Genomic DNA, 144,179 nt, shown 5'->3' on the forward strand with positions numbered 1-144,179 from the left:
ACAGGTGCACATTCAAGTGTGTGTTCCACCTGAGTGGGTGCATCTAATTCCACCTACATAGGTGGCATTGCTGCTCCTCTGACTCCAGTTCTGCCACCTCCTCCTCCTGCACAGCCCCTCCCACTGGCTGGTCAAAGTCCTCCCCTCTCCCCAATGAGGTTCTGCACTCCACAGCAGGGGCAATGGAGACAACTCCCCCCTCTCGGGCATCTGGTGTCACAAGGATGCCAGCATCCCTGGGTACCAAGCTTCCAGCCCCACCCCTGCTTCTTCTCCTTCAGTGTCATCCTCTTCCATCTGGGGCCACCAAAGCAGGCCAGATCCTGGCAGAACCAAGAGGTCCATGATAGAAAAGCATGTGTTCTACTACTGAGCTACAGCCATTTCCCTAAGACTTATTTACATTCAGAATTTCTGGATGCGATCTGAATTCAAATCCTGCTTGGCAAACAGAAAGAATGAATGTATGGAGCCCAAAATCACAATGCTTCGAAATTTGCTTTGATTGCTCCTTAATCTCCAAGGGTTACCCATGTTTCCAAAAGGGGTGTTGGTTAACTTTCATTTATCTGAGCTACATGAACTTTCATTTATCTGAGACACATGAATGTCAAAAATCATTCTGACCCATGAATGGACATCAACATATCTTTGCCACATACCTAGTCATTACATTCCTAATACCTGCAAGGACCCAGAATCAAGGCACTATGTTACATCAGAGCACGTTCAACCTTATCTGGCAGCATTAATAAACAGAGAAGCTTAATCATGTCCTAAAAGATCAACACAGTCGAAAGCCCAGTTCACCAAAGGTAGTGCTAATGAACCTGTTATCCAAGTTATTTGCAATGGAAAGCCTCTTCTCATCCCACACCAGATACCCAATTAGCAGGGGTTTCTTGTACCCAACCTGGAAAGTGGTATTTTGAAAAGGGTATTAAAATAAACTCAGCACTAGAGAAAAGTCTAATTACTTGGCGAGAATGGAAGCATGTCTAGCATGAAAAGTGCAGGCTGCAAATGTCAGGGGAGTTCAGAATCAGAACGGCTGTCTCTGGGCTAGGACCGAAGGTGGCAACACTCAGGCTGCAATGCCCAGGAGCAGAGCAAGCAACAACAGGTAAATTGCCACCTTGTGATAATTAATGGCAACACAAGACCTTTTTTAAACAAACAAACAAAAAAGCTCGTGACCCGCTCTTCCCTCATTTCCCCTTGCTATGAGCTCTGGGCTCACAACAGCATTAACTCTGGACACCACAAAATGGCCGCCTTTCTTTGTTGACTGTTCTTCGCATTCTCGCTTGCTGCACTCTATGCCTGGGTCTACCTTCCATAACCAACATGGACGACTTCTTCACTTACCTTCTTTCTCTTTTTTTGGCATAATTTTTATTAAGTGTTTCTATTTTACATTTTATAATATTCATTTAAACAACCTTAACATATCAATGACTCCCCAGTGTGGTGTAGTGGTTAAGAGCGGTAGACTCATAATCTGGGGAACCAGGTTCGCGTCTCTGCTCCTCCACATGCAGCTGCTGGGTGACCTTTGTCCAGTCACACTTCTTTGAAGTCTCTCAGCCCCACTCACCTCACAGAGTGTTTGTTGTGGGGGAGGAAGGGAAAGGAGAATGTTAGCCACTTTGAGACTCCTTCAGGTAGTGATAAAGCGGGATATCAAATCCAACTCTTCTTCTTCTTCTTTTTCTTCTTCTTCTTCTTCTCTTTCCATGGTTCAGTTTGCATGCCATAGATCCCTGCATATTTTACATAATCTAAACCATTCAGTATTCCATTGTCACATCCATCAAAACTCTTTTACACTGTTGAATTTATCTGTATGCTGCCAACGTTTTCAAGTATACACAATTTCCCCCCACATATTGAATAAACATTTTCCAGTCTTCTTTAAACTTGTTCTTCTTGTTCTCTTATTCTATATGTTAGGCCCGCAAGCTGCCCATATTCCATCAGTTTAAGTTGCCATTATTCTTTAGTTGGGAACTCACTCATTTTCCATTTGGGGGCTAACAAAACACGGGCTGCAGTAGTGGCATGCATAAATAAGCCTTTTTTGACACCTGGGAATTTCCATCTGAATTATCCTCAACAAAAAGGATTCTGATTTTGTTTTGGTTTTTGGAACTTTTAAACATTTTTTTCAGTTCATTATAAATTATTTCCCAATACTCTTTTACCAAGTGCACCACATATGAAAGAACGTACCCTCAGCCTCATTGCATCTCCAGCTTCACTTATCCTCTTAATCTTCAAGGATGGCCCAAAACATTTTGCTGCCTAAGGCAGAGCAGCAAATGGCTTCCCCCCCCCCCACCTCCACTCCACACACATAAATCAAGGTGCATATATTACCCAAGACTAGCCAGGCAACTAGCCTACAAGTATTATCATACACCAGGGGTCAGAAAACCTTTTCAGCAGGGGGCCAGTCCACTGTCCCTCAGACCTTGTGGGGGGCCAGACTATATTTTGGAAAAAAAAGATGAACGAATTCCTATGCCCCACAAATAACCCAGAGATGCATTTTAAATAAAAGCACACATTCTACTCATGTAAAAACACACTGATTCCTGGACTGTCCACAGGCCAGATTGAGAAGACGATTAGGCCAGATCCGGCCCCTGGGCCTTAGTTTGCCTACCCCTGTCCTACACTTACCCTTCCTTGGTGGTAACATAACCATGTGTGCCCCTTGCTGACACCAGCCACCTGAGGTGAACACCTTACTTTGCCCAATGTTACGGCTGGACCTGCACATACCACAGCCAACATGAAGCTGAAGGAACTCCCTTTGTTCATATTCCCTGTTATTTTCTAAGTGGGCTAGAAAAAGCTTCCATTATTGGTTTGCAGTCATTCCCTGTTATAGAGGGAAGGGCACTGGCGGTGGCATCCTCCCTGTGGCAACCATGTCAGGATGGGACCAGGTAATGAAGCTGAGAGAGCTCCAGGCTGGTGGCAGTAACCCTGCAGGTGGTGAATGTTGTCTCTCTGTTCCATTCTTTCACTGTCCTTCTTGTTGCTTATGTTTTGCTGGAAGAGAAACCTCTCTCTGAAGGAATGTGCACTTACCTCTCTCACTTTCTCAGTATGTGTGATGGCCTGGGATTCAGACTCAGAGGCTGAACCTGAGGAATCCCAGCCTGCACAGGAGTCCCTGCCTCCAGAACCAGCTGAGCCGGGGCTGGGGCTTGAGCCTGAAGGGTCCTCACCTGTGCTGGATCCTCAGGTGCAGGCACCAGCTGAGTCTGCTCTGGCTCCTGAGGTGATGGAGGACCCATTGCCTGCAGGTGCTCCACTCTCAGCCCCGTCAGGGGAAGCTGAGGTTGCCTCTGGGTCCGGTAACCCTCCAGCCTCTCCTGAGCCACAGAGGCTCAGGGCAGAGAGGCAGAGAACTAAGTTCCCGCAGGAGGAGTGCTCGCCTCCAGGCCAGGAGAGGCGAGTCACCTGTGGACCAGGGCCGCCCTATGCCTTGGGGCAGATAAAAGCCAGCCAGCCCCAGTCCCAAGTTGTGGGAGCAACATTGTTGGTAGCCTGTTCCTGCCTGCACCTTGTCCTGCTCTTCTGTCCTCACCTGACTCCCTGCCTTGGACCCAGCTTCAGCTTTGACAGACTACCTCCATACCGCACACTTGACCTCAGACTGGACTCGGACCTTGCCGCATGGTTAACCCTCAGGACCAGCACAGTATGTGTGTGTGGTGGGAAGGGGAAGGGGAAGAGGAGACAGTTCATGGGCAACTGGTAACTAGACTGGCCTAAAGCACTTCCAAGACTAAACTGACCACTTTTTGAAATTAGTTGGTTGATCAAATATAAGTTTCATGTTGATAATACATAGACAGCATCTTTTCCAGAGCATACAAAAGACGCTGTCATTGGAAAGTACCTTCGACTGAAAGAATCTTCAAGTTACAGGAACAGGAACAGTGGAGGCAGTGGAAGCAGTGAGAGATTTTACTTTCTTGGGCTCAATGATCACTGCAGATGGTGACAGCAGTCACGAAATTAAAAGACGCCTGCTCCTTGGGAAAAAGGTGATGGCAAACCTAGACAGCATCTTAAAAAGCAGAGACATCACCTTACCAACAAAGGTCCGTATAGTTAAAGCTATGGTTTTCCCAGTAGTGATGTATGGAAGTGAGAGCTGAACCATGAAGAAGGCTGATCACCGAAGAATTGATGCTTTTGAATTATGGTGTTGGAGGAGACTCTTGAGAGTCCCATGGACTGCAAGAAGATCAAACGTATCCATTCTTAAGGAAATCAGCCCTGAGTGCTCACTGGAAGGACAGATTGTGAAGCTAAGGCTCCAATACTTTGGCCACCTCATGAGAAGAGAAGACTCCCTGGAAAAGACCCTGATGTTGGGAAAGATTGAGGGCACAAGAAGAAGGGGATGACAGAGGACGAGATGGTTGGACAGTGTTCTCGAAGCTACAAACATGAGTCTGACCAAACTGCGGGAGGCAGTGGAAGACAGGAGTGCCTGGCGTGCTCTGGTCCATGGGGTCACGAAGAGTCGGACACGACTAAATGACTAAACAACAACAACAACAACAGGAACCAAGATTCCTATGGTAACTTCAAGCCTAACACATTTATTGTGGGTAAACTCTGTAGACGAGAGCCCATTTCATCCGTCGGGTATTGCATAAATCTTTGTTGTCAAGGGGTATAAGCAGTTTGGTATAGAGCGTGGGGGGAGTTTATGGACAGTGGGGCCCAAAAGTCTCAAAATGCAAAGGTAAGCCTATCACACTCATTCCCAACCAGTTGCCGCTAAGATCATTTCCCTTGCTTTGCTATTTTAGCACCTGAAGAAGGGCAATTACCTTCTGTGGTGGAAACAATGCTCCAATCTAGACTGAATCCAAATGCAGTCACTTTGAATTTGCTAATGAATTCTCCCTTATCACCTTCATACTGGAACCTTAGATGTTAGCAGCAGAATCCTGAGAGACAGAAATGTCTCCCTAGTAGTCTCTGAATGTTGCAGATTGGTGTTGTGGTGTGTGTTCTTTTATCTCTCTTTCCCTCTTCTTGTTGTTTTGGAGGAGAAAGGTGTTTGGAACATCACTCCTTCAGGCTCACACAGGATGTGGCCCTGCAACAATGAGACACACACACACACACACTCCTCCAGTAAGGAAGAAGCGTGCTGTTGACTTGATCTACCTCAGCATCGTGGTGAAAACCTTGCTGAAGGCACTGCTAAGGAGTCCTGCAATGGTCACATCTTCTCTATGGACCCACTTAAAAATAGAAAAGGAAAGAAAGATCCGGTAATGATTCATAACTGGCCCATCCAACCAAAATCATGAACACCAATGACCTACCTGTCATCTTTTAGCATTCCACTAACAAGCTTAAAAACCCTGGTAAGGAATAGCATTAAGCCACAAAATCAGCTCACAAAGAGAAAGGACTCGGGATTTAAAGAGAATCTTGCATCTTTCAGAAGGTAAGCAATATTCTCTTCAGCAGCACCATCCGTCTGTATACGACTCAATCTATAGCACTTTAAATTAATTAAATTAACTAATGACAGAGGGGTAGGAAGTCTCTATTACATTCAAAGTAGTGGGGGGAAAGGCAGATACCGGGTTTTCTAAGCTAAGTCATGAAGGAATGTGATTGCTTTCAGTTTATCCAAAGTGAGACATCATCCTAGGGGCAAACAGCCATTCTTTTAAAGGAAATAGATTGGGGAAAGCAAGGCATTTCTGAAATGTCATTGTATAGTTGCCACTTTGGCTGGCAATAGCTTGCAAATGCATGCATCAATAAGTTCCACTAAAATGAAAAAGGCACACTTGCAAATAAAAAACTCACTAAGCATTGAAATGGATGCTGTGGTCTTAAGCATGTTTAGCTGCAAGTAAGGCTGGAGGAACAAGCGACAGCTTTTAAGAGCACTGAAGGTGGAACGACAGAGCCACAATTTCCCATAGTGTACACATACATTTTCTCATTATGCTTACTTGCTGGATTTGTTAGACTCCTTTCCAAAGAGATCGAGGCAATATGCAGCACCTCATATTGTAAAACATGTTTTTGAAAACTCCCCCCCCTTTTTTTATTATAAAAAAGCCTGTTTTCTCCAATCAGGTTTCTGAAGAATTACAAAAACTTGTGAACAAAGGCAATAAGGTGAGTCTCTGCACAGCATAGACAATGATGCCTCTCTCCCTCTCTCTCTCTCTCTCTCTCTCTCTCTCATTCCACTTTCATTATCTAGAGAGGAAGGACTCCTCTGTCTCCATGAGTTTGGGATTGCTATGTCAGCCTCATTTGACTGAACAGCATGAAATCAACTTCACATCAGCTTCTTTAGCTTACCTGGTGTGTGCCAAATGCAAGTTCAAATGTTCAAAATCAGAAGGCTGTGGCTAAATAAGTTCTATTCAGAGCAGACCCATCGAAATTTATGGACTTAAGTTAGTCACATATGCTAAATAAATAAATATGAAAAAAATAATAATTACTATCGATCTACTACTCTGAGTATGGCTAAGATTAAATACAGCATAGAGTCATGATTTGGATGTTTACAAACTCATTTTAAGAGTCTGGGGGGGTCATCCTTTCCTTTGAAATACATGGAACCCTTAAAAATGCATCATTGTGTCATCTCCTAAACTGGTAGGTAAATGTAACTTTTAACAACAATGATCCGATTTCTGGTTCATTTATTTGCTTGTTTTGGTGCAGAAGACCTGATGAAGAACACACAGCGGCTTTACCTTTGTGGGCTGGTTGTTGCAGCTTTTCTCCCCGTTAGCTGGCAAATGGTCCTGAAAGATTCGACCGATGAGTCCAGGTAAGAAGCATTTAAGAATGATCGACAGAATGGAGTTGAATCACAGGGACGCAGATACTTGATGAATCCTTGTGGAAATCTTCAGAATATATTTTCAGCACTGTCAAGCTGACACCTAGAAATTTGAACCCTTTTCCCAATCCTGTAACGGAAGAAATAGGATGGTCAGTTTAAGAAAAAATAAGGAGATTAACTGGCAACCTCTGTCCACACCCCAGTTAAAGCAGAATTTCGGCATGTATGCCAGCTGAAATATATATTACTACATATTATATACTGCATTTTTCCGTGTATGTTGTTATTTAGTCGTTTAGTCGTGTCCGACTCTTCGTGACCCCCATGGACCAGAGCACGCCAGGCACTCCTGTCTTCCACTGCCTCCCGCAGTTTGGTCAAACTCATGTTCATAGCTTCAAGAACACTGTCCAACTATCTCGTCCTCTGTCGTCCCCTTCTCCTTGTGCCCTCCATCTTTCCCAACATCAGGGTCTTTTCCAGGGAGTATTCTCTTCTCATGAGGTAGCCAAAGTATTGGAGCCTCAGCTTCAGGATCTGTCCTTCCAGTGAGCGCTCAGGGCTGATTTCCTTCAGAATGGATAGGTTTGATCTTCTTGCAGTCCATGGGACTCTCAAGAGTCTCCTCCAGCACCATAATTCAAAAGCATCAATTCTTCGGCGATCAGCCTTTTTTATGGTCCAGCTCTCACTTCCATACATCACTACTGGGAAAACCATAGCTTTAGCTATACGGACCTTTGTCGGCAAGGTGATGTCTCTGCTTTTTAAGATGCTGTCTAGGTTTGTCATTGTTTTTCCGTGTATAAGACTAGGTTTTTTCCCTAAAAAATAATGTCAAAAATTAGGGGGCATCTTATACACGATAGTGTCTCCCTCCATTTTCTTAAATCTGAGTCCCCAAAAATAGGGGGCGTCTTAGAGACAGAAAAATACGGTGTATATATACTGTGCGTTTACTTAAAACACAAGAAGATGGTACAAGTTGGTGCCCTTTGTAAGTTGAATGGGAGCCTTATTTGCGGAAATAAGTTCAGGGTATGCATATGGAGGTCAAGCTCATGCCCCAGTCTGAACCCACGCAGTTTATGCGCACTCAGTTTAAATTGTGAGCAGACTGTTCTGCAGACACAAATGTAACAGGCATAGATTGTGCATGCACAATCCTTACAAACAGCAGAGTCATGCAAACTGGCCTACACAGGTACTGTTTGTTTGTAGGTATATCAGGTGTGTTCACAAGACCTACCGGTCATGAATAAGTTGGGGTGGGGCCAGCATGCATGACTATTACCACCCTGAAGATATGTGTTCACTTGTCACGTGACATCTGCTGTGCAGGGCTTGTGGTGGCCAGTGTTTAAAAAAACATGATGGGTGTTACTCAGAGTGGACCTCTTGGAATTAAAGGACCTATCTTAGTCTTGTTCATTAATTTCCATAGGTTCTACTCTGTGTAAAATTTAATTTTTTGATAAGGTGTGATGTGCTATGAAGATACTCTTACTATGATTAAAAGCAGGCATAGGCAAACTTGGCTCTCCAGATGTTTTGGGACTACAACTCCCATCATCCCTGACCACAGGCCCTGTTAGCTAGGGATGAGGGCTGAGTTTGCCTATGCCTGGTTAAAAAGATGTATAATTCTGTCCATTCTTGATTTCGGATACAGGTGGCAGTCTTATGAAACAGAAAGTGCCCACAGCTTTACATCTAATGTCAAAAGACATTCTGAAGGCACCTTTACCAGTGATTTTACTCAATATTTGGACAAAATGAAGGCCAAGGATTTTGTACACTGGCTCATCAATGCCAAACAGTACAGGTATGTGGTAGCCTGCAAATCAGTTTTCCAATCAGATTAAAGGCAACAGGGCCAGCAGAAAGACAAAGAAGAATCAAAACCAAGGTGATTCCTGCATAACTATAAAAATACTTTCTTATGCAAGAGCAGGCAGACACAAGACGGTTCTTTGCTTTCTGCAGTAGATCAGCATAGGTTTCAGAGTCCCAGTTGTTTGACAACAGCAAAACAGTGATTATAGTTTATTGTTCAAAGGTTTTATTCTGCTCCACTATGTTTTGTGCTTTTATATTACAGTGGTGCCTCGCAAGACAAAATTAATTCATTCTGCAAGTTTTTTCTTCTTGCGAGTTTTTCGTCTTGCAAAGCACGGTTTCCCATAGGAATGCATTGAAAATCAATCAATGCGTTCCTATGGAAACCGCCTTCAGACCAGGTCCGGGGACAGTCTGTCCCCCGACCTCTTCTGAAGGCTGGGGGGGGCAAGGACTTCTCCGCTGTCCCGGGGTGATCTGGAAATGCTGGCGGGCGGCAGCGAACGCTTCGCTGCCGCCCGCCAGCATTTTAAAAGCTCCCGGGACAGCGGAGACTTCTCCACTGTCCCGGGGCGATCTGAAAATGCTGGCTGGCGGCAGCGCAGCCTTCGCTGCCACCCGCCAGCATTTTCAGATTGCCCCGGGACAGCGGAGAAGTCTCCGCTGTCCGGGGGCTTTTAAAATGCTGGCGGGCGGCAGCGCAGCCTTCGCTGCCGCCCGCCAGCATTTTCAGATCGCCCCGGGACAGCGGAGAAGTCTCCGCTGTCCCGGGAAGGCAGGCGGGGGGAGCAAAGACTTTTGCCCCCCGCCGGCCTTCAGAAGAGGTCCAGGACCTCTTCTGAAGGCCGGCGGAGATTTCCCTATGGGCTTTCTTCTTGCGAAGCAAGTCCATAGGGAAATTCGTTTTGCGAAGCACCTCCAAAACGGAAAACTCTTTCGTCTTGTGAGTTTTTCGTTTTGCGAGGCGTTCGTCTTGCGAGGCACCACTGTATGCCCTGCTTTGGGATTAGAGAGTAGTGAAAAGTAGGTAGGAAATGTTTTAATAACTTTTAAATAAAGAAAAAAGAAAACACAACTTATAATTGAATAAGCAAAAGCTTGCAATCATGATTAGAAGTAAAGTTGATTTTTCAACCTCAGTATGGTAACACTCCAGAATCAAATAAATGAGGGCACTCTTAATCCTAAACCCATTTATTTAACCCTACTCTTCATTGTTTGGGCCTCAATTTAGCAAAATTGAATTAAATAATCTACTGGTTGAAATGTAAAAGGTTCATTTGTTGTTGATATTATGGTTATTAATATCATCATCAATACTACTACAGCTTGATTGATAATTATTCCCAATACAGGAACAATCAGCAATGGGGTTATTTATCTAGCTGGTCTCATTACGGTAAAATAGCTGCAGGAAAGTCAGGCTTTAGATCAGTGGTAGGGAACTTTTGTTGCTGGACTACAACTCCCACCATCCCATGCTTGCTGGGACTGTTGGGAGTTGTAGTTCAGCAACATCTGGCTGGTCAAAGGTTATTTCCACCTACTTTTAGATGTTTGGTGATTTGGGATTGGTTTGGCTCTGTTAGGCTCCAATCCTATGCAACAGGGGTGGAGAACACACAGTCCTTCAGATGTTATAGGATTTCAACTCCACGCTGATAGTACCAGCCAGTATGGCCAATGGTCAAGGATTATGGGAGTTGTAGTCCAGTTACATCTGGAGGGCCAAAGTTTCCCCGTGTCTTACCTATTGAATTCAGAGTTCTTTCTAAGTAGTTATGCACAGGATTACACTGTTACTGTTGTTTTCATAACTGTTGCCTTATTCCTATTCACAGCTATAAAAAGAGGTTCATCAAGGAAAGTTACCCACCTGGCTTTCTCTCATTCAGGTAAGTCTTACTGCATTTGAAAAGAGAACTGTTTCCGTATGACTCACAACCTCAAGACAGATAAGCTTCAAGAGAAGGAGAAACCAGTGCCATGCACTAGAAGTGGTCACATTTGACTGATTCAAATCCTTGTGTAATAGTAAATACTTCCCTGTCTGCATGTCTGGAAAAATCAGACACTATGAAATACAGCCGTACCTTGGTTGACGAACGCCTTAGCAGTCAAACGTTTTGGGTCCCAAAAGGCACCAACCCACAAGTGAGTGTTCCGGTTTGCAAACGTTCTTTTGGAAGCTGAATGTCCGGCAGGGCTTCCACAGCTTCCGATTGGCTGCAGGAAACTTCTGCAGCCTACTGGAAGCCTCACCTTGGAAGTCGAACGAACTACCGGAATGGATTCCATTCAGCTTCCAAGGTACGACTCTACAAGTGATTTTACCAGTCACACAGATGCCACTTCAAACACAGTAAGCCCACAACTCACACACATTTAATTCGTGCACATTCAGCTTTACATGCATGGCAAAAAAATTAAAAGGGAGCATGGTTCCAGGAAAAATGACAGTCCCACCCACCCTTGAACCCGGTGTGTTTTGGCTTTAGACGTGATCCCCAGAACATAACCCCTGTTTAAGTTGCAGTCTTACTGTATTGGATTGTATGAGTTCATTAAATAATCTTAGGACAGTCACTGTCTTTCCACCCAACCTACCTCATAGGGCTGTTCTTACTTGAGCTTCTTACAGAAAATAGGAAATAGTGTATTTTTCGCTCTATAAGACGCACCAGACCATAAGACGCACCTAGTTTTTGGAAGAGGAAAACAAGAAAAAAAAAATTCTGAATCCCAGAAGCCAGGACAGCCAGCGGGGTTGCAGTGCAGTGATCCTGCTGACTGTCCTGGCTTATGGGATAGCCGCGTGCAGCTTTTCCCGGGCAGGGGGGGCCTTCATCACCCTGCCTAGGAGAGGCTGCACATGGCTAAGGCTTCCCCAAGAGCCGCGCTCCCTTTAAAAGCCCCAAAGAGCCGCACACATGCTCCATGTGGCTCTTTAAAGGGAGTGCTGAGCAGAGCCTCCCACCTGCATTCGCTCCATAAGACACACACACATTTCCCCTTATTTTTTAGGAGTGGAAAAGTGCATCTTATAGAGTGAAAAATACGGTAGTTCAAAACTATTTTTCTGAAAGCGGGAGGTGTGCAGCCCCCACCCATAATTGGCCCAGGCAGCTGCTAGGGCACCCCTAAATTCCTTCTGACCTGAACTCAGTTCATCTCCTTATTCCATGATCTATCACTTTTACAGATATGCATAAAAGGAAAACTCAAAATACAAGAATCCCAAGTTCCCCTGCTTTGATGTCCAGCTTCAGCCGACACTGGAGTCTTTTGCTCGACATGGTCTTACCATCATTCTTTAACTCTTCATTGTTTCCAAGTTGGTGAGCTACAGGCACTTATGAAACTTGCTGCTAAATATGTCTGCACTAATTGATGTCACATTAAAAGTGGTTTCCTCCGGCCTCTTTCTTTTGATTTCCCCTGTGTTCCTTGGAGGTGTTTGATGTTAAAGGCGGGATTTATGGGTCAAAGCACACCAATGTAAAGGTTCTGTTTTTAATAAGATGTAGATTCTAAACAGTCTGGCCTCTAATAGTTCCGACAGTCTACAACTCCAGGTTAAAGGAATGCAGCAGCAGCATAATTGCTGATGAAAGATTTAAATGATTGGTAGCTACTCATCGCCTAGGACACCCAAGCCATGGTCCATCAAAATGGGAAGCTGTGCAGGTGTGCTGGTCCCGGAAGGTTACCGTGTGGCGTGGTCCGAGTCCAGTCCGAGGTCGAGGGTGTGGTATGGGGCTGTCCGTCAAGGCTGAAGCGGGGTCCAAGGCAAGGAGTCGGGTGAGGTCAGGAACTCTGGCAGAAGAGCAGGGCAGGGTGCCAGCAGGAACAGGTTACCAGCAATGTTGCTTCCACAACCTGGGACTGGGCTGGCTGGCTTTTATCTCCTCTGAGGCATAGGGCAGCCCTGGTCCATAGGTGACTCGCCTCTCCTGGCCTGGAGGCAAGCACTCCTCCTGCGAGAACTTAGTTCCCTCCGCCTCTCTGCCCTGAGCCTCTGTAGCTCAGGAGAGGCTGGAGGGTTACCGGACCCAGAGGCAACCTCACCTTCCCCTGACGGGGCTGAGAGTGGAGCACCTGCAGGCAATGGGTCCTCAATCACCTCCAGAGCCAGAGCAGATTCAGCTGGTGCCTGCACCTGAGGATCCAGCTCAGGTGAGGGCCCTTCAGGTTCAAGCCCCAGCCCCGGCTCAGCCGGTCCTGGAGGCGGGGACTCCTGTGCAGGCTGGGATTCCTCAGGTTCAGCCTCTGAATCTGATTCCCAGGCCATCACAGCAGGCACAGAACCTCAGCTCTGTTTCCCTATTGCATGTTGATAGCAGCATCTGGGCTTGAGGAGGCATGTGGACCTCACCTGTCCTGAGACTAATCCAGCTGAGGAATCACACACCTCCTTCCAGATCCAACCAGCCCCACCTGGCCAGTTAGTGAGCTGGGCTGTGTGCCCTTGCCTGTCTCAGCTTCCTAGAGTGTTCCTCCCATTCCTCCCTATGCCTTGGAGCCTGCTGTGTTTGTGGAGATGGGGACACCTCCAGCTCTGGTACTGGGTCCCGCTTCTCTGGTGCCTGTGCACTGATCCCCTTGCCATCCTCTGACATCCTGTGAGTACTTTCTATGCCCCCAACCTCTTCCTCCTCCATTCGCAGCTTGTTCTAATGTGTACCAGTGGAGATGGCAGTACTGAATCGGTAGCTCGTGTCCTTCTGGCTTGCACTCTTTATAAAGATTTGAAGAGTGAGGTTATCACCCCTCCATTCCAGGTCGCCCAACCATTGTTACAGTGTCCTTTCTCTTGGCAGATCAAGATGAGCAAGTGAAAGCAAAGGTTGCAAGGTTTTTAGTCGGGGCAATTAGAATAAGCTCCATTATTTGACTATTGATCCAAACCCCCAAAATGTATTTTATATAATTGACTTTTTACCTTTAACCTCTGTATACCACATTTTGTTTGTTTTATTGCTATGGCTGGTGGCTGATGCAAATAAAGGTTCATTCGTTCATGTGTACCAGTTGTTGCTACACCCAGCAGCAGGATTCGTTTCCTCCTCCGCATTGTCCTGCCAGCTCATGAAATGAATTCCCATATTGTCCCCATCTTCCTCCCTGCTGAATTGTACAAGGGATAACATTGAGATAAGGGAGGTGGGAACCAGCAGGCTGTGATTGCCACACTTGGAGTGGCTGTAGATAAGACAGCAGGGAAGTGGGGGGTGGCAGAGAGCAGACTGCGCTTTGTGGGGCACAGCCCCACTCACCTATGCAGACTATCTTCCAATGTTGCATGCTTCTTCGTGTATAAAGGCTTCTCCAGGCGACATAAGGCCTCTTTCTTGTGCTGGGTTTCCACCCTGGGACATTTGAAAGAATATCAGAGACAAGAGTGCCTTCCAGCATATGCAGAATGCATATATCTCACCAATGAGCAACCACAGAAGGTAAGGGCTTTCACATCTGAGGGATTGAATCAAGGGTACAGCTGACTCCAGAACTCTCTTAGCTATAAGCTATGCACACTTACTGTATTTTTTGCTCTATAAGATGCACCCGACCATAAGATGCACCTAGCCTCTTTGCTCAGGAGGCTTTGCAGGGCTATCCCTGAAGCCAGGACAGCAAGCAGGATCGGTGCGCACTGATCTCGCTTGCTCTCCTGGCTTCAGCAAAACCAAGCCTCCTGGCTTTCCCCCGACCTCCAGCAAGAGCCATGTGCTCTTTAAAGGGAGCGCGGCTCTTGGGGGCTTTTCTGGGAGGTGGGGGAAGGGACAGAGCCACACGCTCTGTCCCTTCCCCCACCTCCCACAAAAGCCAGAGATAGCTGTGCGAAGCCTCCGCAGGGCAGCGGGATGAAGGCTCCCCTGCGGAGGCTTCGCACAGCAAAGCTAGAACAGCTAGAGGGAGTGCTGTGCAGCGCTCCCTCTTGCTGTTCTGGCTTCTGGGATAGCCCATGAAGCCTGCATTCGCTCCATAAGACGCACACACATTCCCCCTTACTTTTTAGGAGGGGGAAAGTGTGTCTTAAAGAGTGAAAAATACGGTGCATTGAAATACATGGGACTTGCTTCCAAGCAATGTGACATTGGACTGGGCAGACATTTTGTACTGCAGCTCCTATCAGTCCCAGCTAGCATGACCACACTGTGTTATGGTCCAAAACATCTGGAATGTATCGAGTCAGGGACGGCTGCTGTGGATTATACATTCATACGAAGCCTGGTACACATCTACTTCGTTTGCGAAGTTCAATGGAAGTTGGTCTTGAGCTGCAGTGGGCGTCCCCATATATTTTTAAACGAGCAGTGCTTCCTTTCAGCATTGAGGTGCTCAGGAGTTTCATAAGGGGGGAGGGGATAGCTACTCAGGCTCAGAGCGTACCAAAAGGAAAAGAGAGGGAAACAGTTGCAAGGAGCAAATTCAGCCAGAAGCAAAGAGGGATGCTGACAAAAATAGGTGAAGACAGCCCAGCCTGGCCTCTAGCATCTGCTTATTATCTATGTCTCAAGATGTTTCCTGTTTCACACAGAATCTGGCCTCTGGTAGTTCTTGTGATATGCTTACTGCACTCCCAACTAAATTTGAAAGGATTGTGATGACATCACTCCTGGCAAAGTTCTCGATTTCCTGTTAAGACATCTTTGCTACGAATCCTATTGCATCACTTTTCTCAATATTCATATGGGATACATAATGCAACATTGCATCTTTCGGCTTTGCATTAATTAACCTGGAAGAGGCTTCCACAACTGGTGGCTCACTAAGTGACAACCCACCTGTCATGCGCAGTGGCCTGCTGGGGTTCAATAAACTCCCTGTTTTTACTGGTGGCCTGAGACTGCACAAACAGGAAGGGATGGGTGCATCTAGCAGGGTGCCACACGTGGCTGCTGGGAATACATCTGGCTTGGTAGGTCACAAGTTGCACAGGCATGATCTGAAAGTCCTCCTGCTCAGGGACCAGGGAACTGTAAATTCTGTAAATACTTCCCTTTGTGATGTGATGGAGTAAGTGTGAAAGACTATACAGTGGTACCTCGGGTTACAGACGCTGTCTTCAGACTCCGCTAACCCAGAAATATTACCTCAGGTTAAGAACTTTGCTTCAAGATGAGAGCAGAAATCATGCAGTGGCGGCGTGGCATCAGCAGGAGGCCTCATTAGCTAAAGTGGTGCTTCAGGTTAAGAACAGTTTCAGGTTAAGAACGGACCTCCAGAACGAATTAAGTTCTTAACCTGAGGTACCACTGTATTTGATTGACAGGGGCATGCCTGGATCTCAGGTTCTACCAGAGACCACACCTTTTCAGTGAAAGCACCACTTTAGCTAATGGGGTCTCCTGCTGCCGCCGCGCCGCTGGAGCACAATTTCTGTTCTCATCCTGAAGCAAAAGTTTTTAACCCAAGGTACTATTTCTGGGTTAGCGGAGTCTGTAACCTGAAGCGTCTGTAACCTGAAGCATATGTAACCCAAAGCGTATGTAACCCGAGGTACCACTGTATCTATGATGTCTTGATGATGCATCCTGAGGTGTATTATGGGAAACTTTAAAATACTGAAATACTTCATTAAAATAAAGACATTGAGGATATACTGTGTGTTAATATACCCGTTTCCAGATAGTGTTTTGAAAAGGCCTTTAAAAATCCAACATCCTTTTCCAACAGAAACCATTGCCTTCTGAAAATACACTGTAGAGAGAATGCTTAGACAAATAAGGGCAGCTTTTATTTTACATTTCTCCTTGTTATTTTGGGTGAATATGTAGATGACAGGCACAATCCTGATTGTCAGAATTTCATCATCAGTGACATTTTAGTCATAAACCGCAAGGCAGAAACCAATGCCTGTTACTATAGAACCAAACAAAAACTATACTATAGTACCGTATATACTCGAGTATAAGCCGACCCGAATATAAGCCGAGGCACCTAATTTTAGCACAAAAAACTGGGAAAACGTATTGACTCGAGTATAAGCCGGTTCACCACACCACAAACCTGGTGGTGGTGGCAGCGGCGGAGGAAGAACATTGGAGGAAGAAAGAGCTGCTTTTGGGCTGCTCGTTCTTCATCCACCGTCGCCGACGGTGGCAAAGGTGGAGGAAGAGGAAGAAGCAGCCCGAAAGGACCCTCACTCAAGTATAAGCCGAGGGGGGCTTTTTCAGCATTTAAAAATGTGCTGAAAAAGTCGGCTTATACTTGAGTATATATGGTAAAGAATGATGATGATGATTTATTTATTTATCTTCTGGCCATCTGACTGTACATGTCAATAATACTTGTTTCTTACGTGAATTTAGCAAAAACCCTTTTTGTCGTGCACAAAACAAGTAGCCAGAGTCAATCTTCCAATTTTCATATTTTATTTACAACATGGAGTGTTATTTTTGAAATTACATCTCTTACAACAAAATAAATTTTTTTTTTCTTTTATTTCTAAAAAGAAAATAATCTCTCTATTTCTACATGTAGCGATTATAGGAGGAAGGAAATACGCTAGAAAAAATGTGCCAGCACCTTTTCTTTATTTGATCCCCCTCCTTCTTCAGTAAGGATTATGAAGCACTTCATGTGGGTTGTGGTTTTCAAAGAAGACAGACCCTGCCTTAAGAACTTAACACAGATTCTGTTATCTAAAGCCTTTCAGACAACAAGCTTGTTGGGAGATACTGTGGAACCTGGAGTCCAGCTTATATCCCACCCCGAAACATTTGTCATCTAATCCCTGTCAGCTATGAGCCATTTCTCTCTTCCCCATCAATACTGGGGATTGCTTGGGATAAAGGCATAGGTTGGCTCAACTGGTTTGTGGTTTCTCTTATGAAGGTGCTAGGAAGGAACAGCAGTGTGCTCAAAGATTCTTTCCTACCAAATAATCCTAGCCAGCTGACTATCCTCCACATCCACACACAGAAAGAAAGAAAGAAAGAAAGAAAGAAAGAAAGAAAGAAAGAAAGAAAGCTCTGCACAACTGCCTCAGGTGGCAAAAGTTCATGTTCTAAGACTCATGTAAATCTTGACAAATTCCCCAACCCTTGAGCTAGGAAGCTGTAGGAGAAGTTCAATGTAGCACTAAGCAGATAACTCCATCTACTTGCCCAATGGAACAACCAGCCTTGTCCTCCCCCATGAGCTGTTCTGGCAATTCTCTGAACCGCATTATCCTAGTAGAAGTCCTTGCATGGGCCTCCACTGGCAGGGCCACTTAACTGAATGGGTGGCATTCAAGAAAGTTTTACTCACCCATTGAAATTAATGGACTTACTAAAACTTTCATGAATTTCAGTGACTCTACTCTGAGTAAAATTTAGTTGCATACCACCCTATACATTTCAATTTTTGCAAGCAGAATCACCAGGCTACGCCCAGCCATGCTTCGTGTTTTTCTCCTTGCCTTCCTAAATTCCCATAGACAACCGCTCTTAGTTAAAAGTCTTCACTTCTTGGAGCTGGGACCTGCTTCAAGTCCAGGTCCCCCCCCCACACACACACACACTTTTCTTTAGTCCAGAATAACCCCAACCACTCTGAACTATGGCTCCCGACAGCTCCACAGATCCATCATGCAGCAACACCTTTCTACATTAGACCAAATGAGATTGTTTCTGTCACTTTCTGCTTGGTGCCCATCCAGCACGCTATGATTTGGCCTACAAATAGTGTAGGGTTACCTAAAAGTTCGTGCTGCTTTCCTTTGTTTAGCCATAGATGCCCTTAGAGTCGAGAGAAGCTACATATCTTGGCCTCCTATCAAGATTGCCAAGCAAATATTGCAGGACCCTTTTGCAGAGACAAGCAGGAGATGCTTAGGGTAGAATTGAAAGGAAAGCTGCTGATTATTCATGGCATGAAAATGCAAATTGTCACTTGGCATACAAGGAGAACCATGAATAGAATGAATGCAAATATTAACGCAGATACTCTGGTTTTTCTCGACTTAACTTTCATGGCAGGTCAAGTGGTGGAGATTTTGAAATTCAAGTCAGAAAGGAAATTCAAAACTGTGTTTCAATAAATTGGTGGTTGGTAGATACAGCTCCATCCATTATTTGAGCTGCAATCCAGTTAAGTTCAAGCCGCTGACACCTATACCTTAATCATAACAATCATTGGGAGTTCCTCTGACTTCAATGAAATGGCCAAGCAAATGGGAATGCAACAGTGGCCCAAAACAATATTTCATCAGTGGCAAAGGAGAAACCTACACACTATTTTCTGCCTCTGCTTTACCCTGACCAGCTAAATCCCATCACACTTATGTTCCTAATTCACCAAACTCTGCCTTGGCTCAATCCCTTACCTGCCAGGTATCATCTCGCTACCACTTGCCTTAGCTTTACTCACTAATGCTACCTGGGCAGGGGACAGAATTTTTGAAATCCTAACTAGCAAATCCTAATGCTAAATGTTCTCACCAATGAAGTATCTTAAAACAATCTCAAATTTGCGTCAGAAAAAAAAATCACCCCAAGGTTCAGAGTGACTTGCAAACGATTTGCATCCTGTCTCCCAAACCTGCCTCCAGGTTAGGATTGGTAGGTTTATCCTGACCAATTCAGCATGCCCACTCCTGCAGGGCATTTAATGCTCTCTGTTCCAAGGACAACAGGTGTAACCAAACAGACCTCTTGCCCCCTTTTCCCCATGAAATATACGCCTCTATTCAAGTTGTATAATCTCATAAACCACTCTCAGCATAAGGAATTAAGCCGAGGTATGAAATGTGCGCCTTTGATCTCTGCCAGTCTTAAAGGCTGCTTACTTAAAGCATGGAATCCCTACAATTACAGCCACTATCAAAGGGCAATACCACCACTTTGACAACCCCTCCACAGCTCCTTGTGTGCTTGTGAATGAGATGGCTTTGCTCACACCCTTGGAACACAAGACTGCAATGCAGAGCCAGATCAGCTGGCAAGGATGGCAGTCAATAGTGAGGAGTGGGATTTAAGTATGTATGTAAGTGCTTGCTCGGGACACGGGTGGCGCTGTGGGTTAAACCACAGAGCCTAGGACTTGCCGATCAGAAGGTCGGTGGTTCAAATCCCCACGACGGGGTGAGCTCCCGTTGCTCAGTCCCAGCTCCTGCCAACCTAGCAGTTCGAAAGCATGCCAAAAAGTGCAAGTAGATAAATAGGTACCGCTCCGGCGGGAAGGTAAACGGTGTTTCTGTGCGCTGCTCTGGTTTGCCAGAAGCGGCTTAGTCATGCTGGCCACATGACCCGGAAGCTGTACGCCGGCTTCCTCGGCCAATAAAGCGAGATGAGCGCCACAACCCCAGAGTTGGTCACGACTGGACCTAATGGTCAGGGGTCCCTTTACCCCCCCCCCTTTACCTTTACCTAAGTGCTTGCTCCTCCCTTGCTTGCCTCTGTGTGCCATAAGAGGGCCAGCAATGCGGCACAAGAATCTGAGCCAGGGTACTGTCACTCAAAGGAAGCAGACTGTGGGAGGCAGTACCTCCTGGCTCTCACCTTATCACCAAGAACTCATACTCTGAAAGGGGGATAAGGAGAGAGGACTTTTGCTCATTGCCGATCATGTTGTCTATCAATAAAAGTTGTGCTCTTCTTTTCAGTCCAGTTCTTGAGTCTCACGTCTTCATTCTGGGTCTTGATAATAATAGTTTTAATATTTGTACCCCGCCCATCCAGCTGGGTTTCCCCAGCCACTCTTGAGGCAAACATTTACAAGGAAAATAAACCACTCACAACTCTTTCCACCATGCTGGTTTTCTTCACATAGCCAAGAGATGAAGGAATATTGATAAGGAGAGAATCAGAGAAATGAGCAATGTAGTTTGGCTTAAGTTTCATGGAAGGGTAACAGATCTAAATTGCACTTAGATCTAGGTGGAATGAAACTGCTAAAGGGTTGCAGAATAAACTGCCATCGTTTCCTCCAAAAAAATCTTGGGAGCAAGAATTGCTGCTAAGAGTCTCCATCACAGAACTTCTGTTCCAGGGTTTTCTACTGTGAAGGAATAGCTTTAAATGAGTTTTAAGCATATGGTATTGTTGTTCCCATCTTAGTACCCTCTTTCACAATGTGTCCTCAATAAACACATGTCCAACTTCTGAAAATATCAATGAACTTGGTACAGACAAACCCACAGGAAGAACTTGAGAAAAGACAAGAGTGTTCTGTCTAGGTTGGAGAACCCTGACCTACTCACCTGGCCTATCATCCCTGCCTTGTCCCTCAAAGGTTTTGGCAAAGTATGGATTGGCCATTGCAGAGCACTGCTTTATGAGGAAATCAACACACACACAATCTGGCTCTTGGGTACAAAAAAGGCAGCAGAAGTCAGGACAGATATTATTGATTTGTTCTGAAAAGTCAGCAGGCCATGCCCATCTCTTTCTTGTCTGTTTAAATTTTTTAACTTCTCTGAATTTTGAGGGGCCCAGGATGGTCAAAATGCTATGCAACCTATTCTTTTGAGGTGCAAGCAGCTTTGGAAGCATAAACTACTTATGCTACCATCAGCCCCCCTGCCACATAGTCAAAGCACCAGATTGGATGGGCGAGGAAGCAGAGTGGGTCCCTGCTCTGTAATACAGTTATGTCTCCCTCCCAGTTGCAGTAGCGGATAATGCACAGGGCCCCAATGGAGCAAACTGGTTGGTTGGCTTCCATGAAACCTGCCCTTGGGGCACCTGAAATCATGGCATCAATTCAAATGGCCAAGCATCACTTGGGGCAATAGCAGGAGCCCTAGTCATCATTTCTTGGCCAATTAACACTTGAGGAGGTTCACTTCTTGACCTGAAAAGGCACACAAGAACCGTGCTTGAGAACCCCAATGTTCTCAAACGATAACAGAAAACAGAATAATCAAGAACCAAATTTCTGTCTAGTAGATCAATTAGCTCTGATGTTATTAATTTGAAAGGGGCAGAAGAATATCATGAACAAAGTTTCCATGCACTGAGGCACTGAGACTCCTGGCCCAATCATCTCAAAGGCAACTTTTGATGTCTGTTGTTCTCAACCTTTGAACTCAACATTCCTGATCACATTTCTGGGCTCAACTGCTGCTCTCCCCATATCAGTCCACTTTTGCCCTCATAATACATTGGGCTGCAGGGATTTGTCAAGAGAGTGCCGATTGTGACATCAATAGCTGTTGACAGAACTGCCCTTCTCTAGCCTGTTAGCTCATTTACATTGCTATGGTCAATGGCTTGGTTGCATTTATCTAGACCATGAAGATCACACACACAGACAAATCAACACAGATATGTTTGGCCCATGTCTATATTGTGACTGAAACATGTAAATGTTCTGATGAATTAGGGTTTCATCATAAAGTAGCTAAAAAAAAAAAGGAATTAAAATAATGTGACTTAATTTTTTCTATAACGAGCATTTCAGAAGGCCATTCCCCACCCCACATTTTCTTGTAAGTTATCTCTTATCAGTTGCTTCTGTGATTCTGTGTAGAAACTCAGGCAAACCCTAATTGAACTATTTCCGTAAAGAATAAGTAAATACAAAGAATAAAAAAGAAAATCCAAACATAGTGGTGGTGTTGTACATTCAAAGTTTAAACGGTTAAAAAAACCAGACACTGAAGAGGGAGACTTTAAGTATGCAGAGACAGCAGTCTCTCTATAGCTAAGAAACTGCAACACAGCAAATGTACACACACACACACACACACACACACACACAGGCTTTAACACTGAATTTTCATTGTTTCATGTGCGTCTTGATTTGCTGGTCTGAAGATAATTAGGATGCCCACTGAAGCACACTAAAGGATATTCAAAACACTTCTGAATGGCTTTTTAATATGAACCCAGTTACTTGTGTGAAGGAAGTACTGGGGCAGTTTGTTTGCTTGCACCCTTTTCCATTGCAAAAGCATTTTTCTTCCTTGCCTGCATGTCTTGGCTCTTCCCTGAGTCATCTTCATGTGCTGCTGCTCCTCGTCCAAAGCAGAGGGGCATGAATGGCAAAGCTGTGAACCAAAACATGCTATTAGAGATAGATTAATTCTGGACATTCTGAAGGTAGGAATCAATGCGGTTTCTTCTCCAAGCTCCATCTTCTTCTATCAAAGATGATTTAGGGTAACACAAGAGGCGCAGGGGCACTGGGTGCACAACCAAGGAGGGTGACTTCTCAGAGCCCAGTAAGCACTTGCCTGGCTTGAAGGAGGAGGCATGAGGTGTTCTAGAGTCTTCCTGTCTCCTTCGCAAAGCCAGGCAAGTGTTTACCAGGCTTTGGGAAGGAGCAGGGAGGGCTCTAGGACCTTGCCAGAGCCTTATGCCTCCTTCCCAAAGCCTTGTTTACCTGGCTTAAGCCAGAGGGCCAGAGGGTAGCTAACAGGACGAGTGGTCAGGGATGATGAGAACTGTAATCCCAAAACAGCTGGAGATACAAGTTTGGAAACCTTGGACTAGATTATCCTCATGGTCCCTTCCAGCTCTATGAATCTATGGTTCTATGACTCTAAGTCCGAGAGCATGAGAAACAGTGTCAGTTTGCCTATCAGTGACTGTCAAATGCTTGTATCCTTTGCACACAGAAATACAGTGCAAAATAGATTAGATGTGCTACCAGACAGGGAGCTCCTAGCACTACCTAATGATTGCTCCACTGTTGTAATCGAAGTGTAGCATTGCAATAGACTTTCCACAGTCCAGACGGCATAATGTTTTGTGTCTGCATGCACACTCTGCTATGTTCTGTCCACCTTAGTGAATGTGGAATAGCTGTTTGGGTAGGCTGTGTTCCAGCATGCTATTTTTAAAACACTTTATTTTGCGGGGTGGGTGTGAGTGAAATTGTTTAATGCTCTGTTCTCTCCAGTACCTTAAATTAACCACTCTAGCTGGCTGGCTTGAAGATTGCATGGGTAAGTACAGGTCCAGGGTCACTGTACAGCGAAATCTCCATACCTCTACTCTTGATTTAGAGCATTTATTGATTCACGATGTTCTTCCACAAGATTGTTTTAGCCATTTCGTCAGTGATGTTGATATCTAAAGGATCAGGCCTGCAATAATCATTTTAGTTAGAGATTAACTCCTAGGACAGTGAAATTAAAAGCACTGCAAAATAATGCAAAGTCAAATAAGAGTTTTGTAGTACCTGAAAGACTAACAAGTATGGCCATCTTTAGATCAGTTGCAGAGTGTCCTGGTAGACTCTCTGCTACTGATCATAAAAGTGGCGATTCTTGAAGAAATCAGTTTCAAAGGGAAGCTCCAGTGTGAAACTGCTGAATTGCAATTCACCAAGAAGTTCAGCTCTGTTTATTTGTAACTGAATAGAGACAATGGTCTCCTTGCCCACTACAGATGTTAATTAACACAGCATTGCCAAGCTGAATTTCTCTCCCTGCTATTGTAAAAGGCCACTGGAACACAAAATAAGAGATATTCAAAAATAAAAATAAAAGAGGAAACATGCAATTTCTGGATATCTGGAATTCACCAAAATTATAGCAAGCATTGATCACTCATTTAGTGCCATTGAATGCCCTTTTTGTGTTGATTTTACGACCTCCCCAAAGGCTTATATTTTCTTTTTGACTTCACAATTTTGTGTTTTTACCCGTTTTGTGTTTTTACCTGTTGGTATTTTTTTTGGGAAGTTTTGGTGGTGGAGTTCCAGCTCCTGGTACAGTAAGAAAATTTGGCATTTGAACTACAGTTTCTTCTGAAGATTCTTTCATCCTTTCAGACTCCTGTTTGACACATAAAACTGGCGTAAGGCTGATTTGAGAAACAACACATCGAAAAGTAACATTTTATAACAACACACGGTGAACAGGAATGTGAACAAAGCCTTAGTCTCTATGCATTCCTCTGAACATGTGAACAAAGCATACAAATATATAAAGTGTGTGTGTGTACACAGGAACCCCACTTTTTGCAAGGTTCCTTATTGTGCAAAGAAAGCCTGTGTGCAGTTATACAGATCCAGGGGCGGAGGAAGGGGGGTGCGGTGGGTGTGGGCCACAATTCAAGGACAATTACAGTACAGTACACAGCCGGATCATCTCCCATTTAAATTCCTTGCACCGTAACTGGAACTGTGAGGCATTGACTGTCATGGTCCTGACCAAGCTGAGAGTCAGGAGGATGGATCTGGGATGGCTGAAAAAGTGACTCAGAACAAAGTTCCTGAAGATTGGAAAAACATTGCCTAGCAGAGGGCATAACAGTTGGATATTAATTTAGATTGAACATTTGACCACTTTGAAGAATTATTGTACAGTCGTACCTTGGTTGTCGAACGGAATCCATTCCGGAAGTCCGTTTGACTTCTGAAAATGTTCAACAACCAAGGCGCGGCTTTCTTTTGGCTGCAGGAGCATCCTGCACTCAATTGGAAGCCGCAGAAGCCGAGTCAGATATTTGGCTTCCAAAGAATGTTTGCAAACTGGAACACTCACTTCCGGGTTTGTGGCGTTCAGGAGCCAAAACGTTCGACTCCCAAAGCATTGGGGAACCAAGGTATGACTGTATATACAACTGAGGGATGGCTAGCTGGAAGTCCTTTGACCTTTTATTTATTTATTTCTCATTTCCTTTCTCTTTATTCCTTTATTCCTTTCTTTAATATTCTCTCTTACAGTATTTTGATAAGAATTGCATGCAGATGGAGATGATGGACAGTTGGTGAAATGCCGGGCGGCACTCACTGTGGGGTCTGCAACCCACCCAAGCCACGTATCTCTTCTGGGAGAGACATGGTGGTTTGGGTACACGCAGGCTTTGCACTACCCAAACGGTCCACCTGCTGCCTCCCCCCAGCTGTAGGGTGGCTGAGTGGGAGGAGGAAGGCAGATTCCAGAGGCCCCATGGTGCGCCCTGCCCCTATGGGAGGCTTGTCCCGCCCTCGGCTCGCCTATATGGGTGGCTCGCCCCGCCCTTGGGCGTGCTGCCCCAGGTGCCCAAGCGGCTTCCTCTGCCGCTGTATGAATCTAGGGTGGAAAATGGTAAGGGTCTGGCAACTGATCAATAAGAGAAAGTTGGGGGGAACTAGATGGTGATAGCACAGGAAAGATCCAAAAGGGCTTGAGTGATGAGATGGGTATCTCAAGAGTACCATGTCTGTGCTCGCCCTTGATTATAAGAAAGTACAAGAGGATCTTATAGCTGGTGCCTAACTTTGCTACAGGGACGCAGGTGGCGCTGTGGGTTAAACCACAGAGCCTAGGACTTGCCGATCAGAAGGTCAGCGGTTTGAATCCCCACGACGGGGTGAGCTCCCGTTGCTTGGTCCCTGCTCCTGCCAACCTAGCAGTTCGAAAGCATGTTAAAGTGCAAGTAGATAAATAGGTACCACTCCGGTGGGAAGTTGAACGGCATTTCCGTGCACTGCTCTGGTTCGCCATGACCCAGAAGCTGTACGCTGGCTCCCTCGGCCAATAAAGCGAGATGAGCGCCGCAACCCCAGAGTCGGTCACGACTGGACCTAATGGTCAGGGGTCCCTTTACCTTTACCTAACTTTGCTACAGCATAATCAGGTTCTGAAGGGTGGACACATACAGGCAATAAATAAACCTGCTTACCTCTACTTGCTCTGCTTGCTCTGCCACAATCTGTGCATCGTCCAATCTTTTCTTCTTGCTCTCTGGCATAAGGTCATCAAGCCAACTGAGTTCCCGCTTTGAAAAGCAGACATCCATGAGCTTCCGTACAAAGACCAACGCCAAAACCTTTTTGTAGTAAGGAGAAGAGAAATGGGAAGGTGGGAAAAGATAAAGAGCACTCACACTCTTAATGAGAGGATTCACCAGCTGGAACAATACACAGATGAAGACAAAGGGGATAAAGGGTACCAGACAGGGGGAGAAAGACACAATTTTCTTTACTCTCCTCTTCGATGATCAAATCTTATGCAAAGATTGCCATTCTTGCTGCAGAGTTTTGTTTGTGGCAAGGAGGCCAACAGGAGAGCAAGAGAACTTCATTAATGTGTAATCCCAAAATCCCTCCAAATTAATGCCAAAGTTTTGCGTCCTTTTTGTGCCATTTTGTTTGGGGGAATACCTCTGGCTCTCAGTCTATTAACTACGCAGTTTTGAGTGGGGTGGAGGTACCAAACATGGGCTTTTCAGGACAAAATGGCACAAAATGAACACAAAACTTTGGCATCAGTTTGGAGGTGATTAGACAATGCCGGATTTGGGGGTGTTAACTTGGAACCCTGGTTTGCTGTGTCAATTATTCAGCTGGTGGGGAGCACAAAACACAGGGTCTGTAGCACAAAAGGAACACATCAGTTTAGTATCAGCTTGGAGGTGATCCAAAATTTTGGGGGTTACATGTTAATGAAAATCCAGCATGTTTGTAACCCAGCTCGGGCAATCAAACAATAGCAATAGTCAGCTATTATGAAGGGGTGAGGGACGCGGGTGGCGCTGTGGGTAAAACCTCAGTGCCTAGGACCTGCCGATCGCATAGTCGGCGGTTTGAATCCCCGCGGCGGGGTGAGCTCCCGTCGTTCGGTCCCAGCTCCTGCCCACCTAGCAGTTCGAAAGCACCCCTAAGTGCAAGTAGATAAATAGGGACCGCTTTATAGCGGGAAGGTAAACAGCGTTTCCGTGCGCTGTGCTGGTGCTGGCTCGCCAGCTGCAGCTTCGTCACGCTGGCCACGTGACCCAGAAGTGTCTCCGGACAGCGCTGGCCCCCGGCCTCTTAAGTGAGATGGGCGCACAACCCTAGAGTTGGACACGACTGGCCCGTACGGGCAGGGGTACCTTTACCTTTACCTTTATGAAGGGGAAGCCAGGGCTGCCTCTACCATGCAGCAGAGCAAAGCAACTTGCTTTAGACAACACCATGGGGACAGATGAAGGATAGATGAAGGCAGGAATTGGTATTGCAGCAAAACTTTCAAAAGTGTTGGCCCTAGTGGGGAGGGAACCATTTAGGCTCTGCTTCAGGGATCAAAATATACTGGGCCAGCACAGGGGACAGTGAGGAACTGAATTGAATCTCCCCCCCCAAAAAAAAAAATTAAGGCTGATTGGAACTACTGCCAACTATCTGAACTGGACTGCACACAGATGTTAGATCAGAGTCCATGTTTACATTTGTGGTGGTACTACTGACACCTTAGGGACGCGGGTGGCACTGTGGGTTTGACCACAGAGCCTAGGACTTGCCGATCAGAAGGTCGGCAATTCAAATCCCTGCGACAGGGTGAGCTCCCGTTCCTCGGTCCCTGCTCCTGCCAACCTGGCAGCTTAGTCATGCTGGCCACATGACCCAGAAACTGTACGCTGACTCCCTTGGCCAATAAAGCGAGATGAGCACCACAACCCCAGAGTCAGTCACAACAGGACCTAATGGTCAGGGGTCCCTTTACCTTTTTACTGACACCTTCCAAGCCTTCCAATTTGGTTAAACTGTGGATGGCTAACCTGCCTTCACTCACTGGAAGGAAAGATTGTGAAGCTGAGGCTCCAATACTTTGGCCACCTCATGAGAAGAGAAGACTTCCTGGAAAAGACCCTGATGTTGGGAAAGACTGAGGGCACAAGGAGAAGGGGACGACAGAGGACGAGATGGTTGGACAGTGTTCTCAAAGCTACCAGCATGAGTCTGACCAAACTGCAGGAGGCAGTCGAAGACAGGAGTGCCTGGTGTGCTCTGGTCCATGGGGTCATGAAGAGTCGGACACGACTCAACGACTAAACAACAACAGACCTGCCTTCTGGTTCGACTTCTGTTATCCACTTTGTACACTGGCTTATAAATACTGTGTAACCAAAGAAATATGCTGAGGATACAAAAGCCATTTGGGGAACAGAATTCCCATTAATAAACGGGGCTTTTTAACAGGAGTAAGACACAAAACACAGGCCAATTTTTACAGATGCAATCTCGGTCCACATGATAACATTATGGCCTGTTCAGCATTAAGCTATAGGTTTTTACCATCATGGGAAAGACAATAGCAGCACGAGATGCCTTAATAGCCCAGAGAATAATGAGGCAGCCCAGTTGGATGGCAGTGAAGAGGTGCACTTTTCGCAATGGAACGTGTCGAAGATAGATGAAGTCCGGCTGGTGTTTGGTTGGCATTCCAATGAGCTTCAGGCGATCAAAGAACTAGGGAGAGCATACAACAGAATAAATCAAGCATTTGAAACAAGGCATAAATTACTATAGAGTGCCTACTTCATGAACTACCTTACACAAACCCGCATAAAATAGCTAAGGGCATTTTCCACACAAGACACAGATGCAAAACGCCTTTAACATGTGGGTGTACCTTGAAAGCAATATTAATCTTCACTAGAATGTGCTTTCCATTTTATTAGGAAATGATTCCCTGTCTTCCAGTTCTTATCTCATATTAATAAATAAAAGGGATTTCTGTCACATTGAAAGACATTGTTAGGATATTTCCGTTCCACCTTAAAAGGGAGCAGGCTTTGTGAGTCACAGAGTCTGCGTATTTCCTGTTCACAGGATGTTTATGTTTTCAGTTGCTTTTGTTTCCCTTCTTCGTTGTTGCCTGAGCATACCGAAACAGGCAGTCATGGTTTTTTTTGTTCTGATCAACGCTGAATAAACTTGGAAAAATGCTCTCCTGCTGTGCATCTTTTGCTGTGTGAATTCTGCTGGTAGAATGTGCACCAGCCTAAGAATGTGGCAATCTATTTCTGAGGCTTCGTGTCGCTAATTGCTGATACTGCCTGTCTACGGGAGGTCGATGGATCGTCCGGCAGCTGGCTTGGGGGCTATGATGGACTTTGCCTCCCTGGCAGTATCCCAACAGTTCTTATCTCATATTAATAAATAAAAGGGATTTCTGTCACATTGAAAGACAAGAAAGCCACGCTTTGCCAAAGGCAGGGAGCAGCAGCCCATTCATTGGCAGAAGGCATGGTAGGCTGCTGCCTCTCCCCTGACCTCCATTGCATTGCTGCTGCTTACCCAGAAGTACAGGGTAAAGGGCGAAGCATTTATGAGGTCAGCACAGTGAATATGCACCAGTGGAGCCCATCCAGCACTCCTTTCAGTGCGTTTGCACCATGCCAACCTCACTACCGCCTCGGCCCTGCCCCTCTACCTCCTGGCAAGCAGCAGCAACACTGGTGACTGGAGATGTTACTGTGCAAGTTAGAAGTGTGGGTGCAGCTTCTTTTTCAGCCATTTTGTTTGGTTGCTAATGACACTGTAAATGTATAGTTTTGCTGTAATCTTTAATTTTTTAGTATATGTTTAAGATAGCATTTGCTTTCTTGCTGATTATGTTTCTTTAAATGTGTATTTTATGCTTACTTTCATTTGCAATGTTTTATTTTGATATTTTGTTTGTTCACCACTTTAAGATTTTTTAAAAAATTATACACTCAAGACACCTTTCCCCCCAAAAAACATGTTTTGTCTCTTTCACACACACTGGAACTTGTGGTGTCAACACTGTGTTTGAAGCAGCCTTTATTTTTATGCACAGTGTTGGAAAGGCACAAATGTGGGAGGCTGAGGAACCAAGAGAGCCAGTGAAAGGCAAAACAAACTAATTCTAGATTTGTCCCCAGCCTCCTCTCTGCTGAGTCCTGCAAAGGCATCACTATGACTATGAAGCTGACCGACCATGCTACCCCCTGGACTGGTTGTAAGTAAGAAGCCAAGCAGGTTGGTTCCCTGTGACTTCACTTCTCGCAATGAGGGAACAGTCAGAAGGCTCTTGGAGCTAGACCTCGGTGTCCGACCTGAAGAATGGGGGTGAAGATGCTCCTTCAGGTATATAGGGCTGAAGCCTGACAAGAAAGGATCCGTTCTCGGTCTGCGGCAATCTGTGTCTGCTGCACAGAGAGGAACACTGCACCCTTCAGGGGCCTTTGCCAACTTCAAGGCTTCAACACAGGTGCATAACAACCAACTTCCACCCAGGTAAAGAACATGAGACATAACTATGGCTGTGCTGTCTAGAGTGTTTGACTAGGTCCCCATGAAGCTTATCTTGGGCCAGATACCACCTCTCAGTCTAACCTACACTAATTCCAACTCCCTCCCTGATATAGAATATACCTCACCAGGATGTTGTGAATATAAAATGGGAGGAGAGTCACATATACTGGCCCGAGTTCCTTGGAAGAAAAGCAGGGGTACCACATAGTGCGAAGGAGTGAAGGGAAAGGAAGGGAAAGGATGAGTGGAAGTGGAAGATGGAATAGTGAAAGTGATATTGGGGAGGGGGAGAGGAAAAGAAAAATAGGGGAAAGAGGAGGGTTCTTCCTTTAAGAGATGGTGGAACATTTCCAGACTGCTTTTTCTAATGTGTATTGCATTGATCTGCCTCTTTTGGGCAATTCCTTGAAGTCAGTAAAATTGCATACCTGAATTCCGTCCAGGGAAGAAACGCCCATGTACAGGAACACTCCATAGAGGACAGGCATAGGTATAAACTGGAAAGAGAGTACACACATCATTCCTCTATTCATTTATTCATTCACTTCAAGCACTTATACATCATACCTTCTGCCAAAATAACACTCCAAACAGCATCCAAGAACAGTAAAAACGGCATTTAAAAGCATAGTACAAAATTCATAAAGCATAAAGGCTTGGTTGTAAAAAGTCAATAGAGACAACTAATAAGCAGCAAAGTTTGCATTACAAACAGATGAGTTATATATTTATTTGTGGGGCACACTTAATAGGATGCATCTAGCTCTTGAAGCACAGTTCCTAGCTGTCATTGTATTGGCAAATAATATAAAATGACCCACCAAGATAGCCTAAATCTGCCTTCTCAGCCTCTCCTCCCTGCCTCTGTGATATCTCCTGGCAACTCTTCCAACCCTTATCTTGTCAATGAAATGCAGACTGAGCAAAGACTTAGGCCGCAATCCTAACACTTATTAGGGTCTAACTGTGCAATTGTCTACATGTCAATTTAGTAGCCCATGGGAGCTGAGAGAAAGGATCTTTTTGCTATTTTGAGTATAAGAGAATTATCTGGCTCCAACTTAATGCAGAAAAAAACTGTGCTCTAGGTACCTATAGTCTGAGGAGCAGAAGGAAATAAAGCCCCCATTTAATGAGGCCATCTCTCCAAAACACATTCTGCAAATACCATAAGTGCACTTTTGGAACAGAAATCCAGAGTTAATTGCTATTGCCAAAGCTGGTTTCTCATATTAAAACCAACACCATCTAATTTCAGCGCTTTCCCAAAAATGGGGCTATTGTCATATTGTAACCTTGAAAGTTCCTTTTACCTGCAACGCACTAGTGATGAAAACTGAGAGGCCCATTAGTACAAAAATCATCAATCCGGTAGCTCTTTGCTCACGTATGCCCAGGAATTTAGGTTGCTCTCCAGGAGCTGCCACGCTGGACTCCAGTTTGAGGCTGTTCACATGACTGATGGAAAGAACGGTGGCAGCAACAAACCAAGGCAACCCCATCACTGAACACACACCAATCATGACGCCCACCGTTAGAAGGTCCAAGTGGTAGCCGCCCCCTTTCTGTGGAGATATAAGTCATTAGCAGATGGCAGCTAGAAGCTTATATATTCAGAGAGCTATCAAATACTAACAAGTTCTAGAGAAAGGTTTGTCACATGCCTGAAATGCAACAGAGGTCACAGGACACCTGATGGCAAAGGTCAGGCCCCAGTTCTTCATACCATGGAAGATGATAGTAGGTAAGAAGCAGATTATCCAACCTCTGTCAGATGCAAGATTCTTTCACTTTTGGCAGTACTTTGAACTAGTTAAAACTACACACACACACACACACAATCTGTTAGAGAACATACTTTCTCCCATATTTATTTTCCTAAACCCTGAGATCTTCTGGGAGGTCAATAGAAAACTGTTGGGTTTTGCAAGTTATTTTAAAAGCAGAAAGATCTCTGCTTATTTACTAAGCCGACCTATTTCAAGAAAGGCAATAAAGCTGATAAGTAAGTTTGCTAGTAAGTTTGTGGACAAACAAAAGAAGAACATTACCACCTTGATTAATTTAGAACAGGGAAAGAGATTATCAAAAACAAAACAAAAAAAGAAATTGTAACTTTGCCTTTTGAATTTTATAAAGCCGTTTATTCATCAGATAACTTAGATCTAATGAGGGCATTTGTTTGTGATATACCTAAAATTAGCAGTGCAGATGAGGTTATGTTAAACAGCCTACCTATGGAAGAAAATGTGAGACAGGTTATCTGTTTATTGGAACAACCCAATTAACTGCTGGTTTCCTAGCAATTTTCTAACAGATTTTTGTAAGACTAATACGTATCACCGAATTCTTAAATAATTATCAGACATGTTCCCATTTTTCAAATACTTGAAAAGATGAAAATTCACTCTTATTTTTAAAATAAAATAAGTGGTCATATTGGCCACTTGCAGAATTTTTCTGAATATATTAATCACTATCAGAGTTTAGAAGCAGTTGGGCTTCAGTTCACAATATGAGAAAAGGAATAAATGTAATTGCTGAAAGTGAATGTCAGCAGAAACAAGGATGAATTATGTGTTCCTGCATGTCAGGAAGGCATTTGATTGAGTGAAAGAACAGTTTTTATTCATTACATTGCAAAAATGTAGCAGCATGAGATGTTCACTTCTCTAAACCTGAAGATTAGGATGACAAAGAATATATATATATATATATTATACCTGCACGCAAGAGGTTGCATCCAGTTGTACATTGCAATCCTAAACATGCCTACTCAGAAGCAAGACCCATTGAGATTAATGAGATTTACTCCCAGCTAAGGATGGGAGTAGTAATGTTTTAGTCCCATTAAAATCACTGAGGCTTACATTAGTCTAATGTGCTACTAATTGCAATGGGACCAAAGCACTGATTAAAACCAGTGGGTGGCATTCAACTAAGTTTTACTCAGAGCAGACCCACGGAAATGAAAGAACACGACTAAGTATCTTTCATCTGAGCTTTTTAATCCCATCACAATGCTGCTGTCCTAGTAGGCAGCATAATTATACATCTCATATCATAGTAATAGAAATAAAAGTATTGCAGACTTCTACAAGCAAAGTATACCATTACCTTAAGCTTATGTTCCTTCCTGTTCACAATAACTGCAGTGATCTGCTGGTCCATAAATACCAGTATGGTGCAGAGCAGAGCTGGGATGATAGCTGCTACTACTGTCCACCCGGGATTGTCACCAACTGGACTAATGAGCCACCCACGGTCGTCTCTTGTTGGCTGCAGAATAATACACAGGGTTTGTGCACTGCCCAATAGTCTCAGCTGCTATTCTTCTTGATGTCCTGAAAATTCTAGAATGTCACAGCATGGTGCACAACAGCCTTGCCTACGGCTCTCCATCCTAAATTTAAAAATGCTCTCCATATGCTTGGGGTGTCAGACATTTTGATATGACCCTAAGGATTCACACTTTTGAGACACTCATCAAATCAGGTACACATATCCTGGCAATAGGCCTATGCCCTATAAAATACAGTGGTACCTCGGAACTCGAACGGCTCCATTGCCGAACGTTTTGGTTCCCGATAGCCGAAAACCCGGACGTGCTCCAGTTTTCGAACGTCCCTCGGAACTCAAACATCCGATGCAGCTTCCACTGAGAGCAAGAACCAAACAGAAGCTGCGGCTTGGAACCTGAATGTTTCGGAGGTCGAATGGTCTTCCGGAACGGATTACATTCGAGTTCCAAGGTACCACTGTAACTACTTCTCTTGTCAATATAGTGACCAACTTGATCCATGCAATACAGCACTCCTCCTCAATCCATCGCCTTCCACATGCCGTTGAGTTCCAGCTCCCATCAGCCCCTTCCAGCATGGCCAATAGCCAGAGATTATGGAAGGTCCATCTTAATTGGGCAATGTGCATTTTATACTGGAGTCAATATAAAAAGGTAAAGGTAAAGGACCCCTGACAGTTAAGTCCAATCGCGAATGACTCTGGGGTTGCAGCGCTCATCTCGCTTTACTGGCTGAAGGAGTCAACGTTTGTCCTCAGACAGTTTTTCCGGGTCATGTGGCCAGCATGACTAAACTGCTTCTGGTGAAACCAGAGCAGCGCATGGAAACGCCATTTACCTTTCCGCCAGAGCGGTACCTATTCATCTACTTGCACTTTGATGTGCTTTCAAACTGCTACGTGGGCAGGAGCTGGGACCGAGCAACGGGAGCTCACCCCATCGCGGGGATTCGAACCACCGACCTTCTGATCGGCAAGTCCTAGGCTCTGTGGTTTAACCCACAGCGCCACCCACGTCCCTTTTCTTAAGGTAGCAAGACACAAATATTTTACCATGCACAAGCATCTTTCAAGCATTTTCAGTTATGATGGGACCGTCCGCAACCTTTGCTTGTTTCCACAGTGTCGCTTCTGCCTTGACTGGACGACAGAGCCACCAACTTCTAATTCCACAATTCTTTAGCACTTTCATCTTTCTGTTTCCCACTCTGCTTTTAAGCACCCACCTGATTATCTCAAGCCATGAATTCCTCTCGCCTCCTGTACTCTACATCTTGCCTCATTGCCCTGTAATCTACCTATGTCCAATCGGGGCAGATGTCCAGGCCCCCTCTCAGCAAAAGGTATAGGAATACTGCAGGGATGACTTACCACATTTTGAAGTAGTAGTAGTAATAATAATAATAATAATAATAATAATAATAATAATAATTTTTATTTATACCCCGCCCTCCCCAGCCAAGGCCGGGCTCAGAGCGGCTTACAAGCAATAATAAAAACAAGTTGAATGATTACAACTTAAAAACAAAATTAAAATACAACATTAAAATATTGAAACATTAAAATCTGACCCTGTACTCTACCGGGAGCCAGTGCCGTTTGAAAAGCACTGGGTGAATATGCTCCCATGGCAGAGACCCCGTGAGGAGCCTCGCTGCAGCATTCTGCACCTTCTGGAGTTTCTGGGTCAGCTTCAAGGGCAGCCCCGCGTAGAGCGAATTACAGTAGTCAAGCCTGGAGATGACCGTCGCATGGATCACTGTGGCCAGGTCGGGGCGGGAAAGGTAAGGGACCAACTGCTTGATGCGGCGAAGGTGGAAAAATTTCACCTTGGCTGTTGCTGTAACTTGCGCCTCCATGGAAAGGGAGGTGTCAAGGATTACACCCAAACTCTTAACGGAAGGCAATGGCACTAACTGGGCCCCCGCAAGAGAAGGGAGTTGGTCCCTCATCCCCATGCCATCCCGACCCAGCCATAGGACCTAAGTGTAGTAATACACATTGCTATCCTGGTGATGTCTAAGACATTTAAGCCCAGAGTCTAAAATTACCTAGCTGCATCTCTCTGCCCCATCCACTGCAAATAGTAAACACAATTCCCAAACCTCAGTTTCCCCCTATGCACATTTAGCTATGAAATATCACTTGTCCCCCAGAAGAGAGACAGAACCTGCTATGGTGCTGTCCTCTTCTGCCCCAATCACATAGACATACCTTATTTTCCATACCAAAAAGCGCTTAAGAAGCCACATCAAATCTATCATCAAAAGAAAGGTGCCTACCTTGAAGACCCTGGGAACATGTAGCTTTGGAGATGGGATTCCAACTAAGTAGTCAATTAGAACCATGATAGCAATGGTAATGAAAATAGCAAAATCACCTACTGTTGAACGAACCTGTTGCAAAAAAAAGCAAGAGAGGGCTCAGCAAGAGGATATATGTTGGTTATCAGAGCACTTAGCAGGTTAATTAGTATGCAGATGGCTGAGACAGGGGCTGAAAAGGACTGCAGGCCAGAAAGCCGTGACTTAAGCCGCCTCACCGCAATGCAGGACTGTTTGCACACTCTCCTATTTGCAAATTAATGCACATAATCCAGAACACAATGCAGTATGAGAGCCACTGTGGTGTAGTGGATAGAGCGTCAGACTGAGACCTTGGAGGAAGGGTTCAAATTCCCCCTCAGAAGAAGAAGAGGAGGAGGAGGAGGAAGAGGAGGAGGAGGTGGAGGAGGAGTTTGGATTTGATATCCCGCTTTATCACTACCCAAAGGAGTCTCAAAGCGGCTAACATTCTCCTTTCCCTTCCTCCCCCACAACAAACACTCTGTGAGGTGAGTGGGGCTGAGAGACTTCAGAGAAGTGAGACTAGCCCAAGGTCACCCAGCAGCTGCATGCGGAGGAGCGGGGAATCGAACCCAGTTCACCAGATTACGAGTCTACCGCTCCTAAACCACTACACCACACTGGCTCTCTCAGCCATGAAGCTCCCTGGATGATCACTTTCTCTCATCTTAACTCATCTCACAGGAGGCAGAGAATTGTGCACACCACCTCAGAAGACGGGTGGGGTGTAAATGCATAAATAAAATAATTAAATAAATTAGCAGAAGGCAAGACTAGGTGGATGCTCAAAAATGCCCTAAAAGCAGGAGGGCCAAGCCACATACTGCAAGGGCAGATGGGGAGGTTACAATACCAGCCTAGGTGGGGTAACATTCACAGAAAACGCTTTGTCTATCTGAATCCAGATTGCAACTCAAAATGCAGGTAAAAGCTGAGCACAGAACCCAAGCAAGTAAAATGTCTCGTTTAGTTCATTAGTTCCTTCATGCAGCCCAAAGTCTCTGCACGCAGTAGCAAATGGCATAGTGAGGTGAGGTGCCTCTGTTCACCTGGTATCCTGTCAGTCACATTTCTGTTGTTGACCAGGAAATAGGAGGGGAGGGGAGGTGGTGGCAAGGTCATCATGGTGCAAACACACCAGCAAGATTGGCTCTGCCTGCTTGTTTGCAGCATGCCAACCTCACTGCTACTTTGTCACATGTCCCCTTTTTCCAGGACACACCCTCTTTCTCATGGGTATGCAAAATGAGAGTCGCCATAGCGATCCATAGCAAAAAGTAGAAGTTGGCAAATGTGTCCTCTTTTTTGCTCTCCGTAATATGGCAACCCTAACTTTCCCCTCCATAATACCTGAGCCTCACCTGCTGCTGCTTATTGTATCTGCTATAACTCTGTACTCTGCCATTGTGAAAGAGAGAGAAGCAATGTCTCTCCTTGCCAGGTGCCTTAATTTACCCCACAGGGTAGAGGTGAAGATAAGCAGAAAGTCCTCCCCCCCCAAAAAAAAAATCCAGCCTGTTCATGTGACCATGTGCAGAACAGAGAAAAATCATTCAGCCAGTCATTGTTACACAGGGTAGACAGCATACACCTGTCAGGGTTTGAATTTGCTGTGCTCACTGATGCTATCTACTTACTCTTTTTGGGAAATAGCTACTGGTCTTAAATTTCTTCAGCGTACTCGACAGGATAAAGGTGGTAAAAAACAAAATGCAGCACCAGAAATGAACATCCGGGGTGAAAGGGCCATCAACGCCACATGAAGGTCCTGTGAATTCTCCAAGCATCTTCCGGCATTTCTGAACAAACAAGTGTAATCAAAGCATTGAAAAGAAAGCCCAGGCAGCAGGCATGGCAACATCAGTGATTATTAGATGCAATGAACATTTGAATAAATTAAAGGTAAAGGTAAAGGGACCCCTAACCGTTAGGTCCAGTCGTGGCCGACTCTGGGGTTGCAGCGCTCATCTCGCTTTATTGGCCGAGGGAGAAAGCGTACAACTTCCGGGTCATGTGGCCAGCATGACTGAGCCGCTTCTGGCGAACCAGAGCAGCGCACAGAAATGCCGTTTACCTTCCCGCTGGAGTGGTACCTATTTATCTACTTGCACTTGACGTGCTTTTGAACTGCTAGGTGGGCAGGAGCTGGGACCGAACAACGGGAGCTCACCCCATCACGGGGATTCGAACCACCAACTTTCTGATCGGCAATAATAATAATAATAATAATAATAGTAATAATTTATTATTTATACCCCGCCCATCTGGCTGGGTTTCCCCAGCCACTCTGGGCGGCTTCCAACTGAATATTGAAAACAGTACAGCATCAAACATTAAAAACTTCCCTAAAGAGGGCTGCCTTCAGATGACTTTTAAAAGTAAAATAGTTGTTTATTGCTTTGACATCTGCTGGGAGGGCGTTCCACAGGGCAGGCGCCACTACCGAGAAGGCCCTCTGCCTGGTTCCCTGTAGCCTCACTTCTCGCAATGAGGGAACCGCCAGAAGGCCCTCGGCGCTGGATCTCAGTGTCCGGGCTGAACGATGGGGGTGGAGACGCTCCTTCAGGTATACTGGACCGAGGCCGTTTAGGGCTTTAAAGGTCAGCACCAACACTTTGAATTGTGCTCGGAAACGTACTGGGAGCCAATGCAGATCTCTCAGAACCGGTGTTATGTGGTCCCGGCGGCCACTCCCAGTCACCAGTCTAGCTGCCGCATTCTGGATTAATTGCAGTTTCCGGGTCACCTTCAAAGGTAGCCCCACGTAGAGCACGTTGCAGTAGTCCAAGCGGGAGATAACTAGAGCATGCACCACTCTGGCAAGACAGTCCACGGGCAGGTAGGGTCTTAGCCTGCGTACCAGGTGGAGCTGGTACACAGCTGCCCTGGACACAGAATTAACCTGTGCCTCCATGGACAGCTATGAGTCCAAAATGACTCCCAGGCTGCGCACCTGGTCCTTCAGGGGCACAGTTACCCCATTCAGGACCAGGGAATCCCCCACACCCGCCCGCCCCCTGTCCTCCAAAAACAGTACTTCTGTCTTGTCAGGATTCAACCTCAATCTGTTAGCCACCATCCATCCTCCAACAGCCTCCAGGCACTCACACAGGACCTTCACCGCCTTCACTGGTTCTGATTTAAAGGAGAGGTAGAGCTGGGTATCATCTGCATACTGATGAACACCCAGCCCAAACCCCCTGATGATCTCTCTCTCAGCGGCTTCATATAGATATTAAAAAGCATGGGGGAGAGGACAGAACCCTGAGGCACCCCACAAGTGAGAGCCCAGGGGTCTGAACACTCATCCCCCACCACCACTTTCTGGACACGGCCCAGGAGAAAGGAGCGGAACCACCGTATAACAGTGCCCCCAGCTCCCAGCCCCTCTAGACGGTCCAGAAGGATGTTATGGTCAATGGTGTCAAAGGCCGCTGAGAGATCCAGCAGAACTAGGAAACAGCTCTCACCTTTGTCCCTAGCCCACCGGAGATCATCAACCAGCGCGACCAAGGCAGTTTCAGTCCCATGGTGAGGCCTGAATCCCGATTGGAAGGGATCCAAATGGTCCGCATCCTCCAGGCGTGCTTGGAGTTGTCTGGCAACCACCCGCTCAATCACCTTGCCCAAGAATGGTAAACTTGAGACTGGGCGATAGTTGGCCAAATTGGCTGGGTCTAAAGATGTTTTTTAAAGAAGCGGCTTAATGACTGCCTCTTTCAGCGGGTCTGGGAAGGCTCCCTCACAGAGGGAAGCATTCACCACCCCGCAGAGCCCATCGCCTAGCCCTTCCCGGCTCGCTTTTATCAGCCAGGATGGGCAAGGATCAAGGAGACAGGTGGTCGGTTTCACTTGTCCAAGCAGCCTGTCCACATCCTCGGAGGTAACAGATTGGAACTGATCCCATGTAACAGGACTAGACAGAGCTCTAGCACTCTCCCACCCTGGCCCTGCTCCCACGGTGGAGTCTACCTCCTTCTGAATCTGAGCGACTTTATCTGCAAAAAACTTTGCAAAAGCATTGCAGGAGATCTTGGGGTCCCTACCAGGCCCCGGTGGTGCAGGTGGTTCCGATAGATTGCGAACCACCTGAAAAAGTCTCCTGCTGCTGTTTTCTGCAGATGCAATGGAGGCGGTGAAGAAGGCCCTCTTCGCCGTCACCATTGCCACTTGGTAGGCTCGACGTTGAGCTCTAGCCCGTGTCCGGTCTGACTCAGAATGAGTTTTCCGCCACCGGCGCTCTAGCCGTCTCAACGATTGTTTCATCACCCTCAGCTCTGGGGAAAACCACGGGGCTCTCCGGGCTCCATGCAATCGGAGAGGGCGCTTCGGAGCCAGACAGTCAATAGCCCTGGTTAACTCCGCATTCCAAGCCATAGGCTCTTTGGTTTAACCCACAGCGCCACCCGTGTCCCCTTGAATAAATTAGGGCTGCTCAATTTGAATACTAAACTTGCAGCAGGGGGGAGATGTGGCTCTCCGGATTGCTGGGCTCACTACTCCACTCATCTTCAACCAACATGGCCAAGGGCCAAGGATTGTGGGAGCTGTAGTCCAACTATCAAGGTGGGCATCGGTTGGCAATCCCTACCAGGTAAGAATGGGCAAAATGAAGTTGAAATAAAGTCTCCAGTTGGGCTAAATGTGATACTCTACTATTCAGCAGAACAGCCTGTGTGTGCATGGATGCTGTTATGCAAATTCAACATTGCTTGGGTGGGAGAATCCCAAGCCCACAATCCTTAAATGTGGAGGCATGAACATGCAGAACGTGTTCGGCATTTAATACCATGATAAAGTTGGGCCATGATCAAGTATGTCATGGTTCAGATAGTTACTTTAAAAAGGTAAGGGCAAGGCAGGGGTGAAGACATTAAATATAATAAGGAACACTGGTGTGGACACATCCTTAGCATTAAAGCTGGATGCCAGAGAACCATTAGAGTAGCCCACAACAGCTCTTCCAAAAGACGAGCCTTTCCCAAATATTAAAACTGCTGTAAAGCTAAAGGTAAAGGGACCCCTGACCGTTAGGCCCAGACGTGGCCAACTCTGGGGTTGCAGCGCTCATCTCATTTTATTAGCCAAGGGAGCCAGCATACAGCTTCCGGGTCATGTGGCCAGCATGACTAAGCCACTTCTGGCGAACCAGAGCAGCGCACGGAAACGCCGTTTACCTTCCCACCAGAGCGGTACCTATTTATCTACTTGCACTTTGACGTGCTTTTGAACTGCTAGGTTGGCAGGAGCAGGGACTGAGCAACGGGAACTCACCCCGTTGCGGGGATTCGAACCGCCGACCTTCTGATCGGCAAGTCCTAGGCTCTGTGGTTTAACCCACAGCGCTACCTGCGTCCCTTAAAACTGTTGTATGAGCAGGCAAATGGTCGGCATAGGTCCAATCAAGCACACTATTAGCTCATAGAACTTTAAATGGACTATTACGATTCCGCCGTACAAAAGGGGGCAACTTGGTTCAGGCCACTTTAGAAGTTTATAAGACCAGAGCGTTGCCACAGTTGTTATATGAAGCACCACTGTGGGCCATGGCCAATTTAGACTCACTGCAGAGAGCTCAAAATAATTATTAGCGCAGACTCCTGTCAGTCCCCATTTCTACAAAAATAGCACTACTCTGTGCAGAACTGGGTGTAATTCCCATTAAAGCCAAAGCCATTAGACTAACTCTGCTTTTGGGATTAAAAACTATTTTTTAAGCAGGTATCAGAATCTTTCATGAAAACTTTTGAAGATAAGGCTCCCAACTTGTAGAAACATGAAATTCAGCTTGCTGCCACAAGCTTGGGACTCTGCCCCCTTTCTTGTGATTCAGTGTTTTGAGAGAGCTAAATAATTAATACTCGGAAGGCTGGGAGACACTGAGATGCAATCTCAAGTGGTTGAGATCAACATCTGTCAATCGAATAAATTGTATGTGTCAGGGAACTGCCATCGGAACGAGAGGAGGAGGAGAGGCTCCACGACGATGCTGGAGAGGGGCCAAGTAGGGAGAGAGGCAGGTCTCCTGTTGGGGAAGAAATTCAGCGCGACACCAGGGATGGAGGGGGGCCAATGGGGGAAGCGGAGAGCAGGCTCCGAGACTCTTCACTGGACAGCAGCGGAGAGAGCACAGGTCCTCCGCTACCCACGCCCACCCTGTGCAGAAGGCTTCCGCGCAGGGAGGAGACTGGGCGTCAAACAACTTTTATGTTGGAAAAGGTTGAAGAAACGCCCACTGTCAGATTCTGCCAGCGACTGAGCAGCCACGAAGTGAGGGACTGTCCAGCCAGGAAAGGTTTAACCAGGCCACCTACCCAGGAGTGGCGGCAACTTACACACGAGCAACCCCATAACCATTAGAGTATGTTTCTTTTATCCCATTGCACCCATCCCTGCCAAGATATCTGGTAGATTTACCAAATGTTAAAATGAGGATAGCCTTCACACAGGCAAGACTAAATGTCGTTCCATTAGCAGACTGGAATGGCCAACATAAAGGAGTTCCTAAGAAGGATAGAATTTGCAGCTGCAACTCTGTATCAATAGAAAGCATAACTCATGTACTCCTTGAGTGCCCTTTCTATGATGATCTCAGAAACAATTACATCCACCCATTGACATAGCTGTCAACCTTCAGATTTGAAAATAAGGGATCAGCAACATAGCTGTCAACTTTCGGATTTGAAAATAAGGGATCAGCAGCCTCACCTGTCCCAGAGACAGTCTACGGGATATCTAACAATCCGGGATAGCAGCAGGAAGCAGCAGGAAACAGCGCTGAAATAAGGGAATTTCCCGCAAAAAAAGGTTGACAGCTATGCCCATTGCCAAGATGCAGAAGGGAAGGTCGTCTCTTTCAAAGACCTGTTTTGTACTATCAAGTGTTGAGAGATATACAGTGGTACCTCAGGTTAAGTACTTAATTCGTTCCGGAGGTCCGTTCTTAACCTGAAACTGTTCTTAACCTGAAGCACCACTTTAGCTAATGGGGCCTCCTGCTGCCACTGCGCCACCGCTGCACGATTTCTGTTCTCATCCTGAAGCAAAGTTCTTAACCAGAGGTAATATTTCTGGGTTAGCGGAGTCTGTAACCTGAAGCGTATGTAACCTGAAGCATATGTAACCCAAGGTACCACTGTATATCCTTTAGAACATTTAAATTTCTTGTTAAGGCTTTACAGATTTGTGTAACATAACTTGAGGGGAGAACGGGAAGTGATTTGTCCATTAGGGGTCAGGGAGTAGAAATGTAAACCGTTATTAGTAGCAGTATCCCTGTTGTTATTATTATTATTTTATGTGTGTAAAGGCTGCTTGCTAAACACAATAAACCAAACTGACTAACATAGGTTGAGTTACAGATAGGTAGCCGTGTTGGTCTGCCATAGTCAAAACAAAACAAAATTTTCCTTCCAGTAGCACCTTAAAGACTTTAAGTCTTTAAGGTGCTACTGGAAGGGAAAAAAAATTTTGTTTTAACATAGGTTGGAAATTGTTGAAACAAATAAATAAAACAGTGGCTTAAACAAGGTTCAGACAGGTTCTGTCAGCAGTTCATCAAACTTAATTGGCTTGTCAGTAATATGTGAACAAAAAGCCAAAGCCATTTTTTTCTCAAACAGTTCTTCCTCAGCAATGAAGGAACATGCTTTTGATTTTTAAAATGCTATGTTTCCATATTTTCTTTTTACAAATACAGTGGTACCTCAGTTTAAGTCCTGCTTACGAACGATTCAGTTTACGAACTCTGCAAAACCGGAAGTAGTGTCTCAGTTTGCAAACTTTACCTCAGTCTAAGAACGAAATCCGAACGGGGGAAGGGCACTGGCGGTGGGAGATCTCATTAGGGAAAGCGCACTGTGGTTTAAGAATGGTTTCGGCTTAAGAACAGACCTCCGGAACGGATTAAGTTCATAAACCGAGGTATAATTGTACATATTTTACTACAACAGTTCTGCTGCAACCCACTGAAAGCTAATGTAGTGCAGGCATCCCCTCCAGATGTTTTGGCCCACAACTCCCATGATCCCTAGCTAACAGGACCAGTGGTCAGGGATGATGGGAACTGTAGTCCAAAACATCTGGAGGGCCGAAGGTTGGGGATGCCTGATGTAGTGCATTAGTGGGCGTGTCAGAAAAGGATCAGGGAAGCCTAATTTCAAATCAGTACACAGCCATGAAGTTCCTTTGAGGAAAGGCAGGATTGTAGTAATTGTAGACAAGAACTTTAAGGGTACACATGTAAAAAAAAAAAGTGCTAAGGTTATTGGTTTAATAAATGCTGATCTAATCAATTGGTAATACTGTGCTACAGACATCAACCCATCTCCAACGGGGGGGGGGGGTGTTGCAAAGACCAGAGACTTACGGAGACTGTGAGATTAGCCCATGTGACGGCTGAAGGAATGATGTTGTTTTCTTTCCAGTACTGCAGGGTCTCATTGCTGGGATTCGCTGGGGCTGAACACCTGCAGCTGACAGGCAAAGGAAACGGTTAATAAAGCACACTGAGAATGTCTCAAAAGACAGCCTTGTTTACATCCCAAAGCAAAATGGCATATCCATTTGGGATGGAGTGGGGGGAAACACAAAAACCGTATTGTTCCATTTGTGGTAAGCACCTCCATTCGGAAAACATTTATTGGGAATCATTCCCACAACTGAGACTTTGTTCTGCCCAAATCCTTCATGAGAGGAGAAACTCAACAGAGCTGCCTTTAACTACATGGCCTGAACTGGTGGCCCTGCCTTCCCTCTTCGACTTTACTTCCATGCCTGGATGGAATAAGTGACCACTTTACAAACCGGTAGTTCCTCATTACTACAGTCATACCTTGGGTTACAGACGCTTCAGGTTGCGTTCTTTCAGGTTACGGACCGCCGAAACCCAGAAGTACCGGAATGGGTTACTTCCGGGTTTTGGCGGCCGCGCATGCGCAGAAGCACTACATCGCACTTTGCGCATGTGCATAAGCGCCAAATCGTAACCCGCATGTCCACTGTACGAAGCTTCAGTTAGCTCCAGACCATTGCTAGAGCAATATTCTAGTCTGCCTGGTAATGGCTGCTGCCTATATGCAGCCAGAATTTGGAGCTGTCCATGGTCCTAATTCCCTGTCTGAACTCTAGTTTCACTTTCTTGATCCTCCCTGCAGACTCCACCTGCAACAGAAGTGCTGGCAGGTATAACAATCAGTAAATAAATGGGACACACAAGAACCCCCTTGGGAAATAGCTTGAGGAATGCACCCTATGTCACAGTATGGGTAGCACAATTCAAAGTGTTAGTGCTGACCTTTAAAGCCTTAAACAGCCTTGGCCCAGTATACCTGAAGGAGTGTCTCCACCCCCATCATTCAGCCCGGACACTGAGGTCCAGCTCCAAGGGCCTTCTGGCGGTTCCCTCACTGTGAGAAGTGAGTTTACAGGGAACCAGACAGAGGGCCTTCTCGGTAGTGGTACCCGCCCTGTGGAACGCCCTCCCATCAGATGTCAAGGAAATAAATAACTATCCAACTGTTAGAAGACATCTGAAGGCAGCCCTGTATCGGAAAGCTTTTAATGTTTGATGTTTTATTATGTTTTTATATTTGTTGGAAGCAGCACAGAGTGGCTGGGGCAACCCAGCTAGATGGGCGGGTATGAAAATAACAAGAAGAAGAAGAAGAAGAAGAAGAAGAAGAAGAAGAAGAAGAAGAAGAAGAAGAAGAAGAAGCAGCAGCAGCAGCAGCAGCTGCAGCAGACTCCACCTGGAACAGATGTGCTGGCAGATATAGCAACCATTAAATAAACAGCATACACAACAACCCCCTTGAGAAATAGGTCAAGGAATGCACCCTATGCTACAGTATGGGCCACAAACTTGACATGAGCCAACAGTGTGACGCGGCAGCTAAAAAAGCCAATGCAATTCTGGGCTGCATCAATAGGAGTATAGCATCCACTGTATTCTGCTCTGGTCAGACCTCACCTGGAGTACTGTGTCCAATTCTGGGCACCACAGTTCAAGAAGGACACTGACGAACTGGAACGTGTCCAGAGGAGGGCAACCAAAATGGTCAAAGGCCTGGAAACGATGCCTTATGAGGAATGGCTAAGGGAGCTGGGCATGTTTAGCCTGGAGAAGAGGAGGTTAAGGGGTGATATGATAGCCATGTTCAAATATATAAAAGGATGTCACATAGAGGAGGGAGAAAGGTTGTTTTCTGCTGCTCCAGAGAAGCGGACACGGAGCAATGGATCCAAACTACAAGAAAGAAGATTCCACCTAAACATTAGGAAGAACTTTCTGACAGTAAGAGCTGTTCGACAGTGGAATTTGCTGCCAATGAGTGTGGTGGAGTCTCCTTCTTTGGAGGTCTTTAAGCAGAGGCTTGACAACCATATGTCAGGAGTGCTCTGATGGTGTTTCCTGCTTGGCAGGGGGTTGGACTCGATGGCCCTTGTGGTCTCTTCCAACTCTATGATTCTATGATTCTATGATTCTAATAAGTGCCCAAAAGGCTTATAAATTAACCTTTATAAATTGAAAATGCCAATATCCATACCAGAGAGAGAAAGTGTGGGTCTGTGTATATGTGTAACTGTACAGCATAAAAATCCTTTGAATGACCTCTGTTATCTTCTTTACTAAATGAGCTCCATCCAACTAAAATTATTTCCTCCACTGCCTCCAATATATGAATGGACTGATATACCTAGATGTATTTTTATTATAGCGTGTTCATTTCAGTGAATCTATCATGCACTAGCACTTGCTTAACCATTGCTGGGGCAATTCCTTTGCTTCCCATTTCTGTGCAGCAGACATTCTCAGAGCACTCAGTGAATTCAAACAAACCGAAAGAAAAATCAATAGGCTACATTTAAACAAGAAGAGCAACAGTAACTCACTAATACAAGCTCAGTTGATCAAGATCAGTGTGCATATGAAATGGGTAGGTTCTCCCCAACTTAATCAGTTTCTCTAGAGACTCATAGATGAAAATGATGCAGATCAAAGAGGCAAACGCTTCTTCTGTAAAGCGAGTTATGTGGCACACAAGGCAGCTGGCATCAGTTGCTACAAGGAGGACGCACATGAATGTAGTCCACAGGCCAATGCAAGTTCGTAGAGAGAGATAATTTAGGTCATAGTCTCTGCAAAAAAAAAAAAGACCAATTTAGACTCTCTCCATTGCAGAACATATTTAATTCAAACCCATAATCAGAACAGAAAAAAGCTGCAATGCAATGTAGAGTTAAGTAAATGATCCTAAAATGCTATTGACTCTGTTTTGCTTTGTGGCCAAACTCTACCATCCTTAAACAGTAAAGGTAAAGGATCCCTGGACGGTTAAGTCCAGTTGAATTCAACTACTGATTACACACAGTCATAAATATTATCTCCAGCCACAATGAACCCTTTTAATCACAGATGACATCACTTTATCTTCTGCCACTTTTTTAAAGTTTAGAGGCCCAACGCCATGTGGGTAGAGCTCTCCCTATGTGTCTTTTCCACTGGATGTGGACCACATTGTATGATGAAGGACTGGAAAGAAATGAATTTAATTAAATAATTGAACTTCCAAAGTTCAGCATCTTGGTTGATGGCATTCAACCATTTCTGTGAGAGTAAAGAGGAGGGGAGCATTGTCCCTCTCCAGTTATTAAATTCATTCACAGATATCAGGGCAATTCACAACATAAAACTTAGGGGTAAAAGAGAGGTAGAGAGACCCCTGACCATTAGGTCCAGTCGTCTCACTTTACAGGCCAAGGGAGCCGGCGTACAGCTTCCGGGTCATGTGGCCAGCATGACTAAGCCACTTCTGGGAAACCAGAGCAGCGCACGGAAATGCCATTTACCTTCCCGCCAGAGCGGTACCTATTTATCTACTTGCACTCTGATGAGCTTTCAAACTGCTAGGTGGGCAGGAGCAGGGACCGAGCAATGGGAGCTCACCCCGTTGCGGGGATTTGAACTGCCGACCTTCCGATCGGCAAGCCCTAGGCTCTGTGGTTTAACCCACAGTGCCACCCGCATCCCTAAAAACTTAGGGGACAACATAGCAAATCCTGAGGAGCAAAATCATGGCAGGTTGCCATTTCCCACATCAGTTGCCCCCCTGGCTTGCTATGCATCACGATTAGCCCCAGATCACACCAAAGCAGGGAAGTGGGGTAAAGGGAGAAACATTAGGTCCATTCACCAGACCGACCGACCGCCCTCTCTCTGTCTCTGTCTCTGTCTGTCTCTGTCTCTCTTCCACGTCCTTTTGTCAAACTATAACAATTGTTTGCCCCTTAAGAGAGCACACAGCCTTACTTGCAGAATTTGAATAAAATCTTCTCGAAGACCAGTACTGGCCCAGTACTTCCCAAGATGGTGAGAGGCTGACCAGCGAAGAGGGAATACACCACCCCGGTCATTGAGGCTCCAAGCAAGGATTCTATTGCACTCTGCAGGTGTGAACAGGTAAAAACAGAAGGGTGGCCATGTTGAGTTAGACTATTGGTCCATTCAGCTCACCTGACTAACTCCAGATTCTACATCGGAGGCGAAGTTAGAACTTTCAGAGATTCTGATACCTATAGAACAGCCTCCATGTTTTGCCTTCTTCGACATTCTCTTAGCAATGATTGTTTGATTGTCTCATCACCACCACATATTTCTTTTAGCAGAGTTTGTGGTGAGTGAGGGAGTTGCAGCAGTATAAAGAAAAATCACCCTTTCCCTACAAATAGGCTAACTGTGCGGAGATAGATAGCTCAGGAAGCAATTTCAAATGGCACCAGTTTTCAGGTTCAATAGCCCTCAGCCTCTGCTTTCTGCAGTGGCAGGTTGTTTCTCACACTCCTTATTATTATGGATCAACTTACTCCCGAGTAGCTGTCACCCTTTAATTTATATTCAGACTCATGAATGTCCTTTAAGTATTGCATTCTGTCTATAAGTCTAGTAAATCAATTAAAAAGGAAGTCCAACCACTGAGCATTTTCTGACTGAATACAAAGCATGGTTGAAAAGCGTTCAGAGGCCATCTGTCAAGGTGAGGAATCCTAAGTACCATATTTTTTGCTCCATAGGGCGCACCAGACTATAGGGTGCACCTAGTTTTTAGGGGGGGAAATAAAGGGGGGGAATTATTTTTTTTCCCCAGCCCCAAAGAGCAAAGAAGCCAAGACCGCAAGCAGGATGGATCCCGCTCGCTGTCTTGGCTTCATTTTTAGCAGCGGGGCTGGGGCGGGGGAAGCCTGAGCTTCCCCCAACCCCAGCCCCCAGAACAATCCGGGAGCGGCGGCAAGGTTGCGTGCATCCTTGTTGCTGCTCCCAGAGCTTACGGGGTTGGGTGCGTGCTCCAAAGGCTTGAGGATAGCTGCCTGAAGCCCAGGGAGTGCAGCAGGAGTTGGCGCTGCGCTCCCCGGGCTTCAGGCTGCAGGCTGCTATTCACAAGCCTTCGGAGCATGGGGGGAACTCCTGCTGTGCTCCGAAGGCTTGCAGATAGCAGCCTGAAGCCTGGAGAGTGAAAGCAACGCGAAGGCTCCGGAGCACGGAGGGAGAGCTCCCTCTGCGTTTTGGAGGCTTCCCGTTGCTATCGCTGAAGCCAAGGAGCCTGCATTCACTCCATAGGACGCACACACATTTCCCCTTCATTTTTGGAGGGGAAAAAGTGCATCCTATAGAGTGAAAAATACGGTACATACCCTCACCCTCTGTTCTAAAAGAGATTATGGAGAATGTGTCTTCTATAACAAATGAACATCTGAAGGCCACATTCTCCTGGGGGCATAAAATTCCATAACTTCAGAGATGTGTCACTGGCGACACACACTGAGTGATGAAGTCTGTCACAGTGAGATAAAAACATTGGCTCTATTAATGCTGAACAGCACACAAACCTGAAATGTAGAAGAGCAGCAGTTAAGTTAAATGCTTGCTGCTATCTTGCAATGCTACCTAGGAATTATTCATAACACATGAAAGGAGAGGGGGGAACTTTCTTACTATTTCTCCCTCTGTTGCTTCTCCAAGCAACCCCCCAAAGGTGATCACAGGAGACATGCAGGCACAGTACAGGAAGAGGAAGGAAGCTAAGCACTGCAAACTCATAGCATCTTTATAGTCGCTCCAGTACCAAGGAACCTTCCGTTTCACATCCAAGATCAAGCCACCAAACAGCCTGCAAAGAAAATACAGGGAGATCAACAAGAAAAAGGTGGGCAGACACATCATTTGATTTCCACAGGGGAGTTAACAAAAGAGGGACAGAGGCATAGTTGAAAGTGGTATGATTGTAGTGTTAGTCGTGCTCATCCAATTATCATGTCAGGTTCTGCAAAAATCTTATTTCACCCCAAATGAGTATGGGGTGAAAGGTGTGGGTGTGTGGGTGTGGGTGTGTTTTCACACGCACACACATGCAGATAGTGGAGGACGATATCTTCATCACACCACCTTGATCCTCTATAAAATTGTTGTCTATAGGCAACCAGATGACCAATTCACAAAACGACGGCCTGAATTGTGGCTAATTTGGGCATTACTTATAAATGGGCATCTGTACTTGCTAGAATCATTCGGACTTCTGCATCTCCACTATAAAAAAGTAATGAGGTTTACTGCTGGGTCACTTCATACTTCTAACTAGCCTACTGACTAGGGCCCTCCATGCTATGAAAGCCACCTGGACCAATGTTTCAAAAACAGAAGTTGTACTTGTGTATCACCAACTTGTGTGGCAGTGAAGGTCATACTTTAAATTACCTGTTGTGTGAAGAATTGTGGTTTATTTTGTCTGCCTTGAATCTACTGCCAGTTTTGTTGGATGACCATAAACACTCTGCAAGCTCTAGTGCTATGGAAGAGGGAAGGTGGCCTTTAGCAGAAACCATTTGAGGCACCTAGAACATACCTTCCCGTTCGCTGGAGTTCTGGCCCACCATGATCATCTTCTGCGTCCTCTTGGCTAATGCTTCCATTAGGGGCTCCTGGTGTTCCCTGTAACTTTCTCTTTTCCTAATAAAGTGGGAACATTATGAACAATCCCATTAATTTCTATCCAAGCAATCAAGGAATAGTTCATTAACTGAGTGAAAGTAACTGGAGCCAATCCAGACATGAAAACAGCATTTGGGCTTGAATGGAATTAAGAAAGTGAAAATAAGGAAAGAAAGAAGCAATAGACAGTGGATTGAGTCAATCAGTGTTCTGCCTATGAAGGCATGCTATATTTATGGCAGGCTGTTCTCTGTCCTGACACTGAAGCAATCACCCAACGGGTTCATTATCTTTGTGCATAATTTCTGTAGGGTGGAATTTGAAAGAAGGAAATGAGATGGGGTTCTAGGCAAAAGGGCAGCAAAGGAGAATGACTGAAATCATTTAAAGCTATATATGGGTGATGGAGTCACAAATTTGCAACAAAAGACTACAAATGTGAGCCAAGTCAGCCACATTCTTCCACCACAATATGTGAACACTCCAACTCAACTCAGTGTATTCTGCTCTGACAAGTGCATCAGCAGTCTAGACCAGGCTTCCTCAACCTCGGCCCTCCTGATGTTTTTGGCCTACAACTCCCATTATCCGTAGCTAGCAGGAGCAGTGGTCAGGGATGCTGGGAATTGTAGTCTCAAAACATCTGGAGGGCTGACGTTGAGGAAGCCTGGTCTAGACAGTCAGGGATGAAGAAGAAGAAGAAGAAGAAGAAGAAGAAGAAGAAGAAGAAGAAGAAGAAGATGATTACTGAGCCTCTAACAGGCTACATGGCTGGTGAGTTGCATTCAGCTTGGCAGGTCACAGATAGTACAACTCCTTCCAGACAAAAGGGTTAGACAAAGCCAGATGCTCTCAATTATTTCAGTTCATGGTGGACAGAAAAAAAGCCCCACCCATATTATTTCCCTTTTGTTTCAGCCTGCAGCAAGTCATTTGTTTCCACTGGACAAACTCTCAATAAGTGATGTTTACAACAAAGGTAAAGGTAAAGGGACCCCTGACCAATAGGTCCAGTCGTGGCTGACTCTGGGGTTGTGGCGCTCATCTCGCTTTACTGGCCGAGGGAGCCGGCATACAGCTTCAGGGTCATGTGGCCAGCATGACTAAGCCGCTTCTGGCGAACCAGAGCAGCGCACTGAAACGCCGTTTACCTTCCCGCCAGAGCGGTAGCTATTTATCTACTTGCACTGGTGTGCTTTCAAACTGCTAGGTTGGCAGGAGCAGGGACCGAGCAACGGGAGCTCACCCCATCGCAGGGATTGGAATCACCGACCTTCTGATCAGCAAGTCCTAGGCTCTGTGGTTTAACCCACAACGCCACCTGCGTCCCAATACAACAAAGGTACCGAAAGCCAAATCCTGTACATCATGTGCAATAGCATATGAGAAACAACATGGGCCTTTCCCCTATAGTTCAATGTTCCAAAAAGGCTGAACAGACTCTCCTTCAGGGCCCTAGTGTGGGCAAGCAGGTGGAAAGCCTTAAAATGTAACATGGTTTTGATTACACTATTAACACTGTCCACCTAATCAAGGGACCAACCTATGGAGTACAAAGGCATCGCTTCCAAAAACACAGCCATCGTGTTCTAGTGTACCGGAGAAGAAAGTCATTATTTACCTGGGAAGGGAGATTTTTTGGTGGCTCAATTCTAATTGATGGATCCCATTCTCCAGGTGGTAGCACCGTCGCCTGATCTAGAAATTCATCAATCCCAGCTAAAAGGTCGTTACGGTTCCTAGCTTTATAAGCAACATCATGGAAAATCTGTAGACAGGAGATCAAGACAAAGCCATCAGTCTGTTACACTACATACAACAACAACAAAGCCATATGAAATTTGCATGATGTTTTGCCAGATAAATAATTTGCAATCTCAGCTATTGGTTTGTTTGTCCTGAAAAATAGGTAACAAGATATTTTTCACTGCATTATAATTTTCATTGCATATTTTTCATTGCATTATCTTGTAAGTGGGAGCAATATGCAGGCTGTTGGGGTATAAAGTCTTTTACCAAGCCACGAAAGGCTTCTACTTCAAAAAAAGAGTGTGGTTGAATATAGAATGGGTCGGATGACCATTGCAGTATTATATGCTTTCCATAATCTGTCCCAAACAATGCTCATATGGTTTTTCTAATGTATAATGTTAATATATCGGCTTCTTTGTTGTTTTAAAAATTGAATTTCACAAAATGGGTAGCAGCCTGAGCAAAATGTCTCATATTTCTAGCAACAGTTTTGCATTTCTATTCTCTTATCATTGTGACATTCTTCCTGAAGCTCAAATTATGGCAGAAAGGCAAAGCAATGCAAACAAAAGGGGTGAAAATATATTTTGTATTTTACTATACCTCATCAGTCATGAGGGTAGCCATGGACCTTCCAATCTCATGATACTGTTGTCCTTTCCCTAATGGACCCAGCAAGATAAACATGAACCTAGGAAGAGGGGGGGGAATGGGGCAGACGTTTTTTAAGGCTTTGAGAAGTTAACATTCCTTTAAGGCAGGCATCCCCAAACTCGGCCCTCCAGCCATTTTGGGATTACAATTCCCATCATCCCTGACCACTGGTCCTGATAGCTAGGGATGATGGGAGTTGTAGTCCCAAAACAGCTGGAGGACCGAGTTTGGGGATGCCTTCTTTAAGCCAAGTATGTAACATGTAACATTTCAAAAGTATGGGAAGAAAAACTGGGCTCAGATGAAGCCTGTCTTCCACGACCTCCCCACCACCTACATCCATGATGCTGTGATGCAGTTTAATGTAGGGTTACCAGATGTCCCCAGTTCCCGGGGACAGTCCCCCGATTTGCAAATCTGTCCCCGGACAAATTCCGTCCCCAGATTTGCAAATCTGTCCCCGGGAAACATGGCAGTGGCAGCCTCAGCAGCCCAGAGCCAGCCTGGTAGCACAGTCAGCTCTGGCTGGCTTCAGGAGCTGCTCGCTGCCGCCGCCACTGCCAAAGGGGAACTGGGGACGTCCAGCGGTACAGATCTCCTTCCCCCTTCCCTCTTTGTTTTGACAGATTGGAGGAGGCTCAGGGGTCATGGGTGGGCAGGCGCTGCCCAGGAGGGGTGCAAGGCACGTGGTTTCTCTGCCAGGCAAGGTGCAAAGCCCTTCTTTTGCACCCTGTGAAACATAAATGTGCAGAGTTTTTTTAAAAAATTGGGCAACAGCCACCCGCCTGTGACTCCCAAGCCTCCCCCGATCAGTCAAAACAAAGGAGTAAAGAGGCAGGAGATCAGGGAGGTTCAGGAGTCATGGGCAGGCAGTACGCCATTGCCCAGTTTTTAAAAAACTCTGTGCATTTATGTTTCACAGGGTGCAAAAGAAGGGCTTTGCACCTTAATACAAAATGCATGTGTGCTTGGGCCCAGGGTCTTCTGCCTCACCATCCCCACTACTGACTCCCTGTTGCTACTCACTTCAAAAAAAAAAGTGTCCCCGGATTCATTGGAAAAAATCTGGTAACCGTAGTTTAATGATCACAGGGAGGAGAGGACTGGGATCCCAGATATACACACTGTCAGAGTCAAGTTCCCTCTCCAACCCATTGGGGCACCAAGCTGAAATGTCAGGCTCACTTTCCTCCCAGCCCCAGCCAACTGGGGCTAGCTCATGCTTGCAGGCTTCCTTTGGCCCTCATGCATTTTGGGGAATTTGGGGTGGTAGGGGACATCAACCTCTCTTCCAATTCAGGCATTGCACCTTCTTCCTGTCCTGTGACAACAAGGGTTTCAATGGTGGCAGCATGAAACATATCAAGTGGGAACAGAAGGAACATTCTGGATTTCCCTACTCACTAAGCTAAAGGTAAAGGGTAAAGGGACCCCTGACCGTTAGGTCCAGTCGTGACCGACTCTGGGGTTGCGGCGCTCATCTCGCTTTATTGGCCGAGGGAGCCAGTGTGCAGCTTCCGGGTCATGTGGCCAGCAGGACTAAGCCGCTTCTGGCAAACCAGAGCAGCGCACGGAAACACCATTTACCTTCCTGCTGGAGCAGTACCTATTTATCTACTTGCACTTTGATGTGCTTTCAAACTGCTAGGTTGGCAGGAGCAGGGACTGAGCAATGGGAGCTCACCCTGTCGCGGGGATTCGAACCGCTGACCTTCTGATCGGCAAGTCCTAGGCTCTGTGATTTAACCCACAGCGCCACCCACACCGTTCCTAATTAATCTGGGTCGGTTCCCCAGAGGAAGACCATCTCCACACTTTATGCAGCAAATGTTATATCCTGGAGTAAATATAGAGCATCAATATACATCTTCAATCTCCCAAGCACAAGCACACAAGACCTCTCGTTTCCGAATATATCATAACAGTACAAAACATAAATGCTTGCTTTATATAGGTTTTCTGCTTTGTAGAAATGCTTGCTTTCTATACTCTTTTTTTTTTTTTTGAGGTTTTACTCAATCAGCAAGTTTCTATTATCCTAATTTGAAGAAAAGCAGAGGGGAAATGATTGGCAATTTTGGCTCAAAGTGTGGAAAGGCAGGTATCATTTAGGAAACTTGGTCAGTCCCTCAATCAGAAGTTTGGAACCTTTCCCCAATAATAAAGGGGTTATTAATATCAATGCCTGCCCTCAAATCTCGGTCTGCCTCCCCCCCCCATCATAGACAAATAATAATAATTAAGCACAATATTCCAAATTCTGCAAAAATAAAAATGCAAATGACTGCTGGGCAAATGACAGGCATGCATACAAGTTCTCATTGTCACAAATTGTTGTTGTTGTTAAGCCTACAACACCAACAAAACATAGTGATGTATGGAAGTGAGAGCTGGACCATAAAGAAGGCTGATCGCCGAAGAATTGATGCTTTTGAATTATGGTGCTGGAGGAGACTCTTGAGAGTCCCATGGACTGCAAGAAGATCAAACCGATCCATTCTGAAGGAAATCAGCCCTGAGTGCTCACTGGAAGGACAGATCGTGAAGCTGAGGCTCCAATACTTTGGCCACCTCATGAGAAGAGAAGACTCCCTGGAAAAGACCCTGATGTTGGAAAGATTGAGGGCACAAGGAGAAGGGGATGACAGAGGGCGAGATGGTGGGACAGTGTTCTCAAAGCTACCAGCATGAGTTTGACCAAACTGTGGGAGGCAGTGGAAGACAGGAGGGCCTGGAGTGCTCTGGTCCAGGGGGTCACGAAGAGTTGGACACGACTAAACGACTAAACAACAACAACAATCAACAAAACAACAGTAACAACAACTCTTACCTGGTAGGAAGAGGAATTTCAGTCATGCCTGGGAGAAGAACGGCTGGTGATAAGCGCACAAAGGCAATAACCGGTCGAGAAAGAAAATCTAGCTCTCCCACAAGAACATTTGAGGCTTCTGCTCCAGTGGGAATCTTCTTCATAAAATGAAGCTCTGCCTAATTCCAAAGAACAGGGCATAATTTCTAGGGCTGAGATACAATTTGACCAGCATTTTCACCCACCCAGACAAGGCACTCCTCCTTTCCCCCCAAAACAAACCCCTGTGTTGCAATAAGAACCAAACACAACAATACAAAAGCAACAAGCAGGCTAATAGTAGAGAATATATAACAGAATAATGATATCATTCAAATTATAGGAATAACAGAAGATGTCTCAAAAGTTTCAAAAGTAAAGTCTATCCATACATCTTCCATTGAAACTTTTGAAAGACTATTGATAAACTTTACTTTTGAAACTTTTGAGACGTCTTCTGTTGAAACTTTTGAAAGACTATTGTGAGACTGTCCTTAGACATCTGTTTTGAACACATGGCTTGACGGTCCTCGCTACCATTCTGTTATATTGTATATATGAGCTTTGATTGGCTTATTCCACCTTTTCATACGTAATTTTGGGGATACTCCCTCTTCACTGACTTTGACTTTTTTCTTTTTTGCAGGGTAACAAGGGATTAGATAACCCATCAAGACTTTACATCAAATGTATTCATTAAAAAACAAACAAACAATTGCTCCTTCATAATAAATATTCATGCTACAGAATACCAGAGATCTGCCTGCCTTTACCTAACTGACCATTCCACACTGGCCAATTGATCAAAAACAGTAAGATCTGTCTGGACACACTCAAAATAACAAACTGAGACAGTAGAGCTATATCTTGCAAGGAAAACCAAAGTCCACTTGTCACAGTAAAACATGGGCAGGAAGGACAATTGCAGAGAAGAACTGGCAAGCAGTGAGGAATCTTCAACCGTTCTCTCACCTATTGTCTCTCCCATGAAAATGCCCACGCCTAAGTGTACATTTAAAACACTATGGACCAGGACTATATGTCAATAATCTAGCAAGAGACAGTCTATAATGGCTATCTGCTCCTGGACAGCAATTTGCTTTTAAAGCGATACCTCTAGATGCGAACGGGATCCGTTCCGGAGCCCCATTCGCATCTAGAAGCAAACGTAACCTGTGTCCGCGCGTCTGCGTGTGCGCGGGTCATGTTTCGGCGCTTCTGCACATGTGCGTGACATCATTTTGAGCAACTGCGCATGCGCAAGCTGCAAAACCCGGAAGTAACACGCTCCGTTACTTCCAGGTTGCAGCGGAGTGCAACTCGAACGCGCTCATCTCAAAGCACATTCAACCCGAGGTATGACTGTACAGTTCTACTCTACATATCTCTACAGCAGGCATGGCCAAACTCGGCCCTCCAGATGTTTTGGGACTACAACTCCCATCATCCCTAGCTAACAGGACCAGTGGTCAGGGATGATGGGAATTGTAGTCTCAAAACATCTGGAGGGCTGAGTTTGCCCATGCCTGCTCTACAGCAATATACGGTATTGCTTTATTATATATAATACAATATAAAACTTCTACTATGATAAAAAATATAAAAATATGCTGCGTACCCTTTGAAACTGTTTTGCATATCCCTAGGGGTACACATTATCACACTGCTCTCTTTAAAAAAAAGAAGATTCTTCTGCAATCCAAACAGCACAATTTTATTGTTTTAATTTTGAACTGAATCTTATTAGGGGATTTATATATCTTATTAGCAACATAAGTAAACTGAGAGTCAAACGACAGTGTTTAAGTTGAATAGACGAGCGAAGAATATTGCACCTTAGTTAAGTCTGTTGGGGTAATATCATGGATTATTCCATTCTTAGCGTCCAAGCCTGGAGGAGGTGGGGCACTTGGTGAGCTCACTCCTAGGAAGAAATGAAGAGAAATAATTCTAGATGAAATTGCATGTTAATGGTTAGTTTCAGAATATCACCGTCTATAGATACATTTTCACCAAGTGCACATTTATATGCATGAAATCACATACACACACACACACACACTTTTCTCAGTACAATTTACATGAAGCATTTGTTTTCACCCACATATCCAATTTTATGTGGATGGTGCTTCTTCATTAAGAGTATTGCTACTCCGGAAAAAATGAAGGGTATCTTTTTATACGCTACAATTGCAGCTAGAGTTCTTATTGCTGCAAAATGGAAGAGTGATGAAATCCCCTCTATTCATGAATGGACTCAAAAATTGACAGAATATATGGAATTAGATAGTCTATCAGAGAAAAAATAAAGAATAAACCAAAACAGGAATTTGTCTCAAAATGGGAAGTCTTTAAAGTATATTTGAAAAATAATTACAGCAGTTTAAACTCTGTCGCAGCATTCGAATAATTTCAGTAGTAGCTTTAAGAAAGACATGAGACCTAAGACAAATTAAGGATTAGTTAAATTATGATAAAAGTGTGTATTGGCAAGAAGTAATATATAATTGAAGTAAGCAATAGACGGAAGGTTGGGCCTATAGTTCAAAGACCAAATCTTGCTTTATTGTTTTGTAAATAATTTTGTGTTCATTATTATTTTCATTTGGATTTTTGCTTTTCTTCCTTTTTTTTCCTCGGTGTATCAACAAAAAAGGAAATAAAAAAATTAAATTAAAAAAAAGAATACAGTGGTACCTCAGGTTAAGAACTTAATTCGTTCCAGAGGTCCGTACTTAACCTGAAACTGTTCTTAACCTGAAGCACCACTTTAGCTAATGGGGCCTCCTGCTGCTGCTGCACCGCCGGAGCCCGATTTCTGTTCTCATCCTGAAGCAAAGTTCTTAACCTGAAGCACTATTTCTGGGTTAGCGGAGTCTGTAACCTGAGGCGTATGTAACCTGAAACGTACGTAACCTGAGGTACCACTGTATTGCTACTGTAATTACAATTATTCTAAACCACCACCTTGATGCGATTTACCCATAAAGTAGATAAAAACAGTTAAAAACACAAGAACAATAAACACATTTTACTGAACAGTAAACACAAGAACAGTAAACACAAGACCAAAACTATAGCAAGTGGACACTTGTGGGAAAGACCCATTTATCCACTCGGGGTGGCAAAAATGTTTTCATCTATTTCCATGAAGCACAGAACAGGGGCAGCCAAACCAGAGTGGGCTTCTGAGGTCTCTGGCATTTGCAGGAGATGTTCTCCAGCAGACCACAGATATTGACTGGGTGTATAAGGCAAGTTACTGCCAACACCAGTTTGGACAACAATCCTACCAACCCAACGTACATAAGGAAACAAGTGTGCATAGCTCCTTCCTTGCCACTTTGTATGCTGTCCCCTTCTCTGCTTGAACACTTGGAACAGATCTTCTGATTTAAACCCGCTCTCATGCAAATCAGAAGGCTGATTTTCATTTACACAATTTGCACACAATATGCAGGATTACCGTATTTTTTGCTCCATAAGACGCACCTAGTTTTTAGAGGGGGAATGCAAGAAAAAAAAATCTTTAAAGGGAGCGCTGAGCAGAGCCTCTATTCATCCCAGGCTCTGCTCAGCGCTCCCTTTCACGAGCCGCGTGGAGCGTGTGCGCGGCGCTTGCGGGCCTTTCCCTGAGGAGGGAGAAAGGTAGCCCATCACTGACAGGCTGCCCTTCTCCCTCCTTGGGGAAAAGCCCCCCAAGAGCTGCACACACGCTCCGCGCAGCTCTTGGGGGCTTTTCCAGGAGGTGGGGGAAGGGACTGAGGGGCTAAGCCAGAAGCTAGAACAGCAAGAGGGAGCACTGCGCAGCGATCCCTCTCACTGTTGTGGCTTCTGGGATAGCCGCACAGCCTGCATTCACTCCATAAGACGCACACACCTTTCCCCTTACTTTTTAGGAGGGAAAAAGTGTGTCTTATAGAGCGAAAAATACGGTAGATCAGATGACCAGTCTCTGCATTTTCAAGCAACGACAGCAGAGGCAGCGCAGGAGAGTTGTATGCACTCACTTCTGCTCCATGTGCTAGGTTAAGTTGGGGACAGGGGGTGGTGAGTATTGCCCAAATGAGCCAATGACCTCCCTAGTGCCCTTTAATATTAGAACCCAGGTAGTGCTGGTGGGTAGGGACACGGGTAGCACTGTGATGTAAACCACAGAGCCTAGGAGCTCCCGTTGCTCGGTCCCTGCTCCTGCCAACCTAGCAGTTCGAAAGCACGTCAAAGTGCAAGTAGATAAATAGGTACCGCTCCAGCAGGAAGGTAAATGCCATAAATGTGCTGCACTGGTTTTGCCAGAAGCGGCTTAGTCATGCTGGCCACATGACCTGGAAAAACTGTCTGCAGACAAACACCAGCTCCCTCGGCCAGTAAAGCGGGATGAGCACCGCAACCCCAGAGTCGTTCGCAACTGGACTTAACTGTCAGGGGTCCTTTACCTTTTTAGTGCTGGAGGACAAATTAGCCAGAATAAGGGTCCCAGAGTAGCACCTGAAGGCAAACAAGCACACCAACTTGCTAAAGCTAAGGAGGTCTGTGTCGGGATGCCAGACATCCTGGGAACCATGTGTATGTTGCCCTGGACTCCATAACAGAACAAAGGTGGCACTGAGAAGACTGGTTGGATGTTAGGGAGACATGATAGGAGATGCACAGGTTACTGTGCTAATTCAACCAGACCATACAGACCTCCAGGGACTCTCACCTGCTTTATCTGTTGAGGGAGGTTCAGTTTTTTTCTGGGAGACATCAGCTAAAGAGCGGACAATAGGGAGGATGTTTTTCTTCTTTCCATTCTGATGGTGATGACTCCTCAAAAGGGCTTCCCAGATTTTTTTACGGGTTTTCTTATCAATCTCCTCAGAAGGTTCATATTGATCCAGAACCATGTCTGAAAGGGAGAAACTCCAAGTCATTAAAATTTGTAGCACCATTCATTTATTGCAATTCATAAAATTCAAAAACCACTTGATTGCTTTATATATATACTATGTATATATATATATATATATATATATATATATATATATATATATACATAAAACCTCAAAGAAGTTCAACAAAGACAATAAACAATAAAATTCACAGTGAAAACAGTTATAAACATCAATTGAAAATATTTTTTTTGATGGCAGTCAAATAAATACAGATTAAAGCGTACATCAACATTGTCCAAGTCTGGGTAGGCTTGTCTAAAGAAAAATGTTTTTAGCAGGTGCCCCAAAGAGTGCAGTGAAGGTACCTGCCTAGTGACAATAGGCAGGGAGTTTCAAAGTGTAGATACGACCACATTTAAAGACTGGTTTCTTACAAATGCCAGTTCCACAGACTGAAGTGGCTGAGTGGTCATATATGAGTTAAGGCGATCTTGTGTGTAAACTGGTTCCAAGTGGTTAAGGCTATTAGTGGTTATTTACTAATAATAACAAGGGACGCGGGTGGCGCTGTGAGTTAGGCCACAGAGCCTAGGACTTGCTGATCAGAAGGTCGACGGTTCGAATCCCCGTGACGGGGTGAGCTCCCATAGCTCAGTCCCTGCTCCTGCCAACCTAGCAGTTCGAAAGCACGTCAAAGTGCAAGTAGATAAATAGGTACCGCTCCAGCGGGAAGGTAAACGGCATTTCCGTGTGCTGCTCTGACTCACCAGAAGTGGTTTAGTCATGCTGGCCACATGACCCGGAAGCTGTACACCGGCTCCCTCGGCCAATAAAGTGAGATGAGCGCCGCAACCCCAGAGTTGGTCATGACTGGACCTAATGGCCAGGGGTCCCTTTACCTTTACCTTTTACTAATAATAACACCTTAAATTTGGTCCAATAGCAAATTGGCAACCAATGCAGACCTCTCAGCACAGGTCTGACAAGGTCTCACACCTGTCACCAATTGTGCCACAGCATTTTGCACTAACTGCAGCTTCCAGATCAAGCATAAGGGAAGCCCACATACAGCAAATTTGTCAGGGAATGGTCTGGATCTGAAGATTGAGGAATGCAGTCGCAGGCAGATCAGCTCCTCTCAGAAGAGGAGGGGGGATATTTGGAGGGGGGCTCACCTCTAGTGTTTACAGAAGCAGAGAGAGAGGCAGACACAGAAGCTAAACAGATTAAGGAGGAGTAAGCCAGCTACGCGGGTGGTGCTGTGGTGTAAACCACAGAGCCTAGAGCTTGCCGATCAGAAGGTCAGTGGTTTGAATCCCCGTGATGGGGTGAGCTCCCATTGCTCGGTCCCAGCTCCTGCCAACCTAGCAGTTTGAAAGCATGTCAAAGTGCAAGTAGATAAATAGGTACCACTCCAGTGGGAATGTAAACGGTGTCTCCGTGTGCTGCTCTGTTTTTGCCAGAAGCGGCTTAGTCATGCTGGCCACATGACCCGGAAAAACTGTCTGCAGACAAATGCCAGCTCCCTCGGCCAGTAAAGCGAGATGAGCGTGCAACCCCAGAGTCGTCCGCAAGTGGACTTAACTGTCAGGGGTCCTTTACCTTTACCTTTTTACCCAGCTACGAGATAATGCTAAGAGATCCAGAAGGGAGGGGGCAGCTGGGAGACACAACAACTGAGAGTGGGGGGGAACACCCCTCCCCATGGACTCCGAGGTCCACACGTATCAGAGAACAAAGGAGGCAAAGAGCGAGAGGAACTTCCCATTGGACCCCCTTGTTGAGGAAGTCAGAAGGAGGATTCAGAGTAGGCAACTGATCTCCTTGCGGAGGGTTCTCTGTTTGTGCTTGCAACATGATGCTGTAATAAAAGGACTATAAATCTATCAACTGCTCGTTAATTCTTATACGTGAGCTACCGGAGGGAGAGGGGAACTCCCCTGCTTAACAGCATTGCAGTAATCCAGTCTTGAATTAACCCATGTATGAACTACTGTAGCCAAGCTTTCTTGGTCCAGGAATGGTCACAGCTGTTGGACCAGTTGCGAGAGCCAATGAGAGTTTTCCTTCCAACAGCAGCTCGGGAGGACCAAATTTTCTCAGGATTGCAAAAATGGAGAAGAGGCTTGCATTCTCCCATCAGCTGCGATCCCAATACAGTAAGTCCTCCACTTACATGCATTTAAGTTGTGCACATTCAGCTTTATGTGTGTAGCAAAAAAAAAAAAAAAAATTTAAAAGGGAGTGAAAAGGAGGGGGGGTTTTGAGGGGGGATCCTGCCTGCCGTTGAACCCAATGGATTTTGACTAAACACAATTTTGGCTTTAGGCATGATCCCCAGAATGAAACCCCCGAGTAAATTGAGGGCTTACTGTAAATTTCAATGTACACACATCGCAGCTGCTACTGGCATCTTTTAATACAACAGTAAAACTAATATAGGGATGTGGGTGGCACCGTGGTCTAAACCACAGAGCCTAGGGCTTGCCGATCGGAAGGTCAGCGGTTCAAATCCCCGTGACGGGGTGAGCTCCCATTGCTCGGTCCCAGCTCCTGCCAACCTAGCAGTTTGAAAGCACGTCAAGTGCAAGTAGATAAATAGGTACCGCTCCGGCGGGAAGGTAAACAGCGTTTCCGTGTGCTGCTCTGGTTCACCAGAAGCGGCTTAGTCATGCTGGCCACATGACCCAGAAGCTGTACGCCGGCTCCCTTGGCCAATAAAGCAAGATGAGCGCCGCAACCCCAGAGTTGGCCACGACTGGACCTAATGGTCAGGGCCCCTTTACCTTTACCTTTAAAACTAATATAACATCTAGCTTGGCCCTTAGTAGTGAAAGAATTTCAAAAATACCCTTACTGGACCACACCCAGTTCCACTGGGTTTGTCTCACTGTTTTTAAGTAGAGCCAGATATATGTGGCAAGCTTACAAGCAAGCCATTCCTCTTCTCTGTCCCCAGCATGTGGTATGCAGAGAGAAACTGCCTCTAAACATGGAGGTTCCCTTTAGCTATCATGACTAATGGCCAACAGCAACCCTACTCTCCAAGAATTTGTCAAGACCTTTTCAAAAACCCATCTAAACCATTGAAGAATGGAGGATGAAGTTAATGAACTATGCAGAATTAGACAAACTAACAGGAAGGATCCGAAACCGGCGGGACCAGAAATTTACCAAAGACTGGAGTAAATTTACGAATTAATTGAAAAGTATTTGTGATGACCAGACGACGTTTGTAGGTTTGCAAGAAGTTCTGTGAGGAGTAATATTGGAAGTATTGTAAAAATGGAGAAGGGGAGATGTTATGTTAAGAGATGTAAAGACAATACTAAGTTGAGAAATGCATAAGAAATGGTTAAGACGGAGGATCATCAGAGGTGCTGATGGAAGTCCAATAAGATTGTATTTGTAATAAATTGTGCGGTACGTTTTATAATTTGAATGTTAACATTAAAAATGTATTTAAAAAACACCCATCTAAAGCAAGAAAGGAAAATACCGTATTTTTCGCTCTATAAGACGCACCAGACCACAAGACGCACCTAGTTTTTGGAGGAGGAAAACAAGAAAAAAAATATTCTGAATCTCAGAAGCCAGAACAGCAAGAGGGATCGCTGCACAGTGAAACCAGCAATCCCTCTTGCTGTTCTGGCTTCTGTGATAGCTGCGCAGCCTGCATTCGCTCCATAAGACGCACACACATTTCCCCTTACTTTTTAGGAGGGAAATAGTGAGTCTTATAGAGCAAAAAATACGGTAACTATTGGTGGCCCTAGAGCCAGCATGGAAAGCAAAATACAACCAGAGGAATGACAAGATGGAACTGACAGGAGACGAAGGAATGTTGTGTGAGAGTAGGGGATGGGTGGGGTTGTGTGCAATTTTCATGAGATTTTTAAGTGTAAGAAAAGAAAGCATCCCATGTGCAGCCTTATGTTCATAGACTACTGCTCCACTGAACCCAGGACCACCTAGTGACCCTGAATAGAGCAGCTCTCCATGGTCCTGAACAGAGACCTTTCTTAGCCCTGACTTCCAGTGTTTCCTACATCAGAGGTAAGGAACCTGTGGCCCACCATTCATTGTTGAACTCCCAACTCCCAATTAGTCTCAGCCAGGAATTATGGGAGTTGAAGGTTCTTTACTCTTTGTAGAGATGACAGGGAGTCAACCCAAGACCAGTGATCTACCACTGAGCTACGGGAACAACTTGTAAGGGGACTTGAGGAGAAAGGCTATGGTACAATGGCAGAACATCTGGTTTCCATGCAGAAGGTCCCAGGTTCAACCCCCACCATCCCTAGGCAGAGTTTGGGAGAGACCCCTGTCAGAAACCCCAGCGGGCCTGTGGTCCTTTGTGGTCCTGTGGTCCTTTGCCTGCAGGATCCTTTGTTCCTGAGTAAGAACAGACTGGTAGTAATCATGTTGTAGGTGCTTAAGGATGTGAGAGCTCCAGACTGTGGGGAGTGGCACCCATTCTTACCATCCAGTCATCAGGTTAGTTCAGCACTGCTGCTCTCTACCCTGAATTTCCTGGAGGATAACAACAAATTGCCTTAATTCATGGCCTATGACAGTCTCTGTGCTTGAACAGCTATTGTGTAGGATATCCATTTCCACCCTCCAAGTGTGGCAGGCGTGTGATCTTTTCCCCAATAATGCTGAAGATAAAACAGTGAAGATAAAACATAGCATGTGGTGGACTTGCTCCAAGATTAAAGCCTTTTGGGATACTATATATAATGAACTGAAAAAGGTATTTAAGTATAATTTCAGTAAAATAACCAGGGGCTTTCCTGTTGGGGTTAATTGAGGAAATTCAAGTGAAAGATGTAAATTTGTTCATGTATGCAACAACGGCTGCAAGAATACTCCTGGCCCAGAAATGGAAGCAACAAGCAAACAATGCCTGACCTGAAGAATTTGGAGCAAATGATTCAGCAGAGGAAACACAGCCCAGAATAACTAAGGAGATAGTACAAGAATACTTGGCTAGTCTAGATGTATTCAAGTCTCCAGGGCCAGATGAACTGCATCCAAGAGTATTAAAAGAACTGGCAGATGTGATCTCAGAACCACTGGCAGTCATCTTTGAGAATTCCTGGAGAACAGGCGAAGTCCCGGCAGACTGGAGGAGGGCAAATGTTGTCCCTATTTTCAAAAAGGGGAAAAGAGAGGACCCAAATAATTACCGCCCAGTAAGTCTGACATCAATACCAGGGAAGATTCTGGAGCAGATCATTAAGCAAACAGTCTGTGAGCACCTAGAAAGGAATGCTGTGATCACCAATAGTCAGCATGGATTTCTGAAAAATAAGTCATGTCAGACTAACCTGATCTCGTTTTTTGACAGAATTACAAGCCTGGTAGATGAAGGGAACGCAGTGGATGTAGCCTACCTTGATTTCAGCAAGGCATTTGACAAGGTGCCCCATGATATTCTTGTAAAGAAGCTGGTAAAATGCGGTCTTGACTATGCTACCACTCAGTGGATTTGTAACTGGCTGACTGACCGAACCCAAAGGGTGCTCATCAATGGTTCCTCTTCATCCTGGAGAAGAGTGACTAGTGGGGTGCCACAGGGTTCTGTCTTGGGCCCGGTCTTATTCAACATCTTTATCAACGACTTGGATGATGGACTCAAGGGCATCCTGATCAAATTTGCAGATGACACCAAAATGGGAGGGGTGGCTAACACCCCAGAGGACAGGATCACACTTCAAAACGACCTTGACAGATTAGAGAACTGGGCCAAAACAAACAAGATGAATTTTAACAGGGAGAAATGTAAAGTATTGCACTTGGGCAAAAAAAATGAGAGGCACAAATACAAGATGGGTGACACCTGGCTTGAGAGCAGTACATGTGAAAAGGATCTAGGAGTCTTGGTTGACCACAAACTTGACATGAGTCAACAGTGTGACGCGGCAGCTAAAAAAGCCAATGCAATTCTGGGCTGCATCAATAGGAGTATAGCATCTAGATCAAGGGAAGTAATAGTGCCACTGTATTCTGCTCTGGTCAGACCTCACCTGGAGTACTGTGTCCAGTTCTGGGCACCACAGTTCAAGAAGGACACTGACAAACTGGAACGTGTCCAGAGGAGGGCAACCAAAATGGTCAAAGGCCTGGAAACGATGCCTTATGAGGAACGGCTAAGGGAGCTGGGCATGTTTTGCCTGGAGAAGAGGAGGTTAAGGGGTGATATGATAGCCATGTTCAAATATATAAAAGGATGTCACATAGAGGAGGGAGAAAGGTTGTTTTCTGCTGCTCCAGAGAAGCGGACACGGAGCAATGGATCCAAACTACAAGAAAGAAGATTCCACCTAAACATTAGGAAGAACTTCCTGACAGTAAGAGCTGTTCGACAGTGGAATTTGCTGCCAAGGAGTGTGGTGGAGTCTCCTTCTTTGGAGGTCTTTAAGCAGAGGCTTGACAACCATATGTCAGGAGTGCTCTGATGGTGTTTCCTGCTTGGCAGGGGGTTGGACTCGACAGCCCTTGTGGTCTCTTCCAACTCTATGATTCTAAATATGTGGAGCTGGCGAAGCTGACGGGGAAGATTCGAAATCGCCGTGTTGATTTGTTTCAAAAGGACTGGGGCAAATTTATACTCTATATGAAAGAAAGTTGTAAACAGTTGAATACGTTTGTAGGTTTAAGTTGAAATGTTTGGTAATGGGAAATTAAGGAGCTGGTTTACTTATAAGAAGGTGATTTTTAAAAGATTGATTTAAGGTAAAAAAGTGAATTTGGGAATGTGGAGAAATCGGTAGTGAGATATGGAAGTCTGTTAGAGGGATGGAAGGAGGTCGATGCTTTATTTAAGCAATGTTTTAAGTCATGAATTATTATTATTATTATTTTCTCTAATTCTTTGATACTGAAATGTAATAAAATATGAAAAACGTAATAAAAATTAAACAAAAAACATAGCTCAGTGGCTTCCATGTTCAATCCCTGGCAGCTTCAGGTAAGGCGAGTAAAGTCTCCTGCCTAAAACCCTGGACAGCTGCTTCCAGTCAGTGCAGACAATACTGACCTACATGGGCCCATGGTTTGACTCTGTGTTCCTATGTGCCAACAAAGCCAGAGAAACATCACTCGAGCACAAGCTATTCCTCTTCTCTATAAACAGTCTAATTCCTTGGCTCTCTAAAACTTATATATGCCAGATGTGAAGCCACAGAGGCCAAGTCCATGTGCAGGTTTGTGATGCAGAAGGCTGCAGTGTAGACAATCCCTCTTTGTCTCTGCTGAGAAAGCAGGCATTTTCCTTCAGTTAATAAGCTTTGCTGAAATGCTAAAGCACCGTCTAAATAATGCATCTGCAACCCCATTCAAGATAATGCAGTTCGCTTCCACAATCTGAGTCAGTTTTATTTCTCTGCGCATCTAATCAAATAAAAAGCAATCTGCAGCACAATGCCTCATTGAAATATCTTGCGTAATTGACTGATATTGGTAACCCTTGTGGGAAGGAAATGTGCTAAGAATTATCAGGGCTTCAATGGAATCTTGTCAATCAAGAGCCCATTTCTACAAAGCTTTTTTCCTGGAAGGAAAAAATTAAGAAAGCTCCATTAAGTCTCCCACTGACTCTTCCATTAACACATGACTTTGGTTATCAGGCAAAAGAGCAACTGCCTCTGAAAACGAATGCTACAAAAATGTCTCAAGCAACTTTCTGTTTTCCAGGAAGCCGCGTAAGCTTGAAGTTCACATAGTTCCAAAAGATGAAGATTTTAACAGCTCAGGGCAGTTTCTCCATCACTCACAAGTGTATGTACTTTCCTGCAGAGGATGACTAGAGTCTGTTACAGCAAACAAAGATAGCATTTCCCATAGCAAACCGGGGCTTTGGCAATAATATCTTAATCAGCTCCTTAACGGGCATGTCTCACAAGGCTGCCAATGGTGTGAGGTCAGGTTTGATGGTGTTTTTAAAAAAATAAAAAGTCATTATCATGAAAGCTAGCGAAACATTTGCATTTTTTTCCCAAAAAAAATCATTTTTAGCACAGTTTAGTAGAAATACGTAGCATGCAACACACACACATTTTTGCTGGAAAGCACACTCCGCTTGTAACAACCATGACAAAATCATGAACAGCCGTAACAATTTTCTCAGACTCCGAGGAAATCTTGAGGTTGCAAGCCAACCTGACCAAGTCTAATCAGGGCCATGTAAAATATGTGCATTTAATGTGTCTAAAATGATATGTGGAGGTTTGCATTTGCAGGATATCTGTTTTACAGAGAACTGTAACAAGTGCAAAAAGGTGCACTAATGTTTCAACGTTATGTTAATGGATTACTTATCCCTGGGAGTCTGGATCTCTCTTGGAAGCTAAAAGCATATTGAATAAGCAGCTTGCTTTTCTGAATCTCTCTGTAACCAGAGAGAGAATACCGTATTTTTCCATCTATAAGACGCCTCTATGTATAAGATCCCCCTATTTTTCAGGGCTCAATTTTAAGAAAATGAGGGGAGACGGCCCAAAGTTGTTGAGCTTCTCCCCCCCCCCCCCAGCTGCGGGCAGGAAACACTCCCTAGATTGTTTCCCGCACACAGCGGTATCGGGGGAAGTTGTGCTCCCACCAACCGGCTGGCAGGCAGATTCGCCGCTTCTCTCCCCCCCCCCCATGCCACTATCCATGTATTGGACGACCCCATGATTTCTGAGTCAAAAAACCTCGTCTAATACACAGAAAAAGATGGTAGTTATTGGACTATACTAACAACTCCAGGCACGCCTGGAAGAAGTGGACCATTTGGATCCCTTCCAGTCGGGATTCAGGCCTCATCATGGGACTGAAACTGCCTTGGTTGCACTGGTTGATGATCTCCGGCGGGCTAGGGACAAAGGTGAGAGCTGTTTCCTAGTTCTGCTGGATCTCTCAGCGGCGTTTGATACCATCGACCATAACATCCTTCTGGACCGTCTTGAGGGGCTGGGAGCTGGGGCCACTGTCATACAGTGGTTCCGCTCCTTCCTCCTGGGCCGTGTTCAGAAAGTGGTGGTGGGGGATGAGTGTTCAGACCCCTGGGCTCTCACTTGTGGGTGCCTCAGGGTTCTGTCCTCTCCCCCATGCTTTTCAACATTTACATGCAGCCACTGGGAGAGATCATCAGGAGGTTTGGGCTGGGTGTTCATCAGTATGTGGATGATACCCAGCTCTACCTCTCTTTTAAATCAGAACCAGTGAAGGCGGTGTCAGTCCTGTGTGAGTGTCTGGAAGCAGTTGGAGGATGGATGGCGGCTAACAGATTGAGGTTGAATCCTGACAAGACAGAAGTACTGTTTTTGGGGGACAGGAGGCGGGCAGGTGTGGAGGATTCCCTGGTCCTGAATGGGGTAACTGTGCCCCTGAAGGACCAGGTGCGCAGCCTGGGAGTCATTTTGGACTCACAGCTGTCCATGGAGGCACGGGTCAAATCTGTATCCAGGGCAGCTGTTTACCAGCTCCATCTGGTACGTAGGCTGAGACCCTATCTGCCTGCAGACTGTCTCGCCAGAGTGGTACATGCTCTGGTTATCTCCCGCTTGGACTACTGCAATGCGCTCTATGTGGGGCTACCTTTGAAGGTGACCTGGAAACTACAACTAATCCAGAATGCGGCAGCTAGACTGGTGACTGGGAGCGGCCGCCGAGACCATATAACACCAGTCTTGAAAGACCTACATTGGCTCCCAGTACGTTTCCGAGCACAATTCAAAGTGTTGGTGCTGACCTTTAAAGCCCTAAACGGCCTCGGTCCAGTATATCTGAAGGAGCGTCTCCTCCCCCATCGTTCTGCCCGGACACTGAGGTCCAGCTCCGAGGGCCTTCTGGCGGTTCCCTCACTGCGAGAGGCCAAGTTACAGGGAACCAGGCAGAGGGCCTTCTCGGTAGTGGCGCCCGCCCTGTGGAACGCCCTCCCATCAGATGTCAAAGCGATAAACATCTACCTGACATTCAGAAGACATCTGAAGGCAGCCCTGTTCAGGGAAGTTTTTAATATGTGACATTTTAGTGTATCTTTCATCTTTGTTGGAAGCCGCCCAGAGTGGCTGGGGAAACCCAGCCAGATGGGCGGGGTACAAATAATAATATGTTGTTGTTGTTGTTGTTGTTGTTGTTGTTGTTGTTATTACAAGTAAGAACTGAAAGAAAACTGGACTGCATTGATAGTTGTTTAAGAGCAATGTGTTGATTGATATTTGAAATGATTCTTTGTAACAAGTTTAAAGACTGTTTGCAGTAAAACTTTGGAACTCCTTGTGGCAGAGAGTTTATTGATTCATACGTGGCACAAGGTCCAGATCAGGAAATTACACTCATGTAACTCTTAACTGGCCACACATATGGACTAGGGCTAAGTCAAAATCCACCCCTCCCATGAATTTACCATTCCTGTTTGGGGGTGTTTTGGCAAATTTTGGGGTGGGGAGCCAAATAGTTGCAATAGTTTCAGGTGAGTGGGACAAGTACCATGATGGCAACTGGTCCTTTCTTTCTCTCTGTAGCCCCCTCCCTCCCTCTACAATCTCTGCTCTGACTGCCACCATTGGTGCACCTTGCATTTTTTTTACACAGTAAAAAACAAAACAGAAAGTCTCCAGTTGACATGGCAATAACCCCCCTCCCCCAGAAACCATTCATACAATTTCATCACCCCACCCCAAAAATTATGCCCCCATTTCTGGAAGCCCAAATGGGTTGGTTTTAGCCCTTCTCTAATATGAATATAAGGGACACGGGTGGCGCTGTGGGTTAAACCACAGAGCCTAGGACTTGCTGATCAGAAGGTCAGTGGTTCCAATCCCTGCAACGGGGTGACCTCCCGTTGCTTGGTCCCTGCTCATGCCAACCTAGCAGCTCGAAAGCACGTCAAAGTGCAAGTAGATAAATAGGTACCGCTCCGGCGGGAAGGTAAACGGCGTTTCCGTGCGCTGCTCTGGTTCGCCAGAAGTGGCTTAGTCATGCTGGCCACATGACCCGGAAGCTGTACACCGGCTCCCTCAGCCAATAAAGCGAGATGAGCGCCGCAACCCCAGTGTCGGTCACGACTGGACCTAATGGTCAGGGATCCCTTTACCTTTTCCTTTAATATGAATATATGAAGCTGCCTTTTACCCTTGGCCCATATATGGCTCACTACTGCCTGCTTTACTGGAGACAGCCCTCCAGGGTCTCTGGCAAAAACATCCTTCTAATCTCCACCCCACTACTAAGAAAAGGTGCCGGGCAGTGAAATTGGGGTCTGCTGTATGCAAAGCAGGAGGATGCCATTTGGATTTTCTGCCTCAGGCTCCACTCCACCTTAAGCTGACTCTCTTCCTTTCCTTTTTAATCATCATCAACTGGCACCTGCAATTTCTTCAATGGTGCTTGCGTTCATATCCAGAAGGACAATCCCATTGATGATGCAGCTCCTCAGCTCAAAGATACTGTGCAATGAGAGGGTTGCAACGTAGGGTTTACTCCAACGCTCTCCTCCATCTTCCACATCTTCTTCAAACTTCACCCACCTGCAAGTGATGGACACCGACACAATCCAAATTAATAGGAACAGTTTTTTTAAAAAAAGCTAACACAAAAAACCTTGACCCTGGTGCTGAGTACCAACGTGGAAATTTATTTTATTACATTTATATCCTTTCCCAGAACCCAAGGTGGAGGCAGTCTCTTACCCAATCACTAGACCTGCTTAGCTTCAAGCAAGGTGGTGGCCTCATGGGCCTTTTTATTTTTATTTTAAGTATTTCTACACCACCTTCCACTTGTTACCCATAATCCTTTAATTTGAGATGCCAGCAATTGAATGTGGGAGCTTCTGCAAGCACTGCTTGTACTCTACCTATAAATTATTGCCCCTTCCCAAAGCGAAGTATGGACGCAGGTGGCACTGTGGTCTAAACCACAGAGCCTAGGGCTTGCCAATCGGAAGGTCGGCAGTTCGAATCCCCATGATGGGATGAGCTCCTGTTGTTAGGTCCCTGCTCCTGCCCACCTAGCAGTTCGAAAGCACAAAGTGCAAGTAGATAAATAGGTACCACTCTGGCAGGAAGGTAAACGGCATTTCTGTGCACTGCTCTGGTTTGCCAGAAGCGGCTTAGTCATGCTGGCCACATGACCTGGAAGCTGTCTGCGGACCAACGCCGGCTCCCTCGGCCTATAGAGCAAGATGAGCAAGCAACCCCAAAGTCGTTCGCGACTGGACCTAATGGTCAGGGGTACCTTTACCTTTACCTAAAACCAAGTATTCTCAAAATATGAGAAGTATCTTTCAAGGAAAGTACAATCAGCTGCTATGGGAAGCTGTCAGTAGAACATAAATGAGGCAATTTGTTTTCTTGTTTTCAGAGAGCACTGAGAGTCTTACATTTTGCCACTTCAGGGGGCTCAAAATAGCAGTTCCCTGATTGTAGTGGCTCTGAGAAACCAAGGCTTATGAAGCTGTGATCTACCCAGATTACTAGAATGAATTCTCCCAGTGTTCACAAACAAGCTGGTGCAGAAGGAGTTACCAGTCACTTGCTTTGTTTATTTTGAAAATCAACACCTATGGAAACATCTGGAGCTACCAAGGCTGGATGTAGAAAACACTGGCTGGTAGCAACAACATGCCTTCTGCCAGTAGATGTCACCACTGGGCAAAGCAACAGTGAATGTGCTTTGGTTTGTGTGAGCTTGGCAGGTACATTAGCACATGTATTTTGAATAGATTTGGAAGTGCATTTAAGGCACTTATGAACTAGAAACGCAAAGTGGCATTTGGCAGCAGCTTAGCAGCTCTTTGCTCAGCAGAAACAAAACAGCCCAGAGACTGGATTTCCTGGAATCCAGAAGGTCCTGCTGCAAAGCCTGGAAGCCTTCTCCAGTGCTGTTGGCTCAGCAGCCAATGATGAAAAGCCTCCTCAGTTGGATTGATGTGATGGCACTATCATCTCATGCTGACTCAGGAAGCTTGTGTGCATGTTCAAAGCGGCCCATTAGTAAAACCTCTGGAGTCAGCAGTACCCACCAGATACCATTAGAACTGGGACATCTGGATCTGATTCTGGAACAGGAGCAGAAAGTATGGTAGAATTCCAGATGCAAAATCCTGGCCTACCAGACTGTCCTGTGAAACTGGGTGTTTGTATCCATTCTTCATTCAAGACTTACAGTAATCCCGCACAGATATGTTACTGTACTGACAATTCCCTTGCACATCTCTGGCAACCCACATAACAGAAGGTCATCTGTTCAGCATCAGCATTCAGGATGCAGTCTGCCCATTTAACTTTCTGGTCCCATAAGCAGGGGAAAGGGTTACTTGTTTCTTTAAGAATGCTTCTGGCTTAATCCTTTGGAGCTAAACTGACCACACGGGAAGCTAGTGTACAGCTGTTGTCCTTCATTTTTACCTTGCTGTTTCCTTCCACTCTGAATCTTCATCCTCCTTCACGCAGATTTCATCCATCTCTGTGAACAAGTCATGGGGGACATGTTCCTCATCCTCCTCCATGCCAATGATAAACTGAACTCTCCGAGATGGGGAATCTAAGAAAATGGAGCAATAAGTAAATAAAAAACAAACAGGGAGACAAGCTTTGAGAGCATGATTAATTGCTTTCCCCCCTCTCTTTTGAATATCCTGCAAAAAAAAAAAAATGACAAGAGGGAGAAGCCTTGCAATGTTTCTAGACATGGGACTAGTAGCTTACAGGAGCAGCCCCTCAGCATAAGAACACAACACGCAAAAGAATAATATGCAGTACCACAGATAATGAAGATTTGTGCAAAGGCAGCAACTTCCTGCACTGCTAGCTACTTACTACATTTACTACCTAGTAAATGTACCTAGTAAATACATTTACTACCTAGTAAATACATTTACTACCTAGCCAGACGTGTACAGCAAAAAAAGTTACTCTACAGCTCTACGATTCTATTGAAGGATCTAATGGTAGCCATGCTGGGAAAGCTTCTGTCTCTGAGGTATTGGAAATCTATACAGGACACTGGCCCATGAAGATGCTTGCCCTACTGTCATGTTCACATCACATAGTAACCCAGCACTGCACACTCACCATTAGACCCAGGCTCTTCTTGCATTTGTCGCGCCCGATCTCGCTTCCTGTGCTTCTGGCCATGTCTGTGATGTCTGTGGGTCTGTCTCACTAAAGGCATCCGCACCCCAACATACAGAGTCCTGTGCCCTGGAATCAAAGCAGAGAACTTTAAGTTTTGTATTGGGTGTAACTGATACAAATCATATCCTGTGCAAACGTCTCCCCTTCTCATTCCAACCCCAGCCATTCTTCAGAACCAGAACAGCCCAAACAGTAACAGCATCTTGAATGGTTTTGGAGCAACTTTCCTGGAAAAACTAGGAATCAAAGCCTTTCCACATGTCCATCCTATTGACATATAAAATAGGGGTGGGGGCACTGAGTCCACTTTCTTTCCCCTCATGCAATTGCATCAGCCATGTTTCTCTGCTTATGGCTCACTTCTGTTAATCATGGACAGGAACAGAGTAAAGCAGGTAGAGCAATGGACTGCAGGGAAGTAAGGCTCAGAAGGAAGGGTGGAAGATTCAATGCCCATTTCCTATGCACTCCCTTTGAAGATATTCCAAAAAAAGGCCTCCAGTCTTCTACAAAAAGTGAACCTTTGAATTGCAGGCATCTTCAGTTCCTGGACAAGACAGCATCTACCCAAGTTGGCCATTCCTTGACAGGTGGGAAGTGTAAGAGGGCTTTCTCTTCCAGTCCAACTTTGCTTGAGCAACAAGGTCCTCCTGAGCCGTGGTGTGTTCCTGTATTCATGGTTATTTTTTGGGTCCTGGCTTGCTCATTGACCCCTAGTTTTTCCACTGACTTCTGCCTTGATTTCTACCTTGCTTCTTGGCTGCCCTGTGGCTCTGGATTATTCATTGGACCTGCTGGCTGGCTGGTCCCACAGCCACTAGTAATCCCCAGACTGTTGATCATGGCCCATTCCTGATGGGCATACACTACAATGATTAGCTCAATGGTTTAGTTCAGAAGCACAGCCTGCTGGGACACATGATGAATATATATAGCCCAGGTTGTTTTGGGTATTGTGGTTCATGAATGGCCCAGACGGATTTATGGAGCCAGTGAAGACCCTGGAATGTCAGTTTAATGTGTTTCTGATTACCCATCTTTTTCTGGATGCCGAGACCATGTGTTGCATTACTTCTGAGTAGTCTCTTCAAGCCCCATGTTGACCTAATTGCAGTAAGTCTAGCCTTCAAGCTATGAAAGTAAGAATGAATTCTGCCAGTTCAGAATCTGAAAAAGAAGCAGCTGCAGCTTTCTAACCAATGTAAGCTCTGAATGGGGGGGTTGGGGGGACTGTTCAATTTAGCCATTTGGAAACCTGCTAAAAGTAAAGGGACCCCTGACTGTTAGGTCCAGTTGCGGATGACTCTGGGGTTTATTGCTCTCGCTTTATTGGCCGAGGGAGCTTCCGGGTCATGTGGCCAACATGACTAAGCTGCTTCTGGTGAACCAGAGCAGCACACAGAAACACCATTTACCTTCCCGCCAGAGTGGTACCTATTTATCTACTTGCACTTTGACGTGCTTTCGAACTGCTAGGTTGGCAGGAGCTGGAGCTCACCCCATCACTGGGATTCGAACCGCCAACCTTCCGATCGGCAAGCCCAAGAGGCTCAGTGGTTTAGACCACAGCGCCACCCATGTCCCTGCTACCAATATTTTAATATTGGCAGTGAGATGTTGTTTGAGAAGGGTCATAGCTCATGGGCAGAGCATTGGCTTTGAATGCAGAACATTCAACATTTGATCCCTGAGGTTTTTATGAGTTTTTCACCCCATCACTTAACTTTTTCCTCTTTTTTTAGGGTTCAAGGATGCAGTTCTACTTGGAAGCTCAGGCTGTGGATACACGGCAATGCAGAAAACGTACTCAGCTCTCGTTCAGAGCACCCCCGTCCTTCTTGTTACTGCACACCTTCCAAGAACACCTTCTGTTCAAGTTTTGGGTCTGAGTCCCAAGAAACCATGTCCTTTATTTATATAAAACTGAGAGGGTGAAAAGATTTGTGACATTCTGCTGCTGTGCAATTTATTACTAATTCAAGCACACTGTGCCATGCTGAATACAAAGAGAGAATAAAAGGAACAAGGAAGAAAAAGAACAGCGGAAGGAGCTGCAGAGATTCCCCCTCCTCCACCTTTGGACTTAGAGGGGCTTCCTCTTAAGGGTGACTTCCCTTTGATATAAAAGGGAATTATTTATACATATTGACACCCTGCTTGCTTTGCGTGGGATTTTGACAGACGAGAAGCACACGATATTCACCGTTCGTTTCCAAATCCTGTTAGGAAGATTAGTGCCGTAAGCCACCTTAAGGGTCTGTTTGAAGCTGATGTGAAAGAGTGTGCAATCCTGTGCATATTTACTCAGGTCTAAGTCCCACTATTCAATGGACTTACCTTCTCCCACTGCAGTGCTGCAGCCTGAGATAAGATGAAGTTTCAGATGCAAATCTCAGTATATCAGTAATAGTGAATGTGACAAATCTCAGACTACAAAGTGCAGCATATTCAGGATTTGGTATTGTGACTCCCAACTATGTTTTACTCCAAGAAGAGCCATTAAAATGAATGACATGGCTAACTTAGGTCCATTAACTTCAATGGCTCTACTTAGAGCATGGCCAACAATGGATACAACCCAGAGTCCTTTAAAATCTGGTTTTCGTCTCCAGCATCTTTTCTATTTCCTGTTGTGGTTCTTGCCCTTTAGAATTCCTGTTTGGAGAGTCCTTTGCCGTGTTCTTTCTTGCAGGAATACAAGACGCGGGCGGGGGGGGGGCGGAACTTTTGTTTCAGTCCACCCTGGGAGGATGTGTTTGAAGTGAAAAAATAATTGGTGTGCTGCATTTATGACTGAAATTCTTGTTGGCATCTTTTACTAGTTTTTATCACCTGTCACAGGTAACAGAGCTTTCCCCTGCTGGAACGTTTCAAAGTTATGAAGGACAATTTATTGTATAGATTTATTATTAATAATTTATATACCACCTACATGCCAAAGTGGCTTCTAAGAGGTTTACCAGTATGAAATCAATACATTATTAAAATACACAATTAAACAATTCCATCAAAGTATTGAAAGTATCAATAATTTACATATAATGAGGTGAAACGTTAAAGGAAGATAGAAAGTAAAAAGGGGGTTATAGAGATGCTAAGAATTTAGTAAAGATGTTCAGAAGTCAGAAAGAGGGAGGGAAGGAGGTCGGTGCTCAGTCGAGCAATGTTTAAGGTTATTGCTGTATGTAACAAAATGTGACTATGATAAATATTGAAAACTCAATAAAAATTATTAATAAAATAAAAATTAAAAATAAAAATGCAATAAAACAAGCCAGTCAAAAAGCATAACTGCTAAAACATGTAAAACAACAACAACTAAAATAATTAGAAAACAAGATCAACTTGTGATCCACACACAGAGGGAGAATCTTGCTTTGGAAGGAAGCTCTATCAGATCTTTGCTCATGTCGAAAATTTGCATGAAGGCTTGGAACAGTCCGTGCTAAGGAACAATTTCATTCAGAGGGATATTTGGTAGCAGAAGAAGCAGCAGGCTGTGTTTGTTGGGCAAATATTTGCTAGTCATAGTGGGAGGTACTCACACTGTCACATAACACAAGCTACTTTAAACATGCATGTGCATCTCAGTGCCCACATAGCAGCAGCTGCTCGACCCAAAGGATGATTGTGCCAATCGCAGAGTTCCAGCGTTCTCTTCACCCAGCATTTGGGAATCCTCTGCCTCAGCACCACTGCTAAAGGAATGACAGAGTTCTCTGTGGCACCACCGCCAAAGATTCTTTGGCTTCTCAGATTCCAAGTGTAAGAGTGGCTTGCACAAAATCCAATCCCACATTTCAAGTTCCTGAAGAACATCGGTTGTCCTTCTTATATGACAGTCAAGTTTCTAGTCCCTGTGGTTTCGAAAGTGCCATGGATGTGTAATCAACAGGCAGGTGTCCAATGTAAGTCAGGAGCCAGGAAGCAGCAGCTGGGCCAGGGAGATGGAACCAGGGAAGGAGCAGGCAAGAATGACAAAAGCAGGAATTGGATCCAAGAAGCAAAGAAGAAGTTAGAGCAGATGACAAAGCCAGGAATCAGGTCCAAAGGAACACACTGGAGTTAGGCATATCCTCTGTTCATGCAAACTGGAAGCCCTTTTATAGTCCTTCCTGTCCAGGAGGTGCCAATGACCAGTATGCCTGGGTGAGGCCAGTTCAGGCCTGAAGGTTCTTAACTACTTAGGGCAGCAGATATTCCAGACATACAATTCACCAGATGGAACAGCCACATGCAAACAGAAGGTTCCAGCAGCTCCTGAGAGAATATTTTTGAATACCACGATATTACAGGGGGCAGAGCTTGATTTGGCAGGTTTCCTGCCTCTCCTTCCTGGAATCCTGTCACATTCCACTACCCACAGACTTCTACTGCCCCTCCACTATGGCGCATATGGAGGGTAGCATTCTGCAGGCTTCGTTCAGTGCTTTATACATTAGCATTGCTAAGCCTCTCTTCCCTCATATGATGTACCTGTTGAGTTTTCCTCTATTCCTTAACATCTGTTTCAGTGCTGGCCGTGAAAAGAGGAAAATAAGTGTCTCTAAAGTGAAACTGTGTGTGCATACAGTGTCGGAGCCAGAATCTGAGGTGAAACAGGAATGTGCTGCCCCACACTGCCACCCTGAAGATTCCCTTACCAGGTTCCAGTGTGATCTCAGGAGACTTCTACAAGAACTCACAGAATCTTGCTGGAAGCTACTGCTGCTGCCTCCACTTCTCTGCCAGCAGCAAAGTGGGCACCACCTCTTTGGGTTTTGCTGCCCAAGGCAGCTTTCTCAGCCTGCATCATGGGTGGACTGGCCCTGGTCAGACCAATAGCTCTAGGGATGGCACCATCGTGGGTGCAATGGCACCATCTTGAAACAGCCATGCTCAGGCTCCAGCATACAATGAACTGAACTTCTCATATGCCTTCTCAGACACCCTTGAGGGCTTTGTTGTGTAAGGGTTGAATATTTTCAACATTTCCCAAAAATTCACAAACTATAGTGCTGTGTTGTTCTAAGAGGCAAGCACAAAAGGCTTCAGGTCAAACAGGCAGTGTGAAAAGGAACAGGAGAGGATGTTCTCACTTTCTGGTGCAAAGTCTGAGAGATGGTTCAAATTGGCTGGGTTGGGGGGGGAGCCTGGGCAATGAAGAAGAAGAAGAAGAAGAAGAAGAAGAAGAAGAAGAAGAAGAAGGGGAGGAGGAGGAGGAGGAGGAGGAGGAGGAGGAGGAGGAGGAGTTTGGATTTGATATCCCACTTTATCACTACCTGAAGGAGTCTCAAAGAGGCTAACATTCTCCTTTCCCTTCCTCCCCCACAACAAACACTCTGTGAGGTGAGTGGGGCTGAGAGACTTCAGAGAAGTGTGACTGGCCCAAGGTCACCCAGCTGCTGCATGTGGAGGAGCGGAGACACGAACCCGGTTCACCAGATTACGAGTCTACCGCTCTTAACCACTACACCACACTGGCTCTCAATGCTAGCCACAATAAACTTTATTCAATCACACTCTTTATGGTAATGTCAAACAATGTTGCCCTGTGTTCTGTATGTTTTAATAAATCGTTGCTGAGTGTGAAGACGTCTTGGTGGGGCCTGCTGATTCCCATATAGAAAACATAGGATGCCGCCACGAGAGGAAGCATGTTGAGGCAGCCTCATGATTTGATACACCATAGTATAGGAAATAGGACACAGAAAGTGTGTGTGTTTTTGTTTTCGTTTTAAAGCAGGTCTTTTTGTTCCCATGAGATGAAATGTAGCTCAAAATATGCCATCTACTCTGCAAGGACAAAATGCATCTCTTGCAAGAACACACACACACACCCCTGTAACATGGAAAAAGAAAAGGGATCAATACAGGCAGAAGACAGCATCTGGTATGGATTGGAGGGAAAGATATGAAATAGATAAAACTAAGGATGGCTGAATAGTTCAGATCTGGTCACTCCCATTTTTCTGATTCCATATTAGTTTACAATTAAAAAAAGTTCTCGCAAAAATTCATCAGCATTTTACTACTAATTTCTCACAAACATTTTTGTATACAATTTTCCCAAGTATTTTGTAAAGCAGTTTCCCATAATATAACACAATTTTCTATGTCATTTTCACAAGTATATTTTTTTTCTACATTTGGGGACAGTATATGTATTTTTGTACACATTACTTGGCCAGAAAATCACACTGCAAAATCTGGAGAAGGGGAAATTTCAAAGGAGGGTTGTGTTTCAGTATTCTTATTGATTTGGAAAGTGTAGGTTTAGTAGGTTTGCCTTTAAATGAGAACTGAATCAATTTTGTCCCCCATCCCTATCTTCTACACACTTTTAAAACCACCATACTTGTATAACTCCTGTACCTGTACCACCACATATAACTCGTTTAAAAAAAAAATCAAGATATATTGAATTTTCACACTTGAAATAAAGCAGAATGGAAGCAGTCATGCAAAATAATCAAGTTTCCCAAATCCTGCATGCAGAATTTGCATTTTCTTGCTAAAGAAATTGGATTTTCACCAGAGTCTTGTTTTATGAGACGCAGTATAAGCAGTGTTGGTTTTGTGGTATACAAAATACTGTATCTGGAACCTTCTCAGATAGAAAGCACATTTACTTCACTTTCCAAATAGTTAATGATGATTAATGACCTGCCAGAGAAATGGGGAAGAAGGGGGGGGCAGGAAGGAACAGCCTCACCTTCCAGCTCTTCGGGTTCATAACGAATGTTGACAACATTTCTGGTACCTCCCAGATCCACAACAGCCTCATCCTCCGGTCTCTGGTAGAGAAACAATGAGGGTGCGTCACACATATTATTAACACACAAATCTATGCATCTACTTCATGAACCAGATTAAAGAACAGTGAAGGTCAATGCTGATTCCTGTTCAAGAATACTGTAAATTTCTGACACATACAAATATTCTTTCCCCTCTGTTGAACAGTCACATGTAAACACTGGCCTGCCCAAATATAGCCAGATACACAATCACATACAGTTCCTCTCACACACATTTTGGGATACCTTTGGAAATATCTGCAATATAAACAGCATTATATGAGCTATTCTACAGCTTCGTGGCAATGTTTGCTATAGGAATGTGGATGCAAGCAGCCAATACGTGGTCTTACCTCTATTCAATAAAATTGTGCAGTCATGTAACATTGGTATAATGGCTGCTGATATCAGAAAATGTCACTAAAGCACTGTGTTAGGGAGTCCTATTCCTTTATGCATTTCCTAGAGCACGGGTGTCAAACACAAGGCCCGCGGGCCAAATCTGGCCCGCCAGACCTCATCATGTGGCCCGTGGCATCAAGGGCGAGGAAGCGAGCTTCTCGTCCTTTTTACTGGTCCCGACCCAGATTTTAGGGTCCGCACTCCGGCGGAGGCTCTCTGCCTTTCTAAAAAGTGACCCATGCGAACAGCCTTCCCTACCTGCTTGCAGACAGGGCTCCAACCGACACGCCCCGTCGGCGCTGCCTACTGGCGGGTCCCGCAACTTTCACCTGCCTCGCGGGCCGGGCAAAGAGGCTTTCTGCTCGCTCGGTCCAGTCCGGGGCTCGCTGCAGAGGAGGCAGTCCCGCGAAGCCGAGCTCGGAGCCGGCTGCCTCCGCCCCTCGGAGCCTCCCAGGCGCAGCAGCTCGAGGGGGCGGGTCGCGCGTGTGGCAACTTTTGGAGCCCGAGAGAGCTGCGGAGGCAGGGAGTGAGAGCCACGCTTGGAACGCCGCTCGCTCACTCGCTCGGGCCGCAAGAAGAGGCCACTGAGGTGCTGCAGCTGGCGAGGAGATGGCCAGGGGCGCGGGCGGCGGGGCCAGGGGCTGGCTGGGGGTCTGGTGGGTAAGTAGCGGGGCCGGCAGGCGGGGAAGGGAACGGCGGAGGCGAGTGGAGAGCGGGGACTTGGCGCAGGTCCTGCTACAGGCGGCGCGCCCCGGCTGGCCTGGGAGAGGCGAAGCTGCTGCCGGTTCAGCTGCGCAGAGTGGGGTGGAGGGAGCCGGGCGGGCGGGCGGTGTGCCACACCGCAAAGCAGGGGCGCCTCCCACCCCGAAGAGGACCGTGCCGGCATCTGGGTGGCTGGAGCAAAGTGGGAGCCTGCCAGCAACTTGGCTGCGGGAGCCTGGCTATGAAACACCGCTCCCCTCCCCACGCCAACACATCAGCTTTCTCCGGGCCGGAGGACTTGGCGGATAGCCCCCTCCCCGGGAGCAACTGCAGCAGCTCGGGGCCCCAGCAGGACATCCTGGCCACCTGCACCCGCAGTGCCGCTGGGGCTCCCTTGCAAGGAAGAAACTGCTGCTGCCCAAACTGCAGCTCCGTATCCTCCGACTCCTGAGTGTGGCGGCAGGGCAGGGGGAGGCAACATTTGCTTCTGCTCTGCTCTGTTGGGACAGGCTCCTGTCTCCTCCCCGTTGGAGCTCCAGTCTGCCTGGAAGCCCATCTCATCATCTTTTTAAAAAATCATTATTATTTCTTCTTCTATTCTTATTTAAAATCATACTGGAATAGGTATATTAAATAGTGTATAGGTTCAAGACAACACACACCAGTGCCTAAGGAAAAATAACTTTGATAAAGTCCTACAGATACAACCGGCCCTTTGAGGGTGACCAAACTGCTGATGCGGCCCTCCAATGAATTTGAGTTTGACACCCCTGTCCTAGAGGGAAGAGGTTGCAGGTTGTCTAAACGCCAGTCAATTGCTTTGTCCTCCTTCTCAAATTTTCATCAATACTTCTCCTGCCAGTGCTGACCCAAAACATTGTGTGGCTTCACAGACCCCCCTAGGCTAAGGTCAGCGGCGTAGCATCAGTTTCCGAGCACAATTCAAAGTGTTGGTGTTGACCTTTAAAGCCCTAAACAGCCTCAGCCCAGTATACCTGAAGGAGCGTCTCCACCCCCATCGTTCTGCCGGGATGCTGAGGACCAGCGCTGAGGGCCTTCTGGCAGTTCCCTCATTGCAAGAAGCAAAGCTACAGGGAACCAGGCAGAGGGCCTTCTCGGTAGTGGCGCCCGCCCTGTGGAACGCCCTCCCATTAGATGTCAAAGAGATAAACAACTACCTGACATTCAGAAGACATCTTAAGGCAGCCCTGTTCAGGGAAGTTTTTAATGTATGACATATTAGTGTATTTTTGGTATTTGTGGAAGCCGCCCAGCATGGCTGGGGAAACCCAGCCAGATGGGCGGGGTACAAATAATAAATTGTTGTTGTTGTTGTCGTCGGTGCATGGGACAGGTGCACATGTGCCAGGCAGGCAGCACATAGACTGGGAGGGGGTGCCAGCCCAGCCCTCGCCACCACCACTGGAGTGACCTCCCTCCCACCACAGCAAAGCATGGCCACACTGAGCTGTCAGCCTGCCCACGCAGGGAGCAGCCTGGTCAACCAACACGGCCCTTGGTGTGTGGAAAGGCGTATCAGGCCAGGCTGTGCTGGGGGCACCTGCATGGGGGCATCAGGTTCAAACCCACTCAAAAACTGTGTGCCTGGGGCCACAGCCCCCTGGCACCCTCCACACGATGCCCCTGGCTATGGTCATGTACTGCTGCACCAAAGACCACTTTTTGTCTTCATCTCTTTCCCCACATTCACATACTTCATGATGTCTGAAGCAAATCCCTTCCTTCTGCTGCCTAACAAAGCCAGCCTGTCCTCCTGCCCCAATTCAAAAGTAGGGGAAGAAGCAGAGATGTGTGACATTATAGAAGCTTACATGCCCTTTGTGCCAAGGGGACTCACAATCCAAATTTAGATGTGGGGGATGGGAAACATCCAAGTTAAAATTCAGATCATGCTATGGGAAGTGAAGGTAACATGGCATTTGGGATATGGTTAAAAGAGTTATGAAAAGAAGAATTTTTTTTTTAAAAAAGGAGGGGGTATGACCAGAATAATATTATGTCAAAGTATATAAGGTGGAGTAAAGGATTAAGATAAGGGAATTAGAGACATAATAAGTGGAAATATACAATTATAAATGAGGTTGGAAAAAGGGATAGAATTTGCTGAATTTGACGGAATAAAGAGGAATACAAAAAAGGGAGATGTGAGGAGGTCAGGAAAGAGGGATATGGAATTTTGAAACTTAAAAGTGGACTTTTTCTTTCTTTTTCTTCTTTTTCTTGTTAAGTGTGTATTTTTTTGTCTGTTGTTTTTGTTCTTGTTTTGTTATATGTGGTTTTGTAAAACTTTAATAAACATTTCTTAAAAAATAAAAATAAAATTCAGATCATGCATCAACACTCATTTTTCAAGTCCTAGAGAAAATTAAGACTATTAAAGCTTAGCAGTACGGAGAAGCAACAATCTTGTTTAGTCCTTCTCTGTTTCCTGACATAGAAGCTTGGCTGGGGAAAAGGGATTATTTCTCTCTTATCAAAGTGGAAACTGGATGCCTTTCAGACTTGTCGCACTTACTATATAGCCTGATAAAGCTCTTCCTCACAGGACACAGTGATTCCATACATCATTTTAATAATTAGATAGATAGAGGAGAAAGGACACTTTGCTAATAGCAAGCTCCAGTGCCACTCTTTTATTTATTTTTCTTCCCTCAACCTAGAAAGATAAATAATGCATAGCTCTGCTGAAGGCAGAATTTCCCATAGGGAAAAGCAAAAGCATTCTTTCCACCCATAATGAGCAACAGCAGGGGAACAAACTGTAGGGGCCAGAAGCGGCTTCTGCCCCCTCAATATTGGGGGGCAGGAGGCCGAGCCCCCCCAATATTGAGGGGTCCGAAAACAGATCAGCCTCCCTGCAAACCTGCCCTCTGTGGTCCCCATTCCCCAGCCGATCGGCGAGTACTCGTGTATTGGGCAAGGATGGAGGGCGGAGGTTGATATTTACTCAACGTGCTCTCCCGCCCCTGTCACCGGCAGAGTGCAATGGGGATCTCTGTGGGGGGTCCTGGTTCACGCCCCCCCCACTGCACACCTAGGGCAACAGCCCCCATGGCACCCTACACCCGGTGCATGACATTGTGCATATAACATCACACAGCGCTGGGTCCCCTCAATGTGGGAGGCAAGCTGGCAGCCCTGAGCAACAGCAAAACTACAAGATCCAAAAATTCATGAAGAGACAGAGTTGCTGCCAGGATCTTCCCAAACTGGAGTTCAAACTGGGGGTATTGTATTCTCGGTTGCTCTTAGGTTTTCCTCCCCATCGTATCTTCATTTTATTTTTTCCTATTCCTGCAAGAATACTGCACATCGGAAGCTAGCACAACAGAAAAGGGAGCTAAACTAGAACCTCTCACTTTTCCCGCCTAGTTTTCCACCAGCAGAGAATTTTTTACAGAGAGGATTATTTAAAACAAATAAATCAGTGCCTCCAGTTGCAGTCTGAAATGACAGTGCACTCTAACACCATCACCTCCTTCTCACAGAACTCATTCTGCTGCCTCCTGTGTAGATCCAGACTCGCGCCAGCTCTGCACATGCCACATAATGCACTGCGAGCATTATGATTATTTATTATATTTATTCGTTGTTTTCCCCAAGATAAATGAAACTTCAAGCAACTTGCAAATATGAACATCAAAAACAAGGATAAGGTAAAGGTAAAGGGACCGCTGACCGTTAGGTCCAGTCGTGGCCGACTCTGGGGTTGCAGCGCTCATCTCACTTTATTGGCCGAGGGAGACGGCGTACAACTTCCGGGTCATGTGGCCAGCATGACTAAGCCGCTTCTGGCGAACCAGAGCAGCACACGGAAATGCCGTTTACCTTCCCGCCGGAGCGGTACCTATTTATCTACTTGCACTTTGACGTGCTTTCGAACTGCTAGGTTGGCAGGAGCAGGGACCGAGCAATGGGAGTTCACCCCGTCGTGGTTCTAGGCTCTGTGGTTTAACCCACAGCGCCACCCGCGTCCCTTAAAACAAGGATAAAACAACTTAAAATGACACACACACACACACACACACATAATAATGTTTTTGCCTGATTTCTAAAAGCACATAGTAATAGTGTCTGGTGTGCCTCCCTGGAGCACATATTCCATAAACAGGGAGCCACCACTGAGAAGGCCTGTTCTCAAATTGCCACCCTCTGCATCTCCTTTGGAAGGGGCACACACAAAAAGGGCCTCAGATGAAGCATGTGAATTGTACTACCATGTTCTAAATGCATATACCTGGAGATTGTATCACTGGGTTAGAATGCCAACTTCAAGGAAGTCCCAGAATGGCCAATACCCCGCTGTTGTGCTAAGGCTGAGGCTGATTTGTTTATATTTTAGTACAGAATTGTGACCATATACAGCAGTATAGAAGAATGACAGCAACAAATTCTGAGGTCCTTCAGAGAGACATAACCACTTTCCCTGGCACCCTAGGAAGTCACAGAGTAAGCCATTTTAATTGGACTTTGGGTTGTCCCTGTTTCAGTGCTTTTTTCTAAAAAAAAATGTTTAGGGGTACTCTCATTTTCCTACTCATATTGAAATACTGCCCTTCAATGAGGCCAAACTTGGATTCACAAAATGTTTAGGGGTATGTGTACCCCTGCGTACCCCCAGAAGAAAGTACTATGTAGGATTAAACCACCCTAAAACAGTAAAAGGCACAGGACAGGGGCTAGTAAAAAAGAAAAAGCTGGCAACTCTAATTCAGTTATATCACTATATCCAGGTATTGGCTTTATTTGACATTAACCTTTATTTTAATGTTGTTGCTCTGATGGACCTTTGGAGCCTGGTTTCCTGTAAGGTGATTAAGTAAGTGCTTCTACTATGGTAACATTAACACCATCTACTCATAGTGTGAAGTTAACACTATAATTACACCATAATTGATTTAGGCTGCAATCCTATAACCACTTACCTGGGAGTAAGACTCACATGAATTACATAGTTCTCACATCTGAAAAGAAGGCTATAGCCTTAGCACTGTTAACCAATGCTCTAAGTAATTATAGTCAGCCTAGGGCTTGCTGATCAGAAGGTCGGCAGTTCGAATCCCCATGACGGGGTGAGCTCCTGTTACTCAGTCCCAGCTCCTGCCAACCTAGCAGTTCACAAGCACGGCAAAGTGCAAGTAGATAAATAGCGGGAAGGTAAACGGCGTTTCCATGCACTGCTCTGGTTCCCCAGAAGCGGCTTAGTCATGCTGGCCACATGACCCGGAAAAACTGTCTGTGGACAAACGCCGGCTCCATCGGCCTATAGAGCAAGATGAGTGCCACAACCCCAGAGTCGTCCATGACTGGACCTAATGGTCAGGGGTCCCTTTACCTTTACCTTTAAGGGTTTTAACCATTTGCAGGACTTCCAGTGGGAACTCATCCATCCTCATAAAAGCGCTTTACCTGCAAGTTCCTGAATGATGTCATGGTTATCTTCCGAAGCCGTGCAAGGTCAGAAAGAAAGAAGAATCAATCTTCTTCTACAATTACGTTCAAGGATCCAGGTCCTGGGCTAAGTTCTCTTCTGGTGCAAGTCTGGGTAGCCAAAGGGAGGCTCGAGTCCATTCCATGCACCCATTTAGCTGACTAGGTATTGACCCCCAACAGAAGCCACTTGCTACTTCTTAAAACATCTCTTTTAGACAATCTTCTTTAATGAGCAGGTGGGGAGGGGAGGGGGAAAGGTTGAACCATTGAAGATGCTGCTTCAGCTGGGCTTCCTCGCTAACTCTGTTCCCAGAGCCACCTGACCTTCATTACTATGACAGCATGGAACACGGCAGCTTGAATATTCCAAATGGTACCCATCCTTCTGTCTCATCAAATCCATTCTTAAGGAGCTTTCTTGGAAAGTAAGGGGAGTGGGAGGGAAGGATGTAAACCTTGAGGTCCTGTTCCCACAACTTCCTTGACAATGGAAGTACAAAATGCACCAGGCTTCATCAGATTGCCCATCTGGTAAGAAGGCAGCAATCTTCTGTTTATAGGCTAGCCATGCGAAAAAGAAGAGGGCAGGGCTACGGACTCTTTTAAAGGTTGTGTAGAGGAGGGGATTGGGGGCAACAGGGGCCTATAAATATTTATCTTGGGTTGGGGGTCCATCCCAGTTCCCCAGAGGGAGAGAACTAAGTTATTCCCATCACATTTCAAGGTGTATTTTAATGGGAAAGCCTCTAAAATCCACCCAAAGCACTTTAGAAAATAGTATTTATGAGGGGGTTCATCCCTCCCCTCCAAAAAAAACCCCAAACTTTTATAACTTCTAAAACAGGGCATCCAGCCACCTACAGCCTGAGCAGCTAATACACAAGGCTCCCTGCACACCACATGCACAGTTAAGTCCTCTTAGGAGGGAGTAGACTTAATGGCAAGATGCACTAGCTGCTGAAACTGTGGATGGCTGGATGATGATGATGATGATGATGATGATGATGATAATGAATTTTATTTATATGCCGCCCTCCCCAGCCGAAGCCGGGCTCAGAGCAGCTAACAACAGTAAAACGATAAAACATTCTAAAATCATTTCATTATAAAATTAATTCCAATCAAATTAATGGCAACCATTGGACTAGAAGTTATGTGAGGATTGCCAAAGGAGGGAGTCAGGCTGTGCCCTAGCCAAAGGCCTGGTGGAACAGCTGTGTCTTGCAGGCCCTGTGGAAAGATGTCCAGTCCCACAGGGCCCTGGTCTCTTGTGACAGAGCGTTCCACCAGATCGGGGCCATGGCCGAAAAAGCCCTGGCTCTGATTGAGGTCAGCCTAACCTCCCTGTGGCCTGGGACCTCCAAGATGTTTTTATTTGAAGACTGTAAGGTCCTCTGTGGGACATACCAGGAGAGGCGGTCCCGTAAGTACAAGGGTCCTAGGCTGTATAGGGCTTTGAAGGTTAAAACCAGCACCTTAAACCTGATCCTATACTCCACCGGGAGCCAGTGCAGCTGGTATAGCACCGGGTGAATGTGATCCTGCAGAGAGGACCCCGTAAGGAGTCTTGCCGCGGCATTCTGCACCCGCTGGAATTTCTGTGTCAGTCTCAAGGGCAGCCCCACGTAGAGTGAGTTACAATAATCCAGTCTGGAGGTGACCGTCGCGTGGATCACAGATGCCCTGTTTACGTTTAGAAGGGGAATTGGGGTGGGGGTACAGAGGTAGACACAGTCCTCTGTAGGAACCTCTGGCCCTACAGATGTTGCTGAACTGCACCCAGCAGCACCCAGGGGGAAAATATGGGCCATGACCAGGGCCAGATACAAGAAAATAGGGTGTCTATCACAAGAAAAGAGGAACCATCCATGCATATGTACGTTATCTGCGCATTCTAACACAGGCTGCAGTCCTAAGCACACTTACCTGCGTATAAGCTCCCTTGAACACAGTAGGACGAACTTCTGAATAAACATGCATAAGGTTGCACTATTGGGTTTTTTAGGATATATTTCCCTCCTTCTGAAACTCATGAGTGAGCTCTATGTTGAAAATTCTCTTTCCTACAGCAGACAAGCCTTCACGACGACTATGCCTGTTAACAGGCAAGCTCTGCTTGAAATGTGATCATTGACGTAATAGGGCATCCAAAATGAAAAACGACACCAATCAGTTAAAATTAGATGGTGACCATGGCCTTCAGCCCTGTGCCCCTTATTACTGTTTAACAATGGGGAAAACACAAAAGTAAACATCTGGAGAAAACAGAATACGCAGCCCAAGGAAAATGCAAAATCAGTTTCCTTCTGGGCACACTTTTGAGCTGATCTACATGGTGGAGTTATTAATCTACATGTTAAGTTGGGAAGAGCATACAGTACTGGCTGCTGCGACTGCATCACTTTAGACTGCAGGTGGAGAATTGCTTGTTTGAATGGTCCCTAATGTAAGTAGCCTTCCAGAATAAAATAAACTAGTAGCTTGGGAAGAAGCTAGGCTTTTTAAGTGACAGTGAAATTCTCAAAACTTACAGCAATTGCCAGATTCTACGTCAGTGGAAGTGCTGGAATTTCATTCCATGCTCTACAGAACAGCTGAAGTCAAGTCCATTTCTCAATCCCCACAACTATAAATATCTTCCTAACAACAGAGTGTTTTAATGTCATTGTTGGGTCTTTTATTAGTAGCAGTGAAGTGTACACACTGTGGTCAACAGTTGTCTAACAGAACATTGATTGACAGTTGGAGGTATTTCTACATTATATGAGAAACCATAAATCAAATTGTTCCCAGGTCTGGGGGCACAATTGTTCTCCTTATGAACACACACACACAAACTAGAGATGTGGAGAAAATTCAATAAAAAATACTTTTTAAAGAAAACCCTAGAGAAATCAATGTCCTCATAAATAAGAAAGATTCAAACTCTACCATTTGACACTTACTTCAGAGTTAGTTATTTAGTATTCGTCTCTAGTTATGCAGTGAAGGCAGATAACTTTGCATGTTGCACCAAGCAAATCATTTATTTAATCAATAAATCAGCTACAGAACGACGGAAGCTTGCTTATATCTATTTAACGTGTCCATTCATTTCAAAAGTTAATCTTTGCATGTACCAGTCTGGGCACCATCATTATACCAGCAACTGGAGGTGGAAACCCAAATGAAGGTTTGTATTTTGGAAAGGAAACATGATACAACACAGAGACTTGCTTTAAAACTAACTTTTTCAAAAAAAATATGAAATTAAGAAGGTGCTTAAGTGTACCTTTCATAAGAAACCAGAGGCTTTTCTCCTGGGCATAGTAGGCCAATTGGTGTCAAAGAAAGATAGGACGTTTTTTATGTATGCTACAACAGCAGCAAGAGTTCTTCTAGCAAAGTATTGGAAGACACAAGAACTACCCACGCTGGAAGAGTGGCAGACGAAGGTGATTGACTACATGGGACTGGCGGAGATGACGGGCAGAATCAGAGACCAAGGGAAAGAGACGGTGGAGGAAGACTGGAAGAAATTTAAATTTTATCTTAAAAATTGTTGTAAAATCAGTGAGTGATAAAATGTCATGGGTAAAGCATAGCAGATTTGCAGCGATAAATGATTGGACAAGTCGAAAAAAAGGGTTAAAGAAAGGGAATTACAAGTAATTCAGATCAGGGGTTGCTGAAAAAGTTTAAAACAGGGATGCAGAAAAGGGAGGCATGGGGAAGTCGCTGAAATTGGGTATAAGAGAAAAAATTTATGAAATTATACATGTTTATATGTTTGTTTGTGTATCGTTGTTTGTAATGTCTTATAATATATGTTGAAAAGCCAATAAAAATTTTATAAAAAAAAAAAACTAACTTTTTCACACTATGTCTTGAAAATGGTAAGTAATAAGTTCTACTCAAAACAAGTGACACAAGTTAGTGTCTGGTGTTGCTTTTGATAGTGTACACCACTTTGGAGGCCTGGATAATAAAATGGCTTAGTATTATAAGCAAACAAGTTCAGCAACACATTGTACAGGTGACTTAGGCTGCAATCCTGTACGCATGGACCTGGGAGGAAGCCCCACTGAACTCAGATGGGTGAGGGTATAACTAATAAATTATGATGATGATGATGATGATGATGATGGTGATAAAAAAAAAATTTTAAATGATATTTATTGGAATTTTCAAAATGTTACAAAATAAAATAGAGACAAAGAAAAATGCAAAATAAAAATAATTAACAAATTAAAAAGGAAAAAAGACAAACCCCTCCCACCATATAGATACAGATTCATAAAATAGAGACAAAGAAAAATGCAAAATAAAAATAATTAACAAATTAAAAAGGAAAAAAGACAAACCCCTCCCACCATATAGATACAGATTCAAACAAAAGAAAGAAAGAAAGAAAAAATACAAAAATACATCACAAACACTTAAAAACATTTAAAAACAAATTCATTACTTCCAAATCCTCAACTGTCATTACCTTCTTTCTTAGACCTCCTCCTCCTCCCTTTCTTTGTATCCTAGTTGTTAATTATCCCAGCAAATCCTTTCCATATTTCATAATATTCTGTCATTACATTACCCTAAACTGTTTTGGTCTTATCTTTCTATAATAAGATAAATCTTAAAGCTTAAAACTTAAATCTTGTCCTTACCAGCTTCTCATAACCATAACATTCTTTCATAATTCTTTAAACATTTTTGCTAAAGCCAAGTAATTTCATTCCAACATTTTTCTAATGTTCATCAATTTTATAAAACAGTTCTAATGGTAGAGAAAAGAAATACAAACAAGTCCAATCTTCATCCAACGTCCCTTCCTCCTGGTTCCGGGTTTTGTCAGTCCTTATTATCACGTCGATCTAGCTCATTAACCTGGCAACCTTGTATCCGAGGCCCTCAAGTCTCTTCCATGTCCCTTCCGCAGGTCTTCTTCATATTTGTAGCTGTATTTTCCCTTGTCTTCTGCTCGTGATAGCTCCAGCTTGACAATATTTTTAGCCCTTCTCGACAGATCAGCCCCTTTTCCATATTCAACACTAGATTCCATATAGTATTTAACAGCATGTTTCAAAAACCCTCCAAGATTAAGAGCCCCCACAATCCCAAACATCTCACGGCCCATTGCCATATTTGAAAAGTCCAGACATCTCAGCATAGGGGGGTCAATCCAGACCCCCATTTCCAAGCCAAACCAAACTTTTTCTTTCCAAATCTGGCTTTTTCCAAGTTCATTTGTCAAGTCCGAAAACTCATATTCCTGTTGGGCCTGTTCTGTCAAAACACACTCCTGATTTAATTCCTGAGTGGGCTCCACATATTTCCCCACTGCCTGTTCAAAGTTTCCCACTGCCTGTTCCAAATTTCTAGTCGAGGTCGCCATCCAATTCACCTTTTCATGTCATTGTTCCAGTAGGGCATTTGTTTTATAAAAGACACACAACAAGGTTTCTGAATACATTGTCCTGCAAGGTCAAATGCCTGTTCCCACGATTGTAATCTATAACAGCTGCCGGCTCCCTGGAGTTGGTTACAGTTTCACAGTCTCCCTCTAGGGGGAAAACTTCTATTTGTTCTTGCAACAGAGTTTCCCTTTTTAAGATACTTTGTCAATATTTATTCCTTTCAAATGCAAAGAGGAACAATGGAATCACTATGTTTCTCTTCTTTTCGCTATCTGTCAAAAACACTTATTTCTGGTCAATGAACTTCAAACGTCGGTCCTGACACCCCCGCTCCAGTATCCGGACGGAGGAAAGTTACTTTACTTTAAACTCACTTTAAACAGTCTAAAAATGATCCTCCCCCTTCTCCTGCTGTCAAAGGGGGGTTCCACAATTATAGATGATGGAATCCAGTCCTTTAAAAACGATTTTCTTAGCTCTGGTTCATGTTGTCTTTGCTTTATTCTGTTTACAAAAGAATGGAAGGCTGACTTCCTGTTTAGACCTTCCCGTTCCGTACCAAATTAAAATAGGTATTTAAGATCCAATTCTTTTCTGCTCGCTAGTCCTTATTTGATGTCCAATTGTTCAAAATCTAAGTACTCACGGGTGCTTGTTTTAAAGTCCAAATTGTCCCAGGAAAGAGGCAGCGCTCTCCGGCAACGGCTGTGCGGCTTCGCTCCACGGAAATAGCCGTTGACTCTCAGCACCGCGCCACTTCCCCCTCTTCACTTCGGAGCCCGTTAGTGGGTTCCTTAGCGAGTTGGGGGGGCGCTAAAGGTGCCCGCCGAGTCCCATGGTCACAGGCTTCATCCGCCTGTGATTTTTGAAAGGGTCCCCGCTTCGCCGTAGCGGAGAACACCTGTTTCCTGCGGAGCTATTCCCTCCAGTTCAGAGGGGGTCCGCCATTGCCGGTGGCGCCACCCCGGAAGTCCGATGATGATAATTTTTTTTTAATGCACACCTCTGCAGTTTATTCAAAAGCAGACAATGCAAAATGTCTTGAACACCTGAGACACACTGATAATGATAAAGGGAGGGATATTACTTATTTCCATTAGACCTTTCAGTCCTGTAACTAACTTGGTTTAAGAGCTAACACATTAATTTAGCTATTGGTTTGCATTTGGAATGTGGCCGTATTGGAGCATCTAAACAAGGTCTATGCATCCCCTCTCAGAAAATGCATCGCCACATTGCTTGATGGATACATTCAGTGAATAAGTACATGCATGGTGATTATTATTAGCATGCATAGACTCAAGATGGATAATTCTTCTGGCACATAAGAAGATATGAATATAAGAACATCCTTCAGGAAACCCACAGGGTCCGAGGACAAACTCCTTGCCTTGTGTTTTCCAGCAACTGGTTAATGCTAAAAGATTAACAAAAATATTCTGCAGATCTGAATGCTTAATTTCCTGAGGTGCACCAGCAAGAATTTCACTTTTCTTCTTTCAAAGGGGGGTGAGGGCATCACAGATCTCTGTTCCTTGATCACAACCACCCCAGTTCAGAGGAGCAGCAGGACTGCGTGCAAGCACACTGCTCCACCGTCAATTCAACACTGTCCCACAGGACTGTCTAATGGCCAGCAATGGACCCTCTTTGCCAGTTACCAGAACTGGAGAGTGCAAAGTCCATTTTTTTCTGTCAGCGCACATATGAGAGGTGTCATAATGCATATATGGTTACTAAGGCATCACATGGGAGGAGCATGGCTGCAACTGCTTACTACACACGCATGGCTGCTATACTACACTGTGGCTGCTATGTGCTGTGAATTCGAATACATGCCTAATGTGGTGCCATATGAATCACTTGGAGGGGTCATTTTGTGAAGTGCATTTGGAGTGAAAAGATATCATAGTCACCAGGGTGCAATGAAGTCAGCCAAACCCACGCATCTCAACCTCAGCTAATCACTTGCCATCTGGGCCTCCTCTCAACATTATTGTGCCTTCAGATTTGCTGTTGACCTAACAAGAAGGAAGCCACAAGGTTACTAGGTTCAACTGTAGAACTGGACTCTCTCCAGACATATGTGAAAGCGTTCCTTTCTGGGGAAGCTGGGCTTCTCAAGCCCCATTTGGGCTCCAACTCCCATTAGCCACTGTGCCAGTGTGGTCCACTGCCAAGGATGTTGGGAGTTGCAGTCTAGCAAAATCTGGAGGGCCACAGATTCCTCATCCCTGTTGTACAATGGCATTTTACCTGTAGCTCCTTTTGTTTATTTATCATGCAAACAAAAAATGAAGCCTTTCTCTTGTGGCAGGAATAACTTTACCCATGTTCTGTGGCACCAAGTTTAGATATGTGTTACCTTAAAGGTAAAGGGACCCCTGACCATTAGGTCCAGTCGCGGACGACTCTGGGGTTGTGGTGCTCATCTCGCTTTATTGGCCGAGGGAGCCGGTGTACAGCTTCCGGGTCATGTGGCCAGCATGACTAAGCCGATTCTGGCGAACCAGAGCAGTGCACGGAAACACCGTTTTTCTTCCCGCTGGAACGGTACCAATTTAACTACTTGCACTTTGACATGCTTTCGAACTGCTAGGTTGGCAGGAGCTGGGACCAAGCAACGGGAGCTCACCCCGTCACGGGGATTCAAACTGCCAACCTTCCGATTGGCAAGCCCAAAGCTCAGTGGTTTACACCACAGCGCCACCCGCGTCCCATACCACATCGCTACCCCACCTCAAACTCAGCTTTAGCATACTAGTACAGGTAAACAACCTGTTTCCATATTGAGAGAGGAGTACTTGGGCTAAGACAACTGTATTTCAAGACGCAAATTATAGACTCAAGATACATACATTTAACTACCTTGGGCCTTATTGTGAGAATGCTTTGTTAACTGAATTGTAGAAAATGACCTGGCCTCCAATGCACCCTTTTCTCATGACTAGTAGTATTTGGTGGGTGCAAAGATAAGGAAATATTTATTCATGTAATAAATACATGGGCTTTGTGGGCTAAGAGATGGCAAGCTTAATCATCATGCACCTGTATAAATACATTGTTTTGTCTTGCTCTAGAATAGGTCCTAACCATAGCTGTCAACTTACAGATTTGAAAATAAGGGACCAGCAGCCTTGAAATTAAGGGACCAGCAGCCTTGAAAATAAGGGACCTGCAGCCTCACCTGTTCCAGGCACTCCAGTCTTCCTGTCCTGCTGCAGTCTGGTCAAACTCATGCTGGTAGCTTCGAGAACACTGTCCAACCAACTTTGTAACCAGAGGTTCAACTGAATAGAATCTGAATCACATGCACCACAAGGCCTATGCAGTCTCAACTTAAGATGGCTCCCCGGCCTGGCTTTGCACTGCAAAGTTTGCAGCAGCACGTGCAACAAAATGGCGTCCAGCATTCAAAAACCCCTTCAGCTTGCATTAACTAGCCACACACAAGGCATGCAAGCTCCACCCCCCAGTCATTCTTAGACTTCTTATTGGGTGAGCAACACAGCCAAGCAACACAGTTGGAGCCTCCCTCCTCCCTGGCCGGCAGTGAGGGAGGGAGAGGAGCTGCTTCCTTTGAAATTTAAGGGACATCATTTAAGGGACATTTAAGGGACATCTATCAATAAGGGACAGCAGCGGGACATGGCGCTGGAATAAGGGACTGTCCCTTCAAATAAGGGACACTTGACAGCTATGGTCCTAACAATAATGATGGGAGAAACTGAGATGATTGTGTTCAATTATAATCAACCTTGACTCTGCCTATTCAATAACGCTGTTATCCTGCCTAGAGCTTCTTGATACATGAAACCTTTTTCTTCTGCCATCTTCCCTTGATCTCACTAGGCCATCTTCAATCTTCAATTCATGTAACTCCTGCTTGGATCCTCAACAGCCAAGAAAACCAACACCCTCAGTGGGAGCCCAGTACTAAAAAAAACTAATCAATTCTTAAAGCTGGGTTTAGTCATACTTTGAACTTCTGCCAGTGGTAGTGCTTGCAATTATCCAAGCAGAATGGTTTTCTCAAGCTTTTGGGGGACGCAGTTGATTCTAATGTCCTAAAGCACATATTTAATAAGGTTTAAATTAAATTAGCCTTGAAAATCAGCTTCAAAATTTTTTTCCTAGTCCAATAATTACACAGAGAAAAATTACAATTGAGGTTGCAGCTACATTTGTGTTAACACAATGTTCAAAGCAAACATACTTAGAATGAGTTTAAATCTAGAAACCTTCCATCCATTGTCAAAACTGCTTGTAAATATGAAAACTGAAACAGCTACGCCTAATTCACTCACCGATTCCATTGCAGGGATGTGCAATGGCATTTTAGTTTTAGGCTAGTTTAGTTTCTCCATTCATTTTTATTATGAAAACTTCATTTTCTTTCATTATTTGCTCATTTTTCATGTGTTTTAATAACCAATTTGCAATTAAATCATTTGTTTTTATCATTCCCATCCATTTCCCCCCATTGATTTCAATGGGAGACCCAGCCAGTTTTCTGTTGACTGTAAGTTTTATGTGTTCCATCCAAATGACATGGAAACTTCAGGAATACTACTGTGCCTTGAATACCGCACCCCTGCCAAATTTGAGACACATTAGAAAAGGGCATTTTAGAGGCTTTTTAAAAAAAATCCATTCGATGGGGGGCCCAGGTGTTCATTACTGAGATTTTATGCTTTCTAGAACTTGCTTTGATATCCTATGGGAAAAATGTGCCTCATTAATTTCATTTGTCTTGATAAAATTCTTTAGTTGTAATTACATCCTTTCAATGAGAGGCCTAAGTGCTCCTCTCCTGCTTGTAACTTCTGTGTTTTACACCTGTTCCTATGAAATTTTCCGTCATTGTACCATTCCTCAAGTAGATGAGACATTTTAAAGTTTCAAATAGACAGAGCAAAGGGTTCCCATTTTACATCTGTGAGTTTCAGTGCAGCCTCCCTCTCTTTATCCTTCTGTAACCTTTCAGTTACATGCTGTTCCAAAACATTCCAATTTTCCATTAGAAACTAACGAAAAATGAATCAAACAAATGAGTAATGTGATTTCTAATTAAGAATTCATCCATTTGCAATCTAATTTGTTTTTGCAACAAAAACAAATTAAATCAATGAGGCACAATTGTTTTGTTTTTCATTAGTTATTAAAACAAATGCACACCCTTATTCCATTCCAAGTTCCAGAAAACCTAAGATTCTAATGACAGCCTACCTTCACTTAACTGAGGAGCAAAAATTGAATGCTGGACTGACCTCGCACTGAAACTAGTGTTAGGATTTTATGCATTCTAGAAGCCAGGAAAGATTACATCAGCTAAAAGGAACAGGAAACTTATGCGTTCTAGATTCTGCAATGGAATGGGCAGAATAAATTCATCTCTGCATTGCATTTTTGTGCCTATACAGTGGTACCTTGGGTTACAGATGCTTCAGGTTACCAATGCTTCAGGTTACAGACTCCACTAACTACTCCAGAAATAGTACCTCGGGTTAAGAACTTTGCTTCAGGATGAGAACAGAAATCGTGCGGCGGCAGCAGGAGGCCCCATTAGCTAAAGTAGTACCTCAGGTTAAGAATAGTTTCAGGTTAAGAACGGACGTCCAGAACGAATTAAGTTCTTAACCGAGGTACCACTGTAATTATTCAGCAAGGGGTCCACAAATTCATACATGACACTCACAGCCATGAACATCCCTTCCTACTCTAATTAAAATGGCAAACCACAGCTTTTCTGAGTTCAGTGCTAGGAAGGGCGCTGAGCTTCAGATTCAGGTAGGTAGCCATGTTGGTCTGACATGGTCGAAAGAAATAATAAATAATAAAATATTGTCCAGTAGCACCTTGTTGTTGTTGTTGTGTTGTTTAGTCGTGTCCGACTCTTTGTGACCCCCTGGACCAGAGCACGCCAGGCACTCCTGTCTTCCACTGCCTCCTGCAGTTTGGTCAAACTCATGCTGGTAGCTTCGAGAACACTGTCCAACCATCTTGTCCTCTGTCGTCCCCTTCTCCTTGTGCCCTCAATCTTTCCAAACATCAGGGTCTTTCCCAGGGAGTCTTCTCTTCTCATGAGTATTGGAGCCTCAGCTTCAAGATCTGTCCTTCCAGTGAGCACTCAGGGCTGATTTCCTTCAGAATGGAGAGGTTTGATCTTCTAGCAGTCCATGGGACTCTCAAGAGTCTCCTCCAGCACCATAATTCAAAAGCATCAATTCTTCGGCGATCAGCCTTCTTTATGGTCCAGCTCTCACATCCATACATCACTACTGGGAAAACCATAGCTTAAACTATACGGGCCTTTGTTGGCAAGGTCCCCTTCATGGATCACTGCCTTGCCGTAGCAAAGGGGCTTGAATAACTCAGAGAAACTATGAGCTATGCCATGCAGGGCCACCCAAGATGGACAGGTCATAGTGGAGAGTTTTGCCCAAACGTGATCCGCCTGGAGCAGGAACCGGCAAGCCACTCCAGTATCCCTGCCAAGAAAACTCCATGGACAAAGACAACAGTAGCACTTTAGAGACCAACTAAGTTTGTTCTGGGTATAAGCTTTCGTGTGCATGCACACTTCTCCAGAGGCACTCAAAGCATCTCTGAAGCTTAGAACAGCATTACTGTACATGAAATATTCCCAGCTGTCACAATAATAAGGGGAGAGGAGCATGGTGGGGACCACAGGTTTGGGGGAGCCTTTTACCTACAATAGGGGTGTAAGTAAATGTGGCCTGCTAGATGCTGCTGAACTCCCATCATGCCTAATGATTGGCCATGGTGGTTTGGAATGATGGGAGCTGGGGTTCCAAGCACATCCCTGACCTAGAAGGATGCTGCAGCACTAACTACTAAAGTGTATTTTCCAGCTGACAAGAAAAATTATATTTTGAAATGAAGTTCTCCAAATATATCGCTGAGAGTTGCTAACGGCAAGACTCTGCAAAAGATGATAATTGCACTATTTAGGCCAGGGGTAGGCGACCTAAGGCCCAGGGGCTGGATGTGGCCCAATCGCCTTCTCATCCCAGCCCACAGATGGTTTGGGAATCAGCATGTTTTTACATGAGTAGAATGTGTCCTTTTATTTAAAATGCATCTCTGGGTTATTTGAGGGGCATAGGAATTCGTTCATTTTTATTTTTTTTCAAAATATAGTCTGGCCCACCACATGGTCTGAGGGACAGCTGAAAAAGATTGCTGACCCCTGATTTAGGCCACGGGTAGGCAAACTAAGGCCCAGGGGCTGGATCCGGCCCAATCGCCTTCTAAATGTGGCCTGCGGACGGTCCGGGAATCAGCGTGTTTTTACATGAGTAGAATGTGTGCTTTTATTTAAAATGCATCTCTGGGTTATTTGAGGGGCATAGGAATTTGTTCATTTTTTTTTTCAAAATATAGACCCACCACAAAATATAGCCCAAAATATAGACCCAAAATATAGCCCACCACAAGGTCTGAGGGACAGTGGACCGGCCCCCTGCTGAAAAAGTTTGCTGACCCCTGATTTAGGCTGTAATCCTATGCTTACTTACCTGGGAGTGAACTCTGTCAATCACTGTGGGGGATTTAATTTCTGTGTAAACATTCATGGCTTGCACTACACATGGAGCTGCTCTCGGTTTGCCTGTCACATGAAAGGCATGTCACTTTTATTATGGATAAATGTTGGAGGCTATGCAACTTACTCCACAGTAGTTTACCTTCTCCAAGCTTATGTGACTGCTGCTCTAGAGTAAGTCAGTTGTAAATCATATATATATATATTTGCCCATTTCAGCCTACAAACATATATGCTGTGGCCAAGACCATAGGTAGTCCACAATTCAACTGAAACACAGAATCTAATATTCAGCAGCAGAATCTGCCTTTGTGCTCAGAATCTTAGTATCACTTTTTACAAAGTTTGTAGTTCTCAAAGGAGTGAGAACCTGCAAGTGGGCAAAAAAGCCAAATGCCCCCTGAACAGATCCTTGAGCCTCTCTAGGTTCAGAGGAGGCAAAAAAAAGGGTTAGCTTAAATTTGAATCATTTATACAGGTTGCAGCATTCACTTTCTTGGTGCTAGTTGCAGCAATTTTTAATTCAAAGAACAACAACGTGTACTTGCCTTTAGCTACTGACGGTATCACATAAAAGGTGTTTTGGGGTTATAAGAATACAGGGAAGAAACTAGAGAATCATCTAAGAAGAAATAATTGATATTTCTCTTCTGCACTCCAGGGAAAGGAACTGCTCCTTGCACTCTTGCAACATCAAAAGCTTTCAGAATAAAAGAAACATTGGAGGATCATTAAATTGAGTTTTAAACTTGCTAGATGCTCCTAATCAGCATGATCGCTTGACTGAGCACACAAGGTTGGCTGTTTTTCTTTCAGTCTCAAAGCTTTCTTTCCCCTCCCACCAAAATGTACAGTATTAATGGGGACATGGGTGGCACTGTGGTCTAAACCACTGAGCCTCTTCGACTTGCTGATCAGAAGGTTGGCGGTTCGAATCTGCACAACAGGGTGAGCTCCCATTGCTCTGTCCCAGCTCCTGCCAACCCAGCAGTTCAAAAGCATACCAGTGCAAGAAGATAAATAGGTACCACTGCAGTGGGAAGGAATAGGCATTTCCATGAGCTCTGGTTTCTGTCACAGTCCTCCATGTGCCAATAGCGATTTAGTTATACTGGCCACATGACCCAGAAAGCTGTTTGTGGACAAACGCCAGCTCCCTCAGCCTGAAAAGCGAGATGAGCACCGCACCCCATAGTCGCCTTTGACTGGACTTAACCGTCCAGGGGTCCTTTGCCTTTCCTTTTACAGGAGAAAGTATGGGATTGTATAAACATGACTGTGCGGGGGGGGGGGAGAATCAGAGGGAAATATTCTTTGGATTTACATACCTGTGGGAATGTTAAGGAAGGTAGGAGAGGATTTATTGTTTTGATAGTATCCCTCCTCACTCACGCTAGTGAGTAAACAACAGAGCACAGTCCCTTTGCAACTTATTGGAAGCAAGTTGATGATTCTTTAGAACCCTTTAATTAAACAATCTAGTCTGGTTGTCCAGTCTGGATTGTTCCTGGTATGTTTCCCCTTTATTTCCTTCTTAAAATAATAATAATAACACAACACAGTCTTCTTTAAAAGTATGAACAATGTTTTACTCACATTCAGTTCACAGCAGTCATCTGAAGGCAGGCTTTGTTTTGTAGTTACAGTGAAAAGAAGTCTGAGCTACATCTCAGACTTTCTGCTTGTGGGCTCCATCCTATGTGAGGAACATAGGGAAATACAGCCACATGCGCTTAAAGCACAGTTACAGTCAGGAATGATAGATATATGCCTAATTCAAACTTCTTTGAGTCATGCCCCAATATTTCTGTGAAGAATACACCTCAGTAAGTATTCCTGCTTACCCAGGGCAAGTGTCTGATTGGGGCCATTTACAGCAAAGACATATGGCTGCATATGGTGCCAGAACGTACACTAAATGGTGAATCAGCCATTAGCCATCAATTTTCGCCAGCCCCAGATTATATTTCACCACCTACTGGATCTGTATCATTGGAGGTAATGAGGATACATAATAAGTATGATTAATTACTGGGAAGAGCAGGTCCATCTCCCTTTCTCCTCTGCTCAATCTGCAACCTTGAATTAGCTCCACTCAACAGCTGTGCTTCTCAAAAAGATCAGGGGTGGGTGGGAATAGGGCTGCCAACTGATGAACTGGAGAAACTGTTCTGCTCTTGTGCCTTTTAACAGCAGCTTGATCTGCAGACATCAGCAGATTCATTATATTATGAAGCTTTTAGGGCACAGAAGTCAGCATCATCACCACCAGTTAATTACTGCAAGGGGTATCAAAGGCAACTGTTGGGATGAAAGAGCATCAGTGCAGTGGCCAATTCAAAGAGCAATGCAAATAGAGATGTGTGAATCCACAGGGAGATTAGATGCAGGGTCTATAACATGGGTAGGCAAACTAAGGCCCAGGGGCCGAATCCGGCCCAATCACCTTTTAAATCCGGCCCGTGGATGGTCCGAGAATCAGCGTGTTTTTACATGAGTAGAATGTGCCCTTTTATTTAAAATGCATCTCTGGGTTATTTGTAGGGCCTGCCTGGTGTTTTTGCATGAGTAGAATGTCTGCTTTTATTTAAAATGCATCTCTGGGTTATTTGTGGGGCATAGGAATTCTTTCATTTCCCTCCCCGCAAAATATGGTCTGGCCCCCCACAAGGTCTGAGGGACAGTGGACCAGCCCCCTGCTGAAAAAGTTTGCTGACCTTTGGTCTATAACATGATATTAAATGCCCTCTGCATCTTTAAAGATGGTCATGGGAGAACCATAGCAAAGTAAAGGTAAAGGGACCCCTGACCATTAGGTCCAGTCGTGGCCGACTCTGGGGTTGCGGCGCTCATCTCGCTTTAATGGCCGAGGGAGATGGCGTACAGCTTCTGGGTCATGTGGCCAGCATGACTAAGCTGCTTCTGGCAAACCAGAGCAGCGCACGGAAACGCCGTTTACCTTCCCACCAGAGTGGTACCTATTTATCTACTTGCACTTTGATGTGCTTTCAAACTGCTAGGTTGGCAGGAGCTGGAACAGAGCACTGGGAGCTCACCCTGTCGCGAGGATTCGAACCACTGACCTTCTGATCAGCAAGTCCTAGGCTCTGTGGTTTAACCCACAGCGCCACCCATGTCCCCTATAGCAAAGTACAGTATGTTTAAATGAGGAGGATGCATCAGCAACAACAGCAATGTTTGGGAAGGAGGTGGTTGTCTCCCTAGCACAAGTTAGGAGGAGTCACTTAAGAGTGTGGTAGTACAATTTCAATCCAGACTCACAATTTCCAGAAGAAAAATGCAAGCCAGTACATACCCTGCATGGCAAAGAACCGAGGGAATTCAGGTACAAATATATATGAAAGACAACGATCTAGAAAAAATAAATAATGGAAATAATGTATAGCAGATTACAGAGAAGCCCTATGGTCCGATTTTAGCTTGGATTTGATGAAATGAAAGTTTATTCCAAGATGGTACATTTCATTTGTTTTTATATAGATTTTTCAGTCTCAAGCCTTAAAATTTGCCATTCTGAAGTAGACTCTCACACTGGAAAGTCAACTTTCAAATTTCAATTTTAAGAACCACATAAGACACATGCATTTATTATACTGCATTAAGAGGACATTTGCCCCATTTTGTAGCTATGGAACAATCAACCACAGCAATAAGCAACCGAGTCAGTGAATCCACAGCGGGAAAATCTTAAGTAAAATTAGCAGGTGGAAACAGAACATCATCAAATGCTTTCCTCTTCCTACCGCCTACAGCATCTCCCCTCTGCACGCACTTATAATTACAAAGCAATGTGATAGCATTTCTCCAACACAGATCTAAAACCCCCCTCCCCAACTCTCACTTAATAAAATAAGTGCTGACTCAGCCCCCATTACTCCACCACTAGTTTTTTCCCCTTTCCTTCTAGTAACCTTTCAAAAACATGTTCCCTTTTTTCACAGTTCTCCACCACCAGCACATCTTGCTATAGTCAGACCCACTAAACCAGGGGTGTCAAACTCAAATTCATCGGGGGCCGAATCAGCAGTTTGGTCACCCTCAAAGGGCCGGTTGTATCTGTAGGACTATGGCATGCGCGCAATATAAAAACAAGTAGAGGTTTCCTGAATGCATGTAAAGTGGAGGTTTCCTGTATAGAACGGCCGGCGCCGCTAGAGGGCAGACGTTCTCTGGCTTGTAGGCTGCCGCACATGCGCTGAAGAGGCGGCTTTCTTGTGTCAAAAAAAAAAAGCGAGAATAAAAGGTGAAGGCTGGCAGCCGGCGGCAGCTACACGGGCCACATGACGAGGTCTGGCGGGCCGGATTCGGCCCGCGGGCCTTGTGTTTGACACCCGTGCACTAAACTCTTCCTGCCTCTTCTCCACTTTGTATCAAAATGCAGTGCAGAGATCTGTATTCTAAATCTTGGACCATGAGAAGAAAAATATACCTCAGCATATATGTGGAACGCCCTGTGGAACGCCCTCCCATCAGATGTCAAGGAAATAAACAACTATCTGACTTTTAGAAAACATCCGAAGGCAACCCTGTTTAGGGAAGCTTTTAATGACAGATGTTTTAATGTATTTTTAATATTTTGTGGAAAGCTGCCCAGAGTGACTGGGGAAACCCAGCAAGATGGGTGGGATATAATTAATTTTAGTAGTAGTAGTAGTAGTAGTACTAGAATGTGCACTACTCAATGATTATAATCTCCAGGTCTTTAGGAGTGAGTTGCCTCCAAGCACATGCTTAGCCCAGTGATAACGTTCTGTCCATTCCCTAACAGGACAGCCCTGGTTTCCTCTCAACCTACCAATGATTGCCATATTGTTGTTGTTTTTTAGTCGTTTAGTCGTGTCCGACTCTTCGTGACCCCATGGACCAGAGCACGGCAGGCACTCCTGTCTTCCACTGCCTCCCGCAGTTTGGTCAAACTCACGCTGGTAGCTTCGAGAACACTGTCCAACCATCTCGTCCTCTGTCGTCCCCTTCTCCTTGTGCCCTCCATCTTTCCCAACATCAGGGTCTTTCCCAGGGAGTCTTCTCTTCTCATGAGGTGGCCAAAGTACTGGAGCCTCAGCTTCAGGATCTGTCCTTCCAGTGAGCACTCAGGGCTGATTTCCTTCAGAATGGACAGGTTTGATCTTCTTGCAGTCCATGGGACTCTCAAGAGTCTCCTCCAGCACCAGAATTCAAAAGCATCAATTTTGCCATATATTGCCATATATGTTGCCATATATATTTCCATATATGTATATTGTGGCATGTGTTATTAGTGTTATTCTTACAATGTATCTTATTCATGTTCTTAGCTGCTCCAGAATTCAGATCTGGAAGGATGGGATACAAGAGGAATAATTATAATAATACCTCAGCTTCTCTGTTCTAGCAGGTGATTCACGAAATAAAGGTGCCACTGTTCCCCTCTCCTTTCTAAAAAAATAAATGAGTACAGTGGGTGGGGAATGCACTTTTTTCCTTTGTCTGATGCAGTTTATCAATAAATTAATGGCATGGTTGCTGAGCTGATCCAAGTCCTTCCCCTCCAAAAACACCTGCTCTTAGGCCAGTTATGCATTGCCAAAAAAGAGAAAGGTGAAAAACATTGACCAAAAAAAGGAGGAGGAGGACAAAAGAGAACACGTATTTGCATAAAGTGTACCTATGCAAAATGTAGAAATAATGACTATATTTTAAATGGAAATACAATACGTCTCATCATAGTGTGGAAGACCTTGGCTAGGTGACCTATGCTCCTGCTCAGTCTGCTGTCCAGGTGCTAACTGTTGATGTGCAACTGCAAAGCCACCCTGCTCTCCCTTCTTATGGTATCTGCAAATCAGACTTGGACCGGACAGTCCTTCAGAGAGAGCACTCTTTCAAAGAGACGACATAAAGTAGGGCACATGGCCACCCTAGGCCAGACAGAGCACAACAAGCATTTCCTGGTTCCTGGGAAAACTTAGCAGTTGCATTGGTACCTAAATTACCTTGGGAAGCTGGTGGAGGAGGGACTCCAATCTGGCACTGAGCACTGAGCATTGAGTGCTTAAAAGCCCTGTTGGCTCAGAACTCTTAAAAATAAAAAAAACAGTACACACAAAAACCCAATTGGCATGCACACAGCTATTGTTGAAAGCAAAGGCTGTATTTTCATCCTCAGTAAAGGCAGTGGTGACAATCAGCGGGTCTAATTCAGTACAAAGGGCCACTATAAATATTTAAAGTCTCAAAAAGAATATTTGGATTGTATACTCAGAATGCTGTCCAAGGAGGTGGAGACACTGCTTAATTTTTAAATGATTAAGTTCCAGTGCACAGATCTACAGTGGGGAAAAGAAGCTCCGTGGAATGCTCTTTAATTCTGCAATTGCAGGGAAAGACAACATTACTCAATGATGGGAGACAATGGCACACTGTACATGCTATAGTCTTCATTCTAGTATTTGAAACTGCAAAAAAAAGGCTCAGGAATGCACCTACTACATGCATATATTCATCTGTAAATTAAAATAACTACTCATGTTTTCATTTATTATTTGACGCTTGCCTTTAAAACAGCTCAGTTGGTTAAAATTGTTTCCTGGAGTAGAGGAAATGCTTCGTTAAAGGACAGCATTTACACAGCATTTACAACACAGCATTTACAACAGATTTTCCTCCTGCTAACTACAGTGGATTGGAGCTATAGGGAGAATTGTACAAGGAGAATTCTAAGGTAATAAAAAACAGAGGCTCATATCCCCTTTGAGTTGTTTCCTATTCCAAAACATGCTGCAAAAGGAAGAAGGAAGAAGTGTTTGGATTTGATATCCCGCTTTATCACTGCCCTAAGGAGTCTCAAAGCGGCTAACATTCCCCTTTTCCTTCCTCCCCCACAACAAACACTCTATGAGGTGAGTGGGATGGAGAGACTTCAAAGAAGTGTGACAAGCCCAAGGTCACCCAGCAGCTGCATGTGGAGGAGCCGAGACGCGAACCTGGTTCACTGGATTAGAAGACTACCGTTCTTAACCACTACACCACACTGGCTCCACACTGACAATATTAAAACACAAAAAAAATACCATACAAACAAAACAAGTAAGGTAAAGATAAAAGGACCCCTGACCATTAGGTCCAGTCGTGGCCGACTCTGGGGTTGTGACGCTCATCTCGCTTTATTGGCTGAGGGAGCCGGCGTACATGTGGCCAGCATGACTAAGCCGCTTCTGGCAAACCAGAGCAGCACACAGAAGCGCTGTTTACCTTCCCGCCGGAGCGGTACCTATTTATCTACTTGCACTTTGACGTGCTTTCGAACTGCTAGGTTGGCAGGAGCAGGGACCGAGCAACGGGAGGTCACTCACGTCGCAGGGATTCAAACCGCCGACCTTCTGATCGGCAAATCCTAGGCTCTGTGGTTTAACCCACAGCGCCACCCGAGTCCCTGTTAAACAAAACATACATACAAGCAAAACAAACCAATAGTCCCCATACACACAGTTTAAAAGGCCATAGATCAGGCTTCCTCAACCTCGGTCCTCCAGATGTTTTGAGACTGCAATTCCCATCATCCCTGACCACTGGTTCTGCTAGCTAGGGATCATGGGAGTTGTAGGCCAAAAACATCTGGAGGGCCGAGGTTGAGGAAGCCTGCCATGGATTGTTTAACCAGCCAAAGCCCTGGTTCTAGAGAAACCCTTTCGCCAGGCACTTAAATGTAGCAAAGGCACAAGGCGAGCCACATTGGGGAGAACATTCCACAAGCGGGGAGCCACTGAAGAAAAGACCCATTCTCATATTGCTACCTTTCAGACCTCTCGTGGAAGAGGCACACAAAGAAAGGCCTCAGGTGATGATTGCAAAGTCCAGGTTGGTTCATATGGAGAGAGGCAGTTCTTGAGGTCCTGAGCTATTTAAAGCTTTATAGGTCAAAATCAGCACTTTGAAATTAATCAGCAGCGGGTGCAGCAACCTGGCCTCTGAATTCTGAACCCCTGAAGTTTCTGAACCATCTTCAGAGGCAGCCCCACACATAACGTGTTGCAGTAATCTAATCTAGAGGTTACCAGAGCATAGACAACAGTAGTTAGGCTATCCCTGTGCAGACAGCGGTACAGCTGGGCCACCAGCCAAAGCTGATGGAAGGCACTCTGCGCCACTGAGGCCACCTAAGCCTCAAGCAACAGCAAAGGATCCAGAAATATTCCCACACTGTTTACCCACTCCTTCAGAGGGCGTGTAATCCCATCAAGGACAGGCAACATCCCAGCCATCTGGTTTAGGAAACCCATCTGTGTCAGTCAGATGGATGGCATATAAATAATAAATTGTTATATTATTGTAATCATCAGCATATTTGCTAACAACGTACTCCAAAGCTTCAGATGACACCGCTCAGGGTTTCATGTAAATGTTACACAGCATGGGGAATAAAATTGAGCCCTGAGGAACCCCACATTAAAGGCTCCAGAGAGCCAAAGAGCACTTCTCAAGCATCCAAGTTGGAATGGAACCACCACAAAGTGCTGCCATCCACCTTTAACTCAGGCAATCGCTCCACAAGGATATCATGTCTGATGGTATTGAAAGCCACTAGGAGGTCAAGGAGAATTAACAAGGACACCTTTCCCCTGTTCATTCTTCTGACAGAGGTAACCATATTGGATGATCAAAGCAGTTTCTACGCCAAAACTGGGCCCAACCCCCAATTAAAACGGATCGTGAAAATCAGTTCCTTCCAAGAGCACCTGGATCTGGTCCAGGACCACCCACTGAAGAACCTTGTCCAAGAAGAGGAGATTGGCAACTGACCAGGCATTATTTACATTCTATGGATCCAGGGAGGGTTTGTTGAGGAGTGGTTTCACCACTGCCTCCTTCAAGCAGGGACCACCCCCTCTCTCAATGAGGCATTAATCACCTCCTTGGCCCAGCCAGCTGTCCCCTTCCTGTTAGGTTTTATCAGCCAAGAGGGGCAATGGTCCAGAGCAGAAGCTGATCCAAGCACCTTGTCCACATCCTCAAATAAAACTTATCCAACATAACAAGACTAGACAGTGCTCTGAACACCTCCCAACACTTTTATCCTCAAGATTGCTTTGCAAACAAGTCACAGAGAGCTGCCACTGGTTCTAGCACTTCATTTGAGCCAGACTGTAAAAGGCCCCATACTACACGGGAAAGCTCTGCTACGCAGCTCAATGAGGATGCAATGAAGGCAGCAAAATATACCTTCTTTGCTACCTTCACTACCGCTAGGTAGGCTCAATAAGAACCTCAGCAGTGTTTGATTGCAAATAAAAGTTGGCTTTCTCTGTGAGAGCTTATAAGCAACACCCACAAGTGCACTGGCAGCCACTAACTGGTGCTGTTGTGCTGCAAAGGTTTCAGTGATGCTATTTATGGTTGCAGAACCTGTGAGAATTCTGGCGTCTCGAAAAAGCAGTTGAGGTCTACGGAATCCATAAAGCTGATGGGCTGCTTCAACTCATAACAGCTTTGGAAGAATGAGATATTAGGACGTTTCCACCATCATTTTCCCTGCCTGCCATCACTCCCTTCTCTTCCCATATCCCACTGTTGCCTTTCCTGAGAATTTGTTTGCTCCTACTCTGAGGCTGAATCTGCTTTGATTTCTTCTCTCACTACAGCTGAAAGAGCTAGTTCAATCCATCTATTTTTCATAATAATCATGGTGGATTTGTGCTGACCTGGGTGGTAACTGTGGTTCAGCATGACCTTGGACAGGGTCATTACATTCCCCCTCATCATCTCTTCCAGATAACTGTGGGCATAATAATCTTACAATATTTGGGGCTTCTTAATGGGGGGGGTGTCAGTGAGCAAGGAGGGACATAATAGAAGTGTATGAAATTGCACACTGGGTAAAGACAGTGGAGAGATAGAAGCTTTTCTTCCTTTTGTAGAACCCAGGGACCTCGAGTGGTGCTTGGGTTTCAGACTTCCCTTCTGCCTTGCACTCAGCCTGTAAGGTAAAGGTAACCCTAACCATTAGGTCCAGTCGTGGCCAAATCTGGGGTTGCGGCGCTCATCTCGTTCATCTCACGGGAGCTCACCCCGTCGCGGGGATTCGAACTGCCGACCTTCTGATTGGCAAGTCCTTGGCTCTGTGGTTTAACCCACAGCGCCACCCGCGTCCACTTAGTCTGTAGTTTGGTGCAAAATGCTTGTCTCCACCTAGTCAGGCATTCTGAACAACCGGGACCAGGCCAACGCTTCTAGGAAACCGACAAGGAGGACATGAGGCCAGTTGTTGTTTTGTTCTCTGGTGTAGTGCCTCTGAATATGGGGGTTCAGTTTAGTCATCATGCCTAAAATGGGTTCCCATGGGCAGCCCCTTCATCTGCCCCACCTGCAATAAAACACGTCTCTCCTGTACTGGTCTCTACAGCCACAGCAGGCGCTGTAACTCTCATACTGTTTGACTTCACCCAGAAAGGTGCATTGTGTCCTGAGACAGATGGATGCCAATCTGCCTGGGATAGAGCAGTTAGGTGGGACTAAAGGGAGCGTGAGAGAAGCAGTTTGGCTGGGAAGGGGATGGCTGTAGCCTCTGGCTGTCTCTCAGCTTAGCTTGCCCCCACCTCTAAAGTGAGAACTACAGTCTCCTGACGTGTTTGCTGTTTTTAAGTACTATAAATCACACATTTCACTGTGCCGCACTGTAAGGGTTGAAGCTCAGTGGTACAGTACTTGCTTTGCACTCAGAAAAGGTCATCAGCACTTGGTCCCTAACATGATTGGGCTGCAAAGAAAATGTAGAGAGGTGTCCCTCTGTGTAGACTGCACTGAGCTAGATGGAGCAGTGGTCTGACTTGGCAGTGTCCTGTGTCCCTAATTAATAATATTAAACGGTAATATTGAGACATGTTACAAAACTCCACTCATCACATCTTTGATAGTGAATGTGGTATGTAATGCTATAGCCCTAAAACCAACAACAGAGATTATTCTGGATGGAGTATCTGACTCTCTGCTACACTATTGCTGCTACACATGAATTCTGGCAATGCATGAGAAAAAACCAGAGAAACTTTCTGGCCAATATATGCTTACATTCACTTTATAAACCAGTTTAAGCATAAGCAGGTCTAAAGCTTACGTATGACAATCCCTTTTGTCTGTGAACCTAAGTAGAATGACAAAAACTTTTGTTTGACAAAAGAACTTTCACACAGACCTAGCATAGTGGCAACAAAGGATAAAAACAGCACCTGTATGTCAAATCCAAAGCATTTTATCGTGTAGGAACCTTCGCCTGCTTCATTTGTTCATTGGAGCAAGCTATGCTTTCCCCGGAAATGGCAACTTTGTCGGTTTCTCCCAGGAACCGGGAAGAGGGTCATGAAGGAAATCTGTGCTGGTGACATTGAAAAGGGTCACACAGTTCTGTAAGGGGAGGAGAACTTTAAAGGGAGTGTGGGACAGTATCTGATTTGCATGCAGAAGGTCCCAGGTTTAATCCGGTATGGTTGGGAGTGTCTCCTGTCTGAAAATCCTGGACAGTCACTGCCAGTCAGTGTAAATCATACTGAGCAAGAGGTACCAGCGGTCTGACTCAGTACAGTAGTACCTCGGGTTACGAACTTAATTCATTCCGGAGGTCTGTTCTTAACCCAAAACCATTCTTATCCTGAGGTGCACTTTCGCTAATGGGGTCTCCTGCTGCTGCCCCGCCACCGCCCCACGATTTCTGTTCTCATCCTGGGGCAAAGTTATTAACCCGAGGTACTACTTCTGGGTTAGCGCGTTTGTAACCCAAAGTGTTCATAACCCAAAGCCTTTGTAACCCAAGGTACCACTGTACGAGGCAGCTTCCTATATTTTCTGAATGTGAAGGAATCAATCCCCAAATTTATATAACTCTTGTGGGGTACAGGTAGAGGGCTTAGAATCATAGAATTGTAGAGTTGGAAGGGACCCCAAGGGTCATCTAGTCCAACTATGATTTAGAATGGAGGAGGGGCACTGAATTTTCACTTTGCACAAGGCACCACTGAAATCTGAGACCCCAAGATCTGCCACTGCTTGTGGGAGTCCATTCCACTGTCACAAAGTTCTTTCCGATGTTTAGTCGGATTCTCCTTTCTTTTAACTTGAATCCATTGGTTCGGATCCTACCCTCCGGAGCAGGAGAAAAGTGCCTTAAGTGAGACCTAAGAGGCTTAGCTAAGAAACCTCCAGCTCCTCAGCCCTTCTGTCTTTGAGTAACCTAAGCAGTCTGCTGGGCGCAGACCCTGCAAGAAAGGATGAGTGGGGAACCTGTGGCCCTTTGGATGCTGTTGGATTCCAGCTCCCATCAGTCCAACATGCGATTAGCCACCATTGCAATGAAAGAACAATAATACTGGTCTACCTGATGGCCATGGGACACGGGTGGTGCTGTGGGTTAAACCACAGAGCCTAGGACTTGCCGATCAGAAGGTCGGCGGTTCAAATCCCTGCAGCGGGGTGAGCTCCTGTTGCTCAGTCCCTGCTCCTGCCAACCTAGCAGTTCGAAAGCACGTCAAAGTGCAAGTGGATAAATAAGTACAGCTCCAGCGGGAAGGTAAACGGTGTTTCCATGCGCTGACCTGGTTCGCAGAAGCGACTTAGTCATGCTGGCCACATGACCCGGAAGCTGTACGCTGGCTCCCTCGGCCAGGAAAGCAAGATGAGCGCCACAACCCCAGAGTCAGCCACAACTGGACCTAATGGTCAGGGGTCCCTTTACCTTTACCTTTACCTGATGGCCAACCTGGAGGAACTGTTGTAAAGTTTACTGAAGTAATGTTTATGCAATACTTTGAGTGTTAGGAAAGTACTATTCAAATGCTATTTTTACCGACTGCAGAACAAAAAGCTGGGTTGAAATGTGGGGGGATTAACACAGCACAAATGTTGCAATATTAGGCTGGTGTGTCAAAGCAGTGGTAAACCCACAATCCAGCACAATAGCTCTTGACTTTTCATTCTTCTACTGACTGCAAACCCTTCAGTTCCTTTTGGAGCCCGTTTGTGCTGCCAAAGCTCATCCCCAAGAGTCTGGGTTGGCAGAAATAACAACTGTGCAAAGGCATGTTCAGCACAGACACCCAACAGGTAAATAAATCCCAGCGAATGAGTGTGCTTGTGTGTGTGAATTGAAAAAGAGGCTATATGTAGACAGACTGATCGATCACCGACAAAATCAGCCTGGATGAAACCGTTTGGTGTTGCAAAGGGGATTTTAGCCAGTCATCCCCCACCTTAGAAAAGAGTGTCCCGCACTTTGGAGACGAAGAAGGGTTCACCTCTGTCTCTGGAAGCGATTGGTGAGCTTAAGAAAAGCAGAAACCTTCCAGTAATGCTTATTGTGTGTGTGTACACACACGCGCGCACACAAAAGGCAGAGACAGCGAGAGCGCAGAAGATGACGCTAGCCCCGATCCCTGGATATTTTGGATCCAATAGATCGCCTGACGTCGCGAGTCTCTCCAAGAGCTCGCCTGCTCCCCGTGCAAAACAGGTATCCTCGGAACTGTTTTTCGGCTCGAAAGAACCGGCGGCCCCCATTCCCCGTTAGAGCAAGATCCGAGGTTGAGGTGCCCAGTTCCTGGAATAAAGCAGGGTGTGTGTGTGTGCGCGCGCGCGTGTGCGCGTTTTCCTTCGGGAGGAAGCCGGGGCAGCTTCCCCTTCGCATCCATGCCTCGCATTCATCCCGCCGGTCCGTCCCCCTCTCCCCGGATCGGGCCCGCAGCCGCGCGCCCCATCCCTTCCCTTCCTCTCCCGGTCTTCTCAGCGAGGCGCACGGCTCTGCCGCAGTGAGCTGCCTCCTTCTCCCCGGAGCGGGCTGCACCAAGCGCGGAGCCCCAGCCAGCATCCTCCAGCCTCGCCCCCGCCCGGGGCGCACGGGAAGGTGACATTGCGGCAGCAGCGCCAGGAGACGCCCCTTCCCCCGAGGAGACCCTCGCCTGCCTGCCGCCTTACCTGGTACCTGAGCAGGCAGTCGGGCTCGTTGCTGTCGGCGGGCATGGCTGGCTGGAGCCGGGCGAGCAGGTGGCCGGAGCTGCTTCGGAGCGGGGGCCCCGTCGAGCGGCGCGCAGCACGGAGTGGGCTTCGCCCTGCGCGGCTCCCAGCGACTCCCCGGAGGAGCCCAGTCACGGGCGCCTGCTGCCCGCCGCGCACCGCACCATCCCCTCCGGCCGCGGCAAGCAGCCAATCCCAAGCCAGGGATTTTAGCCGCGGGGGGGGGGGGGTAGAGAGGGGTGGGTGGCTTTTTTGGGGGGACGGGGTTTGGGGGTGGGCAGAGAAAAAGGGCGGGGGGGCGTTCGCAGCAGCGGAGAGTCCGGGGAGACGCAAGCGAGGCGGGCGGGGGGGGGGCGGAATGGGGAGGGGGCGCGAGAGAGTGGGAGGGGAAACGGGGGAGGGGGAGCGGGGAGGAGGAGGAGCAGGGGGGAGGGGCGCGAGGCAGGTGATGGCCAGGGCCGGATTTAGGTTTGATGCGGCCCTAAGCTACTGAAGGTAATGGGACCCTTTATATGTCCAGCTGTCCTTTGTCAACAACAAATTGTGGCTGGTTTTTTGTGTGTTGAATATATGCTATATATGATGATTTATGGCTCTAAATAGGTATCTAAAGCCATTTGCACGTCACCAAATATGTATTTTATCGAAGTAATTGTTGAACTGAAATACAATTAAGAAGAAGTGTATTAATAGTGAAATACAATGAAGAAGAAGCATATTAAGAGTGAAATAATTATTAAGCTCTAACTTAAAATGATTTTTATTCATAACAAACTTAATAATGCAAACACATTGGCATTTGGCAAGAACAAAAGTTCCTTTAGAGACACAATTCACAAAGACTCGTAATCTAGTCTCCAGAAACTTGCTATAAGATGAAATAATAATAGCAAACCAGTGATATTTTAGGGAGCAGGCTAGCAGGCGGGGCCCATTACTTACACATCATAGGAGCCTACACAACACAAAACACTGTTGTTGTATGTAGGTTTTATTTGTTTTTGATCTTATATTTTAGAAATGTACATCCTGCTTTTTTTCCTTTTGGGGGGGGCACTCTCTTGGGGCCCTAAGCTATAGCTTGTTTAGCTTGTACATAAATCCAGCACTGGTGATGGCGGAGAGGAAAAGGCGGGAACAAGTGAAGAAGAAGAAGAGTTTGGATTTGGTATCCCGCTTTATCACCACCCGAAGGAGTCTCAAAGCGTCTAACATTCTCCTTTCCCTTCCTCCCCCACAACAAACACTCTGTGAGGTGAGTGGGGCTGAGAGACTTCAGAGAAGTGCGACTAGCCCAAGGTCACCCAGCAGCTGCATGTGAAGGAGCAGGGAAACGAACCCGGTTCACCAGTCTACCGCTCTTAACCACTACACCACACTGGCTCTCTAGGGAGGGACAAGGCTCCCTGAAGGGTGGGATCCAAGGAATGTGATGGGGCCAAAGCAGGAGGTTGGAACAGGCGGAGGCTGAGAGGAAGTGAGGCTCAACTGACAGGTGGCCACGAAGGCAGAAGAGGAAGCTTTCTTTCTTTCTTTCAATCATGTTTTATTTGTTTTACATAAAATTATAAACAATAACTGCAACCATTTCAAAACAGAAAAACAAAAAAGGTTCTCTCAAACCTTCAGACCTCCTTCCCTCCCTCTCTGCATTCCGATTCTAAAGATTTTTTCTTTCCCCTGAATACTTTACCGTTATCCATCTATTATATAACCATATATAACCAAAGTTCATTTCACTTTACAAGTGTCATTGCATCCCTGCCAATGATTTTAATTCTCTACAGTGGTCTTTTAAGTATGTTATAAAGTTATTCCAGTCTTTTAAAAATACTTGGTCTTCCTGGTGTCTGATATTTCCCGTCAGTCTTGCCATTTCTGCATCTTCCATCAACTTGGTCTGCCGCTCTTCTCTGGTGTTCTTCTTTCCATCTCTGGGCTGGAAGCTAGAAAATGCCATCGTTGCATACATAACAGTCTTTTATTTTCTTTTGGTAGTTCCTCTCCTATTATACCTAACAGAAAAGCCTCTGGTTTTTTAACAAAAGTTTTTTTGAACATTTTCTTTATCTCATTATATATCATTTCCCAGAAAGCTTTTGCCACTCCACAAGACCACCCAGTGGCGTAGCGTGGGTTGTCAGCACCCGGGGCAAGGCAAGTAATTTGCGCCCCCTAACCCGTGGATTTGCGCACCCTAACCCTAACCCCCAGATGTTGCGCCCGGTGCGGCCGGCCCCCCCTGCACCCCCCACGCTACGCCACTGGGACCACCACATATGATAAAATGTACCCTCTTTTCTTTTACATTTTCCAGGACAAATTTGAGCTGGTTCCATACATTTTCGCAATCTTAAATGTAAAGGTAAAGAGACCCCTGACCATTAGGTCCAGTCGTGACTGACTCTGGGGTTGTGGCGCTCATCTCGCTTTATTGGCCGAGGGAGCCGGCATACAGCTTCCGGGTCATGACTAAGCCACTTCTGGCCAACCAGAGCAGTGCACGGAAACGCCGTTTACCTTCCCGCCAGAGCGGTACCTATTTATCTACTTGCACTTGATGTGCTTTCGAACTGCTAGGTTGGCAGGAGTTGGGACCGAGCAACGGGAGCTCACCCCGTTGCGGGGATTCGAACCGCCGACCTTCCGATCGGCAAGTCCTAGACTCTGTGGTTTAACCCACAGCGCCACCACTGTCCCTTTTGCAATCTTACTCGGTGTTAAATACCAACGGTACGTCATTTTCATATAATTTTCTTTCAACAAACAGCAAGCCGTAAACTTCAAATCCTCTTTCCATAGCTTTTCCCATGATAGAAGTTGTATATCATAACCAAAGTCTCTTACCCAGTGTATCATCACTGATTTCACTGGCAGAAGAGAAACCTTTCGTGGTCATTCCTTGAGTTGCCTGGGGCAAGATCAAGCGACTAAGAAATTTAATAAATAATAATACTAACACAAGAAGCTCGCCAGGGGTACCAACTTGAATAAAATATAGGGGGGCCCGCAGGTAAGCCCCTCCCCACATAACTGATCACATGATGTGGACATGCACAACATTGGAATGGCAATGCCCATCAGCTTTGGGAATCCCGCAAATATTTTATTGGGTGAGGCAAAGACCCCTCAGCCCCTAGGAGTTTGCTCCTATGAAGTCCACAACTTACACAGGGATTACGTTCAGGGGTGCTTTCTGGGGATACTTAAGGGTACCCATTACCGGCATATCTCTCTTTTTTTCAATATTTTAAGTGTGGCACTTGTTGTAACAATTTCATGGTGGTACTGGCACCTTTTTTTATTTAAAAAAATAAAAGCAGTGATTGCGCCTAAAGCCAAAATCACGAACAGTCAAAAACTCATTGGGTTCAATGGCACGTGGGATTGCCAACGTCATTTTTCCCAGGACCCCACCCTCTTACTGCCCCTGTTTGTTTATTTATTTATCTTTGCCATGCGCATAAAGCTGAATGCGCACAAGTTAAATGCACATACAGTGGTACCTCGGGTTACATACTCTTCAGGTTAAGTACGCTTCAGGTTGCAGACTCTGCTAATCCAGAAATATTACCTCGGATTAAGAACTTTGCTTCAGGATGAGAACAGAAATCACACGGCCCCATTAGCTAAAGTGGTGCTTCAGATTAAGAACAGTTTCAGGTTAAGAACGGACCTCCAGGACGAATTAAGTTCTTAACCCAACTGTATAAGTGGCGGGCTCACTGTACGGCCTTTCTTCGAAATTCATATTTCTCCTAATCTCGCAATGGCATTCTCAAGCCAAGAAATGCATGCCAAAAATGCATATGCCAAGGATGAAGTATGCATAGAAATGTAACAGTGGGGTCCCACTGGTGTAATGAGACTTTTGTTTCCTGGCCTCCCCCCAAATCTGCTCTTGGGAATTCCCCCAGGGCTGATCTTAAGGGCACTTGGGGATGGGTGGCGGGGACAGGAGTGGAAGAGGATGTTCCTTGTTAGATACACAGCCTCAGTATCACAGAATAATGTGGTTGTCTGAATCCACCCTTCCTTTATGATGCATGAAAATGCAGAGAATCCAACAACAAAATCCATAGGTGATCAAACAGAAATGGCTCCGACTGTGTGCACGTGTCTGGCAAACAGAATTTTTCACTCATTGCGACTAAATTCACTGATAAACAGACTATAGCTTTGCACTTAACCTACTCTTCTGTGCACCCTTTGGAGAGCATGTTTTATCACAAAAGAATTACTAACAGGAAGCAGCATGGGAGAGAATCAGTAAGAGGAAACCTAGCTGTAATATGTTTCGCTATATGTTCTAGCAGGGCATATAAATAATGTGCCAAGGGAGATAGTTGTTTTCTGTAGGAGGATGTTTTCTGCTTTAGAATATTATGCCAAGGTAAGCCACTGTAGTGTAGACAAATGCACAAATGACCAAAATCAAGAAAGACGCAGAAGAGGAAATAGTTGTTGGGTTGCTTTTGAGGATTTTGCCATTCGGTAATGCGGGTGACATCACCATGCCGACAAAGGTCCGTATAGTTAAAGCTTTTCCCAGTAGTGATGTATGGAAGTGAGAGCTGGACCATAAAGAAGACTGATCGCCAAAGAATTGATGCTTTTGAATTATGGTGCTGGAGGAGACTCTAGAGAGTCCCATAGACTGCAAGAAGATCAAACCTCTCCATTCTGAAGGAAATCAGCCCAGAGTGCTCACTGGAAGGACAGACCCTGAAGCTGAGGCTCCAGTACTTTGGCCACCTCATGAGAAGAGAAGACTCCCTGGAAAAGACCCTGATGTTGGGAAAGATGGAGGGCACAAGGAGAAGGGGATGACGGAGGACAAGATGGTTGGACAGTGTTCTTGAAGCTACCAGCATGAGTTTGACCAAACTGCGGGAGGCAGTGGAAGACAGGAGTGCCTGGCGTGCTCTGGTCCATGGGGTCACGAAGAGTGGGACATGACTAAACGACTAAACAACAATGCGGGTGAATAAAGAGAGACCCTACACATGTATAACAAGGCAGAGGGCATTCGCGAATCTGCCAGACCTGCCAAGGGATTCTGATAAGTTATTGTGCCATTTTCCTTGGAATTCCACAATTTTAATCACCATTCTTGGTGCTTGTAACACCATCGCTCCATACATCATCAGTGTAGTTTGTGTATCTGAAGATGTTGTTGGACTCCAACCCAGGATGCCAACTTGGACAAAAAAATAGGGGGGGGCCACATAAGCCCTGCCACGCATAATTGATCACATGGCATGCCGCACGCACACCATTTGAAAGGCAATGCTCATCAACTTTCAGGGGGGTTCAGCCCCCTCAAATATTTTGTGGGGGGACCCTAGAGTTGGCTCCTATGAATCTGACTCCCTCAGCCCCAACCAGCAATGCCAGTCAAGCATGATGGGAATTGTAGTAGTCCACAGGTTCTTCACCCCTGATGTATAGTGAATAGGAATAATAAACAAACACACACAAACCCTTCTATGACACCATAACCCTATTTATAATACAGGAAAATTCATTAGCAGTAGGTTTGGGACTGACAGAGGGAAATATACATCTTAGTTATACACGTACAGTTTGTTGTTGTTTAGTTGTTTAGTACTGTCCGACTCTTCATGACCCCTTGGACCAGAGCACGCCAGGCACTCCTGTCTTCCACTGCCTCCCAGTTTGGTCAAACTCATGCTGGTAACTTCGAGAACACTATCCAACCATCTCATTCTCTGTCATCCCCTTCTCCTTGTGCCCTCCATCTTTCCCAACATCAGTGTGATGGCCTGGGAATCCGATTCAGAGGCTGAACCGGAGGAATCCCAGCCTGCACAGGAGTCCCCGCCTCCAGGGCCGGCTGAACTGGGACAGGGCCTTGATTCTGAAGCGCCTGCACCTGTGCCGGATCCTCAGGAGCAAGCACCAGGTGAATCCACTCTGGCTCCGGAGGTGGTTGAGGACTCAGTGCCTACAGGTGAGTCTCCCCCTGGGTCCAGTAACCCTTCAGCCTTTCCTGAACTGCAGAGGCTCAGGGCAGAGAGGCGAAGGGAACTGGTTTCTCCCAGGAGGAGTGCTCACCTTAAGGCCAGGAGAGGCTGGTCTCCTGGGGGCCGGGACCGCCCCTGGCCTCAGAGAAGATAAAGGCCAGTCAGCCCGGTCCCAGGTTGCGGGAGCAACGTCATTGATGAGCTATTTCGGCCAGCATCCAGTCCTGTTCCCCCAGAGTTCCTGTCCTTGCCCGGCTTCTCGCTGTGGACCCTGCTTTGCCCGAGGAGGACTGTCTGGCGACCCTCAACTCAGGTCCTGGACCTCGCCCCATGGTAACCTCCCCCCTGGGCCAGCACAATCAGGGTCTTTTCCAGGGAGTCTTCTCTTCTCATGAGGTGGCCAAAGTATTGGAGCCTCAGCTTCAGAATCTGTCCTTCCAGTGAGCACTCAGGACTGATTTCCTTCAGAATGGCTAGGTTTGATCTTCTTGCAGTCCATGCAAGAGTCCAGTCAAGAGTCTCCTCCAGCACCATAATTCAAAAGCATCAATTCTTTGGCGATCAGCCTTCTTTATGGTCCAGCTCCCACTTCCATACATCACTACTGGGAAAACCATAGCTTTAACTATATGGACCTTTGTCAGCAAGGTGATGTCTCTGCTTTTTAAGATGCTGTCTAGGTTTGTCATTGCTTTTCTCCCAAGAAGCAAGGTGTCTTTTAATTTTGTGACTACACGTACAGTTAATTTACTGCAAATTTAGCAGATTTGTGGAACATACACCTGCCAGCATTTGTTAGCCATGAGAGTTAAATTGAGCCTCCATGTTCCGCTGCAGTCCACCTCTGAATACAGGTTGCTGGGGCAGATAAAATGGGAGGGGTGTTGCCTTCATAGCCTTCTTTTAGAATTCCTAGAGGCATCTGCTTAGAAACACAGACCAGATGGATTATTGGACTGTATTCAACCAAGTTAGAGTAGACCCATTGAAATTAATGGGCCAAAGTTAGCAATGTTCATTGATTTCAGTGGGTCTGTTCTGAGTTGGTCTAACTTTGAATCGGTATGGTTTAAAAGTACTCTTCTGACAATGACCCTATAAATAATAATCGATCCAATGTCTTTTTTTAAAAAAACTGCTGACATATACTTTGAGCATTGTACTGTATGTCTTTTTTCATTTCGGTCTGTAGGTATTCAGGGATGCTTGCAGATTACTACACAAATGGGACGAGAATTGATTGAAAAATGTGATTTCAGTCATATCAGGCTTTTTATACATCAAGCGCTGCAGATGGGGCTTTGTGTCTGTCATTCTTCAGTGCCTAAAATGAACATCAGTCAAACACGTCCTCACTCCAAGGTGACAACTACAGTGATTTCAGTGAACCGAAACTAGAAAGCAATAATGAGACACCGCCTACTCTTGGGCCTTGGTTTAAGACAAATTTCCTTGCCTTAAGGTTGTTTAAGGGAAAAAGGAACACTTGAGGCAACAATTTGAAGGTTTTCTTCCAGCATTGATGGCCTCATCAGAGGTGACTAATGTTCCCTGTATGACATTTTAGTGTTGAGTTTCCAACAAAGCTAATTCTAAAAGGAAGAACAAGCATATGTGGTATTTAAAGATTTTGTCTGTGCGCATGCACAGCGGGAGATGTTCCAAAATGCCTCGGTGACTCAGGTGTGATGGCCAGAAATATCAGAAACCAACATATCTAGGCTTGCAAAAAGCACTTTAGTAATATGGCAACAAGATCAAGTAGACCCCAGTTAAGTCATCATTTTTTTAAAAAAGAAGGCTGCCATTAATGTGAAAATAACTATGATTTAATATGAAAATATGTTCATGTTTAGAACTCCACTACAGACCAACAATGCCATATAAAGTAGGGTTCCCATATTTCAAAAAGTTACGGCCAGGCAGGACACCCCAAAAGTTGTTGAGCTTTTTTTTAAGGAAACCACCAAAATGGTTGAGTTTTTTGTAGACAAAACAAAAACAATTTTTCAATTAGGCCTTGCCTAAGATCCAGGGCAAAGCACCGCCTTTGGGAAATTTTCCCTAGACATCAATTCCACCTTTGAAATCCCAGTAACCTATGACAACCCTAATATAAAGTGTCTGGAACTTTGAATCCTTGTAGGGAGCAACCAGGGGACGCGGGTGGCGCTGTGGGTAAAACCTCAGTGCCTAGGACTTGCCGATCGTATGGTCGGCGGTTCGAATCCCCGCGGCGGGGTGAGCTCCCGTCTTTCGGTCCCAGCTCCTGCTCACCTAGCAGTTCAAAAGCACCCTTAAGTGCAAGTAGATAAATAGGTACCGCTTTATAGCGGGAAGGTAAACGGCGTTTCCGTGTGCTGCGCTGGTGCCGGTTCGCTAGAGCAGCTTCGAAATGCTGGCCACGTGACCCGGAAGTGTCTGCGGACAGCGCTGGCTCCCGGCCTCTTAAGTGAGATGAGCGCACAACCCTAGAGTCGGACACGACTGGCCCGTACGGGCAGGGGTATCTTTACCTTTACCTTTAGGGAGCAACCACCCTTTTGATTTTAAATCCAACCCACCTTCCCAGTTTAATCCCTTTCTTCAGAATAGACACCTGGTCTGAATTAGTTAACTGTTTTGTCATGGAAGTTCAAATCTTTTAGGAACATTGAGCCATTTTAAAAAGTAATTTCTAGTTGTCTGTCTTGACCACTTCACTTACAGCAGAGATATACCAATTGCTATTGGTTCAAACTACTAAACTCAGTCTTGGCAAAGAGGCCATATTTTGTTGGTCTGATTCCCATAAATATATGTAGTACAGTCACAACGTTTTTTTTCTCCTTTGGGAATCACATGATCTGAAACCCTAGACTACTCCACAAGAAAAGGAGGATTTGAACTAACCTAGGAGCTAGGATCATGCTTTTGCTGTTACTGTTGGTTGGATCCGATATTACTGGAACTCTTTCAGTTTTTTTGAGGAATTATGGGAGCCTGCTGCTGCCCTCTCCTGGACCAATGCGTTGTGATGCTCTCAATTTTTTTGCCTCTTGGTAACAGAAGCTTACCAAAATGCTTCAATGGTGCTTTGGATGAAATATGAGAAGGACAAGTTATATAGACTTTCAATGGCACATCTTTGTGGGTTTTTTGTGTATATTACTGAGGTATTTTTTTTTAATTGTTGTTGCTGTTGGTGTTTGTACTGCTAGTTAGCCTGAACTCAGGTCTGTACCTCGGGGGACTCTGCCCAGGCATCCAAATTGGGTCTCATCTTTTTTTACTGCAATGCAAAATGTATTTCAAGACCCAACATCCAAGGAGCAAGGTGTGGTAGTTTTAGCCACTGCCAAATCGGTGGGGTCGGTTGTGAAAAGTGGTCTGCATAAAACCACCAAGCAAACCACCGCATGGAGAGTGAAGATTTGAACCTGGGTTTCAAGCAAGACCAATAATCTGATCACTGCAACATATTTAGGTTTGATGAGGCCCTAAGCTACTGAAGGTAATGGGACCCTCTATATGTTCAGCCGTCCTTTGTCAACAACAAATTGTCACTTTTTTTGTGTTGAATATATGCTATATGGTAATTTATGGACCTAATAGGTATCTAAAGCCATTTGCACGTAACCAAATATGTATTTTATCAAAGTAATTGTTGAACTGAAATTAAGAAAAAGTATATTAATAGTGAAATAATTATTAAGCTCTAACTTAAAAGGATTTTTTATTAAGAACAAACTTAATAATGCAAACACATTGGCATTTGGCAATAACAAAAGTACCTTTAGAAACACACTTTACAAAGACTCATAATCTAGTCTCCAAAAACTTGCTATAACATGAAATAATAATAAGTGAATGTAGGCACCCTATATATAGAAATGGGCAAACCAGTGATATTTTAGGGAGCAGGCTAGCAGTCCCATTACTTGCATTACTTGCATCACAGCAGCCTACCCAACACAAAATAGTGTTGCTATATGTAGGTTTTGTTTTATTTGTTTTTTGTCTTATATTTGGGAAATGTACATCCAGGTTTTTTCTTCCTTTAATTTTTGGGGGGCCCCTAAGAGAGTGGGGCCCTAAGATATAGATCAGGGGTCAGCAAAATTTTTCAGCTGTGCCTCAGACCTTGTGGGGGGCCAGACTATATTTTGGGGGGAGGGAAATGAACAAATTCCTATGCCCCACAAATAACCCAGAGATGCATTTTAAATAAAAGGACACAATCTACTCATGTAAAAACACACAGATTCCTGGACCATCCACAGGCCAGATTTAGAAGGCGATTGGGCCAGATCCGGCCCCCGGGCCTTAGTTTGCCTACCCATGCTATACAGTGGTACCACAGGTTAAGTACTTAATTCGTTCTGGAGGTCCGTTCTTAACCTGAAACTGTTCTTAACCTGAAGCACCACTTTAGCTAATGGGACCTCCTGCTGCCGCTGTGCCGCCAGAGCCCGATTTCTGTTCTCATCCTGAAGCAAAGTTCTTAACCTGAAGCACTATTTCTGGGTTAGCGGAGTCTGTAACCTGAAGCGTATGTAACCTGAAGCGTATGTAACCTGAGGTACCACTGTAGATTGTTTAGCTTATACGTAAATCTGGCACTGGCAAGTGGAGCCAGGCTGCTTGTTTGATTAGGGAGGTTTGCAGGCCAATGCACCTGCGGCTCCTCTGGATTGCCATACAGATGAAACAATATCGCCTCCAAGATATGTAAGCTGTTGTGTGGATCCAATCTGTTCTCAGGAAACAAGCACAGCAGGGAGGGACGGGGGCTAACAGCTTGTCACATTTTGAATTTGGGAAGAAAGCACCTTCCATCTGAGAAGACAAGACTTATCTCTGCTTAGGAATCAAGAAAATGAGGTCATTCTAATTAAAGGCCTGAAGAGGAGCCAATAAATGTAGACACATGGATTTTGAATGAAGATTAATAATAACAGTAATAATATTCTAATTATTGCATCCAAATTCCCCCAAATCCAACAGGCAAATATCCTGTGCAATCTGTTCAATTTGCACAATTCTGTAAGCACTGCATAAACACTGAATAGTGATGTAATTCTTGATGCAAAATGGATTACTTACTAGCTAACTGGATATTTATATTATTAGGTGTGCTTACCTATTTGAAAAAAAATAGATACAGTGGTACCTCGGGTTACAGATGCTTCAGGTTACAGACTCCGCTAACCCAGAAATAGTACCTCAGGTTAAGAACTTTGCTTCAGGATGAGAACAGAAATCGTGCTCCAGTGACGCGGCGGCAGCAGGAGGTCCCATTAGCTAAAGTGGTGCTTCAAGTTAAGAACAGTTTCAGGTTAAGAACGGACCTCCAGAACGAATTAAGTACTTAACCCGAGGTACCACTGTATTTGGGGTAGGAGCTGGGGGAGTGTCATAAAACCTCAGGACTTGCAATGACTGGTGCCAAAAAGTATCAGGTAGTTTTTCTGGTTGTGTTCTTCGTGGATGGCTCTGGAATACAACTGCAGAGAAATGCATTCTGGAACAGAACTGCAAAATCGAAAGTAGCAGTTACCATTCAGATAGGACAAAGCAGATCATGTTGTAAAGTCTCCTGTCCTTTTATAAGATTCTCTAGGATTCTGCTAGCTTTCTGCTCTTTGCCTGTAGTCAGGAAATCAGCTGGTTGCCATTGAAGATGTGTAGCTCAGTCAATTTCCATTTCTCTTAGCTTCTTATTTTTTTCCAATCTTAAATTAAATTTGTGGATTATTATTTTTAAACCCTCATGAAAATTAATCAGCATTTCAATGCACATTTCTCCTAATGCAAGCCCAAATAAAAGTATGCAACTTTGCCCAATGTACACATTTTTGCACAGCAATTTCCCCATATGTAATACATTTTTGCATGTTATTTTCACTAATATATGCATTTTAAGGCACACTTTACCCTAGTATATGTACACATTACTTGGCTGGAGAACTGAATCACGAAGGAGTACGAATTTCGAAGGATGGCTGTGTTTCAATTCATACATTGCTTTGGGAAGTGTGAATGTGAGCTGAATTGGATTTCTCTGCCATCCCTGGTTACCATTTCATGCCTCCATCCTGTTCAGTGAGCCCCACGAGATGTCATCCTGAGAATCAAATTCAAGTTGAATGAGCTGGGGTCAAGGCACACAGAACAAAATTTGTGGCATTGGCCAACAACCCTCTGATGGAGGATAGGACTTCTGTATCTATTCCCAACTTTCTGTCTCACTCTTCCAAAGTTTTTCCAACTTTCTGTCTCACTCTTCCAAAGTTTTGTCATGCCATAGTACTAGGGTGGCTAAACCTTTTCAGGCAAGGGCTGTTGGGTATCAAGGGGTTAACACTCTGTGCTAAATGCAAATACTGACTCAGCATCATGTGATGAGTCAGCATCATGAGACATGGGGCGTTGCCTAGTTGGTCTATAGCCACCCATGCTAGCTTCTCCCCTGTATGTAATCCCACCTGTGTATGCTGATTCCTGGATGTAAGAAGACTGCTTTATGATGATGCAAGACTGCAATTGAAATAAAGCCCTGCTTAAAATACAGCTTGACTCCTGAGTGGGGCGTCTGTACATCACAAAAAGGCCCCCGCTGAGCCATCGTCAGCCCTCCAAGAACACCACTGTCCTGTCGCTATGCAAGATCCATAGGAGCAGGTTTTTAAAAAAATAAAATAAAACTCTGTGTGTGCATTTTAATGGCAAATTTGGAGGGGGATTCTTGGAGGGCCACAAAAAACCTTTTGGAGGGCAGGTGCAAGTTTCAGGCCATGGGCCACCCACTCCTACCCTCTTAAGACCAAGAAGCTGAGTCCAGGATGGTACTTACACAGATTTTCTGATCACTTGACTGAACATGGTTTTGCTGGTGCACAATCCCAGGACTTTTCCACCCTGGAGCAAAATGAGCATTTGCACCTGCCCGCCAGGTGTCCACCTGACATCCTCTCCCAATGTTGTCCTTGGACCTTTCCCTCCTTTTAAAAGCATGGCTTTTCAGTCTTGGCCACTTCAGGCTTCTCAACGATTAAAGAAAACCCAGGTCAGAAAGGGAAAGGGTCTGGTGCAACAGAGAGGTTCAGGTGATGTCATATGGATGACCTTATGTTAATGGGGAGACTATGGGATGTAATCTACTGGGAGCAGTCAAATACAACATTCCTTGTTTTCCTAGAGTGGACATGCAAGGGGATATTTGGTCCAGCCAGTAGAAACTTCCTGTTTCCTCCTGGGCTGGAGCATCCTTCCTTTTGCATGTGATACAAGGTGACCTAACCTGTCCAGGTAACAAAAGGACGAGTCATGCAGCACACCTCTCTCTTTTTGACTTCCTTAGTCATTTAACCAGCTTTGAGCTAGGTCTGCTCTGCTAGCTTTTAGCTAGCAGGAGCACTGGGATCATGACCCCATATGGGGTCGATCCACATGTACATATTTGTAACCAAGTCTGCCTTCAGGGATCACACTGTGCTCTGCCTGATGTAAGTAAACTTCTTTTATTGACTTTGAATAAGATTGTGGTGTCTTTATTCTTTTAAGGGGGATTCAAGGGAACTTACCAGGAACATACAATTCAATCTGAGACAGACTGAAATGTATAATAGTGAGAGGCTTACACAAGCCTGCAACCAGCTGTCTGCTGTGCATGTAAAAAGGGGAATGTAAACTCTGCTAAGTAAAGAAACTTGCTAACACAAGTTAGGAAGGATATTAATAAACAACATATCCTCTCCCGCCACCCTAAACATTCCCACAGAGACAGGAAAGTAGAAAACCACATTTTGCTCCAGTGTGGACAAGCCCTTTATAAGACTGCAGGTGGCACTGCAATGTGGTACAAACAACTTGTGGGAATGTTCAGGGAAGCAGGAGAGGATATATTGTCTGATTATATCCTTATCCTACTTGTGTTAACAAGTTCCACAATTTCAGCAGAGTAACATTCCCCTTAATTTAAGTTTGCAACGGCTGCGTTTGCTCAGGCTCACTAAAGCCTCTATAATAACTATTCTGGTATTTCCCCCTTATTCCCTCATAAAATATAAGAGACGACACAGTCTTTTACAAAAGTATAAAAAGAGTTTACTCACATTCTGTTCACAATCAGATCCCAGAAGGCAGACTTAGCTTAATGAAGTAACATACACTTGGAATCTATCTCATAAGAAGACAGTCCCTTTGTCCTCTCTTGGCTGGAAGCCAAGAGGGCATCTTTGGCTTAGTAGATGTTGTTTCTTCGATGCATGTGGAGAAAGAGAGAGAGAGATGGCTGCCCTGCCCTGTGCTTTTGTCACTACCTGCACAGGTGAGGCCACGCCCACCTCTAGTCACATGCAGAGGAAGTCTGTCCCAGCCCAGATGGAAACAGGAAGTTTACCTGCTGGCTGGACAAACATTCCTCCCCATGTGCAAACATGTTCACTCTAGGAATGTTGTACTTGACTGCTCTTGTGTTTCACATCCTACACAACTCTCACTGAGCCAGGCTGCTTGTGGGCTTGCCATAGAGGCATCTGGTTGGCCAATGTGAGAACAGAGTGCAGGACTAGATGGACCTTTGGTAGGCAGGGCTCTTCCCATGTTCTCAGTTAATCTGCGCAGAACTTGTGGGTGAGCTTTCTCAAACCCCACAAAGTAGCCTGCAATTTCACTTTCAATTAATGCACACCATCTGAGTACTATTCAATACCCCACCTGCTCAACTCGTGTCCCTGCACCTATTTATCATGCAGTGTGATTCACACATCCAGCACTTGCACGAGATTGTCACTTGCTCCTCTCCTGCCTTTCTCCCTCTCAAGGGCGCAGCAGTAACCAATAGCTACAGATATATAAAGCAAACCCCTGCCCCTGCCACATGCTATGATTGCCGCCTTGGAGAGTCGCTTTCTCACTTGCCCAGCTGCTACTAAAGGCATAAGGATTGCCAGACGGAGACAGGTTTCAGCTGCCTCCAGGGAAATTGTGCTCAGCGTCCTATATACTAATAGTGAACACGTTCTCCGAGGGTGTATCCTTGTCAAGCCAAAATGACAGAGTCCTCACACAAGAAGGGAGTATTTGCAAGCTTGGAGAAGCCCCAAGATCTGCAGGAGTGAAACATTCTGTAGTGAGACCAGAACTAGATATTTACTTCTTTATATGATTTCTTACCTGCCGGGTGAGTTCCAACTATGTAGCCTACGGCAAAGGATGGGGAACCCTTTTCAGCCCCAGAGTCACATTCTATTCTTGGCAACCATATGGCGACCACATGACAATGGTGGAGGCAAAAATGGCTGGAGCAAGAAATGTAACTTTTACCTTTGTACAACAGGGGCAGATCGGGCTCGTCCACTTGGGAAGCTAGTCCGTCCAGGAGAAGGAAAACTCTGACCCTAAACCTCCACTGCCTTGGGAGAAGAAGGCTGAGGAGTAAACTCTACACAAACATTTTGTCGTTGTTTAGTCGTTTAGTCATGTCCGACTCCTCGTGACCCCCTGGACCAGAGCACACCAGGCACTCCTGTCTTCCACTGCCTCCCGCAGTTTGGTCAAATTCATCCTGGTAGCTTTGAGAACACAGTCCAACCGTCTCGTCCTCTGTCGTCCCCTTCTCCTTGTGCCCTCCATCTTTCCCAACATCAGGGTCTTTTCCAGGGAGTCTTCTCTTCTCATGGGGTGGCCAAAGTATTGGAGCCTCAGCTTCAGGGTTTGTCCTTCCAGTGAGCACTCAGGGCTGATTTCCTTCAGAATGGATTGGTTTGATCTTCTTGCAGTCCATGGGACTCTCAAGAGTCTCCTCCAGCACCAGAATTCAAAAGCATCAATTCTTCGGCGATCAGCCTTCTTTATGGTCCAGCTCTCACTTCCATACATCTACACAAACATAGCTGTCAACTTTTCCCTTTTCTCGTGAGGAATCCTATTCAGAATAAGGGAATTTCCCTTTTAAAAAGGGAAACGTTGACAGCTATGCACAAATCTAGAATAAAGTTCCTCAGATGGTTGGATGACGCCTTGTACGCCTCCTTCCGGCAACTCCTGCAGCTTAGGTAAAGGTAAAGGGGCCCCTGACAATTAGGTCCAGTCATGGCCAACTCTGGGGTTGCAGCGCTCATCTTGCTTTATTGGCCGAGGGAGCCGGCATACAGCTTCCGGATCATGTGGCCAGCATGACTAAGCTGCTTCTGGATAACCAGAGCAGTGCACGGAAATGCCGTTTGCCTTCCCACCGGAGCAGTACCTATTTATCTACTTGCACTTTGACGTGCTTTCGAACTGCTAGGTGGGCAGGAGCAGGGACTGAGCAACAGGAGCTCACCCCATCACAGGGATTCGAACCGCCAACCTTCTGATTGGCACTCCTAGGCTCTGTGGTTTAACCCACAGCTTAGCTGGTGCCAAATGTATTGCTCTGCTTTCCTTTGAGCCACATCAGTGAGGCAGAGAAGGTGGTCTTGTTGTCTGGGCAGCCCAGGAACTCCATACACACTGCCCAGACTTGTGTACCAGAAAGGTCACTGACTCCATCCCTGGAGGCGCACTCCATTGTCTCTCAAGATGAATGAATGATAACTACAGTAGGCTAATTTCAATGCGATCACTCACACACTCATTTCTATTTCCCATCCAGGCAAGCAAGAGGCGTCATCAAAGTTTAAGGACAGATTCCAGCTGGGCAAAAACACTCAGGGGGTGTAAAGTGGGGTGGGGGCTGGAGAGAGTTCCCAAGGTCAGGTGCAGAGATACACAGAAGAGCATATTTAGCTCCCAGGTCCCCACCCCTGACCTGCAGTTATCAAAACATATAAAGCAGCTGCAATAAGTAAAACCGTTCCAATTGAAGCAGAACAGCAAATTCAGCATAAGAGGTGGGTATCCCACAAAACAAGGTACCTTCGTTGTCAAATGCCAAGGACAAGAAGGGCTGAGAAACTTGCAGAAACTTCAACTTTGCAGACAAAGCTGCACAGTGAATATGCCAGACATACCGTTTCATTGCAGCAGGTGGCAGGAGTGAGCCATTAAATGCAGCCCTTGACTCAGAGTCACCCAGTGAGCTTCCTTCCTGATTGGAGACTTTGAACGGCGCGCTCACAAGTTATAAACTCAATACAGAGCTAAGCATGAGTAAGCCTGTTCGATCTCAGTCGGCTTCAGCACATGGGTTGTGTCTTGAAATAGAGGTTTAAAGTATCTTAAGTGTCAAACTAAATGTGCAGACATATGGTGTGTCCCTGGCAGGCTTAGAAAAGAATGAAGCAGTCTAGGAAGCCCAGAAAGGGGCAGCTGATGGCTGTCTCTGTAAGCATAAACCATAGGTAGGCAAACTAAGGCCCAGGGGCCGAATCTGGCCCAATTGCCTTCTAAATCCAGTACATTTCCAAGCACAATTCAAAGTGTTGGTGCTGACCTTTAAAGCCCTAAATGGCCTCAGTCCAGTATACCTGAAGGAGCGTCTCCAGCCCCATTGTTCTGCCCGGAGACTGAGGTCCAGCACCAAGGGCCTTCTGGCCGTTCCCTCACTGCGAGAAGCCAAGTTACAGGGATCCAGGCAGAGGGCCTTCTCAGTAGTAGTGCCCGCCCTGTGTAACGCCCTCCCACCAGATGTCAAAGAGAAAAATAACTACCAAACTTTTAGAAGACATCTGAAAGCAGCCCTGTTTAGGGAAGCTTTTAATGTTTAATAGGTTATTGTATTTTAGTGTTTTGTTGGAAGCTGCCCAGAGTAGCTGGGGAGACCCAGACAGATGGGCAGGGTATAAATAAATTATTGTTGTTGTTGTTGTTGTTGTTGTTGTTGTTATTAATCTGGCCTGCGGATGGTCTGGGAATCTGTGTGTTTTTACATTAGTAGAATGTGTCCTTTTACTTAAAATGCATCTCTGGGTTATTTGTGGGGCCTGTCTGGTGTTTTTACATGAGTAGAATGTGTGCTTTTATTTAAAATACATCTCTGGGTTATTTGTGGGGCATAGGAATTCATTCATTTTCAAAATAGAGTCTGGCCCCCCACAAGGTCTGAGGGACAGTGGACCGGCCCCCTGCTGAAAAAGTTTGCTGAGCCCTGACATAGACCTTCCATGGATGGAGGAGGCCCTCACAAGATTGAGCAAGCCACAAAGTCACTTTATGAAGGAGGGAAATTTCCAGGCTGGTGTATAAGGGTGTGGGCAGAAGCTGAGTGTTGCCTGCGGCATCTATCTTCATAAAACCTCTTTCTATGCCCAAATCTAAAGCCTCCGGTCCACCTATAGTCTCATGCTGCCTTTTCCCCACAAAAAAACAACAAATGGAAAAGCAAAACAAGAACAACCATATCTGGAGATATTTGCTCGGCACGCTGCATACCGGTATTTATTTTCTGCTTTTATCCTGGAATTAGAAAGAAAACGGGGGGGGGGGGTCTGTTTCTTGAGGACTTGCACCACCTAGTGGTGGTGAGAGGCCTTGTACAATGAAGGTTTTCCTTGAAAAACTGGACCTGATTATTGAAAAGCCAAGAGGGACACTTTCTGTGGCTTTGTAGAAAATGGAAAGGAAGGAAGTGTTGCAGGAAATAAAGAGAGAACATAAAAGGCATACTAACTCTATTGCAAAATGATTCCTAAAACCTCTGGCTGACCAGGATACAAGGCCAGTGTGCTGACTTCAGCGATGTAGATCACTTGCTACAGCCCTAGACAAGATAGTGCCCTGGCTGACATGGATTCCAGATTATATCCTTGAGCTGACATGTCAAGTCTTTGCAACAGAGCCTGACAAGCCAATTTGGTTTCTGTGCATAATCCGGTAGCCAAGGAGGAAGTTCTGGAGGAGCTTAAAAGAAAAACTGAAATGTCAATGTTTTGTGCCGTGACAGAGTTGCAACACAAAAGTCAAACTCTGTTCTGCTCCAGAAGGAAACGGATCTTCTGTGACTGGTCTTTAAATATTGAGAAACCATTGTGTACCTGTACGTTTCAACAGTTGGCAAGAAAGACTTTGCCTTTAGCCGTGACGTTTACATGGCCTTTGGAACCTTAGCTGCAATAAATGTATGTAGGCAAATTATGACACTGACATGGGAGAAAGTTCTCATTCCACATTACTGAAATATCCTTTGCAAACAGGCACAGGAGCCAGGCATATCCTCCTGTGCTTCTAGGATTGCCAACTTTCCAACCAGGCACTGCAGCTATGCCGTAATAGTAGCTTACTTACCTCTGTGCCATGAGAAGCTTTACCTGCCAGTTTCTGCAGACCAGGGGAAGTGAACATTTGGCTCTCTACTGAACTACAATTCCCATCATCCCTGGTTATTGGCCATGCTTACTAGGGCTGCTGAGAGTTGTAGATTGAGGTTGAATCCTGACAAGACAGAAGTACTGTTTTTGGGGGACAGGGGGCGGGCGGGTGTGGGGGATTCCCTGGTCCTGAATGGGGTAACTGTGCCCCTGAAGGACCAGGTGCGCAGCCTGGGAGCCATTTTGGACTCACAGCTGTCCATGGAGGCACAGGTTAATTCTGTGTTCAGGGCAGCTGTCTACCAACTCCACCTGGTACACAGGCTAAGACCCTACTTGCCTGCGGACTGTCTCACCAGAGTGGTGCATGCTCTAGTTATCTCCCGCTTGGACTACTGCAATGTGCTCTACGTGGGGCTACCTTTGAAGGTGACCCGGAAACTGCAATTAATCCAGAATGCGGCAGCTAGACTGGTGACTGGGAGTGGCTGCCGGGACCACATAACACCGGTTCTGAGAGATCTGCATTGGCACCCAGTACGTTTCCAAGCACAATTCAAAGTGTTGGTGCTGACCTTTAAAGCCCTAAACGGCCTCGGTAGTGTATACCTGAAGGAGCGTCTCCACCCCCATCGTTCAGCCCGGACACTGAGATCCAGCGCCGAGGGCCTTCTGGCAGTTACCTCATTGCGAGAAGTGAGGTTACAGGGAACCAGACAGAGGTCCTTCTTGGTAGTGGCGCCCGCCCTGTGGAATGCTCTCCCTTCAAATGTGAAGGAAATAAGCAGCTATCCTATCTTTAAAAAACATCTGAAGGCGGCCCTGTTCAGGGAAGTTTTTAATATTTAACACTGTACTATTTTAAACACTTGATTGGGAGCCGCCCAGAGTGGCTGGGGAAACTCAGCCAGATGGGCAAGGTATAAATAATAAATTATTATTATAGTTCAGCAACATCTGCAGAGCCAAAAGTTCCCCACCCTTGCTGCAGACCGTGAAATGCACAGCAGCACATGTAAGGAGGTGGTGATTCATTTAGTTGCGGGGAGGGGAAGACCGTTCTGATTCACATCACAAACTGAATGCAGCAGGTTTGCAGTTCAAACCTCCACATGTCTACTCAGAAGTAATTCTCACTGGGTTCGGTGTATGCAGAGAGTCACAGTTGCAATCACATTTGTTGTTGCTATTTAGTCATTTAGTCATGTCCGACTCTTCGTGACCCCCTGGACCAGAGCACGCCAGGCACTTCTGTCTTCCACTGCCTCCCGCAGCTTGGTCAAACTCATGCTGGTAGCCTCGAGAACACTGTCCAACCATTTCATCCTCTGTTGTCCCTTTCTTGTGCCCTCAATCTTTCCCAACATCAGGGTCTTTTCCAGGGAGTCTTCTCTTCTCATGAGGTGGCCAAAGTATTGGAGCCTCAGCTTCAGGATCTGTCCTTCCAGTGAGCACTCAGGGCTGATTTCCTTCGGAATGGATAGGTTTGATCTTCTTGCAGTCCATGGGACTCTCAAGAGTCTCCTCCAGCACCATAATTCAAAAGCATCAATTCTTCGGCAATCAGCCTCCTTTATGGTCCAGCTCTCACTTCCATACATCACTACTGGGAAAACCATAGCTTTAACTATACGGACCTTTGTTGGCAAGGTGATGTCTCTGCTTTTTAAGATGCTGTCTATGTTTGTCATTGCTTTTCTCCCAAGAAGCAGGCGTCTTTTAATTTCATGACTGCTGTCACCATCTGCAGTGATCATGGAGCCCAAGAAAGTAAAATCTCTCACTGCCTCCATTTCTTCCCCTTCTATCTGCCAGGAGCATAGATAAACGCAAAAGCAGTTTGGATTATGAATTGTGGGCAGACAAATCAAATCTTTAAAAATGTGTTGTGAAATATAGAATGTACTTCAATGAAATGAGCTATTAACCTAGAGGAGAATGAAAATGTCAAGTATCAGCCACATACTGCTTTATAGGTCCTGTTTTGACAGGGCCCTTGAACACATCAGACTGAGAGGGCTTTCTCAATACTAGTGCCCTCCTTCCTCAGGTTCAACTATTGCCAACCCTGATGGGTTTCCAGCGCCAGTTAATATTGTCCTTATTCACCCAGGCTTTAGGTTAATTGGTGGGAGGTCAACATGTCTGCCCACTCTAGACTTAACTTGTTTTTTTCGTTTGCTGTTTTAAAGTTATATTGTTTTGAATTTGTATCAAGTTTGTTATGATGTACCATGCTCTGTGATTATATTTAATTAAGCGCAAGTTATAAATGTCTTAAATAAATAAATAGGCGGCCACCAAGGCCCCTTTTCAGCTCAAAGCTCTTATGATAGATATTCGCTAAAACAGAATTACATTTCACTATAAAGTTGTAGAAAAATGAAGTTCTCAAAATAACGCATTGCATTTTCTCCTTTCCCAAAGGCTAAGACCCAAACCAGTGGATTGAAGTTACGAGAAAGGAGATTGTGACTAAACATCAGGAAGAACTTTGTGGAAGCAAGAGCTGTTAGTGGACCAGAGAGATGGTGGACTGTACTTCATTGGAGGTTTTTGGAGCAGAGATTGGATGCAATCTGTCATGTATGATCTAGTTGAGGTACCTACATGACCCTTCCAACTCTATAACTCTTTGATTCTATTATTTCCTCATACTGTAGTTATAAATCCCTGGGCACATCTGAAGCATTTTCATTAAATATTTTTACAACATTCTAAACCAGCCATCCCCAAACTTGGCCCTCCAGATGTTTTGGGACTACAACTCCCATCATCCCTAGCTAACAGGACCAGTGGTCAGGGATGATGGGAATTGTAGTCCCAAAACATCTAGAGGGCTGAGTTTGGGGGTGCCTGTTCTAAACTGAGCAACCATCATTACTCCCTGCTTAGGATGCAATGGGAAGCTATGGTTAGTTGAACTATGGTTTCATCGCAATTCACAGAGAAGAGAAATGGGAAGGGGGTCACACAGAGGTGAAAAGCTGATGCATATCTCAGCTTATTGAGCCGAGATGGGATCACCCAAACCGACTCACTGAGTAATCATGAGAGCACCACCTTCAGAAGGGCAACTCAGCAATTCATCAAGTCAAATGAAAATAGGATTCTGAGTCACCCTTTGTTCATGTTTGTGGCTCAGCAACCTCACACTGGCAAAGGCAATGTTTGCTGCAATTTCACATTCTAAATGGGAACACACCTCCACCTTCCAGCATTCGTTTCCCGTATATTCCAAATTTTGAGTATAGTCCCAGCCAAGAAGACAGCTAATTAAAGAACAACTGGAACTGGGAGAAAGAAAAATAGACAAAAAAGGAGAAACCAAGTTGAGCCTGACTGCCAAATGCTTTGAGAATAAAAGCCAGAATGCCTCCTAAGAAAAGTATGTGATGATGGGACATCAATCCCAGGGTCATTCCTGGGAGAAAAGATGGTGGCTGCCTTCTTCAAATTTGCAGATGACACCAAACTGGGAGGGGTGGCTAACACCCCAGAGGACAGGATCACACTTCAAAACGACCTTGACAGATTAGAGAACTGGGCCAAAACAAACAAGATGAATTTTAACAGGGAGAAATGTAAAGTATTGCACTTGGGCAAAAAAAAAATGAGAGGCACAAATACAAGATGGGTGACACCTGGCTTGAGAGCAGTACATGTGAAAAGGATCTAGGAGTCTTGGTTGACCACAAACTTGACATGAGCCAACAGTGTGACGCGGCAGCTAAAAAAGCCAATGCAATTCTGGGCTGCATCAATAGGAGTATAGCATCTAGATCAAGGGAAGTAATAGTGCCACTGTATTCTGCTCTGGTCAGACCTCACCTGGAGTACTGTGTCCAGTTCTGGGCACCACAGTTCAAGAAGGACACTGACAAACTGGAACGTGTCCAGAGGAGGGCAACCAAAATGGTCAAAGGCCTGGAAACAATGCCTTATGAGGAACGGCTAAGGGAGCTGGGCATGTTTAGCCTGGAGAAGAGGCGTTTAAGGGGTGATATGATAGCCATGTTCAAATATATAAAAGGATGTCACATAGAGGAGGGAGAAAGGTTGTTTTCTGCTGCTCCAGAGAAGGAGACACGGAGCAATGGATCCAAACTACAATAAAGAAGATTCCACCTAAACATTAGGAAGAACTTCCTGACAGTAAGAGCTGTTCGACAGTGGAATTTGCTGCCAAGGAGTGTGGTGGAGTCTCCTTCTTTGGAGGTCTTTAAGCAGAGGCTTGACAACCATATGTCAGGAGTGCTCTGATGGTGTTTCCTGCTTGGCAGGGGGTTGGACTCGATGGCCCTTGTGGTCTCTTCCAACTCTATGATTCTATGATTCTATGATTCTATGATTCTCCCATGCCGCCACCCGGAATGCTCCTGGTAAAAATGCATTGCCATCACGTAGTACCATTGCATGGGTCATTCTAGCTCTTGTTTTCTTTTCTTTCTTTTTTTAAAAAAGGTTTTATTCACAATTTCAACATAACAAATTATCAAAACATATCATATTCATTATTTTTTCCCTTCCCCCCCCAAACCCTCCCTCTCCCCCCGGAGACTTCCCTCAGCTCCTCTCTCTGATTTCTCAGCACATATTATTCTCTGCATGTTATAAAAGTATACACATCCTTACATTATCTATCTACCATATTATCAACTAATAAATTTGTGTATGTTTATTCAAAACCTGCCAAGGAGTCCAATTCATTTTGTTCTCTTTTTAGATAAATTGTAAAAAGCTCCCATTCTTCCTCAAAGTCACAGTTGTCCTTGTCCTGCAATTTGTATGTCAATTTAGCCAGCTCTGCATAGCTTATCATTTTTTCTTGCCACTGTTCTTTCGTTGGGATTTCCTCGTTCTTCCATCCATGTGCTATCAAGACTCTTGCCGCTGTTGTAGCATACATAAATAAGCTCCTTGTTTTTCTTGGCAAATCTTGTCCTACAATCCCTAACAGAAATGCTTCTGGTTGTTGTCTTTTTACAAATATCATTTTAAACATGTTTTTTCACTTCATTATATATCATTTCCCAAAAAAAATTAACTTCTCTACATTCCCACCACATATGATAAAAAGTCCCTTCTTTTTACCTGGTTTTGTACATTTTTGCTATCTGTACTAGCTCTTAGTCCTTAGCCCCATCAAAAAGTACTACATGCCCCCCCACCCCAAAGTACTGTGATTTTTGCAAGCCAGCAAAGATTTTACAGTCTTTGGAGTTGGTTGCCCCTCTAACCTGTAACTGTGCCATAAATTCGCCCCAGTTCCACCCAATGGCTTCTGCAAGTAGGGTTGGGAGCAGGGGCAGATATAGTTTTGATGAGGCCCTAAGCTACTGAAGGCAATGGGGCCCTTTATATGTCCAGCTGTTTTTTGTGCTGAATATATGCTATATGGTAATTTATGGACCTAATAGGTATCTAAAGCCATTTGCACATTTTAAAAAAATGTATTTTATAAAAGTAATTGTTGAACTGACATACAATTAAGAAGAAGTATATTAAGAGTGAAATAATTATTAAGCTTTTACTTAAAATGTAGGCACCCTATATATAAGGTAAAGGGACCCCTGACCATTAGGTCCAGTCGTGACCAACTCTGGGGTTGTGGCGCTCATCTCGCTTTAGTGGCCGAGGAAGCTGGCGTACAGCTTCCGGGTCATGTGGCCAGCATGACTAAGCCGCTTCTGGCAAACCAGAGCAGCACATGGAAACGCCGTTTACCTTCCCGCCAGAGCGTACCTATTTATCTACTTGCCCTTTGATGTGCTTTTGAACTGCTAGGTTGGCAGGAGCCGGGACCGAGCAATAGGAGCTCACCCTATCGCGGGGATTCGAACCGCCGACCTTCTGATCGGCAAGTCCTAGGCTCTGTGGTTTAACCCACAGTGCCACCCGCGTCCCTTACCCTATATATAGAAATGAAATGAGCAAACCAGTGATATTCTAGGGAGCAGGCTAGCAGGTGCAGGCCATTACTTACATCATAGAAGCCTACACAACACAAAACACTGTTGCTGTATGTAGGTTTTATTTTATTTGTTTTTTATCTTATACTTTGGAAATGTAGATCCAGTTTTTTTCCCTCTGATTTTTTTGGGGCCCCCAAGAGAGTGGGGCCCTAAGCTATAGCTTGTTTAGCTTATACATAAATCCAGCACTGGCTGGGAGCATCTCGTATCTGAAGCCCTGGAGAGCCACTGCTAATCGGTATCATGCAGAACCAGAAGGACCTGATGGTGTGACTGGGCGCCTTCCTGTTCTGCTGGCATAATAATAATAATAATAATAATAATAATAATAATAATTTATTATTTGTACCCCACCCATCTGGCTGGGTTTCCCCAGCCACTCTGGACGGCTTCCATAGAAACCAAAAATACATTAAAATATCACAGATTAAAAACTTCCCTGAACAGGGCTGCCTTAAGATGTATTCTGAATGTCAGATAGTTATTTATCGTTTTGACATCTGATGGGAGGGCGTTCCACAGGGCGGGCGCCACTACCGAGAAGGCCCTCTGCCTGGTTCCCTGTAGCTTTGCTTCTCGCAATGAGGGAACCGCCATAGAGTTAAAGGGATGGGGAAAGCTTTGCCAGTCTCATTTCCGATGGCAGCCCAAGCACTAGGGCAGCGCGGTGACAAAGCTCAGCACAGACACGACTGTGGGAGTTTCCACCGAGGTGCATAATGTATCAAAGGTGCCCTTCCGTTCTAAGCGCTTTGCAGAGTACTGGACACTGGTTGCTCACTTGCTGCACATAGTCCACCAGGCATCCTTCAAAGCCACCACGTTCATTGCAGGGAGGCTTTTGCTCGGCGCAGCGGAGCTATCGAGAGAACAATTGGCAATGTTTCCACTTGGTTTGACTAAACATTCTGGTGTGTGTGCTTCCCTTTGTCCATGGAGATTTGCTTATTGAAAGATATCCACGCCTATCTGTGCTTAAACAGTCATTTCTGTTACTCAAGGAAAGGCTGTGTTGCCAATGGCATCGACAGATTGGGCTTGCATGCCAAGCCCTCGCGTTACCCGAGCCACCAGCACTAGTCCAGAAAAAGACAGGTGAAATATACTTGAAGTTGAGTGTTGATTTCATGCTCTTTATTTCAGCTTAGGGCAAACAGTGAGTTAGTGCTTTCCCCAAAAACCTCTGGCTATATATACAGTGGACACTCAGGTTGAGAACGTGATCCGTGCGGGATGCACATTTGCAGCCCGCGGCGTTCACAACCCACAACAGCACGTCGGCTTACGCGCGGGTTGCAATTCGGTGTTTCTGCGCATGCGCAAAGAGCGATTTAGTGCTTCTGCGCATGTGCGACCGCCAAAACCCAGAAGTAACCTGTTCCAGTACTTCTAGGTTTCGGTGGTCTGTAACCCGAAAAAAAGCAACCTGAAGCGTCTGTAACCCAAGGTATGACTGTACATTATTTACACAATGGGTCCCGTGTGATTGGCTGATTCAACTCCCGACCTAGAGCCTGATTGGACTGTTCCTGCAGGCCAATCAGGTTGCTGATTCACTTCCTCCTGGAGTCTGATTGGACTGTTCCTACAGGCCAATCAGGTTGCTAATTCACTTCCTCCTGGAGCCAGATTGGGCGGCTCCTGCAGACCAATCAGGTTGCTGCCTTCTAGGATCCTACCTGCCTATTGTTCTAGGATCCAAACTCAGTACATAACAACAGGCATGGCTTTCTCCTTTGCAGGAATGCCTTCCTTAAAGTGGGCAGGTGTGGAACAGGTTGCTTCAACTTGCATAGCTTGCATGGCCACAGCCTACCCCTGCTGCTCTATTACTATTAAAGGACCAGGAGTCACTTCTGTTTCCCCACCAGGCCATCCCAGCACTACTATGTGGCAGTGTGTCAATATCAGCCCCACAGGCATCTGACGGGGAAAAGAAATAGGGAGTAGCAAGGTGTTAGAGTTATGTCCCAGGTGCCCTGTCCTGTACCCTAAAAAGCCACCTGCTGCCCTTAAACATAGTGGATGCTGTCCATTGCCAGGGTTGAAGGACAAGTCCAGCGCCAGTTCAGTCACCTTCTGTGCATGGACTGGGGGTGGCATAGCTTATCCTTCATCTTAGCAAAATCTTCTCCTTCATGTCACACAGCAAGATGGCTTGAGCTGGCCTTTGCACCTATGCCTTTAACAGAAGCCTGAGACCCAGAAAATGGTGGGTGAGCAGGGGGTAAGCATAAACACTGCTTGTGACTGCAGGCTGAGGGCACTTCTAGACAGCCTGTTTTGCGCAGGTGAGATTCAGTCACTTAGCAGCACGTTCAGGTTGCAGAACTATAATTGATTGGGAAGCCTTGTGCAACAAACCTGCTTCCCTCACAGACCAGACATTTTGCACTAAGGAAATGTTGGGGGGGGGGAATGCAGTGGAAAGTGTGGAATGACACTTGCTTTGGCACAACATCATCCAGGCCGGCCCCCCTACAAACAAACCAGAATATATGCTCATGAAGCAGCCAGCATCATCTAATCTCCCTGAAAACCAATCAGGATACTTTAAGAACAGGTCACCTGGAAGGGCTTGGAGCTCTTGTTAAAGGGACCACAACAGGAGACAGTGCCCGTGAATAAAGGGTGAGCAACTGTAGCCAACAGAATTTTGCAACCTAGGACCCGCAGAAACTAAAGGCAATAATACTGTAGCAGGAATGTGTTTTTAAAACTTCCTTTTAAAGAAGACTTTTGGTTTGCATATGGTTGGGGTTTTTGTATCAGTTCTAATCTGCTGATTTAGAATAATGTTTCCTCCTGCTGCGGGTTTATTTTGGGGGGTTTTGTTTGTTTGTTTGTTTTTGTTTCAATGTTTCTCTAACTAGTCCATGGGTAGGCAAACTAAGGCCCGGGGGCTGGATCCGGCCCAATTGCCTTCTCAATCCGGCCCGCGGACGGTCTGGGAATCAGTGTGTTTTTACATGAGTAGAATGTGTCCTATTATTTAAAATGCATCTCTGGGGTATTTGTGGGGCATAGGAATTCATTTCCCCCCAAAAAATATAGTCTGACCCCCCACAAGGTCTGAGGGACAGTGGACCGGCCCCCTGCTGAAAAAGTTTGCTGACCCCTGAACTAGTGTTTTAAAACTATTAAACTATGTTGTTTGCTGCCTTGGGGTTCTTTTTGTTTTCAATAAGGAAAGGGGGGGGAATGTTGGTATGC

At 45.3% G+C, this 144,179-nt stretch overlaps 2 protein-coding genes and 1 long non-coding RNA gene across 5 annotated transcripts; 2 read left to right on the plus strand and 1 right to left on the minus strand.

Annotated features, from left to right (window-relative positions):
- The first annotated feature begins 5,420 nt into the window (after positions 1-5,420).
- On the plus strand, positions 5,421-8,730 carry LOC128409647 (exendin-3-like). The gene is made up of 4 exons (XM_053380212.1): positions 5,421-5,491; positions 6,139-6,180; positions 6,742-6,850; positions 8,538-8,730. Exons 3-4 carry the CDS (start codon positions 6,750-6,752, stop codon positions 8,728-8,730), a joined length of 294 nt encoding a protein of 97 aa, XP_053236187.1. The 5' UTR covers positions 5,421-5,491; positions 6,139-6,180; positions 6,742-6,749.
- Positions 8,731-10,541: 1,811 nt separating this feature from the next.
- Positions 10,542-13,725, plus strand: LOC128405598 (uncharacterized). Its single transcript, XR_008328332.1, has 2 exons — positions 10,542-10,599; positions 11,907-13,725. It is a non-coding gene; the product is annotated as an uncharacterized LOC128405598 (long non-coding RNA).
- Positions 13,726-22,495: 8,770 nt separating this feature from the next.
- On the minus strand, positions 22,496-115,892 carry SLC4A8 (solute carrier family 4 member 8). Of its 3 annotated transcripts, none has more exons than XM_053372325.1 (25): positions 115,752-115,892; positions 82,193-82,274; positions 75,436-75,564; positions 74,770-74,905; positions 72,728-72,888; positions 61,198-61,383; positions 58,331-58,419; positions 56,478-56,635; positions 53,597-53,684; positions 52,863-53,009; positions 51,156-51,259; positions 50,249-50,423; positions 48,569-48,702; positions 47,152-47,397; positions 44,627-44,732; positions 37,896-38,057; positions 36,196-36,309; positions 33,731-33,892; positions 31,927-32,178; positions 31,042-31,110; positions 28,628-28,801; positions 26,254-26,400; positions 24,304-24,419; positions 23,629-23,726; positions 22,496-22,685 (listed from the first exon to the last, which is right to left on the minus strand). In XM_053372325.1, the coding sequence occupies exons 1-24, from the start codon at positions 115,794-115,796 to the stop codon at positions 23,651-23,653; spliced, it is 3,258 nt and encodes a 1,085-aa protein (XP_053228300.1). In that variant the 5' UTR covers positions 115,797-115,892; the 3' UTR covers positions 22,496-22,685; positions 23,629-23,650. The 3 variants fall into 3 exon arrangements, with proteins under 3 accessions (XP_053228300.1, XP_053228292.1, XP_053228307.1); XM_053372317.1 differs by lacking the exon at positions 115,752-115,892 and adding an exon at positions 90,759-90,923; XM_053372332.1 differs by lacking the exon at positions 115,752-115,892 and adding an exon at positions 88,809-89,163.
- Positions 115,893-144,179: the final 28,287 nt, after the last annotated feature.

This window comes from Podarcis raffonei, chromosome 2, assembly GCF_027172205.1.
Source record: "Podarcis raffonei isolate rPodRaf1 chromosome 2, rPodRaf1.pri, whole genome shotgun sequence".
NCBI classification, from domain to species: Eukaryota; Metazoa; Chordata; class Lepidosauria; order Squamata; family Lacertidae; genus Podarcis; species Podarcis raffonei.

Coding starts and splice junctions, on each gene's coding strand:
- LOC128409647 (XM_053380212.1), top strand. CDS start 6,750: ATGAAGAACACACAGCGGCTTTACCTTTGTGGGCTGGTTGTTGCAGCT. Junction 6,851..8,537: donor GATTCGACCGATGAGTCCAG/GTAAGAAGCATT, acceptor TTTCGGATACAG/GTGGCAGTCTTATGAAACAG.
- SLC4A8 (XM_053372317.1), bottom strand. CDS start 90,812: ATGCATGTTTATTCAGAAGTTCGTCCTACTGTGTTCAAGGGAGCTTAT. Junction 82,275..90,758: donor TCAAGGGAGCTTATACGCAG/GTAAGTGTGCTT, acceptor TTTCTCTACCAG/AGACCGGAGGATGAGGCTGT. Junction 61,384..72,727: donor CACCATTGAAGAAATTGCAG/GTGCCAGTTGAT, acceptor TCTCCCTTTCAG/ACATGGTTCTGGATCAATAT.